The 144179-nt window shown below is 46.5% G+C and overlaps 1 protein-coding gene and 1 pseudogene across 3 annotated transcripts; both read right to left on the bottom strand.

Moving 5' to 3' along the window:
- Positions 1–5167: 5167 nt before the first annotated feature.
- Positions 5168–112404, bottom strand: SEL1L3 (SEL1L family member 3). 3 transcript variants are annotated; one of them, XM_036330542.1, is made up of 25 exons: positions 112089–112404; positions 98160–98730; positions 86869–86995; positions 84586–84707; positions 84047–84162; positions 83218–83286; positions 80358–80416; positions 73241–73373; positions 70880–71012; positions 68987–69127; positions 56226–56437; positions 54608–54787; positions 47953–48072; positions 46068–46208; positions 42409–42471; positions 38241–38417; positions 35087–35214; positions 30422–30505; positions 22898–22988; positions 22683–22767; positions 21567–21676; positions 18223–18350; positions 17505–17607; positions 17351–17423; positions 5168–6318 (listed from the first exon to the last, which is right to left on the bottom strand). In XM_036330542.1, the coding sequence occupies exons 1-25, from the start codon at positions 112251–112253 to the stop codon at positions 6179–6181; spliced, it is 3471 nt and encodes a 1156-aa protein (XP_036186435.1). In that variant the 5' UTR covers positions 112254–112404; the 3' UTR covers positions 5168–6178. The 3 variants fall into 3 exon arrangements, 2 of the variants coding, with proteins under 2 accessions (XP_036186435.1, XP_036186445.1); XM_036330552.1 differs by lacking the exon at positions 83218–83286 and having other exon boundaries at positions 5169–6318; XR_004971244.1 differs by lacking the exons at positions 5168–6318; positions 17351–17423; positions 21567–21676 and having other exon boundaries at positions 17590–17607.
- On the bottom strand, positions 72243–72363 carry LOC118661073 (annotated as a pseudogene).
- Positions 112405–144179: the final 31775 nt, after the last annotated feature.

A 144179-nucleotide genomic window follows, 5' to 3' on the forward strand; every position in this document is an offset into this window, starting at 1 on the left:
CTCCAAAGCAAGACTCATCCATATGGATGCAAATGGCAGGATTTCCTTCTTTGTCTTGGCTGAATTATATTCCATTCTATTCCATCACTTCACTACCCATTCATTCATTGATGGATACTTCCTTTGGCTATATACCCAGGAGTGAGATTGCTGGATCTCATGGTAGTTCTATTTTTAATTTTTAACACTCCTGTATTGTATACTTGAAAGTTACTGAGAGACAAAGAAATGTTCTCACCACAAAAACGAAATGGTGATTATGTGATGTGATGGAAGTGTTAGCTAACGCTATGGAAGTGATCATACACTATAAGTGTATCAAGTCACACCCTAAAACTGCACAATATTGTATGTCAATTATAGCTCAATAAAAAGAAGAAAGTGAGATTTTGGTCTCACATCTGTCTGGATGAAACGTAGCTACAAATAAGATATCAGCTTGGAACGGTAGTTTTTTTCAGCCTGGTTTTAACAGGAAGCGGAGTTTTGACAAGAACTGCTAATTAAGTCTGTGAGGAGGATGCCATGCTGATTAATCCAGCTGTACCTGCTGGTGGAAGACCCGCCGAATTAATGAAGAACTGTCATGTTCTTCCAGCACTGTGGGCCGCAGTTACCGGCTCAGCAATTTTGGGCTTGTTTCAGGGAATCTGCCGGAATAGCCACAGTGGCACTTCTCGCGGGCCTCTTGGTAGGAAAAACATTCTTGGCCAGTCCTTGTCCAATTACTTGCTGGCTCCTCTGTGCCAGTGTTGTGCAGGGGCCCTGGGTGACTCGAAGTGCCCCCCTGCCCCCACCACCACCACTTGAAGAACTAAACAATCCCACTGGGGACACAAAATAAATACCGAAGAATAAAGTCCTGAACAGGACAAAAGTAATTAATTTTAATTAATGACTTCATTGAGTGGTAAAGACAGCGTGCCAGGGAATTCACAGGAGGCCGGTCAACTACGGCTGCAAGCAGCAGCTACAGCTTTGATGTCAGACAAATGGAAGTTGAAAGCAACCCCCCTTCCTCCTCCACAGGAGGCATAGCTTTCCTGCCCATGTGGCTTACCCATGTGACCTGCTTTAGCCGATGGGACATTAGCAAAGGTGATGTGAATGAAGGCTGCAAATATGCTTGTGCAGTTGGGTTTTTGAGCCTTTTGTCAAGAGATTGTTGGGAAAGATAAACTTCCTCTACCCGCTTGTGTTCAGTAAATGGGGGCCTGTGAATTAAACTAATGGGATCCAGAGTAACAGGAGAAAGGCATACCATCGTTCTATACTAATAATAGAGGAATATGCAAGTTGTCCTGGACACCGCCACAGTAATAGTAACGACCGAACAGCAGGCTGCATGGGGTGACAAGACTGGCAGGGAGTTTGTGAGGGACAGCCAAACGACTGAACAGCAGGCTACATGGGGTGACCAGGCTGGCAGGGGGTTAGTGAGGGACGATCAAATGACTGAACAGCGGGCTGTGTGGGGCAACTAGGTCGGCTGGGGGGGGGGGGCAGTTGGGGGTGACCAGGCAGGCAGGGGGGCAGATGGGGGTGACCAGGCCAGTAGGGGGGCCAGTAGAGGGTGACCATGCTGGTGGGGGCACAGTTGGGGGTGACCAGGCTGGCGGGGGGGGGGGGCAGTTAGGGGCGATCAGGCTGGCAGGCAGGTGAGCAGTTAGGAGCCAGGAGTCCCAGATTGTGAGAGGGATGTCCAACTGCTGGTTTAGAACCGATCCCCGGCCTAAACCAGCAGTTGGACATCCCCTGAGGGGTCCCAGATTGGAGAGGGTGCAGGCTGGGCTGAGGGGACCCACCGTCCATGCATGAATTTCATGCACTGGGCCTCTAGTTTTAATTAGTATTTTATATGTACAGGGTTTATAGAAAAAGAGAAAGTCAAAGTAGTAATTAGACTCAGGGGTTTACCTACCATTTTTATGAAGGTCAGGGGGTTTGGGATTTGAAGAATGATGAACTGTGGGACAGCAACTAAGAACTACATGGGAAAATTAATGGAAGAATAGGGTTAATTTGTAAAGTAGGTTTATGCACATCATCTTGGTGCCTACTCTCCATCCCTAGTGATAAGAGTAGCTCTCCTCTTCCTGTAGGGGAGAGGAGGGGACACCTTCACAAAGGGAAATTCATGCCCTGCTTTTAGGCAGAAAAGGTGGAGGGCAGAGAACTCTTCCTGCATCTGCTGATTCTCAATAACCCTTATGCCAAAATGGCGTATTCTGGGGTTGCATATTCTGATCCCATTCAATATAAACATGCTCCAGTTGCCTGCTGACCCCAGAAGAATAAAAGGCATGTTCAGCTTGCCTGGACCCACCCCACAGCCTGGACCTGAGCCCCACTGGGCCCAGCCTAGATCAGCTGAACCACAGCCAACCCAGAGGTGCCTGAACAAGAAATAAATGCTTATGGCAGTGTGCCACTGAAACTTAATGATTGCTTGTTCCTTGGTGTGCTTGTAAGAATAGTTTGTTTATCTGTAAAATGAAAAAAAAAGTATACCTGACTTGCAGTGGTATTGTGAAAACTAAGTGAAATATAAATGTAATGTCTCAGATTTCAACATCCTGAGATGCAACCGAGGTCACGTTCATATTGGCCCCTGATTCAAATGGTTCCTCGGCTCATGAGGAAACCCCGTCTGAAAGACGGTCTTGAAATAGTCTTGATGTTCCTCAGTGTTGGGGTGTACCCCTACCTCTGCCAGCCCCAGGTCCGCACAACTCTGCCAGGGTGCCACTCTCAGGTAGGGTTCCGTGTCTACCCACAGGCTCAAGCTGGTCATTTGTGGGCCTGCAGGGAAACTCAGCACAAACAGCAGAGAACTTGAGCTTCATGAGGCAGGACAGCTAAACTTGTTGACTTAACACATATCTACCTTGCACTGAGCAGTGCATTTCAGGGATTCATGCTACAGGGAGCTGAGGAATAAGGGTACCTAAAAGTGGCAATTAATTAAAAACAGCATTAGAGCCTGGCTGGCATGGCTCAGTAGTTGAGAGTTGACCTATGAACCAGGAGGTCACAGTTCTATTTCCGGTCAGGGCACATGCCTGGTTGTGGGATCAATCCCCAGTGGGGGCCATACAGGAGGCAGCCAATCGATGATTCTCTCTCATCATTGATGTTTCTCTCTCTCTCTCTTTCTCTCTCTCTCTCTCTCTCTCCCTCTCCCTTCTTCTCTGAAATCAATTTTAAAAATACACATATCCTGTATAATAAAAGGCTAATATGCAAATCGACCAAATGGCGAAATGACCGGTCACTATGACACCTACTGACTACCACGGGGCAGATGCTCAATGCAGGAACTGCCCCCTGGTGGTCAGTGTGCTTCCATAGGGTGTGCTGCTAAGCCAGAAACCTGGCTCATAGCTGGCGAGCGCAATGGTGGTGGCGGGAGCCTCTCCCACCTCCTCAGCAGTGCTAAGGATGTCTGACTAAGCCAGGGGTGGGCAAACTTTTTGACTCGAGGGCCACAATGGGTTCTTAAACTGGACCAGAGGGCCAGAACAAAAGCATGGATGGAGTGTTTGTGTGAACTAATATAAATTCAAAGTAAACATCATTACATAAAAGGGTATGGTCTTTTTTTTTTTTTAGTTTTATTCATTTCAAACGGGCCGGATCCGGCCCGCGGGCCGTAGTTTGTCCACGGCTGGACTAAGCCATCAGTTGGATATCCCCCGAGGGCTCCCGGACTGCGAGAGGGTGCAGGCCAGGCTGAGGGACCCTCCCCCCAACCCCCTCTGCCCGAGTGCATGATTTTGTGTACTGGGCCTCTAGTATGGAAATAAGGCAGGCAGAACTGGACAGAGGGAGAACTTGCACTACAATGAGGCTGCCACCAGGGGGAATTCTAGAGCTGGGATGGCCCTCCAGGGCTATTCCAAAGTGAGGAAAGGGGCCTTTGTTTTTGTATTTATATTTGGATCTTTCTCAAGATGAAGAGGGGAGATGATTTTGCCCCCTAGGGAGCATTTGGCAATGTTTGGAGATATTTTTTGGCTGCCACAACTGGGGGGTGGGGGAGAGGTGGTATGCACTACTGACATCTAGTGGGTAGAGACCAGGACTGCTGCTGCTAAATATCCTACAAAAATGCCCAAGACAACCCCCCCGCAAGGGGCCATCCAGTCCCAAACTCAATAGTGTGGAGACTTGAGAAAGCCTGCCCTAATCAACAAGCCATTGGCCACGAGCTGCTCTTGCAAGGATGGAACCTTGTGCAGGTCCCTGCAGCTGATGGCAATTCCCATTGAGGGCTGGTGCTGGGAGCTGCCAGCAGCCTATGTTCCCAGCAACTCAGGGTCGGGTGTGTTCGCCATGAAGAGAGGACCTAGGCAGAGCAGAACCCTTGCCTGGTCCCTCAGACTTGTCTTTCTCACAAGAATAATACCAACCACATTCAGGGTACTGACCTGGAAATTTTACATGCATTATCTCATTTAAGCCTCATGAAAAGCCAAGAGGTGACTTTTATTACCCCTATTTTATATGACAACTAGAGGCCCGGTGCACAAATTCATGCACAGGTGGGGTCCGGCCAGCCTGCCCTAATGGGGGCCGATTGGGGGCAGGGCTGGCCAGGGGGAAGGGCTGCGGTCGGTTGGCCGGCCAGCCCTGCCCCCTGATCAAACTCCCGGTTGAAGAGACAATTTGTATATTAGCCTTTTATTATATAGGATAATCTGAAACTCAAAGGGTTAATCACTCTTGTAAGCTTACCGAGCTAGGAAGTTACCGAAACAGGATCTGAACCCAGGGCTCCAAAGTCTGGCTCATTCGAAAGCAGGAAGGAAAAGCTCTGCTATCAGACAAGAGCACACAGAGGAGAAAGAGGGTAGGCTGCAAACTTAACCCAGAGGTGGTATGAACCCAGCCTCAGAGCAACCGGAAACCTTGAAACAATGTCTGATCCTGTGCAAACATCATGGAGTCAGATCCTGGGCTTGGATTCCTGGAGAGCAGCCGCCTGCCACCTCCCGCCAGCGTTCAAGGGTTATCAGAAGGATCCCTTCTGAAGGAGGACTTTCTTTTTTTTTTTGTCTCTTGAGGGGAATGCATAAACCTGAGGACTTTGTACAACGACAACAGTAACTATGAAAAAGGAGAGAAAAAACACTTCCTGGAAGTTAATGTATAAAAATAATTTTTATTTACTACTGTAAATAAAGTAGTGCAAAGAGTAGTTTGGACCCACAATATTGCATTACTGATTTATTTACCACCTTAGCAGCATACAGTGCACAGTCTGCCTTTCCTCTCCCTCTGTCTCTCTCTCTCTCTCTCTCTCTCTCTCTCTCTCTCTCTCTCTCTCTCTCTCTCTCTCTCACTCACACACACACACACACACACACACACACCCCTACATGGACTCAGGCAGGCATAAGGGGTGGGGATGACTGTGAATTAAAGGCATTTTTCCTGCACATCCCACTGCTGCCAGTCTATTCTAATGGGTAATTCATGGAGAAGGCTACACTTAAATACTAAGCATTTTCTAAATGTTATTTTATGGATTGCAATTGAAAGGTAACCGATGCCCAACAATGTCATTGAATGATTCGGAAGCACTACAACCCTAGAAAAATTCAAGGAGCAAAATGTAAACCAATTTACAAAGCCATCGCCTTCCCTGCACTTCCAGCCACAACCGATTTATGTCAAAGCGCCTCAGAACTACTGGGTGTTAGAAGCCAAATTGCAATCTCTTGGTTGGACTCCGAGGAGCAGGGCTGTGGCAAACACATGTACCAGAATATTACCTACTTGTAGAAAAGTCACAATTTTCTGTTATTGAATAAAAGGGGATGAACAAGGGGCTAAGATTCGTAAATGACGTCCCAGGATATAAGGATTGCGATATGTGGCTGGGCAAACTGTGACTACCAATACACAGAGTCACTGGGAATGGACGTCTGCGATGACCCAGCTAACCTCCAACACACTCCTTAGATCAGGATGGTTCTTGTATTTGTTTGAATGCTCTGGGCACTCCTTTGTCATTTGATTAAAAAAAAAAAAAAAAAAAGACACCAAGTGCAAAATTCACATCCAGTTGACAAGACTTTCAAGGTGTTTATCAGTACAATGCCCTGGCCCCAGCTTTACAATACCACCCATCCAAAGGACTCTCTCTCATCGAGAGAGACCTGGAGTGCACAGTTCACCCACGTGGCTCTGGGTTATTAGTGACTGTGGGCTGGTCCTGAGCAGAGACATCTGCAGCTGGAGTCACAGCTGGACTTGCAGTGGGAGCGGTGTCGTCTGGGGAGGCCCTGGCTGGTGTCACGTTGAAACTGTTGGCTGCAGAGACACACAAACAGATGGTGAGTATTCACAACAGTACATGCAGGGCCCACAACCATACCCAGAGCCCAGCAAGCCAGGAGAGATGCTTTTAATTCAGTGGCCCTGAAACTGACTAGGTAAGCAATTTTGGACCCATTTTCTACGTTCTTTAGACTTTGGTGTCGCCTTCTCTAAAATGGCAGGTTGAAATAGATATATGAAGATTTCTAATGGTCCTGACATCCTGGGACGCTGCACTTATGCTGTGACTTCCAGCTTAATATTTTAATCAAACAAAACAAAACAAAACAACTCTCTGGTTGATGTTTCTTGTGGCCACCTCTTCTCCTCCCTTCATGGCATTGATGCAATGCAAGCTATAAATTATACCAATCAATTAGGAAGAACTGTTGGTTTTATTTATGTTCTTACTAGAGGCCTGGGAGCAGGCCTAAGCCATCTGTCAGACATCCTTTGCACTGCTGCGGAGGCAGGAGAGGCTCCTGCCACCGCCGCTGCACTCACCAGCCGTGAGCCTCGGTTCTGGCTGAGTGGTGCTCCTCCTGTGGGAGTGCACTGACCACCAGGGGGCAGCTTCTGTGCTGAGTGTCTGCCCCCTGGTGGTCAGTGCACATCATAGCGACCGGTCATTCCTCTGTTTGGTCAATTTGCATATTAGCCTTTTATTATATAGGATACCATTTGGATGTACCAAATTTGGTTTAAAATATTTTATTTAAATAAATGTATTTAAGTTTTGAAAAACATAATTACTAATTCTAATTATTTATCAATCTACCATTAGGTAGGCGGTTGGACCACCAACATGTTAGGGAGGCTTAGAAAGTTTTATATTTTATAAGTGACCTGGTGCATGGATTCGTGCATATTGGAAGGAAATTAATTAGGTGGTTGGCAGGGTGGAACTGGGCAAGACAGGCCAGACACACCCTGGAACCAACCTCCCGCAGTCCCTCCCTGGCAAGCTGCACCTGGGGTGGCACTGTGGCTCTAAGGGCATCTGCGGAGTAAGCGGAGTCCGTCCTGCAGGTGGGGTTCCTTGGCCTGGCCTGCAAGGATCAGGACAAAACTGGCTCTCCAACATCCCCTGAGGAGTCCGAGAGGCCACTCTGCAAAGTTGCTGTTGTACAGGGTGTGGAACACAAATGCAAGTGTGCAGTAAACCATATTCAGGGCCGACAGTGCCCCAGCAACAACATAACCCACGGCCAAAGGTGGAATCGCGTGGCCCCATGAGGAATCAGGCTCCCTCCTCTCTGGTTTTGGGGTGCATCACCCAAGAACTGCCGCTTCCAAGTCACTGCAGCTCGGCAGCTCCTGTGTTGAGCGTCTTCCCCCTGGTGGTCAGTGTGCATCACAGCTACCGGTCGGACAGACACTTAGCATATTAGCCTTTTATATATATAGATGTCAATGGTTTTCAAATGGGAGCAACTTTGCCTTCTAGGGGACAGCTAGCCATGTTAGATATTTTCGGTTGTCACAATGGAGGGTGGTGTACTACTGGCATGTAGTAGGTAGAGGCTAGTGGTGCTTAGAATAGTGCCTGGCAGGCGAAGGAACTCAACAAACGTCAGTTATTGCTATTAGAAACCTGGTTTACTATAGATGTGTGTTAGGATTTATTAATGTCAGGCTTGCAGGATTGACGACAGAGCTGGTGCATTTGTTTCTGAGATGCCTACAGTTTTCCTTCAGGCCTCAGTAGCCTAAGAAAACAGCAGAAAACTGTGGAGCCAGAAAGACCAGAAGTCAAATGGCTCTGATGTTTACCAGCAGAGTGATCTTGAGCAAGTTACTTAACCACTCTGAGCTGGTTTCTTATCTGTAAAATGAGGGTAGCGGTATGCAGGGATGCGTGACATACAGCTAACACAATGACCCTAGTTTGTGCAACAATTGCTACTGGTAGTTTGCTTTTAAGTAGTGATCTTAATTAAACTCAGGAATCCTAAAGTCTCTTACAGTTTCCAGTCAGTGGAACCATTTTTAAAGGTTCCATCCTGAAACGTATTGACTTTAAGAAGATGCACATATTGGCAATCTGACTTCTAGAAAAACCCTTCAAGAGTTGCACCTCCAAGTACCTAGAGCAGCCGTGGGCAAACTACGGCCCGGCCCGTTTGAAATGAATAAAACTAAAAAAAAAAAAAGACCGTACTCTTTTATGTAATGATGTTTACTTTGAATTTATATTAGTTCACACAAACACTCCATCCATGCTTTTGTTCCGGCCCTCCGGTCCAGTTTAAGAACCCATTGTGGCCCTCGAGTCAAAAAGTTTGCCCACCCCTGACCTAGAGGCATCTCCAGAAGGCCAGTCTAAGAAATTCAGCAATGGGCTCCAAAGCCTCCAGGAATCTCATCCAGTACCTACAGGAGCTCTTGTGAACCCAGAGACTACTCTGCGAGAACAGGATAGTGTTGGGGTCGGGGGAGCTAGGGGGTTGCATAATGATGTGACATTTCTCGGTTAAAGCCATCACTCTGGCCGGTGATCTAACTGTGGCAGGGAGCAGGAGGCACAGGGATGTGCACAAAGACCACTGGCTGGACCCCAGAGACCTGGTCTGGTTGAGTCTCATTTAACCACCACTCATACATGGCTTTGGGGTAGATACTGTGAATTTCTAAATGAGTCTCGTAGGCCTTGGTTTCCTCATCTGTGAACAGAGAGGCTTGGATCAGATGGCCCAAGACCGCCTTAGGCCCTCACATGGATCTTTCTGATGATCTCTGCAGAAGTTAATGAAGGCATGCATTTTCCCTTTTCAAGAGGAGGGAAATGTTTAAATCACCATGGTAACAAGATAACCCAGCAATCAGTTTTCTGATTAAAATAAAAAAGTGCCACTGCGGGAACGTGGAAGGAATGCATAATCAGCATGGCCACCGTTTAAACCTTCTAGTCAGAGCGCAATAAAAATGCTCAATGCTTCTACAGGAAGCTTGTTATTGCCCACGGGAGAAGGACTTCTCCCCTCCCACTGCGGGTCTGCAATCACCGGACAAGCCCCCCACAGCCCGCCATCATTTCCAAGTGGCCTCTTGTTCTGTGCTCACCTGGAATGCGTGCTAATTTGATTACTGGACTAGAATCAAGGTAACCAGGAAAATACATGTGTTGTTTTAAAAATTACACATCATATTCCAGAGCCAAATAGAAGTGATTTTTGGGTTACTTGCCACTCGGGGGACCATTTTCCGTACATTAGTGAGAAAAATCAAGAGCTGGCCCCGAGCCCCATGGGCAGACGATGAGGCTCACTGCCTGTGTTTGTATGGCTCACCACCTAAGAATGGCTCCTACCTTTTTAAATGATTGAACAAAAATTAAAAAAGTTATATTTCATGACATATGAAAACCACATGAGATTCATATTTTTAAAAAATATATATTTTTATTGATTTCAGAGAGGAAGGGAGAGGGAGAAATAAAAACATCAGTCATGAGAGAGAATCATTGATCAACTGCCTCCTGCATGCCCCCTACTGGGGATCTAGCCTGCAGCCCGGCACGTGACCGGGACTGAACCCAGGACCCTTTAGTCTGCAGGCTAATGCTCTATCCACTGAGACAAACCAGCCAGGGCAAGATTAAAATTTTCATGTCCGTAGTAAAGTATGATTGACAATCAGCCACACCGTTCATTTTCATGGATTGTCAATGGCTGCTTTCACACAATAAGGAAAGTTGAGTCATGCCCTGGCTAGTGTGTGCAGTGGTTAGAGTGTTGGCCTGTGCACCAAAGGATTGTGGGCTCAATTCCAGGTTAAGGGCACATATCTGGGTTGCAGGTGCAGGGAGGCAACCAATCAAGAGGCACATTGAGGTTTTTCTCTCTCCTCTCTCTCCCCCTCACTCCCTCCCACCCTCCCTCCCTCTCTAAAAATCAATGGAGAAAATATCCTCGGCCTGGCTCAGGTTGAGCGTTGACTTATGAACCAGGGAACCAGGAGGTCACAGTTCAATACCTGATCAGGGCACACGCCTGGTTGTAGGCTTGGTCCCCAGTAGGGAGTGTGCAGGAGGCAGCCAATCAATGATTTTCTCTCACCATTGATGTTTCTCTCTCCCTCTCTCTTCCTCTCTGAAATCAATAGAAACATATATTAAAAAAAAATTTAAAAAAATCCTTGGGTGAGTTTTAACAAAAAAATAATATAAGGAAAGTTGAGTCATGACAGAGATGGCCCTCAAAGCCCCAAATGTTTATTATCTGGCCCTTTACAGAAAAAGCTTGCCAAACCCCGTTGTGGACCATTGTAGGGAAAACATCTGCTTGCCAGCTGACCAGACAGGAGTGTACGGAAAAGGAGAACATGGAGTATACTGGGTGTACCCTGAGACTGCAGAATGTTTGCCAAGATGGGGTAGAAGGGTGCCTGAGGAGGAAGCCCTGGAAATCTCAGCTATGAATAAGATCTAGCCTACTTCCTTTGGGCCTCTCAGTAGAGCAGGGCCCAGCACAAACGTGACCCGTGTCATTGGAACCTTTCTTGCGAGTGGAGATACTGGGAGGGCGTGAGGGTAATGAGGTAGGAGAAAGGTGAAACCTCATCAGTACGTCGCTCTGACTTGCAGGCCACTGCTTCTTTCATGGGCACCACATTTTGTGTCGTTTTACTGTAATGTTAGTGGCAACCTCATTAATTAGAAATGTGGAGGACAGGAAAAGAGTGGGAAAAGGTTTAATTAATCTTGTTTGTATTATCTTCCTCCTACACTGGCTAACCACTCAAGCAGAAAGGATGAGTTGGCTTAAATTAGGAATGTTTTGAGTAGGCTGACATTGGTTTAAAAGGCTACCCAGTCACGCCGAGGAGCAGGTAGTTCTGCAAACCTCGCTCTGTACTGTGTATTCCATCCTATATAATAAAAGGCTAATATGCAAATCGACCGAACAGTGGAACGGTCGGTCGCTAAGACACGCACTGACCACCAGGGGCAGATGCTCTATGCAGGAGCTGCCCCCTGGTGGTTAGTGTGCTCCCATAGGGGGAGCGCTGCTCAGCCAGAAGCCGGGCTCATGGTTGGTGAGCGCAGTGGTGGTGGTGGGAGCCTCTCCCGCCTCCACGGCAGCGCTAAGGTGATCCGACTGACAGCTCCTAGACTGCAAGAGGGCACAGGCCAGGCTGAGGGACGCCCCTCCCTCCAAATGCACGAATTCCATGCACCAGGCCTCTAGTTTAGACATAAAGTTTATGCCGATACTAGTAAGGCAGGACTCTTTCTTTGAAATGATCATTTACATTTTCTCCCCTCTTCTTCCCTTCCCTTTCCTTCCAGTAACCAGGCTCCATGCTTTTTTTTTTTTTCTTTTTGTCTCAGGGGAAATTTGTGGCAGGACAGAAATGGAGTTGGTTTTAGACATATTTTGCTTTGGGATTTTTTGGGTTTTTTTTGAAAGCCTGAGTCCATTAAGGCAATTATGCTTGGTGTCCCTGACAGGGAGGGGGGAGGAAGAGTGCCTCAGAGATGCAATGAAGCAGGAAAAGGAGCTTGTGGAGCCTGGGGAAGTGGCTGAGCCCAGCTGAGGGCTGCACCATCAGGGAAGCCCTCCCTTTCAGCCCTCGGAGGAAGACTTGGAAGGAAAAAGGGCCAAAGGAGCCTAGCTTCAGCAAAGATGATGGGACTCCCTGGTGACCCAGAAGCTGCCATGCCAGTGGACCTGGAGGGATAGGTGGGCCCTGGGGTGCAGTGTGTGTTCTGTTTTCAGACTTGTGGCCATATGAGTGTTGCGAGTGTCACCAAAGACCCAGGGACCTGTGCACTACCCGGGGAGATGTCAGTCCCAAGAAAGACAGAGCTGCCTGGTGGAATGCAAGCTAAGAGCCAAAAGTAAGTTCCCTTAGTCCAGCTGGCGTGGCTCAGCAGCTGAGTGTCAACCTATGAACCAGGAGGTCATGGTTCGATTCCTAGTCAGGCCACATGTCCAAGCACATGCCCGGGATGCAGGCTCAATCCCCAGTGTGGGGCATGCAGGAGGTAGCCAATCGATGATTCTCTCTCATCATTTATGTTTCTATTTCTCTCTCTCTTTCCCTTCCTCTCTGAAATCTCTCTCTCTCTCTCTCTCTCTCTCTCTCTCTCTCTCTCTCTCTCTCATATATATATACTAGAGGCCCGATGCACAAAATTCATGAAGAGTGGGCCTTCGCAGCCGCAGGCGGCTACCTGGATCCCTCCCTCACAGCCGCTGCAGCTGCGGCTGCCTCTGCCTCAATCCCATGGCTGCAGCCCTGGCTTAGTCCAGAAGAACGTCTAGTCTAATTAGCATATTATGCTTTTATATATATACCTATATATATAAAAGCCTAAGCAACCGGCTGACTGGCTGGCCCGTAGCTATGATGTGCAATGACCACCAGGGGGCAGATGCTCAATGCAGGAGCTGCCAAGTGACAGCAACTTTGCAGAGTGTCCTCTCACACTCCAGGACCCCTCCAGGGATGTTAGAGAGCTGGTATTGGCCCAATCTCCAGAGGCCAGGCTGAGGGACACCAATTGCTGGAGGTACCCTGCTCACTCCACAGATGCCCTTTGAGCCCTGGCACTACCCCAGGTGCGGCCAGCCGGGGAGGGACCACGGGAGGTTGACTCAGAGTATGTCCGGCCCGTCTGGTCCAGTCCTGCCCTGCCGGCCATGTGCTAATTAATTTACTTTCAATGTGCACGAATCCATGCGCAGGGCCTCTAGTGTGTGTGTGTGTGTGTGTGTGTGTGTGTGTGTGTGTGTGTGTATTAAAGTAAGTTCCCTTAAATGAAATAAAATAGGTGTGTAGTACCTTTTGTGTACTTGTTTTGGTGCTTTTGATAGACTACTCAGCACCTTTGTTTAGATGCTTTTTAAGCATTCTGTGTTTTAGAAAGAGTCTCACAACATAGAAGACCATGCTAGGCTCTGGCAATTGTGTCTGTTTCGGAGATAAACCAAGCTACCTAAGTGCAGGCGCTACCTGGTGTCAGCATGCTTTCCTTGCAGGGAACATGCCCTGGGACATTGCTCCTTGGGAGCTAACATTTGCGGAGTTCCAAGCACTTTACATCCTGTTGTCTCAATTACAATAGGAGGGAGCTGTACTATTTCCGCAGGGGAAACTGAGGCACAGATAGGATCCCTGCCCAAGGTCACATGGAGAGTGGCAGGGCCAGAGTCCCGGCAGCATCCTGACTCTGAGCCTGTGCCCTCAGCTACTGGCATGCGCTGCCAGCCTTCCGAATGCGGGACAATTTAATGTGGCAAGCGCAGCAAAGTATTGAGTATAAATCACCGAGTATATAAGCTCAGGGGGGAAATGAAGGTAGCTGGAGCTGATCGCAAAATGGATGGACAGCTCAATTTAAAGGCTTGACCATAAATCACTAATTTTTAAAAACAACTGACTGGAAATATGCAAATCACGAAATGACAAAGATCCCTACCTGACAGTACAATCCCTGCACAAGGCTGCTGAAGGTAGCCCCTAATTCTCAAACCGGCCCCCCTCCATTACTGCGCTTGCTTCTCCATGCCATGGCTGCCACCAGTATCTAGGACGTCTTTTCCCTTCCCATGGGGCAGGTCATGGGACCTCGCACCCGTGGCTTCTCCACTCTCTGCGCTTCTATTGCCCGGGCCCCATCACCCCAATGCTGATGGAATAGTACCCTCTTATTTCAGAGTTATTGACAGGTATGCACTTATGCTGACAACCTGAAACACACGAAAATAATCTGCTATATATTTTAACTCAACCCTAGTTCTACCAGGGCTGGTAGGCAACACTGTGGGGCATATTTTGGAAATACATGGAGATGTTTTGTTTTTACTTCTAGGCCCTTATGACTCAAAAGTGTTGTCCAAGGAATGGTAGTGTGGATTGGACATCACCCGAAAGCTTGTTAGAGACGGCGAATCCCAGGCCCGCCGGGACCTACTGAGTCAGGATCTGCATTTAACAAGCTCCCTGGGTGATTCGTGTGCACATTGTAATGAAGAAGCACTGGGCTAGAATTTAAATATTGAAAAAGATATTACTTTATGATAATTAGTTCTTTTTACTTCTCCTTTCTATTGGTGTGAGGGCATTCTTAAAAAAAAAACCCCACACAAGTGTGTAGGCAGGGTAATTATCATTCATTTCAGGGTACCAAAAATGTGCTGCAACATATTTCTTATGTCAGGGGACAATAGGTCGGAGGTAGATGATAATGGCTGTTTTAAAGTATGGTGAGTCTGGGAATTCTGCTGCCCTACATGCTCTCTGGGACTTTAATTTGCGATTATGGGGCAGGCCACTTCATCCCTTTGGCCTCAATTCTTCATCTGGAACATGAAGAGCAGATAATTAAAATTTTTTTTTTTGGTTAATCCTCACCCGAGGATATTTTTTCCATTGATTTTTAGAGACAGTGGAAGGGAGGGAGGAAGGGGATGAGAGGTGGGGGTGGGGGAAGGGGGAAAGAGAGAAAGAGAGAGAGAGAGAGAAAGAGAGAGAGAGAGAGAGAGAAAGAGAGAGAGAGAGAGAGAAAGAGAGAGAGAGAGAGAGAAAGAGAGAGAGAGAGATTGGTTGCCTCCTGCATACACCCCAACTGGGCCTGGGATTGAACCTGCAACCCAGGTATGTGTTCTTGACTGGGAATTGAACCCATGACCCTTTGGTGCATGGGCCTACGCTCTAACTACCGAGTAACACCAGTCAGGGCTAGAATTAAAATTTTTTAAAGATTCCATGCAGACTTCTCTAAGGCTGGTCAACAGGGAGGGAGGGGATGTTAAGGAAGAAGCAAATAAAAAGAGTTTGAAAAAAATGATGAAAATGTGTGAAGGAGTAAAGGATACACAGGAAAGAAAAATCCACAAAAGGGCAGGACGGACAGGGAGATGAGAATGTGGAGGGACTGACAATGAAGACTTCTGATCCAAGCAATTCCACCAGCCCATGAATTTTCATGGCTACCAGCTGGCATAAAATCATAAAGACAATTTTTAGCTCCTCCAACGGAATTGCATTTGTAATAATCATAACAATATTTCTACAGAGAAAAAATGACAAAGATAATTTGAAATGGAAAACAGTGACAAGATGCAAAATAAATGGCAACAAATTTGGGGACGGGACAGGATTTGCACGGGGAAAATTTATAAGCCGGAACACCACAAGGCATCAAAGCTGGGAGGGCTCTTGCTGGTTCTCTGTTAACCTCGTCAGGTAAGTCAGAGGGAAATGATTCCGTATTTTACAAGAAGCCTTTTGTAACAGTGACTTTTGTCTCCCCATAGAGTCGGAGGGGAAATGTGCTTTTTTTGCTTTTCATTATCTGTGACATAAATAATGGCTACGCAAAGGCTCAAATGCCACGTCCAGTCCTAACGTGTCCCTTTGTAAACGTTCCCGTTAGTCTTCATGAGCAATCATGTCCTTTGAAACCACCCGAGATGGCGGGAAACTATAATCCTCCACGAGGGACATTAGCAAACTTGAGCACCTACTAAGTGTGAGACCACAAATGACAGACCTTCCTCCAGCTCGGTTTATGACCCAACAGGGGAGATAAACGTAACAGCTAATATTTACGGAGAGGGTTTTATAAGCTAGGTAAGTATAACAGCTAAGATTTAACTACAGTTGTCTTTTGGTAAGTGTCATATATATATTTTTTCACTGAACCCTTTTAACATCCCTGGGACATAGCTACTATTATAACCTCATTTTATTGACAAGGCATTGGAGGATCAAGAAGGTGAAATAACTCGCCGTAAGTCACACGGCTAATAAGTAGCCAAGTCTGGACTCTAAGCTCACAGAGAAAGACAGAGGCGTCCATTTCCTTAACTACTGCCCTGCACTAGCACAGAAAAATAATAGCAACTTGTGGAAACCACACAAAAATAAATGTGCACTTTGCATTCCTCTTCAGACCCTCCCTCCAAATCCACGTGGCTGGGATTATTTTTTTAAAAAATAATATATTTTTATTGATTTCATAGAGGAAGGGAGAGGGAGAGAGAGAAACATAATGATGAGAGAGAATCATTGATTGGCTGCTTTCTGCATGCCCCCACCTGGAGATTGAGCTCGAAACCTAGGCATGTGCCCTGACTTAACCACTGAGCCACACCTCCTGGGCAGTGGCTGGGTATTTTTTTTTTTTTAATATATTTTATTGATTTTTTACAGAGAGGAAGGGAGAGAGATAGAGAGTTAGAAACATCGATGAGAGAGAAACATCGATCAGCTGCCTCCTGCACATCTCCCACTGGGGATGTGCCCGCAACCCAGGTACATGCCCTTAACCGGAATCGAACCTGGGACCTTTCAGTCCGCAGGCCGACGCTCTATCCACTGAGCCAAACCGGTTTCGGCAGTGGCTGGGTATTTTTATTCATCACGGATGCTTGTTTGTCATCCTATCTGACTCGCTCTCCTTGGACTGGGATAAACAGGCTAAGCGTTTATGCTGGAGGGGCCTCTGGCCTGGGTTTTAAGGCACACAGAGGTAGAATTTTGCTAGCAGATATTTTCAATGCGGGAAGACATTTCAGTTCAATTCTTAAGCTTCTTATTAAAAGAGTTCTGCTTACTTTGAAAAATGTAATAGTAATTGGGGTTTTCCATCAGCCAGGCATTATGCTATACCCCTTGGAGGACCCCCAACCCCACCCTCCTAACAAAAGGAAATAGCATGGTCAAGGGCAGGAGGAGGGAGAGGGTGACTTTTCTAGTAAGGAAAAGAATTGCTATCTATACATATAAAAGCCAAGCAACCGGAATGCCGGAATGACCAGAATGACCAGTACAAGTCGCTATGATGCGCACTATGGCCAACCAACCGGCCTGATTGGGGTGCGGCCCCTACCCCTGCTGGTCCCAGCTGGATTGGGGGCGGGGCCAGCCAGCCAACCTCCTGCGGCCTCTCCCCCTGCCTGCCTAACCCAATTGGCCCCCATCAGGGCAGGGCGGCCAGACCCCACCCATGCACAAATTCGTACACCGGGCCTCTAGTGTTTTTATATTGCCCTGGCCTTTGAGAAAGCCTTACCTGAGACAGACTGGAAATACTGCAGGGTCCAGGCGATCAACACAGACAGCAGGAAGGTTCCCAGGAAATAGATCTACAAACACCAGAAATAGGCATCAGATGACTGACAGGGGCAGGGACCATGAGGGTAGGGCCAGCGGGAGAGGGTACCTACCAGGGCAGAGTGCAGGACAGCACCCCAGATGAGCCGGAAGTGAAGGTAGAGCCAGGCCAGGGAGCAGGGGCTCAGGGACTCCTCACTACTGTGGCTCCAGCACCTGCAGACACAAAGCAGAGGGCACCCTGAAGTGTCAGCCAAACTTTGGTGGCATTACTCACGATGGGTATTTTCAGTCCCTCAAACCCACCTCCTTCTGCTTGGGACAAGCAGGCACACTTGAGGTGAGAGGCAAAGGAAGAAAGGCAGTTCTGAGGGGTTGAGGCCTGCCCTAAAATTCTAGGATCCTGCCAGAAATCTCAGTAGAAGGTCACTTAATAAAAAGCTAACGGGTCAAGGAGGTCCCTGAAAACAGGAGGGGCTGCTGGGACAACACTTCTGTCCAGACACCAGGTCTTTTTGCATCCAGACACCAGAATGCCGCCCTGTCGTGCAGAAATGGTCTAATCGGACACGTTATTTTTCCCCACTCTTGTGGAAAACCTTGGTAGCACCTTAACTTCAGATCATGCTCATTCTGTATCTCAAGCCTCAGAAACTAGAAGACGGAAGTAAGTTTGGGTCCAGCTGAAGGTTCTCAAATCAAAACAAATCCTGAGCCCTTTCAGAGCAAGAAACGCTACAAAGTAAGAGTCAGGCTAACTTGAACCAAGAAGCCAACAGCATCCACTGGGTCCCTCCAGATTCCACAGAATTAAAGAGGCTCTGAACTCACCTTTCGTATAGTTCCTGGAGGATGGAGATGTTATTCGCATGGAGAGTTGGGTCAATTTCCAAGAAATCCAAAATGTGATGTGGGATTATAGCACCTTCCTCAATGAGCAGGGCCAGGTTAAAAAACCCCTGAAAACAAGCCACAAACCAACCTCATCAGCTTCTCATAATAAAACCCAGACACACACCCTTCATCGGAATGTAAACTTTTACAACCTCTAGATTTTTTTTCCCCAGTCCCCAGAGCCAGATGGCTTTGTCATCTTCATTGATGAATGGTTTCCCTAAATACATGCATCTGAGAAATTTATTTGCAGGAGAACCAGGAGGCTTTCAGAGGATGCTGGGTCCCATCTGCTCAGAAGCCAGCCAACCGGGGACCTGCCCTTTCCTGCTCATTCTCTCAAATCAGAGCTCCTGGGAAAATGCGCTCTTGTGTCACCGGCAGAACCGGAGCGCTGAGGCGAAGGCCATGTCCCTCACTTACAAGTATGCCCGGGGTCCCCATCAGCATGTCAGAGACCTAACAAAACGTTGTTGTGGCTGGGGATGCTACTGATGACTGACAGTCTCATGTAGGGAGGCGCTCTGATGCACAGAATAACGGACAGTGTTTGTTTCAGCTTCCCTGGCTTTCCCAGTGTGGAAAACCTCCTCTCATGACTCCTCTTGGCACAGGCCTCCACTGTGGTACATTTCCCCACGCCTTCCTTATTATACACCTTGTTCTTGACCCTCAGAGGCAGGATCTGCCTCATTGGCTGTGCAGGTCCAAGGAAATAACATAGTTAAGAACCTGATGGTAGAGGTCCTTCATCAAGGATGGGAGCTGTTATACTACCGGGAGGCGACACACTGTCCATCATGAGCCGGGCATGCGGTCAGACCAAGAAATAAACAAAAGACGGCCTTACTTAGCATTAGGGCTTTACAAACTTCACCGCTTTGCTGCCCTTCAAAGAATTTGTGGTCATGTTTTAATGACATAGTCTCCTTTTGGCCTTTCCTTTCAGTTGCCACTGACAACAATCTCAATGAAAATCATCATCCGCCTGGGTGTATGACCAGGACTCCCACAAGCATCCTATGCAATAACCACGATAAAAATATCAGCAGCTAGCATTTTCTGAGTGCTTGCTCTATGCGAGGCATTGTTCTGTTTTATATCTATTTACTTAATCTCATAGCAACAAATTGAGATAGGTACTATTATCCTCCTCATGTCATAGATGAAGCAACGAAGGCACAGAGAGGTTAAGGAATTTGCCCAGGGTCACACAGCTAGAAAGGGGCAGAGCTGGGATTCAAACAGGAACAGACAGGGTCCAGAGTCTCCAATCTTAAGCTTCATGTTGTCAAATAACCTCTAAATAGATGGAAGTGTTAAGTATCTTTAAGATGCACACACACACACACACACACACACACAGAAAATACAATAGTTCGTTGCACTTTGAAAGGAAGGTGCTCTTAAAACAACGCATTAAAAGAAAAGAAAAAAAAAATTACCTATAAAAATTTAAAGTCCCTGAAGAATGGAAACATAACAAGATTAGAATAAATGGGAAAATAGGCTAGAGGAATATTTATATGCAATGTAATAACTTAAGATTCATTATCTATGAGGCAAATGTATAAAAAACAATAATTTAAATTTTCAAAGGTGTCAAAACTTCAATAAACACAGGCAAAGAACGAGCATAGAGAATTCACATTAAAATATGAAGAGTAAATTATCATACACAAGTATATATAAAAGTGTCCCTCCCCACTGGTAACCAAATAAATGCAATTTAAAACAATAAAGAAGTATCAACTGGAAACTATTCAGTTAGCAAAATTAAGTCATGAAAACCTCCAGTGCAGACAAGATTTCAGTTACCCTTCTACCCTTCACCACTGCTTGGTGATATATTAATTGGAAAACCCTTTCAGAAAGTAAATCGGCAATAGACTATTATAGGTAGCTGTAAAACCATTTAGATTGTTTGACTTAGCAATCCTATCCCTCAAAGAAATTATTCTAATGAAAATAAAAGATCAAATTCCAAAGCACAACACCAGAAACCTGTTGCCTGAGAGGGCAACAACTATTCCAACTTCCATTGTGCAAATGACCCTGATTAGCAAATGTAGGAGGAATGAGAGAATAGACTCTTCATTAGCACACACAGTAATCATTGTTGCAAGATGTATGGAAGGATACTAAAATTAGTAAGTACCAATTTGAGGAGAAATAGGATATGTGCATAGTCGCAAACTCTCTCCCCAAGATATCTATACATTAGAAAGAGAAAAACATTAGCTTTACAGGGGAGAAACCCAGCAGAAACCACCTTAACCAAGTCACTCAGATCAACCTCACCAGCAATAAGACATCATGTATGCCGCATAGGATACAGTGAGAAGGACACATCACTTCTGTGCTGTCCTTGCCCCAAATGCATAATCTGAATCTCTTCATGAGAAAACAGAAGCCAGACCCAAATTGAGGGACATTCTACCAAATACTTGACTGATGAATATTCTTCAAAAGTATCAAGGTCATGAAAAACAAAGAAAGAGTGAGGAACTGCTACAGATTTGAAGAACACTAAAGAAATATGACAACTAAATGCTAGGTGGCATCCTGGAATGGAAAAAGGACATTCATGCAAAAACCAGTGAGATGAAAAGAAAGTCTGAAGAGTACTTTATGGAGCAAAACCAAGGTGGAGTTCTTGGTTTGATAACAGTGTTGTGGTCATGAAAGATATATCGATTAACAGAAGCTGGACGAAGGGTACACAGCAACTCCCTTGTCCTCTTTCTATACATCTAAAAAATTTCAAAATAAGTTTAAAACAAGTCACTGAGAGCAAAGTCCTATTGCTGGAGTGTTGGCCCAGCGACACAAGCAAACCACTTCCACCTGAACCACACTTCCAGTTTCTCGAGGTTCTACCTGGAGAGTTAGTTTGATGGAATCTGGTAGGCGGACCCCCGGCTTTGGAGCCAGAAGACCTGGGTTGAAGCTCTGGCTGCCTCACTGACGACCTGACGGCTTGGCCTTCAGCAATATACCCCCTTGTCAGAGCCTTGGTGTCCTCTACTATAGAAAGGTCTAGTAATCCGCACCCCACGAGGTGGCTGTGAGGACGGTGTGGGAAATGCAGCAGGCGCTCAGTAAAGGCTTGCCACATGGTTAGTGTCCTCGCAGGGCCTTTGGGAGCGACTTGTGAAAATGGGGGGAAATGACTTTGCCATCTGCGAAGCTTCTATAGACAGAGGGCTGGTGAGAACTCCAGGCTCTGCGACCTCACGAATGGGCACCACCAAGAACTCATTTCCGTTGCTGCTGTTTACCTGCGAGTCCCCATCCAGTGCCGCTTGGGCGTACATCTGCACTGACAGCTCCAGGTCTTGTGACTGGTTTTGGTGGCCATAGTAGTAAAGGTCTCCCATTTTCAAATAGGCTGTGGGGCGAAAAGCACCGACGTGTTGGTCGAGGGGTTTTATTTCAGACGGACATCTTAAATGATCGGCCCATTTCCACGATGGAGAGTTTTTCCTATCGGACTCCTACCACGAACATGGTCAGGGTGTGTGTGTGTGTGTGTGTGTGTGTGTGTGTTTTTCATGTGTCAGTAGAAAAGACACACACACCGTTTTTCTGCTGAGCACCCACATTTCTACATTACCTGCTTTGCTTGGTAGCCCTCCTGAATAGATCTATTTGTGAGAATCGCAGCCCAGTCAGCCAAGGACTGGGGGTGGGGGAGCGCTTTATTTCCCCTCTGAAATTTTGCTGCCTGGGTTTGATGACTAAACGGTATTTCTTTATTCAAGCGTATGCTTTATTTTTCCTCCAAGGAAAAAGTTTTGTTTAAGAATGCATGTCTCACTCAGGAAAATAGAATCGACGTCAGGTCATTCAAAAGAGGGATTTCAACACTGGGAAGGGCTGCTCACCAGGGTGTTGGGAGAGCTGAAAAGGCAAATGGCAACCCAAACGTCAGCAATGCAGGAAGCTACTCCCATCCCTGTGCTAAGGGTCTGCTGGGACCATGGGAATGCAGCCACTGCCAGAGAACAGCCCAAAGTGGAGAGAGGAGAGAAATACTTGGGCTCCGCCACAGCCTCCCATTGGCTGACACTAGTCAGAAGCCCCACAGCAAAGGAGTCTAGGAACTGCAGTTCCCAGGGGTAGCCCCCTCCCATACAGAGCAGAAGAAGGCAGGGAACCCATCACTGGCTCAGACCGTGTCCATAAGAGCTTTCTCTTTTGGACAGCGGGCCGGGAGACAAACGTTGCATGAGGCTGAGAGCAGACTTCAGTCATGATCTTAATAGCAGAGACTTTGCACTCTCTCCTAATTGTTTAGAAATAACACACTGCACACAAATCCCTTAGATGTTTCCTGTTACTAAGGTTTAAAAGCCTCCATGGCTTCAATTTAGTACCCGTTTTTCTATACATACCAAATGAAGGAGCATCGATTTGAAAAACAGAGAAATTATAGTATCTCCAAACACAGTTAACACCCAAATATCTCTTGGCCAGGTCCTAAGGGAACGAAGGGGGAGAAAAAGTTAATTCATTAATATTTTGGCCGAGTGACTAATTTTGCCTCCCTAAAACCCCCATCCATCATCCTTAACCTTAGAGCTTCTACTCAGAGAACACATTTACTCACCGGCCTCTCCTCACAGATGTGTGCTAAATTTGTCTGTGACACTTCAATACCAGTTTCTGCTGCTAAAACATAATACAGCAAAGCTTCGTGCCTAAAAATAGACGATTAATAATAAATTTCATGTAGTGGCTCTTACTAATATTCACAGAGAGCTCGATATTCAAACATAAGGGCACAAAATAAGCAGTTTTCTTTTTAAAGCACAAAACCATGAGTTTGTTGGGTGTTTTTTTTAAAAAAAAATAAATACTGTTGTCAAAAATACTGCATGCACTGATTTATTTTCTGTCTTAAAGGCTGAACTGGCAGATGAGGTTGGGAGCTAGTTAATGCAACAGCTACCTCTACTGGCCGAATGGCGTGTCGAACAGCCCCAGGTCCCTGAATCCTTCCTTGCTTTGAGGAGAGGGTGGTATTAAAACAAAGTCCTGTGAGTCCTCTGTTTTGTGAAAGGCTTTATGGGGCTTAGGATTCTGAACAAGCTTAATTAAAGCTGGGCTTTTGTGGAGCGTTAGACGTCTGGCAAAGGAGATGTAGCTTACAAGAGTGTTGATAGCAATGGCCAGAAACACATATAATTAAATGACAGTTCGACACCACTAGGAGCTGAATAATTGTAAAACAATGAGACCACTCCTTGTCTGTGGAAAGGTTGCCATACGATTCGTAATACCAGTTAAGGGCAGGGGGGTCGGGGAAATGGACATATTCCCACAACCACTGCTAGTGGGAGGGCCAATCAATGTGTTGATGGTGGGAAGCCCTAAGAATGCACAGGCCACTTGCCCAACAGTTCTCCCTGTGGGGGTTCATTCTAAAAAAACAAATCAGAGACGTGCAAAGATTCTGGGGCAAGAGAGTTTATGGCAGAGCTTTTGCTATGTTAGAAAATTGTAAAAAAAATAGTAAGAACTTAAATATCTGAAAATCAGTGACTATTTAAATTAACCCACGGCCTGGCCAGCATGGCTCAGTGGTTGAGCATTGACCTATGAACCAAGAGGTCATGGTTTGATTCCAGGTCAGGGCACATGTGCAGATTGCGGGCTCAATCCCCGGTATGGGCTGTGCAGGAGGCAGTCCATCAGTGATTCTCTCTCATCATTAATGTTTCTATCTCTCTCTCCTTCTCCCTTCCTCTCTGAAATCAATAAAAATATATATTTTTAAAAAATTAACCCTTGGTACAGCCACTTTCGGATGAGGCCATGAAAAATGATGTGAAAGAATACATATCCAAAAATGTGGAAAGATGTCTATGCAAAATTATCTGTTCAGTGAAAAAAAGAGCCAGGATAAAAACCAATGCAATTCCATTTTTGGAATAAAACCGAATACACACATACACACACACACACACACACACACACACACACACACACGGAGATACACATATGCCCAGAAAACTAAACCATAAAAATTATCTACCAAAAAGCTAACAGTGCTTATCTCTAGGTGGTGAGAATGCAAGTCATTTTTATTCTTTACTTTTGACTTATCTGATATCCTCCATTTTCTTAGTGTCACCCAGTTTATGAATAAAAATTTATTTTAACCATAAAAGTTATTTCGAAAGCATCTTTTTCATATTAAGTAGCTGACACGGAGAACTCTCCCTCGACTGTCACTCCTCCTAGGAAGTGGGTTTAGGAAGGGTAGGGGACAGTTGGGTTAGGGAGACTAAGGGAGGCAGATTCTGAGATCACCTTTTCTACATCGTTAGAGCAGCTTTGGCAGACCATCCCTCGGGGACAGAGAGAGGTGACTGGGAGTCAAGTTAGCACAGCGGATCTTCAATCAGACATGCTGTAGGTCATGGGCCACGTGGCTGCTGAGTGAGCTGATTCTCCATCTCCAAGACACCCAAGGCAGCCGACCAATTAGCCATGACTCATTCTAAAGAGACATGAAGCTGGCTAAGCCGTGTCCCCTGCATAGGCAGGTCAGCTAACAAGCCCACGACTGGAGCCGAAACAACACCTCGAAAAATGCACAGGTGTTTTCTTTTTCTTTTTTATTGATTTCAGAGAGGAAGGGAGGGGGAGAGAGATAGAGACATCAATGATGAGAGAGAATCATTGATCAGATGCCTCCTGCACGCCCCCTACTGGGGACTGAGCCCACCGGAATCGAACCTGGGACCCTTCAGTCCCCAGGGTGACCCTTTATCCACTGAGCCAAACCAGCTTGGGCTGCACAGGCGTTTTCTTACACGGATTACAAAAATCATGTTTGGTGACCAGAATCCTCAAGTCAGACCCAGCATCAAGTCCCCGTCATTCTGCAGTAAGGTCCTGTTCCAAAGGTCTGACGACCTCAAGTGTCTCCTGAGACACTTGGGCTTGCACCTGTGCCTCGGTTTCCCCAGGGATGAGCGAGGGGACGAGATGGTGTACCCTTGCCAGCCCACACGCTAATACTGAGCCGGCTCCCTCTGCTGCTGTGGCCGCACGGAATGTGACTCATGTTATTAACCTGTAACAAAATGAGTTTTTCTTAGACAGCAGTCGGGTATAAACTATTAGAATTTGCAGTGAGGGTGGGGGGCACGAGGCCAACACTCCCATAAGACAGAGTCGCCATGATAAACTTTACAAAGACAGTCTCTCGTGCGGTGGTGGAGGGATGGGAGAAACAAGTTTTATAGAGAGACGTTCACTGTCCAATTATTGTATAAGCCGGGAGGAAATTTCATAGAACCCTCGCGCATTTCCTTTGAAGAAGCGCTGTGATCCATCAGAAAAAGGCGTCAGGAAACAGCGAGGTCAATAGAAGTGCTGGGCAGAAATCCACCTCTGTCTTCCATCTTGCAGAAGCAATCAGCAGAGGCCGGCGCACCCTGACTCCACCTCCATCTATTCTCATATACCGAGGAGTGAGCTGGAGGCGAGGGTTAGCACACGGGAGACCAGATTTCCTCGCTTACTCAGACTTCCGAGACACACCACCTCTGCAGAAACCCTGTCCACATTCACTCTCCCTCCCGGCATTGGGCTCTTGCTTGTGTTTCAACAGAAACTGCCTGAAAGCATTGATTACAGATACTTCTATACTCATATTGTTGGAATAAGCATGCCCTCGGCATTTGCTATGTGCAGGAAGCCCCCAAACAAGCCACAAGACCGTACTGCCCTTCCAGAAATTTCCTCAGGGTTTAGGAAGCCAGCCAGAGCTCCGAGTTTGATTTCCAACGCACTCAAGTGAAACTGTCTCCCAGACAGTCATTGTAATGGGGAGGTGGGGTGGATGCAGAGAGGAGGACGTTTAGAGTAAAGAACGAGGCTGGGGCACATCTGCTACCCTCCCGCTTCAAAGCCAGCGTCTACATTTATAGAACTTTCCTAATGATGCTTCGTAACCACTCCTTGGGCTGCTGGCTGTGAACAGTGAATCGGAAGACCTCTGAGCAGCTTCTCAAACAATTACATTATTTTCCCTGTGCTCCTTGCTAATGATGCCTGAAGCAGCTCCAACTGGAAGGGTGAAAAACAATCCTGGGGTCTCAGTGGATTTCAGGGCCCCTGCTCTATTGCCGAAAGGTGAGTCTCTCTTTTAAAAAATAACATATTTTTATTGATTTCAGAGAGAAAGGGAGAGGGAGAGACAGATAGAAACATCAATGATGAGAGAGAATCATTGATCGGCTGCCTCCTGCACGCTCTCCACTGGGGATCGAGACCACAACCTGGGCATGTGCCCTTGACCAGAATCGAACCAGGGACCCTTCAGTCAGGCTTATACTTTATCCATTGAGCCAAACCAGCCAGGGCAACAGGTGAGTCTCTGGACTGGAACCTAGCATGCCTACTTGTCTTGCCTCAAGCCCACCATAATCGGGTTAAGTATTGGGGGTGTATTTAAGACAAAGGACAATGAGATACATAGTCCACAGATAAAACACACGCAGAGGTAAGACAGAGAGAAACGAAACATGACAGCCGGCCTCTCCTTTGCTGATTCCTCCTGGTGTCCAAGGACAGCCTCAGGCACGACAACATTATCTTCTGCATTATGCATATACAGAAAAAAGCCCTTTTCTCCAACCCCCTCCTCTTTTAAGCTATCCCATAGAAATCTTGGAGCAACACAGAAAAGCACAAGCTCATCAAACCTACATAGTAATCTGAAATAACTCCAGAATAAATTCACTCACAGAAAACGTAAGAAGGGGATGGACTCAGGACATTGATGGATGGTTTAGTTCTGTGATGGCAAAATAGATGGTACCAGAAAAGGCCATGCTGTGGGGAGGTCATGGTCTTATATTTCCTATTTAGCTCGCAGGGCAAGTTTGGGGACTCAGAGAGATGAAAGCACTCTTTGTCAAATAGATTTTGACAAAAATTTCCCACTGTCATGGGTAGTAGATGTTTCTTCTTGTAGCTAGGAAAAGGCCTCAAATTCAGATGGAGATTTATCGTTTGTAATATTTTAGTACCAGCATCAAGATTGGCAAGGATACTGACAATCGGCAGGAGAGTCTATTGATAAAATTATTTTAGAAAACAAATAGCATTGTTTTGTGACCCTACTCCTAAGTTTATATTCTAGAAAAACTCTTCCTATATGGGTCAGGAGATATATAAAACATGTTCATGGCTGCATTGTTCTTAAAACAAAAAAATGGAAACAACCCAAATACGTGTTAATAGGAGAATTGGTGAGTAAATTGTGGTATATGATAGCAGCGAAAAGGAACGACCTACAGGGACATGCATCCAAATATATGAATTTCAGAAACAATGTTAAGTGACAAGGAGCAGTTAAAGATTCATGTATAATAATATTCTAATGACAGAAAGCTCAGAATCAAGTCAAACTAAATCTATTGCTTAGGGATATACCCATGTTGAGCAAAAAAAACTATAAAGAGAGCAAGATTCAGGATGATGGTTCCTTCTGGGTACTGGGGCTGGGGGTGGGTTTAATCTGAGAGGGACATGCAATGCAGGAGCTTAAACAGTTCATTTCCTTAAGTAGGTGGGAGGTTTACAGGTGCTCGTTTTATTGTTGGAACTTACATATACATCACACATTATTTTGTTTGTATCAACTCAGATCACAAAAGAAGAGAAAAACAACTCAACTGGCTCATGCCACTTCTCTAACTCCAATGATCAGTGCCTTCCACCAGAACTCTTTCTGAATCTTCCTTCGCTTCACCATTATTTACAGCTGTTTGGTGAAGCATCTCACAGTCCAGCTGTCACATCACAACCTTCTCTCCAAACCATCAAGGCTCCCTGCTGCTCCACAAATTAAGTAGAAAGTACATAACCTTCCATTCAAACTTCCACAAAGTAGCACCTCTTTGGTCTCATTGTATATCACTCCCTGTACAAATCTTACCCTCAGGGCAAACTGGGTGGCTTAAAGTTTTCTAGAGACTCCCAGAATTTTCCTATCTCTTTGCTTTTGTTCCTGCGATTCCCTTCACAAGAAATGCTGTTCCCTGCAGGGCTCAGTGGACATGTGACCATCCCTCAAGGCCTCCATTATAAAGGTTGGCCTAAGTCCCCCAAACCAGGTAGCATCTCTTCCTCCTCAGAATCCCCAATGTTCTTCAGATACGGCTCATGGCGCTTAAGTTATATTTGTTCTACTTGCCTTAGTTCACTCACTCAATAGTTTCTGAGCACTTCACAGGTGCCACTAGGTGCTGAGAGCTGGGATACAAGTCAGAGGGCAATCAAAGTAAAGGGCAATCATGATCCCTGGGAGGACCCAAGCGAGTAAGAAGTTGGTAAGACTCTGGGGCCCGTGCAAAGGCCCAGATGTCAGACAGAACAACGGCCATGCGAGAAACTGCAGGTAGTTCAGCATGAGGAAGGGCTGAGGCAGCAAACTCCCCCAAGCCCTTCTTGGTGACATCCCTGAAGCTCATGGTAAGGTGCCCCGCAGGCGAGTGGACTCAGTCAAGTTTGATGAACTGAATGCAAACACACAGATAGTGTAGAGCACACTTAATTCCCCCCATCCCCTCCATCAGGAAAAAAAAAAAAATCAATCTCTGTGGCTGAATAGTCTAGGTAGGAAAGACAGCAGGCCACACAAATCTTAATTCTTCTTGACTTTCACTGGAAATTTTTAAATGTTAAAGGGATGCTAAATTCAAAAATAGGCAAAAAAAAAAAAAAAAAAAAAAAAAAAAAAAAAAAAAGCCTAGCTACTGACCTATCCTCTCTTTATGGGAAAGGTGGCAGACATTTTGGTGTGTGTGTGTGTGTGTGTGTGTGTGTGTGTGTGTGTGTGTGTGTTGTGGGGACAGACGTGCTTTTCCTTTGGGAATGCCCCACATATAAACACTTTGATATTTCAGTGCTTAGTTCCCCCTAAGAAGTTTGTGAGGAGCAAGGGTGGGAAGTTTAGAGGGTGATTGTAGAGAAGGAGCTAAAGCCAAATTTGGGAGTTTTGCAAGATGAAAACTGTAAGACATATCAATTAGAAAATAATAACTTCATAAAACTTCTTTCCTACTGTGCAAAGTGAGGCCACATATAATAAACTTTCACGGGAGTTCATAATAAACATTGCTATTTGGTGCTTTTTTCCATTGGGTTCATTTCCCCTGCATTATCTAATTTAAGATTCTCCATTACCGAGATGCTATCTTTTGATTACGTGGGCACCCATGGACCAAAGGAGAAAATAGTGTTCTTTTGGACTCATATTTAAATTTTTAATTAAGGTTCGGATCAGAGAATGATCGATGGTAAGTCTGGTCTAATGTCTCTGAGGCAGTGTTCCGAAGGGATATGTGCTGATTTGCATAGCCTTTTCAGTTATTACTGAAATACCCAGATCATTTAGGCAATAAACCAGCCAAGAAAATGTAGCCCGAGGGAAAAGTAAGACGGAGCGCTAGAACTGACAGAGGGAAAAAGATGAAGTCAGGTAGCATTTGGAGAGGTGTGCCCTTCTTTGTGAAATCAAGTAACAGCAAATGGGGGGAATTCGCAGTCCTCCTGTGCGGTGTCATGGGGGTTCTGCATCTGCTACCTCTAATGTCACAGCCAAAAGGGGAGCCTATGTGGCTGTGACATTAGAGGTCTTGTGAGTGACTTCCTGCAACCCCAGGCTCCTGGCCACGGAAGATGCACTACAAGCTATGGAAGGATGTAGCCTGAGCCCCAATTCTCGGCTTCCCACAAACAAGGTGGGAATCCCGGACCTCCTGTGACCTGCCAGCGAGAAGCAGAGGGTCAGCCAAGATACCCCGCGCTGTGTTTAGATTCTAAAACCAAGAGAAACAAGCTCGAGGGGAAGAAGTCAACACATTCATGTGTCTTTCAACTTGATGAATGTGCATGCTCCCCCTAGAGAACTAATTTTTGTGTATAATTAAACATGGAAATGCTATGTTTTCCAATCAACAGCCAATCAGTCTGTGATACTCCGAATAGGATTACTGAGAGGCCGTGATTTCCCTGCAAATTGCTTTTCTTGGTTGCATTTTAAGCTCCATCTCATAGATTGAAAGGTAAGGGCCGAGGAAGTTCACGGTCACGTGGGTCCCAAGCTTACCATGAGCCCTCCAGGTAGGCGTTGAGGCCTTTCCGAATGACGTGGCCCAGGTAGCCATTTTTCTCAGCGATGTGCTTTGCCCACCTGAAAAGGAAAGGGAAGAGAAAAATATCCAAACTGTGGCAAATTAAATAATTGCTTCTTTCTTCATATGATCACAATAAATCCCACTTGGGGAATATTTTGTTTTTTAGAATTTTTACAGAGCAACAAACCAGAACTGAATGTTAAGCAGGTAAAGAGAGAAACATTTTTGAGAGCTTTGCAACCAGGGCCCTTTCTTAGCAATGCTGAGGCGTTGTGGTTTATGGAAATAAAGACAGGAAAGGTTCCTAATAAACAATATCCACCACTATAGGGAAAGAGACTCTTTGTTTTGGCATCTGTATGGTAATTAATCAATAATACTTTTCTTCTACCTTTATTTTAGAATGGGGATTTATAACACTGTTTGGGTATTTTAAAATTTTTTATTTATTTTCATTTTTAAAATATTTTTATTGATTTCAAAGAGGAAGGGAGAGAGAAACATCAATGATGAGAATCACTAATTGGCTGCCTCCTGCACGCTACCTACCCCAAGGCATAGATATTGGGGATTGAGCCCAATATCTGGGCATGTGCCCTGACCAGAATTGAACCATAACCTCCTGGTTCATAGGTCGTCACTCAACCTCTGAGCCACACCAGCAGAGCTAATTTTATTTATCTATTTTTTTATTTTTATTTTTTTAAATATATTTTATTGATTTTTTTACAGAGTGGAAGGAAGAGGGATAGAGAATTAGAAACATCAAAGAGAGAGAAACCTCAATCAGCTGCCTCCTACACACCCCCTACCGGGGATGTTCCCACAACCAGGTATATGCCCTTGACCGGAATCGAACCTGGGACCCTTCAGTCCGCAGGCTGATGCTCTATCCACTGAGCCAAACCAGTTAGGGCTAATTTTATTTTTAAATTACAGTTGACATTCAATATTTTGTCATAGTTTCAGGTGTACAGCATAAGGGTTAGACACTCATAAACTTTACAAAGTAGTCCCCTGATATTTCAAGTACCTACCTAGCATTGCACATAATTATTACAACATTATTGATTATATTCCCTATGCTGTACTTTACATTCCCATGGCTACCAATTTGTACTTCTTAATATCCCTTCACCTTCGAAAAGATCATCTTTACTGAAAGTTCTAGTACTTCATTAAAACATTTTTACTGATTTATTATAAGGTTTCCCTATTTTGTTTCTGCTCCCTAATTTATCCTCAAGGGGGTTTATCATTAATGAACTAGCATATTGCAATCTTTAGATCTACAACCACTAAAAGAATATTTAAAGAATACATAACTAACAAGTTAATGAAATGGGGATATGGAATGCTTTTAAAAAAAATATTTGATTTAGCCCTACCCGGTTTGGCTCAGTAGATAGAACGTTGGCCCGCGGACTAAAGGGTCCTGGGTTCAATTCCGGTCAAAGGCACGTACCTTGGTTGCAGGTGCCCTGGCCCTGGTCGGGTTGTGTGCAGAAGGCAACCAATAGAGGTGTCTCTCTCATATCGATGTTTCTTTCTGTCTCTCCCCCGCCCTCCTACTCTCTCTAAAAAATCAATGGAAAGATATCCTCAGGTGAGGATTAACCAAAATAAATAAATAAATAAATAAACAAACAAACAAACAAACAATTCATTAACATAAAGGAAGGGCAAGAAAAGAGAAAAAAGGCACAAAAACAGATGTAACAATAAGGAATAGATGGTAAACTGGCAGAGTTAAAATCAAATATATCCCAATTAAATGTAAGTGGTCTAAATACACCAATTGAATACTAAAATTGTCAAACTGACTAAAAAATACACAAAAAAACAATTACATGCCACTTTCAAGAGACATAGATAAAATAAGAACAAAGAAATACTGAAAGTAAAGGGGTAGAAAAAAATAGAGTATGCAAATTTTAACAACAAAAAAGCACATATAACTATATTAACATAAAAACAGTAGACTTTACAGACAAGGACCACCAACAGAGATAAAGAGGACACTGTAAAATGATAAAAGGGTCAACGAGAAAGGAAAAACAATTCTCATTCTATTTGACCCAATAATATTATTCAACATATCTAGTGCAAAATTGACAAAACTAAAAGGAGAAACAGACAAGTGTACACTCATAGTGGGAGATTTTAACACACTTCTTTCAGTAACTGTTGTAACAAGCAGAAAAGCACACACATCAGGAATCATATAGAAGATTGGGCCAACCTGACGTAATTGATAATATATGTAGAACATTGTACCCGACAAGTTCAGAAAACACACTCTTTTCAAGAGATGATAAACATACATCAAAATTGACCATATGCTGGTCATAAAGCAAGCCTCAACACTCTTCAAAGGATTGAAGTCATTCAGAATATACTCTCAAATCACAATGTGATTAAGCTAGAAATCAATAATAAAAGGATGACAAAAGTCTGTGAAATATATAAATGCTCACAATAAGTATCCTAACCAACAAACAATAACAAAAGCTTCAAGTCTGTCTCAGGTGAGTATCATCACTGAGTTCAGGTAGATTTGCTCTCAAATGCCTTAAGACACCTCCTGGAGAGCCGGACTATAGAGTGAGGGTGATCTACAGCAGAGGTCTGCACACTTTTTCTACAAAGGGTAAGACAGTAAATATTTTAAGCTTTGTGGGCCACCTATGGTCTCTGCTGCATATTTTTCCATGTCTGTTTTACAACCCTTTAAAAATGTAGGAAGCGCTCTTAGCTCTTTGGCAGGCCACATGTTATGTGTGGGCCATCGTTTGCCAGCCCCTGTAAAACATGATCAGATATGCATGACATCAAAAATGGGCCTCCTATTCTCTGTTCTTCAGGAAGCCTCTATAGGATGTGTTCTACCAAAATGCAAGCGTTAACCAAGAAAGAGGAAGAAATAGGGTTCAACAAAGAGGACTGGAAAGCCAGAGATGAAGAAAGGGATCCTCCACAAGGATGACAAAGTCAAGTTCGGGAGGGCAGCTGTGGCCTGAACAAAGACTCCAGGAGAGACATCACCAAGATTAAACTATTACCTGGTGGGTGTGGCCAGACTAAGAGATTTAGACAACTGTAGATGAATTGGGAGATCAAGTACATGGAAAATGACAAGTACACAGAAAGTCAAGCAGCTAAAGAACAATAACATATAATTATTCCTCCATAGAAAACACGAAGTTGTGCAAGAAAGAAAAGGTAGTCATAGAATATACATGGCTCAGCTGTGAATAGCATTTACAGTCATAATAATGTAAACCCCGATACTAAGCTAACCAAAATAATGGCATACTTATTGGGAAGATGGGAGAGAAATAAAAAGTGGGAATGTGTGGGGTAGCGAGGTGGCAGAGTGAGAGAGGACTATATCTTCATCTTTCACAGTGAGACATCATTAAACAATGTCTATAATGAAGATGACAAGAAATAGTGGGATATGCATGCTATTTAGCAGTAGAGGCAAAAAAATATGGTTAAAAATGTGAAAATGAAAAGTGATTTATTTTTGGGAGCAGAAAAAAGTCTGGTGTGGTATAGGCAGAGATTTCCTCTGGTTGTTTTTTCTTATCAAATTATTTTCTATTTTTTATTAAATTCTTTTTATTTTTGTCTTGTCAAATTATTTGGAACTTTAAACTATGTGAACTCTATCAGTTTTTAAACCGATAAAAATTAAATTGTTTTTTTCCTTTTTTATTATTAAGAAGTCTTATTTTTTCCTTCTACTCTGCCATCTTGACTGGAATCCAATATAAAAATAAAATTTTGCCCTGACCGGTTTGGCTCAGTGGATAGAGCATTGACCTGCGGACTGAAGGGTCCCAGGTTCGATTCCGGTCAAGGGCATGTACCTTGGTTGTGGGCACAGCCCCAGTAGGGGGTGTGCAGGAGGCAGCTGACAGATGTTTCTCTCTCATTGATTTTTCTAACTCTCTATCCCTCTCCCTTTCTCTCTGTAAAAAATCAATAAAATTTAAATAAAATAAAATAAAATGAAATTTTTAAAGAAAAAAAAAAAAAAGAGGACCTCTTCTCCCAGGCACAGTGAATATAGTACTGCAGTCCCCTCTATTTGCAGTTTCACTTTCCAAGGTTTCAGTTGCTTATGGCCAACTATGGTCCAAAAATATTAAATAAAAATTCCAGAAATAACAACTCATAGTTTTGAATTGTGTGCCATTCTGAGTATCACGATGAAATCTCGAGCCATCCCACTCTGTCCTGCTCGGGATGTGACTCATCCCTTTGTCCAGCGTCTCCACACTGTAGACACTTCCCCACCTGTCAGTCACTGAGTAGCTGTCCGGTTATCAGATCGACTAATGCAGGATCACCGTGCTTGTGCTCAGGTCACCCTTATTTTCCTTAATAATGGCTCCAAAGCACAAGAGTCGTGATGCTGGCAAATCAGATATGCCAAAGAGAAGCTGTAATGTGCTTCCTTTAAGAGAAAAGGTCTGTAAGTGTAGGAAAACACACACAGTATCTACAGGGCTTGGTACTATCTGTAGTTTCAGGCATCCACCTGGGGGTTGTGGACATATTTCTGAAGGAGAAGGGGGGACTCCTGTAGATAGCCTTCCCTTCACAGCCAACATCTGCTAGATTCTTACACAACAGCCTTCTCGGGGTCTCTAGGGAACGTCTCCAGGTTGCCTGTTATATAGTAGAGAGAACACCACAAGGTTCCTTCGATGTGTCCGCCTTGCGCAGCCTTATGGAAATATTCTCCAGCTAAAGTCTGTGAAGAGAGATGAGCAAACGTTAGTCTCCGTGGTGCGGAGTCTCCCTGGCTGGGCTGATTTCACGGGAGCCAAGGTATTATCACGGGCTTATCACTTCTGACATCTTTAAGGAAACCAAGTCAAGTAAGACAGCCAGTCACAGAAGCCAGTGATATTCTGTTGATGAGGTTGGCCAAGGAAGTAAGACGACAACATGTAACTAGGAATGTCATTGTCACCTCATTTGATCCTCACATAACCCCTGCCAACAAGATAGAAGACTGTACCAGAAGTCACACCAGGCGAAAATTCAGGCATTTGCGTTCCTAACCTTGCTTAAGACCTTTCTTCAAACTCATGCACAAAAACTGCATTTCCAGGAGGAAAGTGAGAATTAGAAAATGACAATAAAAAACCCCACACTCTCAGATGTGTGGGAGGATTCTTGCAATGCATAAAAATATACAGCCTCACATGTAGTCAGAGAGAGGTAGAGGAAAAAAATAAAACACTTAGATATATGCTCCGCTAATTACTATTATTTTCCTGAGGCAGTGAGCTGACATTTTTAAGCATGGGCTTTGGAGTCAGACAGGCTTGGGTTCAAATCCCAGTTCTGCTCCTTACTAGCGAGTGACCTTGGGTATATTAATCTCTCCACCTCAGAGATTTTATTCAACTAAAAAATGTGTTGCCAGGCGGGCATGGCTCAATGGTTGAGCATCGACCTAGGAACCAGGAAGTCACGGTTCGATTTCTGATTCCAGCATTTGCCCAGGTTGTGGGCTCCATCCCCAGTGTGGGGCATGCATGAGGCAGCTGATCAATGATTCTCTCTCATCATTGATGTTTCTCTCTCTCCCTCTCCCTTCCCCTCTGAAATCAATAAAAATACACATATTTTAAAAAATGTGGTGTCTGATAGGTTGTTGTAAGGATTAAATGTGAAAACAAATTCTCCAGAATTAGCACGGAGCTTCATGAAAAATCATCTGATTCCCCACCCCCAGATCTGCTGCTGCCCATCCCATAAATGGCCCCTCCATTCTTTCCAGCTCAATAAAGGCCAAGTGCTCCAGGGTTGTCCTGACTCCTCTCCCTCTCACACCTCATATGCAATCATCAGTGAATCCCATACCTTGACCTTCAAAATATATCCAGAATCCAGTCACATCGCAGCCCCTCTTGAGATATTGCCCATCCTTTCTCATTTGGAGTCAACGCTTAACCCCGATCCCTCTCTTGTCTCCTGTAAGCTTAGTCTCTGCTAGGATCGAGCCTTTTAAAAACAGCACATCCTGCCCAAGTCAAAGCTGTCCCGTGCTTTCCCATCTTGCTCAGAGAAGCTGAGTCATTATAATGACCTGGGCATCTGCCTTCGGGACCTATCTCCCACCTCCCCATCTCCTCTGCCTTCTGCTTCTACAACTCTGGCCTCCCTGCTGTTCCTGGAACTTCTCAGAGCTTTTACCCTGGCTGTTCCCTCTTTCTGGAATGTTCTCCCAGATATCCACAAGATTCCTTTTGGAGCCTGTCCAATGTCACATTATTAGAGAAACCTTCTCTGATCTCCTCTATAAAATAACATCTCCCAACCTCCACCCTCCCTGTTCTCCTTCTCCTGCTTTATTTATCCTCATAACAACCTCATATTATATATTTAATAGTCTATTGCCTTTCTCCCCCAATGCAGTGTAAACTTCCTAAGAGCAGAGACTGTTCTGTCTGCTGCTGTATGCCCGTGCCTGGAAGAGCACCTGGCACAGGGTGGGTGTTTAATGAACCTTGTTAAATATAATGGTACTCAGATGATTATTATCATCATCAATATTATTATTAACTAGAGGCCCAGTGCATGACATTTGTGCACTGGGGTGTGTGTGTGTGGGGGAAGGGTCCCTCAGTCCGGTCTGCACCCTTTAGCAGTCCGGGAGCCCTTGGGGGATGTCCCACAGTCGGACATCCTTAGCACTGCTGCAGAGGCAGGAGAGGCTCTGCCACCGCCACTGCGCTTGCCAGCCGTCAGCCAGGCTTGTGGCTGAGCAGCATTCCCCCGTGGGAGCACACTGACCACCAGGGGGCAACTCCTGCATTGAGCATCTGCCCCCTGATGGTCAGTGTGCATCATAGCAACTGGTCGTTCCGTTGTTTGGTCAATTTGCATATTAGCCTTTTATTATATAGGATAACGAGGGGCTTCCATGTTACATAGGAATCCAGGTCCTGAATCCAAGAAGTGTATGATGCTGTTACATACATTTCAGAGCCTTAGTTGATTATTTTGTAAAATGGACTTAATAGTAACTATTTCAGAGGTAGTTAGGATGATATGGGACTGCGCATTTAAACCCTTTGTGAGTGTCTGGCACAAAGAAGTGCTCAACAAACACTAAAGATGATAACTGTCATTTTCATTATTTTTATTTATTTATTTTTAAAAAAATATATTTTATTGATTCTTTACAGAGAGGAAGGGAGAGAGATAGAGAGTTAGAAACATCGATGAGAGAGAAACATCGATCAGCTGCCTCCTGCACACCCCCCACTGGGGATGTGCCCACAACCAAGGTACATGCCCTTGACCGGAATTGAACCTGGGACCTTTCAGTCCACAGGCCAACGCTCTATCCACTGAGCCAAACTGGTTAGATCAGGCCACCCTACCAGAAGCCAACTCTCTTCCAGCTCTCTTCAATCTCTACACTGTCTCTGGATTTCTTGCACATTCTCACCTTGTGTCATCTCCCCCTCTCTCATCAGTTCAAGCCTTCCTCCTCCAGGAAGCCTTCCTGACTGCTTTGGTCTTCAACGTTTCCCCTTTCCAGAACTGTTCGGGTTGGATAAATTAGCACTCTCTTGGTACCTGGCTAAATGCCATCCTTTGCTCTTCACTATCTACCTTTCTAACTGGACCTTTTCGCCTCTCGAGAACGTGATCTGTGTGTTGGATTGTGTCTGTACCACCCATGGGGCCTTGTCTGGACTGGGGGCGTCATGAACGAGGGACTGCCCAGCTGCCCAGTTTGTCTCAAGTCTTACTCACCTGATTCTTCCCAGGAACTCCTGGGAAAACGCCATCCAAGTACAGGACCCCAAGATTGTATGATGCGTCTGGGTTCCCCATTTCTTCTGCTTTTAACCAGTACTTTGCCGCTTTGACATAATTTTTCTTGAATTTGTGGTAATACCATCCCAGACCATTGACTGCCTGATGCAATCCCTGGATTTTAGAACAACAAGAAAGAATTGTTATTTATTTATTTTTTTTAATGAAACCTAAAGAGAATCAATTGTTGTGAGAGCATTCTGAACGAGTCTAAACGAAACCTCTCCAGTCTCTTTTTTGGGCAGATGGCATGAAAGAAAAGCTGAGTGCTTAGAACACATGAGCCCCATTCAGAGTCTTCCCAGGTGGCGGCTGCCACTGGAATTCCTGCCTTCCAGCTCAGCAGTGACGCTAGCCCCGAATCATCAATCGGCTCCTCTGGGCTTTGACACGATGCCCTTGTCTGCAAAAGCCTCTTATTGTCCTGCAGTAGCAACGCTGCCCTTGACATCCATGAGCGCTCGACTGCACCAGGCGGCTGCAACCTGCCCTGGCGGGGACGGTTTCCAGGTGACCGGTCTGCCCATCTGTTGGTGACTATCCTGAACACCAACAAACCCTCTGAAGGAAGCAGCTGTGGCAGCCTCCTTGCTAAGCACAGGTGCTTTGTGACTGCTTAGCGTCCCAGTTCGGGACTGAGGCAGAGGGAAGGGTGGGAAAGAGGGAGGAGGGTTTCAGAACTGAGTCTGAACTGGGGCTGGTACCAGGGAAGGGCTGGTTTGTGACTCTAGCCTCGAGCCTCCTTGTTCTTGCTGAGTTATACTCTCAGGTGGCCTCTGCTCTCCCCAGGGCTCCTGCCTCTTTCCACTGGCAGCCTCCAGCCTGCTCGTTGAAGGCTCAGGTGCCTGCAGCGGTGTGTGTGCAAACCTGGGCATACGGCGCTCACTCCTCCCTTCCTGCCAGACCCATGAGATCGTGAACAAGCAGGGGGGAGAGGAGAGGGGGCAAACAGTGCCCTCGCATCTGCAAGACTTGTTAAGTGAGAGCAAGTGTGGAACCAAATCTGTTTCACCTCCCTTTTCACAAGCAAAGACCAGGTGTCCCTTAACAGTAGATGCCAAGATCCTAGCCTGCAGCCTTTTCTGTCGTCATAGCTCCCAAAGGCTACCCCTCCTGGTTCTCATGTGGAATCCGGGGGCCAAGAAGACCAAGAGAAAGAAGTGAACAAAGCCCATCAAATGGAAGCTCCATGAGGGCAAGGACCTGTGTGCTATATTCCAGGCACTTATATTAGTGCGTGGCACAGAGACAGTGCTCAACAAAGTCTCTGACCGATGAACCAAAGCCACCCTCGGATGCAGATGCTCAACAAAATGGAACCCAGACCTGACACCCTGAGGATGCAGAGGTGGTTCAGGTGGGCAGGTCCCTGGACAGCTGATGCTCGGGAAAGAGTCCGTGCCATGGATCCACTCATTTCTTCTTGAGGCTCGCACAGTCCCAGGGGCAAGGCAGGCTCCCGATGGGCCTTGCAGAACTCGTGCATTTCAATGACGTCATAGACCAGGCCGTAGTATAAAGAGGCAAGCGCCAGCTCTGGACAGGCACACCCACATGGCTTTGCAGTGCTTTCCTCCAGAGGCCACAGGCTCATTCACAGGTACCTGCCATCACCCCAATGCCCGCAGAACTCCTTTAGGCATTGTGTTTGGACCCAATGCAGGAGCCCCGCAAGAAATCTTTTATTTTATTTTTTAAAATATTCTTATTGATTTCAGAGAGGAAGGGACAGGGAGAGAGAACTAGAAACATCAATGATGAGAGAGAATCATTGATCAGCTGCCTCCTGCACGCCCCCTACTGGGGATCAAGCCCGCAACCTGGGCATGTGCCCTTGATCGGAATCGAACCTGGGACCCGTCAGTGCACAGGCCGACGCACAAGCCCCAGGTAGGGCTTGTTTTATTTCTTACTCATCCCTTGTTCTGGACATTTACTGCTCGGTCAACAGGTCTGCCTCCAAGTGACTTTGGCTAATTCCAAAAAACCAAACTAAGTGCAACCTGCACTACAGCGTCTGACGCAGAGTAGGGGCTGAGTAACTCCCGGCAGAGGGAATGAGTGAGACTCACTCAACATTTTTAAAGGATGTGACTACTCCAGGCCATAAAACGGCAATTCCCTCAATACTCATCTCAGTCCGGCTAAAATACACCCAAAATAGAGCACATCAGATACCAGTGCTCCGCCAGAATGGCCACAGAGATGCAAATTTCACACCTGCCAGGAAAGCCCCCACTGCCCCACTTTAGGGTGCTCTGAAACTGGTGCCTCCCATGACCAGCGCTGGGGTCAGGAGCAGGTGTGCACTCCGGGGGGTTCCCTGCTCCAGTGCTGGGGTCAGGAGCAGGTGTGCACTCCGGGGGGTTCCCTGCTCCTGTGCTGGGGTCAGGAGCTGCTGTGCACTCCGGGGGTTCCCTGCTCCAGTGCTGGGGTCAGGAGCTGCTGTGCACTCCGGGGGTTCCCTGCACCAGTGCTGGGGTCAGGAGCTGCTGTGCACTCCGGGGGGTTCCCTGCTCCTGTGCTGGGGTCAGGAGCTGCTGTGCACTCCGGGGGGTTCCCTGCTCCTGTGCTGGGGTCAGGAGCTGCTGTGCACTCCGGGGGTTCCCTGCTCCTGTGCTGGGGTCAGGAGCAGGTGTGCACTCCGGGGGTTCCCTGCTCCAGTGCTGGGGTCAGGAGCAGGTGTGCACTCCGGGGGGTTCCCTGCTCCTGTGCTGGGGTCAGGAGCTGCTTTGCACTCCGGGGGTTCCCTGCTCCAGTGCTGGGGTCAGGAGCAGGTGTGCACTCCGGGGGGGTTCCCTGCTCCTGTGCTGGGGTCAGGAGCTGCTGTGCACTCCGGGGGGTTCCCTGCTCCAGTGCTGGGGTCAGGAGCAGGTGTGCACTCCGGGGGTTCCCTGCTCCAGTGCTGGGGTCAGGAGCTGCTGTGCACTCCGGGGGGTTCCCTGCTCCTGTGCTGGGGTCAGGAGCAGGTGTGCACTCCGGGGGTTCCCTGCTCCTGTGCTGGGGTCAGGAGCTGCTGTGCACTCCGGGGGTTCCCTGCTCCTGTGCTGGGGTCAGGAGCTGCTGTGCACTCCGGGGGTTCCCTGCTCCTGTGCTGGGGTCAGGAGCTGCTGTGCACTCCGGGGGTTCCCTGCTCCAGTGCTGGGGTCAGGAGCTGCTGTGCACTCCGGGGGGTTCCCTGCTCCTGGGTCCTATACCCTCTTGCCACCACACAGGTGGAGGAGAGGCTCGTGGCTCGCTCACTCCATGCCCTCACTTCCAGGGCTACAGAAACACAGGAACTCGGAGCTCCCTACAGAAAGGAAGTGAGGAAGAGCAGCCTGGTTCCTGCAGGAGTCTTCGTGAGAGGCCAACAGGAGCGGCCTCGGGGATAGAGAAACAGTCAAGAGCCAGAAGGGCTATCAAGGGCTTGGTAAGGTTGTGGTTTCTACAAGTCCATTTATGTGCAAATCTATATGCATGTGCATGAGTATACATGTGTGGGTGGGCACGCATCAGGCATATGTTTCCATGCAGGGATATGTATGCACGTCTGTGTGTGTGTGTGTGTGTGTGTGTGTGTGTGTGTGTCCCCTCAACAAGGGATATCCTAACCCCCATTCTGTAGTTCTATATTGCAAGTAGCTGGCTTGGTGACAACATTGAAGAGTAAATAGTGACAAAAGCAAAGTAATTCCTAAACCCAGCACTAACCTTGATAAACAGCCCTGTTATTCAAGCAAGTGGGCATTGGCCATGACAGGGTTAACCTTCAGGGAATTAGGCTTTTGGTTTTCCTAATTCAATGGCATTTATATCCATTCACTTTCAAGGAGCCCCTGCTGCTTGTTATGGGCAGCCTTGATTATAATTTTAGCCTTCAAACAAAATCGGCCTGAATTCTATTGACTGCAGGTGAATTCCGCGTTTGAATGCGGCTGTCCCCATTGTAGCGGGTTTCTGTACGTGTGTAGCTCAAAAATGACTAATGTTGCAATGCTCTCGAGCCCTCCCTCCCCACCCTATTTCTACCTTGGGGCTTTGTCGGGAGACGCTGGCCATTTCCTCTCCCCAATGGGTGTGTGTGGGGCGAATGTTTTCCTCTGACAATATGCAAAAGTGTTACCTTGGAAGCTGCTTTCTTCATCAGCTCCAGGGCGAGCCGTCTGTTCTTTTTTACTCCTTGACCCTAAACAATGATAAACAGCAAAGATTACTAAGAAAAGAAACTCAGCATGCACTCAAAAATATCACACAGATACCTTGGTGTTTGATACAAAATACTTAAAAAAAACACACACACAAACCCAAGCCTTCTTAATTATAAATCCCATCTTAAAGGTTTCTATAAGCAGTGCTGTACATCATCATCATCATCATTTTGCTTCATATCTGTGGAGCAGAGGCAACAAACCTCAGCCTCCCAGCTCAGCATCCACACAAAAGCCCCCATTTATCATCGAGTGACAGGCATGCCCGTCAACCCACAGGTGCTGTTGGGAGAGGCCGGGAATGAGGTTGAATGAGTGTGGTCATCCTGGATGTGTTTCTCTGGGGATCACCTAGTTTGCAGCCAGACAAAGCACTTGATGTGTGTCCAACAGGAAAGAGTTATTACGCTGCCATCTGCAACCCCCGAGGTCCTCACCAGAGTCCCCAGGGTGGGACATGTGGCTTCAGAACCAGCTTGAGGACTTCTCTGAAGGAGTAAGGACCCTTGGAATTGGCTGTGTCAGACACTGACAGAAACGAACAAGGTTCCTCCAGTAAAATCAAGTTTTCCCAGCAGAGGTGTTTTGTACACCATAGAGAGAAACGGCTTTGAAGTTCTTGTTACAAGAGAGGACCTCAATGGGACTGTGCTGAGCTGTCTGCAGGACCACGTGGGGAAATGGTGGGTCTGAGAATGAGACAGGGGGGCAGGGGGTTCCCTTAGGTCTCTCTTGACATGGCTCTGACAAGGAGGATGGCAGGCAAAGAGAGCAAACTCACTCAGAGTCTGTATGGACACCCCTCCCCCCAGCACATGCCCCTCAGAGTGGTAGATGGGGTCACAGATAATATGAGGTGAGCAGGCTTTGCAATGAATCCCACTTTTAACTCTAATTAAATACTTAGCTCTATAGTCAAGGAGACAGCACTAGTAAACATTCCTGCGTTAATTAACGAGGGCCAAGCACTGTCCCATCATCTTTAACTCTCACAGCAACCCCGCCAAGGTGCGGCTGTCATTCTCATCTGAGAGACCTGCCCAGAGTCACACAGCGAATGAGACGTAGAGGCAGGATTCGAACCCAGGCCAGCGGGCTCCAGAGCCCAAGCTTAGAACCCCACACCGCATTTCCCCCTGTACGTTTCAGCTCTGTGCTGAGAAAGTATAACGATTCATAACCTCCTCGCAGGACACAGAAAACACGCAGACTATGCTTGTCTCTGTATTTCTCAGGACCCAAAATAAAACTGTGACTCCAGCTGCAGGTTAAATTATACACACCACGTTTCTATTAGACTTTAACTTACCTATTTAGTAAAACCGATGAGCTGAAGCAAAGTGGAGGATGAAAATATTTTTCAGAAGTGCACCATTGCTTCATTTAATTAAAGAGGGAGAGGAGGGGGAAGGGGACATGAGGCTACTTGGAATAACTGGAGATGCCGATGGCACAACCTTTTTTGACTTCTGGGAAAGCACCAGAATTCCAGAATGTGGAAGCCAAAGTTGATCTTTTCCATCTTCTTTATTTTGAAGAAATAAAACTGGGGCTCAGAGAGGGCTGACTTATTTGAAAACCCACGGTTAGATCTGCAACTAGAACCCAGGCACTCTGACTTCTAGGTCCTGGATTTCCCAGTATATTTGTTACTTAATCAGAACTGGGATAATGTCGTGCACAACGACTACTTATTATACTGGAATCTGAGTAGTATTGGGAGAAGCTAAATGAGAGAACTGTAAAGTCCTGGTATGTAGTAAGTGCCCAGTAATATTCACCGAATGAATTCATTGAGGACAGTTATGCAGTGAATGTCAAAGTGCCATCTTCCCGTGGATGCAAAGTGGGATGGACTTGGCTTTCGTGGGAAAACCACAGCCACCGGCATGGCGCCATCCTTGACTACAGTCAGCCAGACACCCACACAATACAATGAGCCAAGTGCACCTTACTGCACTTCCCATTTGGAAAGCCCATTTTCTGTATGGGGATTTTCGCACGTAATACACTTAAAGAGACCTTCTGGCTAGGGTTAAAAATCTTCCTTTAATTGCTGATCAAGGGCTTCCCTCGTCCCACTTAGGAATAACTCAGTTAAAATGCAGGAAAATCAAAAAAGCTTTAAGGGTTGGGAAATTAAACCCCGGAGAAACATTGTCACCTGCAGAGTAATTTATTTATGTGTCTGCCTCTCTCTATAGATCGCGAGTTCCTGGTGGGCAGAAGTAAGGTCTGAATCGTGCACGCTGGGCAGTGGTCAGCCCCAACTCTGCTGGACAAGTGCCTCTCCTCTGTGCCAGTCTCTCCTGCCTTCCCCATCCGTTCATGAGCCCCCGGAGGTCAGGAACGTGGCTCATGCATCCATATGTCCCTCCATCCAGGCCAGAGCCTGGCATTTTGTCAGCCCTGAATGAGTGTTTATTGAACAAATACATGAATGTATTGGCATATGGCTAAGAGTCAAACCATTTCTATGTTGATCTGACAACTGGAAAGAGAAAGTCCAGGCTATAAATTTGGAAACCATAACAACCAATAGGTTTTAAAGCTTTGGAAGGTTAGACACGTAGAAAAGTCCTGGTTGTTAATCAGCGGGTGGACACAGCTGTGGTTCTGGAGGTGGGCCTGGCCGCATGAATCCACGCCTTTGTGTGAAGACACTTGCTATCTGGGGGGCAGCTGCTTCCTTTGGGCATGGACACAGGGTCTAAGGTTTTCCTTACCGGAGCCAACAGCTTTTCACGTTTCCCAGATTGGTGAACTGATGTCTCTGTGTTTGGGGGGATATTGCCTGGGTCCCAGTCCCAGGTTTGAAATGTAGCAGTTGTGTGACCTTGGGTGGGTGAGTTACAAAGCCTTTCTGTGCCCCTGTTACCATATACATAAGCAGCAAGAATAATACACCACAGTGCCTACCTTGCAAGGTTGCTGTGGGGATTAAACGCGTTCATACATGTAAATTAGGTAATAAATGCTCCATCACTGTGCACTATTATTGTTTTGTATAAAACACACCATGCTTTATGGTTCTCAAGGCCCATTCATCATGGTATTTAATTCACTGTTGTCCCATGAGATCAGGTAACTCTAAGGACACAGGAGAAGAGGGACTTGAACTCCATCCTGTGTCCTGGGCTAACGCTCGGCCCACTTGTCCCCCTCTTCTCCTATGGCTTAAAACCAAGATCTTCGTTTGATCAACAGGGCTGCTGGGAGGCCGCCCAAACACACACTTTATGCTGTAATTTAGTGACGATGCTGCCTGCTGGCAAAATTGCAGCTCCTTGGGGGCTGGTGGCCACATTCCAATCCATAAAACATGGGGTGTCTCCTCCAGAATGCCACAGCTCTGGCAAAAGCAAAGAGAATCCAGGTGCCAAACATAAGACTAATGACTAAAAACGAGACCAGGGTACGGCCCTTCCAGCAAATACCCCTCTCCATTAGGAGTGGCAGACGCGCACACCAAGTGTCTTCAGTTCTGGACTCCATCTGACGCATGCCTACAGGCAATGGCTCCGGATGTGTGATGAGAATGGCACAACTTCAGCACAAAATGAGTGATGCTTACCTTGAATAACACAATGGCGTAGTCGTATATTAACGCGGGGTCCTCGGTCTCCAGGGCACCCCTGGCGTACCACTCGATCGCCGCTTCAGGATTCTTGGCCACACCTTGCTGCCCCCAGAACAACATCTGGGCCAAGCGTTGCTGCAAGACAAGAGCAATTTAGAATAGTGACTTTTCTAATGTGATGCTCAACGTAAGGTTTTGAAAGGTGGGAGGTCAAAGCTGACTTGGAATGTTTTCCTACTGAGAACCAAGAATGAGGTAGACACCTGCTATCTTCCAACAGGGCTGAGGGTGTGGGGGGTGGGAGAGCCCTAAAGGTGGACTTGTGTCAATGCAAGTCCTTGACACAAGTTGGAAATGCTGCATCTGAGTGTGCGTGTGTGCTTGTGTGTACATCCATGTGCATAAATGAATCAACGGCACCCAGGGCCAAAGCTGGCTGAAGACAAGCACATTGTCTCCTCTCCTCCAGAGCCCCCTTCTAGAGGTACTGCCCACCCTCTTGGCCCAGTGAACAGCGTAGAGGCCTTTGTACATCCCTATCAGTTAGGGTGTCCTTCTATGGCATTTATCTCTTCCTAGCCCAGCATTTGTCCCCAAGGCTGGCTTCACAATTATACTCAAGACTGGGAGCCCTCTCGGGGGTAGAAACCCCAAGATGTGATTTATCTGCCCTTGTCCCCTCAGCTTCCACCCTGCAGAGCTCATAGGAACCACTCAACAAAGTGAACGAAGGAAGGAAGAAGTGTCCATTGCTGGGAAAGTTCACGCAGGCTCTAAAGCACCCAGAAGTGGCCCTAGCATGGGCCTTCCAGAACTATGCACTGGAACTCCTTCCTGCACTAGAAAGCGTGCAGGCTAGGGACAGATGCCCGCGAATGGAGCCAGTGGCAATGTCTGTTAACATTCTGGCCCCATGTGGGCCCCCTGACTGTCTTGCCTTTTTTCTGCTTCTTTTCTCATCTCCTTCTTTTCCCTTCCCCTCCCCCACCCACTCTCTGCCAAATACAACTTCCAGTGAAGTTTCTCCTGAAAGGCTAGGAGGACTTCTACAGAGGGTGGGAGACCCGTTACTAGAGTGTCTGAAATGTGTGCCTGTCGATGTGTTTATTCTCTGCTGTTTCCTTTCTCTTTCCATTTCTGGTCTTCTGGCCTAGCAGGCCCAGAGGCTGTTCTCGACACTGTGCTCACCAGGAGCATGAAGCCAAAGCTAAATCTTTCAGGAAGGAGGCCCCCTCCTCTCAGGGCAATCAGCCTTAGCCGGCTCCCATCCGGGGCTCAGCTTCATAGTGAAATCAAAGCAAAAAGGCAGGTAGGGGACGTTCTCCAGCCCCCCTTCCCTTCCTAGTACCTCTTAAAAGTCCATCCAGAGACAAGACATGTTCAAGAGACAGGGTCGATCTTCTTGGCACATGGTTTTCTATTATTCTAGCTGAGTCCATGGCCTTCCTGATGCCCATCTAATCTCTCCTGCAGCCCAAGGTGCTTCTCTTTGTTTCTGTCTCATGCACTGAAGTGTCCACTGGTGGTCTTAGGACTGGCCATAAACACGGTGGCGCTGTCACTTTCTGTGTTCGGGGCAGGACTACACGACAGGCCTCCTGGAGTCAAGAGTGACCAAGCGACTTGCTTTGGCCAATGAAATGTGAGGAGTGACTTGTGCCACTTTCTGAGAAGAGGCGTCAAGAGCCAGCCTGTGCTGTGAGCTTGAGTGCCTTGGAGCTGTGAGAGCACAGCCCATACCAACGCCCATTGGACAGGTAGTGTGAGCATGGAATAACCCAGCACTGTTTTAAGCCACGGCGGTTTGGGGTGTTTTGTTACCATGGCATCGCCTGGTCTGTCACCACGGAGAATTTCAGGGCAGGGGCCGCATCCTTACCTGAGCCGCCGCGTTGCCTCGGATAGCTTCGTGCTTCAACCACATAAAGACGTCCCCACCTTCTTTGGTTTGCACCTTGAGTATTTCATCATCTCTTAGTCTAATTGTTTCAACGTATGCCTAGAAAGGGAGAAAGGAAGGAAGCAAGGAAGGATGGGAGGCCGGGTGGGGTGGGGAGGGAGAGAAGAAGGAAAGGAAGAAAGGGAGACAGGAAACTAAATGATATGGGCATGCAAAAGATGGGACGTTATTCTTAAACCAGGCATTGCTCAAGGAAAACTCTATGAATAATTGATATGTGAGGGTTGTCCACTCTTCTATGTCATCACATCAAGTTCTTTCTAAACGCATCACAGCCAATGTATCTAAACGAGGAGTTTTGTTCCTGTGGAAGCTTTTGCCTTGGGAGGCCACCGTTTATTCCACTTCCACTTCTAGCGCTTAAGCGTGTTCAGAAGTCTGCTCTTGTGCCTCCGATTTCAGAGCCAGATTAACGTAGCATCAAAAAAGGTAAATCAATATTTTCTAAGAATAACCTTATTTTTTTTATCCCAAAGTGTTATTATCCTGCATGACTAATCCTTTTTATTTAGCAGGCTCAGCTTCAGATATCTTTGGGCTATTTCCAAAAATTCAATCCACCTCGCAAAGAAGAGGGCAGGTTAGCTCAGGGATGCGCAGGAATGTGCTGGAGGCGCTGGAGACCAACCCGCAGGGAAAGTTCACAAAAGGTTTGAATTTGTGAACAGCCTCCCAGGTCTCTGATTCCTCTGAAGAAAATAAGATTCATTTTTAAGTCTAAATTTTGGCTGTTTATCAAAAAAACCGGTCCTGTTGTTTCACGGCTTCCCCTTAGGCATAATGAATCTATCAGCAGTGCTGCGAGGAGTCCTGAGGAGGGCTTCCCAGGCCAGCACAGCCACGGGCAAAGGGTGGGAAAATTGGATCTGGGCAAGCTTGGGAAGGAAGCCTCAGAGAACAAGGAGATGATTTCCCTTCTGGCCTCTCTGTTGGTTAGTTTTAAAAAGTACTTATGCCCTAGCTGGTTTGGCTCAGTAGATAGAGCGTGGGCCCAAGGACTGAAGAGTCCCAGGTTTGATTCCGGTACAGGGCATGTACCTCGGTTGCAGGCTCCATCCCTGGCCTTTGCTGGGGTATGTGTTGGAGGCAGCCGATCAATATGTCTGATTCACATTGATGTTTCTCTCCTCTGTCTCTCCCCCTCCTTTCCACTCTCTCTAAAAATCAATGGAAAAATATCCTCGGGTGACGATTAACAAAAAAGCAAAAACAAATAAAAAGTACTTAGATTCACAAACTTGCCTACAACCCTATTCCTGAGAAGGTCTTTCAGCTGCCTTCTCCACTGTCACCATGTGGAGTCAGAGGTCCCTCAGGCACTGGGGCACTGAGACTTGGGGACAGTGCGAGGACTCAGAACCCAGCAGGTATTAATTCCTGCCAAATGTCTACTCGGGAGGCCACCAAGCAAAGAGCAACAGTGAGAATAATGATGCTCACGACCTCTTATTGAAACCAACTGTGTGCTGGATGTTTAACAACTCGTTTGTGTGTGTTTTTCATTTAGTCCTCACAACAGAGCTGTGACACAAATAACACTGTCCTTAATTTATACACAAAGCAAAAAACCGAGGTGCAGAAGGTGAACCCAAGGTCACATTGTAGAGCTGGCCCTGGAAGCCATGTTGGCTTGAGTCTGAAGGCAGGGCTCCGATCAGCTCCCTCACAAAGTCCTCTAGTGAGAAGGTCCTGGAATCCTGCCTGGGCACGAGCCACTTTCTCGTGTTAACTCTCTTCCAACTGTCTGGCCAATGAGCGGGTGCTTCAGCTCAAACTCCAGGGACACAATCACCTGCAACAAGCCTATATCCTCCTGAAACGTGGGCAGCTCAAATAATGGAATTCTCACCTAGAAGTGTTTTGGCCGACAAGAGAATTTGGATTTTGAGTTATTTTTCTTCTTCTCCTCCTTAATTTGTTCAAAGAGAGAGAGAAAGAGAAAGGAGGGGGGGGAGGGAGAGAGAAAGGAGAAAATGAGGCAGGAATATAAAGAAGGGATAGAAGGAAAGGAAGGGAAGAAAAAAGGAAGAGAGGAAAAGAGAGGGAGGGAAACAGTGGGGGACAGGGGAGAGGGAGGGAGAAAGAGACAGAAAAAAGAGGATGGAAGGAAAACCCGCCAACTTTGCAGCTGGGTGCGAAGGCCCTCAGTGTCGCTCCTTCCCATCACCTGCGTTCTCGGGGGTGTGAAATGTGAGGGCGCAGTCAGGACTCTGGGGAACTCAGTGCAGGGCCGTTTCAGGGCTTCTACTTAAACCAGCAACCTCCACTAACCTCCTCTGGGGCCTGTGGGAGCCCCCATTGTGCACCTGCCTGCGAATGTGTGTGTATCTGTGTGTGTGGTGTGTGTGTGTGTGTGTGTGTGTGTGTGTGTGTGTGTGTTAAAATCAGCTATCATGGTTGGCTGGCTCCCAATAGGGGGGGTGTGTGTTCTTTGTTGAAATGTAACATTTTGGGATTTTAAAGTAAGAACAAGGGAATATTGTCAGTAACTATGGAGAGACAAGAAAGCAAGTACCCAAGATTCCCCACACAGGGGGTGCCGCATACGAAGTGGTGTTGAATGCGAGAGGCAGAGTTGACAGCCACTGCTCTGGGTACTGGCTGTCAACAAACACTGGTGGCATCACAAAGCACCAAAGTCAACAAGAAATTACAGTCCCTTTGTGTTCATCACTGGACTGGACGCTCTGCACCCCCAGCCTGTCCATCATCCGATCAGTAAACACTGAGCACCAACTACATGTCAAGCACAGTGCTGGGCACTGGGGCCACTGATGTGAGTAGACCAGGTGCCTGTCTTGGAGCTCACAGTCTACTGGGGAAGCCAGGTCTATGACCATGTACCCAACACTCACCATAAGAGCAATGGCAGGGAGGTGCCCTGTTCCAAAGCCCCATAGCAAAAGGAAGGTCAGGAGGAGGAGGTGAAGTTTGACCCTTGTGTTCAAGTAGGAGGGGAGTCAGCAGGCGGGAAAAGGCTGGTGAGCATGGAGAAAGGACCCCAAGCAGAGGAGACCCAGGAAGGCCAGGAAGTGTGGCCAAAAGCTTAGTTTCTCCTGAGTGGACAGGCCAGGTGGGGATGACTGAGAGCTGAGGCTGGGGCAACAGAGAAATCAGGGCAAGGAGTGTCTCCTATGCCACGTGACGAGCTGGACCTTGTGCTCTGGGTCAGTACTTCTCAACACTGGCCGCACATTAGGGTCATCTGAGGAGCTTTTACACATCCATACCCATATATATATATATGCATGTTATACGTCTGGGCCCCCCTCACTTCTATAAGATTATGGGGTGGAGCCTGTGTAGATGTGTTCTTTAAGCCACCAAGTAATTGTGATGCGTAGCCAGGTTTCGAACCTCCACTGTCGACACCCCACTTTGGCCTCCGTAAGAATGAGAAGAGCATGGGAAGGGACAAGACTGATGACAGCTGGGAGGTATATTAGTTTGCTAGGGCTGCCGTGACAAAATACCCCAGGCTGGGTGCTTCAATTTATTTCCTCAGTTCTGGAGGCCAGAAGTCCGAGATGTTAGCAGATTCGCTTTCTTCTGAGGCTTCTCTCCTTAGCGTGCAGATGGCCAGCTTCTCACCAGGTCCTCACATGGTCATGCCTCTGTCTGTTTTGTCTGCGTCCTCATCGCCTTTTCTTGTAAGGACACCATCCTACTGGATTAGGGCCCACCTAATGACTCCATTGTGACTCAGTTGCCTCTTTAAAGGTCCTGTTTCCAAGTACAGTCACAGTCTGAGGTACTGGGGGCAAGGGCTTCAATGTATGAATTTGGGGAGAGGGCACATAACTCAGCCCGTTACAGGAGGCTGTCACAGCAGCTCAGAGAGAGACGATGAAAGACAAATGGAGGCTGTGGCAGCAGGGATGGAAATGGGAAGAGACAGCCTGGCATGAAAGCTGTTGTGGATTGTGATTGATCGGATGGTGGGGGGACCAAAGATGACACCCCAGTCGCTAGCATGGGAAATGGTGCCACCGGTTACGGTGTTTGTGGGGAAACGAGGGCGGAGATGCTGGGCTGCCTTTGTGGTATATGAGGATCGCAGATGCGGGGCGTAAGAAATAGCTCAGATGGAGAGGAATGTGTGAGCATCATCGGCGTGCGGAGGACTTGAAAGCAGGGGTGTGGGTGAGCTGAGACCCCTGCCCACTAGCAGGCACAGAGAGGAGGCTGTGGACCAAATGTGGCGGGAAAGCTAGTACTGAGAGGCTGAGAGGAACTCATCTGTGATTAAGCCACAAAAACAAACAAAACCCAAGAGCATCTTCTTTCTCTGCAATCAGAAGCGGAGCCCCATGAAACCGTAAAGAGGTGACGTGAAGTGAGAGTCCTCATAAAGGAGATGGAGTGATGGGAACCGAGAGGTACATAAAAGAGACAATGAGACAAGAATCAAGAAAAGAATTTCTGACGGATCCTCGGCTTGCTAATTAGAGGTCTGGCCTCGCAGATCTCCTCCTCTGCTACGTGCTGCTGCCGAGCTAATAGATTTCTCGACAAAAGGACATTTACATCAACGTACGACACCTGCTTAGATTCTCGAGCAGCCATTAATTACACATTCTTAAGAAAATGAGCTATGATGCAACTCTCCTAACTGTGTAATTCGTATCTGGCATTCTTAATCAGACGACTTTTCAGCTGCAAGATGGATCATTTCTATTCATCTTCGCTGGTTCTGACCAATTAAACATTTTCTTTCATAATCATAACGTTTCATGTGTCAAATCTTCAAAAGGAGAGGATCTTGTTAGCAACATACCATTTCCCGTTGCTAATTTATGCTGAATTAGAATTCTTAAAAGTATATTATACATATAGGGCATCATTACCATATCCAGGCTTAGTAGAACGATGGCAATATTATTTCGTGGCTTGATTTTGTATGAAATGTTTTTTCAGAAGAATTAAAAACAAAACTATCAATTAAATTAATCCCTGTCAAATGGCGGTCAAATTTTGCCCTTGGCTCATATGCACTGAGAGAATACATTTGATGATGATAAGAGTGTGTACGTAAGTTTATTGCAAAGAAATCACTTTCTAAAGGAATTCGATGTCTACACCGACAGCCTTTTGGTGTTTTATAGCTTGACTCATGTTTAATGTGCACTGACGGCATGTATCTTCGAGTCATTTATTTCATAACTGTGTAGTGGTCACTGTAGATTTCTTTTCCGGAAACCATCCATTCCCAATCATCAAAGCACACGGTTTCTGCACTGTGGGTTTCTGAGGGCACAGTGAGGGGTCTGGTTCCCAATTAGCTGCTCAGCCTGATTCCACAACCCTGACCTAGCTAGGCCCATCCCCTTGGCTCACAGAGCATAAGCAGGGAAAATCAGGAGCTTCTGGCCTAGATCAAGGCCAAACCCAGCAAAGCAGAGGCCCAAAGCATGAAATTCGTGCAAGGGGCTTGGCCCATCGCAGCCCTGGCTGCCTCACGGCCCTGCCCACTGGTTGTTCTGGAAGGTCGTTCCGGAAGGTCGTTCTGCCTTCTGGTCTAATTAGCATATTTGCTTTTATTACATAGGATTGTCTTTGGCAGAGTTGAGTAGTTGCAACAGAGACTATATAGACAAAAGCTAAAATATTTACTATCTGTCCCTTTACGGAAAAACAATGCCTACTCCTGGTAAGACTACTCAGGCTTCCTCTCGACCATCTCAAGTGCTAGACCATCAAAACATCTTAAATCCTTTCTGGAGAAAGAGGATATATATAAAACACATTCCAAGAAGCTAACCGTGTCAGGGTCTGCTCCCGCTGGATACAAATCTCTGTCATCTAGAGACAGCCTCCCTTTTATTCTTACACTGTCTCCTTTCCTTGTACCCTTTTATTTGCTGCCATCCATACAAGTCTGGAAACAACCATCGGTTGGTATAACATAACACATTATGCTCTGTGAGTTGATATGAGCCACTGATAGCTTTGACCAAAGAGTCAAAAGTATTTGGGAGCCTGCAAAGTCAGGGGCTGGAGTGAGTGCAAACGGCACATGCTGTCAGTAAGGTGGGAGCACTGGGCCAGTAAGGCTACACAATGGGGATAGACGCTTCTTAAGGCCCCCAACAGTGGGAGCATAGCTAGGGACGGAGCTTGCTTCCTAATGTCATAGACCCTTCTTGCTCATTACATGTTGATAGGAGCCCTTGGTTTATTATTTCCCCCCTCCATTTGACACAATGTCTCCTAACATCTTCAGACCTACCATGTCACATGGTGTTGGAACAAAGTCAAGACACCTATATTTGTGGTACACATTTTCTTGCAAAATCAAAATTCGTCCAGGGCCAGATCTACCCTTTGTGTACAAGTCCTCCCATTCATGAAAAGCTTTTCATGGCTACATGGAGGATTGTTCCTACACTCAGCCTGAGAGCACAGATAGGAAACAGGAAGTGGAGAATGCAAGAAAGCTTTTCTCTCCATGCAGAGACGCTCATCCTCAGGAGGCCAGTGGAGGTCAACAGCCACAGGTGCAGGCACCTTATGAAAATTAAGGAAGCCCTGGTAGGCAGGGCCATGACCACTTCCTCCCATTTGTCTTTTGTACCTGATCTCCTTGTAGCGTCTGCTGGTCCAGGGGTGTCTTTGTGGCAATATTGCTGTAGTAGGCGTAGGACAGCTCCCAGTCCAGGGGGTAGTTGTCAATACCTTGGAAGTGTTTGTACCCAAGATTCATTGAAGACAGCCTCTCACTGCCCTGGCCTCCAACCAAACTATACAACATGCCCTGTTAGGAAGAAATGGACAGTGTTCAGAAGGTTAGAGATAAGGGTCTTAAAATCCAACCACTGAAAGGTCATGGGCCCTGTCCTTATATGATCCTAGTCATTCCAAAGCACATTAACAGGCCTTAAAAATCTCTTTAGAGAAGGCACAGCCTCGTTCTCATGGCTTACAGATTCCCAGATATCTGTCCTTCTAAATGTCTAATAGCTTAAAATTCCTTGATTTTTGCCCTTCTTCAGTGAAAACCAGGGCTTTCCCTGCCTTCTCTCACAGTATCTCTGTGTATCCGTCGACTGCTCTATGTCTGCTTCAGCTACATCATCTATGGCCAGGTGATCTGAAGACTGGGTCATGTCCCAGCCTCATGCTCTCAGAATGTCAGTGTTAGGAAGGGTCTTTTGAGATCAACTGATGGAACAATCTCATTTCATAGTTGAGGAAATAGAGGCCCAGAGAGGTGAAGTCATTTGTCTATGGCCAACCAGCCAGCCACTTTGTGACAGAGACAGGGCTAGAATCTTCTGGACTATTCCACCTTTGTGGGGATTGCCTCAGGGACTCAGGAAAGCATGCCATCCCTCACGAGCTTCTACAAGCCAGAGAAAGGCACAAAGAAGTCATCGAAAAACAAAACAAAACACGGAGCCACCTGGGCATGTCTAAGCAGTTTGACTCTCCAAACCCAAGATGAACAAATCCAGAAAAAAGGGGACCGGGGACCGTTCAGCAGTACTTAACACAAACGTGATTCCAAATGTTACGCAAGTGGCATAATACATCTGCATCCAGAACCAAAAACGAAACTGCCTGGGATAGCTTCTATTTTAAAGGCTGGATGTGTCAATATTTTGTTTCTAGGTCCAAATGACTTCACTTAGCTAAGAAGTCACGGGGTAATGGTCCCACAGCCAGAGCAGTTATAAGAATTGGGTAAGAGGCGCCTGTTCTTGAAGGGCTAAGATTCTGGTAAGTCCTGCCCAAACTGTTCCTTAGCATATACCAGTCACATCCCAGAGCCTAGGAAGGGACACTGAAAGCCAGAGCCTGTGTTGAGCACAGCCCTAGGATATTAATCTTTTCTTTTTTAAAAAAATATATTTTTATTGATTTAGAGAGGAAGGGAAAGGGAGAGAGAGATAGAAACATCAATGATGAGAGAGAATCATTGATTGGCTGCCTCCTGCATGACCCCCACTGGGGATCAAGCCTGCAACTCGGGCATGTGCCCTGACCGGGAATCAAACTGTGACCTACTGGTTCATAGGTTGACACTCAACCACTGAGCCACACCGGCCGGGCTAGGACGTTGATCTTGATGTAAAGATTCTAAAGGATTCCTGGGAGCATGCGCCTGTCCAGGTCCCCCGGGGGCATGAGAGCATTACTCTGCAAATATAACGTCGGTGATGGATACCCCTGGAGCCCATGAAATACTCTACCTGCAGCCGATCCCGAGGTATATTTAATCCAGTTTCATAAAAGACCGAGAGGTAGTAGGATGCTTTATGATACCCGCAGCAGCTGGAATCCATCAGAAGGGGGACCACAGAACTAATTCGGTGAAGACCATCAACACTGGAGAGTCTCTTTGCAGCCTTCTCAAATATCATCCCGCCGATCTCCAACACGGACTCATGTTGGTGCGTTGGCACTGTAAGGCACACAATTCAAAGCCCACACAATTAATTACCATGGGATCGAAGAGGGAAAAGCCAATTCACCCCGCTAAGTTATTAATATGGTTAGTTCTGCAGAGCCTTGAAATATACCACCTTATGGGGGAGATACATCAAACCCTTCGGGGATGCCACGGTGTCATTCTGTAAATAGCTTTTCCTTTGGCACCAAATGACAGCCTAGTATCCTGGGGAAAAGGATGTGCCTTATATAGCTGAGATAGCGCCTTGGGAGTAATTTACTCAACCAGATAAGTCATCACCAAATCAGGATCACCGAATCTTCCAGAGACTTTTTCCCCCTCTAAGACTCTCTGAAGAAGAATGTGCTTTATTTCAGGATTAGTTCCTAGGTGCTGTTCTAAAATGTTGAGCAATAGAAACTTATTTTGAGGTGCTTTCCTATGTTTTGTCTCCAATTTTTCTCGTGGGTTTCTAAATACAATAACTAGTCAACGTTTATTGAAGGCTTACAAAATGCCAAATACTGCGTTAGGTGACTTATGCAAATGATGTCATGTAATCCCAACACTTTTATGAGGTGGTACTATAATATTTTATTTATTTCAGAGAGGAAGGGAGAGGGAGAGAGAGATAGAAACATCAATGAGGAGAGAGAATCATTGATTGGCTGCCTCCTGGATGCCTCATTTTTTTTGGAAGAGGAGACTGGAGTCTGGAGAGGTAGATTAACCTGTCTCAGGTTACAATAGCTGGCGAGTGGCCGAGCCCAGCTCTGGATCCACCTGAGAGGTGGCATGTGTCTTTTCGGCTAAGCTGTGGGGAAGGAGGCCACCCACCACCTACACCCAGAGCTAAGAAGTCACATGTCCTGGCTCCTGGCACTCCCACTCCAGCCCTCACAGGGTCAGAGCCAGCAGCTGGGCCTGACTTTACTCTCTCCATCCCAAGCGGTAGGTGCTGAGAAAAAATCACATTACTGAACAAATGGAATTTGCTCCTCTTTCTGTATTTCTTTAATCCCTAAAGAAATAGCGGCTTTTTGTAAAAAATAAATAAATAAAAATAAAACAGTGCAGATTTATATAAAATAAAAACAGAAGTTCCCTCTGTCCCTATCCTTCTTCCCCCGCCCCCCAAATTAAAACCCACTTATTCTCAGGAGATTTAAAAATAGTGCCCTCTTTATCATTAGAAGTAGTCATTGTTTCAGGGATTTGGCTTCAAAAGTACAATAAACTCCATTAAAGTTTTCTTCACTAATTAAAAATGGGCTGCAAACAGGCAGCATATATGATTCTAATGAAGATTTTGAGAAAGTGCTGCTGCTTTCGGATATTTTAATACGAAGAATCATTATAAAATAAGAATTGAAAAAACAATCAAGTAATTCAATGTTTTCGTGTCAGGGGTAGCAAAATGATTCTCATAATTTAAATAAATATTCTCCCAAGCCTTCTTTAATAGCAAAGGGAAACACTGTTAAAAGCTTGGTATACATGCTTCCAGGCTTTTCCTTTGCACAGACAATAATTCATATACACATCTCTTTGCATATATACATACACATATTTCTTCCAAAAAGTTCCTATAGATTCTGACCCTCAACTTTTAGAAATTAACCATATCTCAGCCCTGGTGGTCTGACTCAGTTGGTTGAGTGTCATCCTATGATCCAAAAGGTTGCTGGTTCGATTCCCAGTAAAGGCATATACTCAGGTTTTAGGTTCGATCCCCAGTTGGGGTGCATAGGGGAAGTAACCAATCAATGTTTCTCTCTCTCTCTCTCTCTCTCTCTCTCTCTCTCTCTCTCTCTCTCAATCAATAAAACATATATTTTTTAAATTAATCATATCTCTTGAGTATCTGCCTGTGGCTGTCAGAAGCTCATTCATTCTAAAGCTTCAATAGGATTGCATTCTAAAGAAGTGCTGTTGTCCTACCAGTTTTCTATTTTTAGACTCCTGGGTTGCTTCCCTTGGTTTTGCTATAACCAACAAGATGGCAGTGAACATCCTTGAATAGTTCCCTCTGCTCATCTGTAGGGATATATCTGAGTAACAACACCCTTTTCCACAGGAGTCTGGTGATCTCATTTTGGATGTTCCCTTTGCCTAGTTGAGAGAAGAATTCCATCCTGCTCCACCCTTAGGTAGGATGCGAACCTTCACTGGGTGCAGTGCCTGCAGCACTCGATGGAGCTGCAAAGTAAATCCTACTTCTGCTTGTGCATATGTTTACTTATATGTTTACTTTTAAACTTCCTTTTTTTAACCCTCACCTGAGGAATACTTAGAGAGGGGGGGGGGGGGGGGGGAGAGAGAGAGAGAGAGAGAGAGAGAGAGAGAGAGAGAGAGAGAGAGAACATCAATCTGAGAGAGAAACATCAATCTTCCGGATGCTCCCTGACTGGGTATCAAACCTGAAACCCAGGTATGTGCTCTGCCCGGGAACTGAACCAGCAACCTTTCGGTGCATAGGACAATGATGCTCAACCAACTGAGCCACTCCCGCCGGGCCATATGTTTACTTTTAAATATGTACCATCTCCGATGCCCTACTGCCCACACTTAGGGCAGGGCCACATTAGCATTTTGTTAACAACTCATCCCTGCCTCACCTGTTCTGCCAAACCCCCAACCGAGATGATGAGTTCTGCCTGCGTGCCCACGGGCACGGGCTTTGTGGGCTCCGAGGAGAGAAGAGACTCCAAACCCAATGGAGCTCCAAATGCAACACTCGCCCCGCCGACCCCTGGCACAGAACCCCAGAAATCACTAGCGGAGTGTGCAGGTAGCTGGGATTGCTGGAGAATGCGGAGCAAAAGGGAGATCATTCACGAAGCTCTAAGCCATAGCGCAAAAACACTCTGTACACGGAAACATAGGCAGGTTGAGAAGGCTTCGTTAGTGCTTTCACACATTAAAATAAATTTCCCCCCAAACAGTCCCAATCAGTATTTTCTCGGCAAAAGCATCTAAACAATTTTCTGCACTAGTGAATATAATAAAAAAAAATAAGTCTAGAGTAAAACTGCTCCTTTTTGCGCATTCTTTAAAGTTCAAATTCTAACTGTAGCACAAAATCCAAGCCATGATGTCACTGGTGATAATTGTTGAACTGGCAATTTGAAAACCAGTTTAATGAAACTGTTAATTTCACCCATCTGGTTTCGCATATGCATTTTTTCTAGTCGATCTGTAACTAAAAAAAAACATGCCTTGTTTATGGAGATTAATGGTGTAATGAAAAACAAACAAAATAGGAGAAAAGAGACATTTTCCCATTTTCTTCTTCCTTCATCAGAAGCGAAGGACACCAGTTAATTAATCCTTACTATTTTCCAGGTAGCACAGCACTGTTTATTTCCCTCTTTTTTCTTTTTTATAGCAAGGTCAGAAGGCCACTATGTGTGCACTTATCGTTAAAAGAGGCAAAAAAGCGGAAAATGAGAAGGTAGCCACTGGCTGGAGTGATTGAGAATTCAGAAGGCGACAGACAGACTCATTTCTTGGGAGAGGAATGGGACATCAATAGGAAAGTCATTTTTAGTTCCAAGCTTCCAAAAGGTGTAATGCATCCAAAGTAGAAGTTAGAAAGTGGGGAAAAAGGGAAAGGAGAAAATGTCATTTAACCAGAAAAAGAAGATCTTCGCCAAGTTTACTGGTTTCAAAAACACAGGGTGTTCCTCATTTGCATTCTGATCAGGTGAGCCCCACTGGGTTCCCGAGACCTAAGGGGGTAGTTTATTTCGATCTCAAAAGGAAACTATTTGTACTTTACTGTATTGTGCAAATTTTCTGGTTTTATACATGGAATTTCTCTCCCTCCTCCCTTCCCTCCCTCTGTCCCTTCCTTCCCAGCTTTCCGTACTGTCATCAGGGATTATCTGGGCAGGAAAAATATGGCCCTTTCTTTGTGCTTCTGTGAGTTAAAAAAATTATAATGTATGCTTTCTTAAATAAAAAAAATAAAGATGATGGCTCTACAACGAACAACAATGAAATAGCCCTTAAAGGACACAATATCCCGGAGTTATTAAGTAACATCATTTCCATGCTCTGCATTTCAGAGTCTCCACATAAACACTGCGATTGTAGGCCAAAATGAGAAGAGTTAATAACAAATTAGAGTGAAGCCAGTGCAGCCGGCAACCTCGGCATATTGTGCGGAGGCACCTCTTCCCCTGCTCAGCAGCTCAGCACGGCAAAGCCTGGGGCGGGAATCCGGGCCTGGCCCTGCAGGGAAACACAGATGGTGTCCGCCCTGGGGGCCGAGCCCATCCTCAGACCTGGCCTTCTCCCGAGAACCATTTGCTGGCAGAGCTCAGATTTCCCGGAGCCACAGGCTCAGAGGTGCCCAGGGCAGGATAAAAGGGAGCAAGCAGTTCTGGCCTCAGGCAGATGTCCGGAGGGGCCAGCCAGCTCACCTGTTTCCCTCACTTGTCTCTCCCTTTCTTCAGATCCCACCTGCACCGGAGTCTCTGTGACCTTTCTCACTTCTTCCACAACCAGCTCTCTCTGGCCTCCAGCCCCCCTGCCATTGTCATCCCAGCCTCTTACCAGCCCAGTCCCCACCACCCCTTCTCCCTGGATGCCAGAGCCCCGTTCAAAGGGGTTGGGGGTTCAAAGCATTCTGTTTCAACAAGGAAAAGTGAAGGAGAGCAAAAGAAATAGCCGCACACCTCTGAAATAGTGAAAAAAGCGTGCGTCCTGAAATACTACTGACCTAGCATCAGAAAAAGCCCGAATGCTAATAGGGCAATTTCCATGCTCTGCCAGGAGCCATTTTCCTGGAGAACTGGAGGTTCCCCAGGAAACCACGCAGAGGCTGGCCAATCAGCATGGCCCCCCTGAAGGCCTGAGCATGGGGTCCAGTGTTGGATGCAGGCCAGCAGCTGGACAGTGGCGAGCTTCGGGACAGAGTGGTCCAGGAGAATTCCGGAGCCAAGCAAGGACTTTGGGATGCAGGGCAGCAGCCAGGCATGCTGGGAGGCAGGATGAGTGTTTCTGCCACATCTCTATGCACTGCATATAGCTGGGGCCCCCGAGCAGTGCTGCCACCTTTAATTCAAAGGCATGCCAACTCTGGGAGGTGAGGCGTTCGTCCTATGATACTTCAGAGTGGGAACCACCAGAGGGGACAGCTGCATTTTACACCAGGTTAGCAGCGCATCAGCTGTCAGCATGAAGGAGCCTCCCGCCCCCTTGTTCCCTGGCACTTGGCAGAGATCCGTGTGGGGGCTGGTCCATGCTGTTCACCACAGTCGCCCCAGGGCCCAGCATAGTATTCGGAGGTACCCAACACGTGGGTGCTCTGGACCTAGGGGCTGTTTTACATCCGGGCACCCATATACCTCAGCAACTAGACTGCAGACATACGAAGGCAAGAACAGCAAGGGCCCCATGGCGAGAGTCTTTTGTAATGGACGTGCATAGACTAAGAGGGATTCCGGTCTCTTGTTGCCGGGGAGAGTTGGGGAACAGTGTCTTGGGAGACCTGGAAACACAGCTACATTTGTAGAGCTGTTTTCGGAGCCAGGACAGCAGCTCCTGAGAGGTCACAGGCTAAGGAGAACAATACAGAGAGAACGCAAATAAGCCCACAGAACTCTCAGGCTGGAGTGGTGTCACGGCTTGGCTAGGGCAGACCTTGAACCTGTGTCTCCCAGAAGTCTAACTCCTCGCTCCTGGAGTGACTCACTGACCCAACGAAGACTGTGTTAGTCCTTCCAATGGGATCCCCTATTCACCGAGGGTGCATTCAGTTACTCATCAAATACTTCCTGAGGGGCTTCAAAGAAATCCTACTCCTGCTCCTGTCATGTACGCTCCACTGTGGAATCGGACGGGCAAATCCACTGTAATGCAGTAGGACAGGGACTGTAAAGGGGAAACCTACCCGTTGGCAGGGACAGCCTGGGAGATGGAGCTGTCTGCCTGGGGGGCAGGAAAGATGACGCGGGGGGGCAGGAAAGATGACGCGGGGGGGCAGGACCCGAGGTGGGACTTGAAGACTGTTTGCAGGGCAGGTGAGCTGAGAAGCGTGGGTGGGTGAGGTATGTTCTTTGAGGGGAATGGTGCAGAAACACCCTGGGTAGGGTCATAGGCAAGAATGGCAGCTAAGCAGCTAATGTATGCCCAGCACTGTGGAGAATTAGGAGTGTAAGTGGGATACTTACTACAGTGCTTGCACTGCCCTCAACAAGCTTGCAACTGAGCAAGTGATAGAGGCACATACGGGACCACATGGCTGTCACTCAGGGCAGAGTGGATGAATTCTATTCAGACAACCCCATCCCTCACATCCATATGCTACCTTTCCATCCCTCATATCCATATGGTACCTTTCCATCCTCAAAGCTCTTTCATAGACATTATGTCATTTTATGACAGCATTATTCTTTTTTTATGACAGCATTATTCTTAATTGCTGTTAAACCAGACTTTCCCCAGTATATAAATTATAAACACGAGGATGGCTACTATAAAACACACACACACACAAAAAGACAGAGCCCGGTAGCTCAGTGGTTGAGTGTCAACTCCTGAACCAGGAGGTCAGGGTTCAATTCCCAGTCAGGGCACATGCCCAGGTTGTGAGCTGGATCCCCAATGGGGCCTGTAGGAGGCAGCCAATCAATGATTCTCTCTCATCATTATTGTTACTATCTCTCTCTCCCTCTCTCTGAATTAAATAAAAATATATTTTTAAAACACAGAAAATAACAAGTATTAGCAAAGATGTGGAGAAATTATAATCCTTATGCACTGTTGGTGGGAATCTAAAATGATGCAGCCACTAAGAAAAACGGTATGGTTGCTCCTCAAAAAATTAAACAGAATTATCAAATGATTCAGCAATCCCACCTCTGAGTATATATTCAAAAGAACTGAAAGACAAGTTTGAAGAGATATTTTCACACCCATGCTCAGAGCAACACTATTCACAATAGCCATGAGGGGAAAGCAACCCAACTGTCCATCAATGGATGAATGGACAAACAAAGTGTGGTCTACATAACAATGGAATAGCATTCAGCCTTAAAAAGGAAGAAGATTCTGACATGCTACAATGCTGAAGAACCTTGAGGACTTTGTGCTAAGTGAAATAAGCCAGTCACCAAAAGACAAATACTGTAGGATTCCCTTAATATGAAGTATCCAGAATAGCCAAGTCCATAGGGACTGAAAGTAGGATAGCAGTGACTAGGGCCTGAGGGGGGATGGGGAGTTATTGTTCAGTAGGTACAGTTTCAGTTTTACAAGATGAGAAAGTTCTAGAGATCTGCTGAGCAGCAATGTGAAGGTCCTTAACACTACTTTACACTTCAAAACGGGGAATGCTATCATTTGTGTTTTACCACACAAATATGTATACTTGTATATACTTTTAAAATTGGTTGGCTGCCTCCTACAGGCCCCAAGTATACAAATATGTATACTTGTATATAGTTTTTTTTACTGATTTCAGAGAGGAAGGGAGAGATAGAAACATCAATGATGAGAGAGAATCACTGATCAGCTGCCCCCTGCACATCCTATACTGGGGATCAAGCCCACAACTCGGGCATGTGCCCCAACCGGGAACTGAACTGTGACCTCCTGGCTCATAGATCAACCACTGAGCCATGCGGGCCAGGCTATACTTTTAATTCCAGTCCTGAAGGAGTGCCGTGGGAATACTTGGTGATTCTCCTCTGCAGGAGGACACACAGCCCCACCTTTGGGCACCCTGGACAGTGGTGACCGCTCCTGACCGCACTTGGCCGGAATGCAGGGGACACTCTCTCTGCTGGTTGCTAGTGAAGCCCGAGCTGCTGACCCCTCCCCACCCCCTGCAAGGTTCTCAGGGCTTCTTTGAAGTGTGTTGTTAGCTTACAGTGAGGGCTGATGATCCGCCTGAAATCACACAGCGTGGGGAGAGAACACTCTCCAGTCTGAGACGCACACGCATGGCCGCGGGGAAGCGTAGTCGGCCGTCTCGCTGAGGAGAGGCTGCCAAGAAGAGGGACGCTGTCGCCAAGAACCGGAAATTGCAGGCCAGTGTCTCACGCTGTCTTATTTTTTTTTTTTTTCTTTTCAAAATGCCAGGAAAAGAAAATTCCATGAAGTAATTCCCTTAGTAGAAATCAGGGGTGTTGGTATTTTCTTTATATTTCACTAAATATAAAGAAACATGGCCCCACTGCTGTCCTGTCCTGGCTCACAGAGGGCACTCAGTCAACACTTGTTTAGGGAAGGAAGGAAGGAAGGAAGGAAGGAAGGAAGGAAGGAAGGAAGGAAGGGAGGGAGGGAGGGAGGGAGGGAGGGAGGGAGGGAGGGAGGGAGGGAGGGAGGGAGGGAGGAAGGGAGGAAGGGAGGAAGGGAAAGGGAAGGGAAGGGAAGGAAAGAAGGGAGGAAGGGAGGGAGGAAGAGGGAAGGGAGGGAGGAAGGGAGGGAGGAAGGGAGGGAGGGAGGAAGGGAGGGAAGAGAGGGGGGAGGGAGGAAGGGAGGGAGGGAGAAAGGGAGGGAAGAGAGGGGGGAGGGAGGAAGGGAGGGAGGAAGGGAGGGAGGGAGAAAGGGAGGGAAGAGAGGGGGGAGGGAGGGAAGGAGGGGAAGGGAAGGGAAGAAGGGAGGGAGGGAGGAAGGGAGGGAGGAAGGGAGGGAGGGAGGGAGGGAAGGAGGGGAAGGGAAGGGAAGGAGGGAGGAAGAGAGGGAGGAGAGGAGAGGGGAGGAATGGAAAGTTGTGACACGAGTGACTTCAGAAATTCCTGACACATGTGACACTTATCCTTCTCTGACTGGCTTATTTCGCTCAGCATCATACTCTCCAGGTGACCTCACTCATATGTGGAACCTAATGAAAAAAATAAACTGACAAACAAAATAGATCCAGAGACATGGAAGCATGCAACAGACGGATGAATCTCAGAGTTCAGAGGAATTGGGGTTGGGGAGAGGTTAACCAAAGAACTCATATGCGTATATGCATAACTCATGGACACAGACAATAGTGTGGTGAAGTCAGGGCGGGGGGGGGGGGGGGTTGGTGAGAGTGGGGGGAAAAGGAGGGACATCTGTAATATTTACAACAATAAAGATAAATTTTAAAAAAGAAAAGAAGTTCCAGAGACAGTTAAACTCCTTTGTGTCTGCACCTAGTCAGTTCCCACAGCAAGAATTCCAAGCATCAAACACCCAATCCTCGAGTCCATCCTCCGAGTGTATCTCAGAAATGAGAACTGCACTAGCCGGTTTGGCTCAGCGGATAGAGCATCGGCCTGCGGACTCAAGGGACCCAGGTTCGATTCCAGGCAAGGGCATGTACCTTGGTTGTGAGCACATCCCCAGTAGGGGGTGTGCAGGAGGCAGCTGATCGATGTTTCTCTCTCATCGATGTTTCTAACTCTATCCCTCTCCCCTCTTTTCTGTAAAAAATCAATAAAATATATAAATATAATTTAAAAAAAAGAAATGAGAACTGTACTACGATGAGGACGGACTTTATTCAAGTCCACCAGTCAGCAGACTGGACAGCTCGGGGCGGCGGCAGAAAGCACTGCGAACACAGCCCCTATTAACTCGAGTGGCTCAGAGCCCTCCAAAGCCAGCCAGACACTCACTCCCAGCAAGATGAGCTTGGGAGGAAAGGTATGTGAGAGACCAGGAACGGAAACACAGTCACACCAGTCTTACTACTCTTCTATTTATAGACCAGAGGAAAGATACGTTAAAAACTGTACACTTATTTTTTTTTACCCTCAATTTATGAAATCAAGTGTTCTGCGTTTCTCGCAGCCTTGTTAGAAAATGGGCACAGTGTCTAGCACCAGGCTCTCCAGGGTGAGCGGGAGAGCTGTGACAGCCCCAAGCGAGGGCAGTGTGCCAGGTAGGGATGAATTTAAATGAGGACCCTGTGCGCCTCCTCTGCAGAAGCCTCCAACGTCACCTGGAAGAATAGGGGCTGAAGGCAGAATGGGGGTTGGGGTGGCCCTTGGGGTCAGTGGTGTTCACAGCCGGCTGCAGTGTGACAGTCGGCAGCACCACAGCCCGGGAAGTCTTCGGGTTTGGGGAGCACATGATTTGGGTTTTTAATTAAATTCCACTTCCAGAACTCCACAGAGAAGAAATCGTTCTAAATTCTTATAAACAAAACTTCTGAGCTGTAAAAACAACATGAAAAGATTCTACTGAGAGTATTTACTTTAAAAAGGATTGTGAAATTGATTCACTCGTGTTCCCAATCGGCAAAACGACATTTAAATATGATTGGAAATCTCATAAACCAATTTCGCCTACACTGTCCGGCATGGGCCTCCCTCTCCTGGTCGCCTGTCTTGCAGGGTGGCTCCACTGCCTCCCAGATGACCAACAAAAACTTGGGAATTGTCTCTGCTGGGTGATAAGAGCCCTAACACTCAACCAGAGGCGATTTGGCTCTTTGGGGACATTTGGCAACACCTGAGGACACTGTTGGTTGTCGACCCCAGAAGGGAGTCATGGGGAGGGAGGGAGTGCTACTGATACTTAGCGGATAGAGGCCAGAAACACAGCTTAGCATCCCACAAAGCACAGGACAGATCCCACACTACAGAGAATCCAGTCCAAAATGTCAACAGCACCGAGGTTCAGAAACACTGCTTACAAAGAGCTTACTGTGTACTACACTGTTCTGAGTATTTTATATTTCTATCAACTCATTTAACCCAACACTAGGAGAGAGGTACCATTATCACCCCCATTATGCAGATGAGGAAACCGAGGCTCAGAGAAATGAAGTAACTGGATCAAGATCACACAGCTAGTAGGTGTGCTACGTTCAAATGGGGCCCAGGCCACCTGGTCCAGAGGCTATGCTGTCACACGACTCCGCATGGCCTCCCTTGCCTCACTCTGAGCCAACCTCTTTCCAGCCCTCATTCACTCCATCACTCTGTCCCGTTCAGGCCTGCGTCTTCTCCCCCTGGGCCGTAGCAATGGTCTCCCTGCTTCCAGCTCCACAGCCCTGCTTCCTCCCAGCCCCAGAGGGAGGTCAAAAACCCAAATCTGATCCCACCTCTACCCCCCGCCTAAAGCCCAAACTCTTCCAGTGGTGTCTGAGCTCTGGTGGGAATCATTCCTCTCCAGCCTTCTCCTGCCTCCCAACCCCCTGCCCATCATTAACACTGCTGTGCTGTTTCCACCTCCCTGCAGCTACTCTGCCTACAGTGCCCACCCCCATTTACTTACCTGGGAAATACCTACTGACCCTTCAACTATCAGTCCCAGCGTCACCTCCCCCAGGAAACCCCAGGAAACCGTCTCTGAACATCCCAGCCCCTCAGGTACAACGGACCCCTCCCTTCTTTTACCATTTACTTCCACAGCCTTTATTCAATATTATTGCCCTTTTCCTTGCTTTCAAGTCTGTGCCCCAAGGGCAGGGGCTTTGTGTTGTCTTACTTACCTCTGAAATCTAGCCAAGTCACTAAGCCTTCACTCAGCAAGTATCAATGAATGAAAGATGAAATATCCCACAGGGCTTGAATTCCTTCTTACATGAAGCAGAAGTCAATTTCGGCAATGCCTTGACACAAGATCTAGCCATGTGCCCAGAACACCAGGGGTAGCCTCTGGCCACTAAGATAATTATCATCACCCTTCCCCTTTGAGTCCCCTTCCCCAGACTGTACATCTCAGCTTCTCTCCGCTTCCTAAATGACATGGTTTCAAGAGAACTCATGGCCTTACAGGGTGTACTGAATTCCTGAGCAAACCCAAATCGCAAGGGGAGAAGCTGGCCACATTTGGAAAGATTCTTGAGATGCTATTTAAAGTGCACTTTAAATCAGGGGGTCTCAAGCTCAAGTGTCTATGGGTGAGGCATGTGAGGCCCATGAAAGAGGTAGGCAGGTGCTGCTGAAATAGAGAGAAGAGGCTATCAATGGCCCGAGTGTTCTCTCACCTCCAGGGTTGCTGCAACGTAGGCCAGGTTGCCAGGTCTTTGAATGTTTTGAGAAAAGCTAAAAATTTGCATTTTTACACAAGGTTTTTTGATACTGGTAACTTTTTTATTTTTTAATCAACAACATTTGAGCCAAACCAACTGCATTTGGGGACCAGCTCTGGCTGCAGGCTGTCCACTTGAGGCTTTGGCTTTAACTAAAGATTGCTTGAGCACCCAGCCAGTGTGGTTCAGTGGTTTGGCATCGACCTATGAACCAGGAGGTCACAGTTTCATTCCCAGTCAGGGCACATGCCTGGGCTTTGGGCTTGATCCCTAGCAGGGGGAGTGCAGGAGGCTGTTGATCAATGAGTCTCTCTCATCATTGATGTTTCTATCTCTCTCCCTCTCCCTTCCTCTCTGAAATCAATAAAAAAAAAATAGAGTTGCTCAAGCGATTCCTAAATATAAGTTTTTGTATTTAGTGTTGGAAGTGTGCATAGATATATTGAGGGTTGTGGATAAGGCAGAATTTAAATTTAAAGTTAAGCTAGAAGACTAGGGTTAAAAATAACTTGGAGGCATAAATCACCAAAGAGGGTGGGAAAACAGGGAGCCTTCCTAACCGGCGTTCAAAGGCAAGGCAGAGACACACTTACCCGTCAGCAGACCCATTTCCATCAAGGACTGGAACAAGCTGGGGTGCTGGGCTCTCAGCTCCTTCCCCCAGGGGAAGGCTCTGCACATGGAGGGTCTCCCGTACCTGCGCCTCAGGTCCAAGTAGGAGTTCCGCAGGTCACCTGCAGGAGAGGGAAGCATAAGATACCACTCCCCTTAGGACGGGGTAAGTCTCACCTCTCTGCACCCTTTCCCCCTAAGGGGAACTAGAAATAAGAGGTCAGATGTACCATTACTGGGCATGGGTTGGGCTGCATTAGGGATTTGAAATTGGTACGATGCCTTTGCCTTGAGGTCACAAATTCAAAGCCAAGTCCGAGGGAAATGTGCCAAAGTTGCTGATGGCTGTTGAATAATTCTACAGAATGAGCAGCTGGCCTCGGACTGGTCCCCAGGAGGCCAATATCTAGGCCATTTTGTTGGCAGTGTGAGCTGAGGAGCAAAGTCCAACGATCCCCAGGGACACAAGGCGGTAGATGGTAGAAAAATCATCCCAATGCCCCAAACAGATCAGCATGCAAGGCTGGCCTGCCCACGCAGGCTACCTCTCCTACAATGTCATCAGCTATCAATACCAGTTTCTTTCCTGCTCAGGACATTCCTATTCCTATATATCTCCCCCCTCTTCTGACAGCATCGTATTTTCTGGGTGATTCAGCAGTGAGAGCAGTAGCTGGGGACCAGTATAGCCTATTCTTAAATCGAATTGCAGAAGAGACGTCTTTCCACATTTACCTATCGCCACCTCCAATCACTCCCCGGGACCGTGCTATGCAAACCCTATGGGACTGGGGTATGTTCATGACACATCCATTCCTCCCTGGCCTGAAACGGGAAGTTCAGTTCTGGAGATGATGAGATATGGGGCAGCACTGAAATACTCAATTTGCTTTTGCTGATGGCAAAGGCCCCAGAGGAACTTCTCTTCCAGAAGGAACATATGTGACTAACTCTATTGCCACCACATCAAGCAGGAAGATCCCTAGCACAGAGAAATTGCTAAGTGCCAGATCCGAGCTGGAACGTTGGAAGACAAGACGAGACCCGTTTTATAACAGAAACACACCCCATATGAGTGAAAGGATGTCCGCGCAACTCTGAGCAGGCACGAAAGCCTTCTATTTGAAACTCATTCCTTCTGTTACAAATTACCGATGTCTTCCAGCATGAGTCGATTTCAAGGATTGAAAAAATAAAACCGAGCCCCGAACAACAAAGTCATTGTTCAACACTTCTGAAAGCTAATATTCAGATATTAATGGTCCAAGACAGAAGTGCACCGATGGGGAAACGTTTCTAATGATTAATTTATTTTCCAATTCATTTTTATTTTCTTAGACCGGCCTCAGATCCCTTTCTGAATGGGAATAATGAAATGTGAGGCTCAAAACACTTCCCTTTGTGCATTTAAGCTAAACCACGTACAGTTAAAGCTATGAGGCAGGTTGGGCTGTTGTTGGCCGTTGGTCTGGTTGGAATCCAGGTGGAATGGACACTTTCCCTTGCATCTGTCTGCAGAGGTCATACTTCTCCCCATCGATCAAGTCATATATGTTCTATTCCAACCCCGTCAGAAAGAAGCCAAATGTGTTGACACAGATGCACAGAGCTAAAGATTGCTCTCCTGGCCCGGGTGGCATGGCTCAATGGTTGGGCATCGACCAACCAGGAAGTCACAGTTCGATTCCCGGCCAGGGCACATGCCCGGGTTTCGGGCTCAATCTGCAGTACGGGGAGTTCAAGGGGCAGCCGATCAATGACTCTCTCTCATCATTGATGTTTCTATCTCTCTCTCCCTCTCCCTTCCTCTCTCTGAAATCAATAAAAATATATTTTTTAAAAAAAAGATAGCTCTCCTGAAGCTCAATACTTACATGCTTCTTGGCTCCTGCTGCCTTGTTGTACTGTGGATGCGTACACAGACACTATTTCTTGAACTTCTGCACACCTTTCGTAATATAACTTGATTTGTTCAGCAAGTTGTTTCTCAAGGAGGGGATTAAAAATCTATAAGAAGGCAAGAAAATCAAGTGATCAATTGTCATCAAACAAATACCTACGAGGCTGTGTCCGGGTTGATGTCCTTCTCCCTCTGACATTACCAGCTGGCTTGTTTGGACTCAGATCATTCAATCTGGGTTTGCAAAGGGAGGATGTAATTCAAGGACACTCTGGCTCTGGTCACTTCCTCCTGGCTTCTTTCTGTGGCATCTTCTCCCCCGCAGAGCTTCTTAAATGCCAGGCTTTCCCAGAGGCCAGGCCTCCATGCTCTCCTTGCTCCCCACCACATGCTGTCCCCAGAAAATCATATTCCTCTCCCCTTCAGTTCTCAAGGGACAGGAAGTCTACCTGTGCTGTGCAGCTGACTGGGAGCCCTTCTCCTGTTTTCTTCTGCTTGGCAGGCTCTTACTCAACTTTCAAGGGGCAGATTCAAGGTCATCACTTCCGGGAAGCTTCCCTAACAGCCTACCCCACCCTCACCTGGTTGCCTATAGCCATGTTCCCACGTCGGTGCTCCCAAACACTGTGCTCACATCTGAATGAATGCACAGACCACATTCTTTCATGACATATTTGCTTAAGAGAGATAAGGAAGCGCCTTAAGAAAAAAGGCCTGTCTCATGGCCTGACCAGTGTGGCTCAGTGGTTGAGCCAGGAGGTCACGATTCAATTCCCAGTCAGGTCACATGCCAAGGTTGCGGGCACAATCCCCTGGGGAAGAAGGGGGTGTGCAGGAGGCAGTTGATCAATGATTCTCTTACATCATTGATGTGTCTATCTCTCTCTCCCTTTCCCTTCCTCTCTGAAATCAATATATATATAAAGGCCTGTTCCAACTCAGTGGTTTTCAAAATATAGGTTGTGGCAGTGGTTCTCAACCTTCCTAGTACCATGACCCTTTAATACAGTTCCTCATGTTGTGGTGACCCCCAACCATAAAATTATTTTCATTGCTACTTCATAACTGTAATTTTTCTACTGTTATGAATCATAATGTAAATATCTGATATGCTATATGTGTTTTCTGATGGTCGCGACCCACAGGTTGAGAACCGCTGCATTAGAGGGTTATGAAATCACTTTAGTGGCTGTCACAAGCAGTGATTTTTAGAAAAATAAAACACAAAATATCTGAGTACACTGAACGTAGCAAGGGTGTGTATATGTATGTGTATATATGTATATGTGTGTGTATATATGGGCATACATATGTACTGTTCATGATATTAAATTTCTTATTGTGGACCACCTTCAAAAAACAAGTTTGAAAGCTACTATCTTTATTTTTTTTTCCAATTAGCAATAATCGCACCTTGGATAAACCTCATTGGCTACAATATTGCCACTGAGCAAAGCTGAAAGCTACTATCTTAATTAACCTTGGACTCCTCAGCACCTGGCACAGAGCCTGGCACAGAGTAGGTGTTCAATAAGTATTTTCCACACAAATGAATAAATCTCATTTTTTCCTCTTCATAAAGGTCTCTCACTTGGGGTTCTAAGATGCACCCATGGGTGGGAAGGATCTAAATTTTCCTCAATGACTTTGTCTAGTGCCTCTTGCTTTTTCCAGAACAAACCTCACAGGGTCACAGGAATGAAAGAAAGTTCCTTTTTCAGGCATTCAGTGATCTCTTTACAAAGGCAGAGAAAACAATGGCTGTGAAGGCCGTTGTGGGGCAGCCTCCTCCCTGGGCAGCAGCACTGTGGGCAGGCCTGGACACTGGACAGTGCACCTGGGGGTGGGTTTGGAGGTGAGAGCCATTCAACAGCAGCTATGAAGCCCTCTGGGCTGGCCACCTGAGTGTGAGCCGGAGGCCCGAGTTTCTGAAGGGCGTGGTGAACAGAACCTCATCTGCTAGCGAGGCTGCTCTGTTGCTCCTTTAAAAAATGGCATCTAGAGGAAGCTTTACCAAATAACTAAGACTCTTTCCTTTCATTAGTTTAATCACTGGATGGGCAACAGCCTGATAAAAACCTACTCTATAATTAATCCAGTGGTTATTAAAACAGAGGAAGTAAATGGTTTCCATTTTATGAGTACTAAATGAACCAAACATTAACAGAAATCTATTATCGTGTTAGCTAGGGGAAACGACTCAATATTAATAATGTTTGGTGACAGAGCCGATGAGAGATCCCGCTTAAATAAATCTTTTGTTTACACACGGTTCCAGGCCTGAGCCACACGCCCGTGAGCACCCACAAACTTTGCCTCGATCCCTAGGGCTTACCTGTGCAGGGTGCAGAGTGCGGAGACGGTAGTATTTCAGAGGTCCGAAAAACCCTGCAATGCCGGCCACATACCTGCTCCCTCCGATAATGAAGTACCCAGCAGTGTCATTATAATGGAAGTCCTCCAGGAATCTACAGAAAAACACAAAGGCTCTGTGTTTGAACCAGATTTTGAAAAAGAAACTCTTGCATTGACCCTCATTAACTTACTCCAAAGTCCCATAGGCCCTTCACTCTGAGTTCTAGCAGATGAGATGATGGTGGAGTTAGGCAGGCTTGGGCTATGATTCTGCCCTTTACCAGCTGTGTGATCTTGGACCAGTCGCTTAACCTCCCTGGGACTGAGTTTTCTCATTAGTAAATTAGCTCCTCACTTATAGGATCGTTAAAAGAATTAAGTGAATAGAAAGACATAAAACGTCTAGCCGAGTGCCTGGCTTACTATCAAAAAGGAATGGCTATTGAGATGGGTGAAACTGTTTGGAATCATTAAAATTATTTGGAATTGCTGGCCACAACAGGAACTATTTCACTCTAAAAGAAAAAAAAAACCAACTTGTTGAATGGATAGAAGGCATCTGTGGAGGAAAACTAAAAACATATCCTATTAAATAAGAACCTATGTAAATTCAGTTAGGAGGAGGAGGCCACAGCAAGGTTAAAGGTCTTGGCCAAAGACAAAAGGTCAGCACAAGTGACACAATGAAAGTCCACTTTGTCCTCAAAGACTCAAAGGATCAGGAAGGAAAATGGAAGAAGAACAGGGTTAGCACAAATAAAATGCTCAAAGCTGTTCCTTGCGACCTTGATTATATTCGCCAGAGACTGGCGAACTCCAGATGTCTGTCAGTGAGGACTGACCACGCCCGTCCGGGGGCCTGACCGTGCGCTCTCTCCCTACACAGCTTAAATAAGGGATGAGGGCTCAGTGGACTGACCTGGAGAGAGCTCCAAAATTCACTGCTAAGTGAAAATATGAAAACAAAAGTGCAGAACAAAGGGTATACTTTTAACCTAGGAAAGAGGAAAATGAATATATATTTTATTGATTTGCATAAAAACTTTGTAAGTATACAGGAAACAAATACAATATTTCCTCATGGCACAGGGTGCCCTTGGGGATGTTAGGGTGGAATGGATGGGGGTAGAGAGAGAAGCAAGACATCTAACTGTATACCTGTTCATATAATTTTATTTTTTTTAAAACCATGTGTATTAATTGCCTATTTCTTTAAAAATTAAAATAGGAAAGGTGCAATGAGAGCATATGTGAACAGCAAGTGGGTGGGGGTGGACATCAAGCCAGGCAAAGAGCAAAGAGCCAGGAAGCATAGAGGGCAGATGGAAGCAGAAAGAAAGAGCATAAAATGTCAGGCAGGCCGCCAGGAGCCCAGCGAGCCACAGGGGCAACAGGCCAGGGTGATGCTCATGGGGACAGAGAAAGCTACCAGTGCCTGGATCAAAAAAAGCCAAGCAAGGTGAAGGGAGGGGAGAGGGGGGAGATGGACTGACTGTTAGCAAGGAACCTGACCCTTAGCAGGCACACCTGGCTGGAGAGGGAGACAAAAGAGTGACGAGATGGGCCCGAGATGGGCCCGTGCAGACAGCACCAACTGAGGGCAGTTGGAATGAGCGCTCCGGAATGCTCTGTAGACAAAGGCAAATCACATGGAAAAGAAGTGCTTCCTCTCCCGTTAGTTCTCTTTGCAGAATCTCAGAATTGAGGGGCCAGGAGAAGATGACGGTCTCCTCTCCCGACTTTTTTTAGGTGGGACCACAAAGTTATCATCTAAGAGCGTACACTGACTCTGTTTTTCAAGGAAAGACTTGAACTGCCCTCCTGAGACAATCCCCAGCACTCCGTGGATACCAAGCAATGCTTCTGGAGTAAAAGCTCTCAGGAACTCTGCTTAACCAGCCCGCCCGCTCCCCTGATGGCCCATTTCTGCATGCTGGAGCCTTGTTTCTCATTTTATCAATGGGATAAATATAATAATAATACCTGTCTACAGGGTTGTTGAGAGGATTCAATGAACTAGGATTTAAACAAAGCATTTAGAACAGTGCCTGGCACATAGTAGGCACCATAACTTCATGATTATTATTATTAACCTAGTCCACTGTTGGACTTTTTCTACCACCGCTTGAGTGACATGCTTAGTACAAGTCAGATGTGTTTGTTTCCAAACATGTTAATGTCAATTGTATGGTCACTTAATTGTACAATATAATTAAATATTATGTTCCCCAATAAAATTTGGGTGGGGCAGAAGTTCATTCTGTAAGAAAAGAAGTTGTTCATTCTGAGTTGAAAACTTCGAGGAGGCTAGGTTAAAAAATGGTTACTGCTCAGACAGCGTGGCTCAGTGATTGAGCATTGACCTATAAACCAGGAGGTCATAGTTCAATTCCCCGTCAGGGCACATGCCAGGGTTGTGGGTTTGATCCCCAGTGTGGGGCATGCAGGAGGCAGCCGATCAATGATTCTCTCTCATCACTGATGTTTCTATCTATAACTCCCTCTCCCTTCCTCTCTGAAAAAAAAAAAAAAAGTTACTAAAAATTGTTGTGGAAGTAGGACAATTGTAAAAGGTTGGAAAAAGAAATCGAAGACATCTAGATGGATTTTAGGCTCTGATCATTTTACAAGTGTCTTTGTTTTCTTTTCATTGGGAGAAACAGACACTGCATGCCGTTTACTCAAAAGATCAGAGAGAACTCTGATCGGGAGATTCATATTCAAAGGAAAGGCCCTACCTGGAAAGACTGGCAATGGTTGTACATTTCTATCTTTTAATTAAAATCAAATGGTTAAGGTATCTTTTTAAAATAAAACTTTGCTTTAACTGAAGTTGACCAATAAATTACTTGGTGCCTATGGTACTGGGTTATGTTTTTTAGTTTTTCATCATGATTATAATATAACCAAATAGGAGATCTTTCCAGCCTGGTCTCCAACATTTTTCTCCTCTAAAATCCTCAGAGGCTGCACAAACATTGCAAGTGGTTCCTTGATGGGTGCACTGCATGATGGTCATCCGTTTCTCTGACATAAGAGCTGAGCTGGATCTTCTAGAGCCCAGGCCGGTCCCTTTCGAAAACCTCAGACACACCAGCAGACGTCTACTCTCATCTGGACGTGGGAGAGCTTCCTGGGTTATGACTGCAGAGCATGGGCAGCCAATGCTGTTAAACAGACCTCACTCAGGATCAGGAAACAGCCCCAGCCCAAGGGGGCTTTCAGAAGGGAACTTAGAGCTGCCAGTTAGCTGCCCCCTCACTCCTTAGAGTAATTCTCATCTTTAATGTCATTCCCTCGGGACCTGCTCTAAATGCTGACCCTTGTCATCTTCGTAGGCTGCCTTACTCCTTTTCTTCCCAGCATTCACCACAATTTGTCATTTTAAATTTATTTGTGACTTTATCTGTCGAAGATCTGTCTCCCCCACTAGACTTCTTAGCTCCAGGAAGGCAGGGACTGACTATATTTAGTCCGAGTCCAGCACTGTGTCTGCCACATGGCCGCTGTGTTGAATGAGTGAATATAAACTAGAGGGTGGATGGATGGATGGATGGACAGACGGATGGATGGATGGATGAGTGAATGGATGAATGGATGGATAGACGGATAGATGGATGAGTGGATGGATGGATGGATGGACAGACGGATGGATGGATGAGTGGATGGATGAATGGATGGACAGACGGATGGATGGATGAGTGGATGGATGGATGGATGGACAGACGGATGGATGGATGGATGAGTGGATGGATGGATGGATGGATGGATGGACGGATGGATGGATGAGTGGATGGATGAATGGATGGATGGACAGGTGAGTGAATTCGACACTATACGGGTCTGCAGTTGTTACCTGCCACCAAGTGTTACTAGCAGTCTTTCATGCATGGGTAGCACTGCACTTTTGAGCACTTAGTTACTGACCTTCCTAAACCAATGTTGTGGGAGAGCAGCTACCATTATGTTTGTACTTCAAGAACAAATAGAAAAAAAAGGTGAAGAAGCTTTCCTTGGAACCTCTAGAAACATCTGGACTATTCAGTCCACTGGCTTGGCCCACTCTGAAAGTGCAATTCCAAATATCTAATCACAAGGATCCCAATGGGCCTGGAGTTAACTCTTTAGTTTGATGGGAGAGGTTCCAGGGATCAGGGAAGAGCAGCTGAGGTGGTGGGGAGGGCACTCCTGGGTGCGGGCACTGCCAATATTGCCAAGTAAGGAGTCACTTTGGTGTTTTACCTGGGATGTTGGAATGGTATGTATATACCGGGAAACCAGCCCTCATCTCTACAATCTTCTATGACCACACTGATTTTGTCTTTCCTTAATATTGTGATATTCTGTTCATTATGGATTCTTGACATTAATTTTGATTGTAGAAAATAGTGTAGTAAATGTTAGTTACCGTGATTATTGTTATGAGTTGAATTGTACCCCCCCCCCCAACATTCATATGTTGAAGTCTGAACTCCCAAAGGCCTCATAATGTGGCCCTATTGGAAATAGGTCATTGCAGATGTAGTAAGTTAAGAGAAGGCCATGCTGGGAGCCCTTAATCCCATGTGACTGGGGTCCTCAGAATCAGAGGAACTTTGGGCAAAGACAGACACACACACCATGTGCACAACATGTGAACACCATGTGAAGATTAGAGTTATGCTGCCCATGTCAAAGAACTGCCAGGGCTGGGAAAGAGGTCTGGGTCAGACCCTTCTCTGGAGCCTTCAGAGGGAGCATGGCTCTGCTGACACCGTGATCTTGGACTTCTAGCCTCCAGACTGGGAAACAATACATTTTTGTAGTTGAAGCTACTCAGTTTGTGGGACTTTGTTCCAGCAGCCCCAGCAAACTAATACAATACTGAGGGTGGTTGGCTTTGTTTTTTTCCTTTCTCACCTCACCCTGTTCCCAGCTCTGGGACAGACTGTGACCTCTGTGTCTATGATTCAGTCATGTCAGCCTCTAAATTTCTGGAATTTAGAAGGAAAGGAAACCTTTACATAAAAAATGAAAAAGAGACTATGAAATTCGATTGGTTGTCATAAATGTTCTGGGGTTGGAGGTGGGTGTCAAGGGAGAAAAAGGAAGGGATTATTTTATTTTATTTTAAATATATTTCTATTGATTTCAGAGAGGAAGAGAGAGGGGGAGAGAGATAGAAACATCAATGATGAAAGAGAATCATCGATCGGCTGCCTCTTGCCCAACCCCCACTGGGGTTTGAGCCCACAACCAGGCATGTGCCCTGATCAGGAATTGAACCATGACCTCCTGGTTCATAGGTGGACGCTCAACCACTGAGCCACGCTGGCTGGGCTGGGCTGAGGGAGGGATTATTTTAGACTTCATATCCTGAAACACAAAGCCTGAATTTCTGGAGCCCCCTTTACAGGGCACTCGAGGGATTTCCAAAGAGCCACTATCATCCGTTTCACCAAAGCAAAAAACTCTCGGGCCTTCCTATTCTCCTCTTCAGAAAAGAACTCACAGCCACCTGTTATATACAGCAAAACTCACATCTGCCAACTGCCTCTGGGCTGGTCTAAATCCAATCAGTGCACTTGCAGACTTCTGCTCCAGTCTTGGGCTTCGGTCTACATACAATAGAGCTATCAAGTCACCACTGACCTATCTGTGCAGGTTAAGGAATAACACTTCTTTAGCCTTTCATATAACTCTAATCCTCTAATCCAGCCATGACTCTAAGAATTGTTCTATGTACCTAGGGCCTAAAAGGAATCAGCTTGGCTTAAATGCAAACAGAAATGGTGGGGTGGGGGGTGGGGGGAGGCAGCAGGTAGGGAGTAGAGAGTATGTCCCTTTATTCCCCTGTCCCCTCCTGTTTGCTTTCCTTTCTGTAACAATTGGTTTTCAAGAAAATATGGGTTGTGAGGGGCCTTTGAGTGAATGGAGGTGTTTGGAAGGCAGCTTTGTGCTTGGTGTAGTCAATGACTACAGGAGGGAGGAATGACCCCCAACCCTAGCCCAGGCAAGGTGTCCAACTGTCCTGATACATTTTAAAAAATAGTAAATGTTCTAAGCTGGTAATTTTTGTTTCTGTTCTTTAGACTCATTCTTAAGCATTTGAAAACACACACACACACACACACACACACACACACATACTAGAGGCCCAGTGCATGAATTCATGCACCAATGAAGTCCCTCGAACTGGCCTGTGGGATTGGGATGAGGGAGGTTGGCCAGTTGGGAAGAGACCACAGGAGGGCTCCAGGGCATGTCTGGCCCGTTTCGCTCAGTCCCAATCTGCCAGATCCCGGTAGCAAGCTAACCTACCGGTCAGAGCATCGGACCCCTGGTAGTCAGTGCATATTATAGCAAGTGGATGAGCGGCCTTAGCATATCATTAGCATATTACATTATGCTTTGATTGGTTGAACAGACAACCAGACACTTAGCATATTAGGCATTTATTACATAGGATTATCAAACTATGATGAGGTATCCTGAGTTCCTAAAGAAGGTTGCCCCATGGTTCTGCCACTAACACATGCTATTATGCAGGGATAAAGAAGCAAATTCAAAAAAATTATGAAATACAAGGCAAGGGACCCAATTCTCAGTTTCTATAACTCTTATAGAGAACAGTTCTATAAAGATGAAAAGTTACACCAATATCAATAGTTGCATACATTTCAAATTTAGATTATAAACATAAATATGAAGACTGTCTGCTTTTATGTCTTATACTAGGCCAACGTTACCAACCATTCTCAATAAGCAACATTAATATTTTGATTTATTTTTCAGAATCCTTCGTAGAAGATAATTTCAAAGAAAATGAATAATGCGAAGTGCCAAGAAAGAAAGAATTTACAATGCGATCTGGAGAGAGAAGTAGTTTCTCCTGCTTAGGAAAAAAGATTGTGGGGCAAAAGGGAGAGTTTGTGGACAGTAAAAAGGAGAAAGAAAAGAAAGTACAAAGACTAGCCACAGGGCAGACTAGTCCACGCTTGGAAAGCTGAATAAGGAGACGTGAGAATAAGGAACTACGTTAGGGTTGAAGGCTAAGGCATGAAGATTCCTTAACCCTCATTCAGCAACATTTGAATCACAAGAAAGATCACACTTACCTAATGGTCTGATTGTGGTAACTTTTCAGATCCTGTCCAATGCTGGTGGTGACAACTATCTGTGGTGGGAGAGATACACAAGAATCAGTTCTGCCTCAACACCCCACATCATAAATATATCCTGGATAGAAATTACTCAAAATGGGATGCATAGCCTTTTGCCTGATCAGTTTCTGCAAAAATAAAATTAACAGTTTACTAGCCCTGTGTATATTTTATTTATTTTTTTATTTTTTTTTTTATTGCTTAATGTATTACAAAGGGTATTACATATGTGTCCTTTTTTTTTCCCCCTGCCCTTGCCAATCCCCTGGCCTCCCCTACCCCCCAGTGTCTTATGTCCATTGGTTATGCTTATATGCATGCATATAAGTCCTTCGGTTGATCTCTTACCCCCCTCCCTCCTGCCCCCTAACCCTCCCCGGCCTTCCCACTGCAGTTTGACAATCTGTTTGAGGCAGCTCTGCCTCTGTATCTGTTATTGTTCAAAAGTTTATAATGGTCTCTATTATCCATAAATGAGTGAGATCATGTGGTATTTTTCCTTCATTGACTGACTTATTTCACTTAGCATAATGCTCTCCAGTTCCATCCATGCCGTTGCAAATGGTAAGATTTCCTTCTTTTTTTACAGCAGCATAGTATTCCATCGTGTAGATGTACCACAGTTTTCTAATCCATTCATCTATTGATGGGCACTTAGGCTGTTTCCAGATCTTAGCTATGGTGAATTGTGCTGCTATGAACATATGGGTGCATATATCCTTTCTGATTGGTGTTTCTGGTTTCTTGGGATATATTCCTAGAAGTGGGATCACAGGGTCAAATGGGAGTTCCATTTTTAGTTTTTTGAGGACACTCCATACTGTTCTCCACAGTGGCTGCACCAGTCTGCATTCCCACCAGCAGTGCACAAGTGTTCCTTTTTCTCCACATCCTCTCCAGCACTTGTCGTTTGTTGATTTGTTGATGATAGCCATTCTGGCAGGTGTGAGATGGTACCTCATTGTTGTTTTGATTTGTATCTCTCGGATGATTAGTGACTTTGAGCATGTTTTCATATGTCTCTTGGCTTTCTGAATGTCCTCTTTTGAAAGGTGTCTATTTAGGTCCTTTGCCCATTTTTTGATTGGATTGTTTATCTTCCTTTTGTTAAGTTGTATGAGTTCCCTATAAATTTTGGAGATTAGGCCCTTATCAGATATGACTTTGGCAAATATGTTTTCCCACCCTGTGTATATTTTAAGACTTAAGAAATTTAACTTCTCTAAATGACTTGATGTAGTAAAAAGACATGTAAAGCAGTTTTTCCTGGTGGGTTTCAGAGATTTCCAAACTACAAGCCAAAGAGATAGCCGATGAATGTTTTGTGCTCACACTGATGTTTCTCTCTCTCCCTCTCCCTTCCTCTCTCCAAAAATCAATTTTAAAAGTCGTAAAAAAGGAAGGAAGGAAGGGAAGAAGGAAGAAAGGAAGGAAGGAAAGCAAGACGACAAGAAAATGCGTAAAATACTACAAGGAGTTTTTGAAATTTTTATCGAATTCCATGAAAGCCTTGGGGGGTGGGGGTGGGGGACAAAATGGATGCTGCCTGGCTTCACGCACTGCTGTTTCCCACCTTCTTTTCCCAAGTCATTTCAATGGTGACAGTGTTTGTGTCCCGGATGTTATTTGCTGTCATTAACTGTCATATATTCTTCTCGGTGTCTTGGATTCCAACACAAACCCCTGGAGTTAAGAAGCTCTTTCATCCTCCTGGCACTAGCCCAGAGCCAGTGTTTACCAAACATGTGCTGGCCTAACTAGGTTCTCAAAGATGTGCCTACAACACGGTGTCTCTGAAAGACAAACGAGCCCATAAAAGCCAACCCAATTCAGCCATCTACAAAATGAAGAAAATGACTCAAACCAGTGGTTTCTCTAAACCAACCATTCACTTTCATTCAATTTGTCCCTTTAGTCAAAGTGATGAATATGGCCATCCCACCACAGAGATGGATTTTGTGTAGGAAAACAATTAAGTATTGTTTCGGGACCTACATTTTTTAGGCAGAACTGATGGAATGGGAAGGAAACAGATAAAAAGTCTACTAAAAAAAAATCTTTTTTCTTTCCATCCCATCTGGCCTGCCTAATTCTTCTCTCCTGCTTTATCCAAGCATGTGCTCTGCCATTGAATCCTTCTCTTTAATTAAAGAACTACTTTGATTTACTCTTCTTCTGCTCTCAAAGCTTCCATGACACCCTGCTGCTTTGCAAGCAGAAACCCAAATTCCATGATAATCAAGATTCTCCACATGCTAGCCCTGAAGACAGTTTTTTCTACTATCAGTGTCCCGCGGTCTACAAATTTCTACTCCGGTCAAACTGGCTTCTCCGCTCACCCCCAGCGATGTGCCAAGATGCTCCCGGCTCTCCTCTGCCTCTCATTCTGCCCATCCGTAGGAACCTTCTCTGTGGAAGCTGCCCTGAGCATCCCAGCTTGAAGCGCTGTCTCTCGTCTCTGAATCAATGTGAGTCATTTGGCAATTAAGCTCACCTTATGACATTCCTTCACCCGCTTAATGTTAATCCCCAAAATAGTCTATAAGCTCCTTGAGCACAGTGTCTTGCATACAGCAGGTGCAAAATAAGATCTGTGATTTGCTCTAGCATGATTTGATACCTAAGTGACACACAGTACTAAGCTGACCTCCTTAGGAGAAAAGCAGCAACCAAGCTATGCCATCAACATCATCATGTAAATGAGAAGCTAAAACACGGACCACAGCGATGTCACCTAACATCGTTAAAGAAATAAACTAACATAAAAACAACCAACATCTCACAGGCTCTTCTCAGTAATGCAACAAGGACTGACCTGATTTCTTTTCTCTTCAGAAAAAGGAAATGAGATAAACCTGGCCACCGAGGGAGGTCTGCGTACCATCTAATAATACACGAGACACACAAGAAGTCTCTTCCAGTTTTGTTGCCGGAAAATCACAAATCAATAAGAAAAGCCGCTGAGAAAATAGAGTCACCAGGAAAAAAAGGTAGCATACTGACATTGTGTAGATTGAAAAAGGGAATTGTCTTCAATTATAACAGCGGATTTGCCATAATCCATAATATCTGCCTTATGAGAGTTTGAAACAGTTATGACAGTGTTTTATAGTATGAAGTAGATAAACACCCTTCGTCCCACTGGGATTATCACTTAGGTTTGTTAATTATTATTTGTCTGTTTATGCCAAACATAAGCAATTGTTTCAATTGCCGAAAACAGTCAAACCATTTCTTGACTCCACTAACTAATAAATTTCCTGTAAAAAAAAAAAAGCTGTAGATCCAATGACACTATATAAACATGGCTGGTGCTGTGTTAACATTTATCTCCACAAAGCCTACCTCGCCAGGGGAAAAGCGCTGGATTCCTCGGATAATTGTGGCTAGATAGCCGGCTATGTTATTTACTCGTTCACGGTATGGTTGAAAGAAGCACTTTAAAGAGCCAATTAAATGGGATAGGATTCTTATGATTTAAACTTCTATCCATAAAAGTTTGATTGAAAAAGTGTATAGTTGTAAGGAGTTTATCATTTGCCACAAATCTGCTATTAGAGATTGTCTTGCTTCCTGACTTTACAGCCATGCTTCACATTAAGTGATGATGCCGATAGGAGTTGCGGCGCAGCGTGCGTAGGTACCTGGCCTCCGTTGAACGAAATATCCAAGCGAAACCACTCCTTCAAAGGCAGGGTGAATTTCGTCTTTACCGCAAGGTCATCTCCTTTGACAAGATGCATTTGAATATGCAAGAGGCCTAAAAGGAAAATTAAACCTCATGAAAATGACCAAAAAAATTATATATATATGTGTGTGTGTGTATATATATATATATATATATATATATATATATATATATATATGAGTGAATGAAGTGGCTACCCCTTTTCAACAATTATCCTAAGAAGCTACCAGACTAGCTCACATTCCTTCTCCCTTTAAACAAAAACAAAGCCAAAAAGAAAAGAAAAAATTACATGCGTGCATTCCTTTGTAAAGAGACAGCTATTTTAAGCTTCCAGAAAAAAAAAAGTTTAATTTGAAGCCTGCATTTGAAAACCATCACTCTCACTAAATTGCCACGTTGACAGTATCTTCCTTATTCTAGACAGACATATATGCCAATAGACAGAGCATGAGAAAATGACGATATCGTTTTAAGGTTCTGTTTCATACTTACCCTCTTCGGTAAGAAATACAGAAGGCGTGCCGTACATCTCGTTGGAATCAACAAAGTACAGAATCCCGCAGAGACTGGCCTTGCAATAATGGAGTAAATAAAGCCACAATGAAACAGTAAACCTATAAGAGTGAGGGGGAGGAAATTATGCAGATTGGTATCATCCACACACAGGTAATTATAGTTAACAATGACCAAGTAAATTGCTTTCTTTTTAATGAAGGGATAGATCTGCCTTCGTGCTCATCGGGGAGATCAGCTTGCGAAGCTTGGTTTTGGAGACAAAGGAGGGATAGTTATAGAAACTGTAAAAGACAGGAGTTAAGCATCATGGTACTCAACTAGCAGACATTCTACCTGCACCTAAACCTCTGTTTCTGTGCCTCTATGAGAACCTCACATGCCTGCCATTTAAATTCTTGATTAAGTTTTCTAAAGCCAGACATAGAATGAGAATCCGGATTTTAATAAGAGGTGATTTGATAAGAAGCTATTCTAATTTCGATGATTAAAAGAAAAACATAATTAGGGCTTTCTGAGCAATTTTGTCTCTTTCAAAGATAAAAGTGTAAGGTAGAAAGAGCACCATAATCTGCAAATGGCATCACTATATGCTAACTGGGACACATATATACTATTTTAAGGCATACATTAGGGTTGAGTATCATAGTTCTGGCTAACCAATATGGGACAATTAATCTAATTATTTCATTTCTGAATTGGGGCTGTTTTAGTTGAACAGAAAAACTGTACATCTGTGATTTGTGGAGTGAGAATAAAATAACAGCCATCAACTTAACTAGGATAGATTTTAGCCAAGATAGAGGACCCATCAATCACTCAGCAAATATTTGCTGAGCACTTGCTTGATGTCACACACTGAGTGAATGACCAGCAGCTCAGAGATGAGGCAGGGGAGCAACTGCATTTTGCACATAAAACAGGAATCAAGGTCAAAACAAAGGCACAGAGTTCTCTCCATCACCCCAGTAACCGAGTCACAGTTTGGGGGTAAAGTGGCAGCGGCCTCAGGCTCTTTGGGGATATAGCCAAACAAGTCCTTTAGATTATTCTGGGCTTTATAATCTGGCCTCCAAATCAGTGGTAAGATATGCAGACAGATGGTGCCACACAGCTCCCTCCTGACCCACCCAGCTGAGCAAGCTCATGAAGATAAGTTATTACAAGGAAGCTTAGCAAGAACATACGCTCAGTAAAGTGACTCAAGATCTTTCTACAGCCAGCAGCCGGGGAAGAATTAAATCACTCTGCTAAATCCATCCAGTCTGAGGTGAACCAGGAACCATTTGCAGCATCTTTAATTCAGCAGAAGGGAAAAAAATATATCTGAGGTTTTGCTGAAATCAACGATGATCAGAAATGGTGCGATTTCCAGCAGTTCATCCAATCTTCCAAGACAAGAAAAGGCAGGACAAAGGCTGCAATCTGTGCTGGCTGTGGCTGGCTGCCCTCGAAACCCTGCAAACGCCTCAGGCCCCCACACCTTGCCCCCCACCACTTGTGTTTTCTGGGACCGTGACATGGAAGGTCTAAGGCAAATTGAGGGTTGGTAAGTGCAAGAATAACTCAAGAATATTTTGAAGTTTTCCGGTCCACAAACCCTGCCTAAGCATGTAGATCTCAACATTTTTTCAAAGCATATGACAAAAGGATGTTCTTGTCTTCTTAAGGGATTCCGGTCCTCAGGTAAAAGGAGCATGGCCAGCCCTAACTGGTATTCTCAGTGGTTAGAGCACCGGCCCACACACCAAAGGGTCACGGGTTTGATTCCAGGTCGAGGGTAGGTGCTTGGGTTGCAGTTTCAATCTCCAGCCTAGGTTAAGGCTCAGGTGGGAGGCAACCAATTGATGTCTCTCTCTCGCATCAGTGTCTTTCTCTCTCTCTCTCTCTCTCTCTCTCTCTCTCTCTCTCTCTCTCTCCCTCCCTCCCTCCCTTCCACCTCTAAAAAAAAAATCAATGGAACCCAACCAGTGTGGCTCAGAGATTGAGTGTGGAATTATGAACTAGGAAGTCACAGTTTGATTCCCAGTCAGGGCACATGCCTGGGTTGCAGCTCCATCCCCAGTAGGGAGTGTGCAGGAGGCAGTTGAGCAGTAAGACTCTCTCATCATTGATGTTTCTTTCTCTCTCTCCCTCTCCCTTCTTCTCTGAAATCAATAAGAATGTACTTTAAAAGATCAATGGAAAAATTTCCTTCGGTGAGGATTAACAATAACAAAAAGGGCACGGTCCCCCCAGCCCCCACCCTCTGCCCATTCTTACACTGGGTAATCTATCCGCTGGTGCCGGGTGGCCTCCAGCTCACGGTTCCGAAATCTCGGCAACTTCTTCACGATGCCTGTGTTCTCTCCACTGGAGGCATAGAGAAAGCCCAGGAGGGTGACCACATCTGCAAAAGACAAGACCGCTACCTTTCAATTATCTCCAGAAAAGCATTGCTTCCCAAATCACCTTCTTCCTGGACCCCTCTGCCTAGCTCCAGTCAAACACTGAAATGAAACAGTCTGCAAATCTTAGCAAACATTTCCCGAACTCAGACTGTATACCAGGCACACCTGCTCAGCACTTACAGAGCTATCCCAGTTAGTTTTCATAGCAACCCCATAGAGTAGATTGTATTATTTCCCCCATTCTACAGAGAAGCCCGAGGCATGGAGAGGTAAAATTACTTGCCTAAAGTCACACAGCTAATAACTGGTGGATCCACAATTCACGTTGCGAGCTCAGCTCCTACGTGCTTAACCATTTTACATGCTGTCCTTCTAATGTTAAGAAAAGCATTTTGAATTTGTGTCATCATAGTAAGCTAACACTTCAGCAGCATACACTATGGTCCACAAGGCTATAAAATAATAATAACTTAATGTACAAAATATATAAATTCATTTAATCCTCATTATTGTCCCCAGTTTACAGGTGAAGATATGGAGGAACAGCTGCCAAAATAATGACTTTTATTTAACACGTAGACTGTGCCCAGGCAATATGCGAAGCACATTTCAGGGGAAAATCTCATTTAATTTCACAGCAATCTATGAGATGGGGTCTATTATTATTCCCATTTAATAGATGCTGAGTCTTAGAGAAGGTTATATAATAAGAGGTGGAGCTGGAATTCAAACTCAAGCAGTTTGGGTTCAGAATCCATGCTCTTAAAATTGCAGAGTTATTTTTTTTCTTCTGTGCAGACTTTCCTAATATACTCAACACAATACCCTATGCAAAAATTACTAACCATACCCCTCAAAACCAAATAGAGAGCCGTCCACTTCATTTTGCAAATGTGGGAGAACTCTGTGGCTCTAGAAAAGAGGGTGTCCATAACAAATCTTAAGGGGAGAACTGAGTTACTTCATCTATATTTAACACCTATTGCTTTAAACAAGGCCAATGTCAATTTCTTATTTCCTATACCTCTCTCCCCGGAAAGAAGAATGAATTCACTAAACTCAACCTATTAATAAAGATCACTTTTCTCTTGCTTTAAAGTACTCCTCGGTTTAAATGTCCATGATTAAAATGGTGGAAATATTCTGTTTCCTTGGGTTTCTTGGAGAGGGAAGGTTTGATTTCTGTACAAGTTACCAAAAGCCAATATGGCACAAATTATGGGAGCCTCAATCTGGGATGATGAACACCTCAGCTCTCATTTCTCTATGAAAAAAAAAATGCATTTTATCAAAGAAAGAGGTACCTCTGGATCATTAATACTTAGAAATCATAGGAGTAAAGTTTTCATAATCTTGGACTTCTGTGTACATATCTAATAGAATTAAGTAAGCCAAATTCCCCCAGTGCCCACAAATCTACCTGTTTTGTTATGTAGAGATGCATTTGGAAACCCAGAAGGGTGGCGTTATCACTTCCAACAGAAACACTTCAAACTTTTTTTCTTTACAATTTGAGCTCAAGTTGGGCACATTGGTCTTGCTGGTCAGTAATGGGGATGGGGAGAGGGAATTAGAAATAAAAATACTCCAAGTGTGTCTTTGGAATCTGGGAGGGGGAAAAATCACCAAGAGGCTGATATCAGCCCAACCCTGGTTTGGCTTCCACGGTGTTGATTAGAACAGAAGAGACCAGATGGCCATGTCAGGCCCCCCTTCCCCAGGCCCTCTGCTAGCGATTGCTGCTGAGTTATCCAGTGGGTATTAGCAGCAGTTATCAAAATGAGCAGGATTTGATTCTGCCCGACCTGACTCCAGTAAAGGGCGGTTTTATAAAGGAGGCCTCCAAAGGGAAAGGAATGAGAAGTGAATGTTGACGAGCCTGCCCTTAGCTCAGGATCAAAGTAAAGCAGGTTGAGCAGGGGAACTTGCAGCAAAGACAGGGTGGAAGGAAAACCTAAGACCCAAAGATCTAAAATCATTTTACAAGAACACACACCTTCTGTAGCCAACAAGGCCAACGTGAGGGTGGTTTTCTTATAAAATCTGTAGCTTCAATCATAGTTCTATGATTTGGAGTTTCTACTGCAATTTCCCCTCAGTAGTATTATGTTTTTACATTCAATCAGAAATAATGAATGAGAATGAAGTTTTGTGGCAGGAAAGGACTTCCAAATTCATCAAGCCTAGGAGAACACACAGGATTCTTTTCTAGTTGTTGCCTGTGGCTGCTTGGAGTGCTGCAACTGGTTAGTGGTGGCTCTCCTAGGCACCAGAATGGGGAGTAACAACCCATGTCAATCACCAAGAAAGAGTTCACAGCTGGGAAAACTGAGCTCCAAAGAGGTGAAGTGGCTTGTCCAACCTCCTCTAGAATGTAAGCTCCAAGAGGGCAGTGATACTACGTCATTCATTGTTCCATTCCCAAAGCCCAGAACAGTGCCCAACACTTGACAGAAGCTCTGGAAATATTTAGTGAGTTCAGCGAATGAATAAACTAACAAATGACTATCACTGTGGCCAAGTCAGGATTTGAACCTCTCTTTGGCCTAACACTTTCCACAATGCTAGAATGTGGCCCATGCTGCCTAAGCCAAATAATAGTCTCTCTTCTTTCAGGTCCTTCCCCCAAATCCATTTCGCTGGCTTCTCTGGAATGAGGAAGTTGGGTAGGAAAAGGCCATCATTACGACATAAACACAAAATGCCAGGAAAAAAGTTCAGGTTTGGAACCCGCCTCCTTGACTGTTTTGTTTTATTTTGTTTTTAATATTTTTATTGATTTCAGAGAGGAAGGGAGAGGGAGAGAGAGATAGAAACATCAATGATGAGAAAGAATCATTGATCAGCTGCCTCCTATATGTCTGTCCCCTACTGGGGATTGAGCCCGCAAGCTGGGCATGTGTCCTGACCAAGAATAGAACTGTCACCTCCTACTTTATAGGTTAACGTTCAACCACTGAACCGCACCTGCCTGGCTGTTTTGTTTTATTTCCTCTAATTTTAGAGCAAGAACAGGCATTAGGTATCATGTGGTGCAAACTCCTTCATTTGAAGACAAGGAAAGTGTGAGGTCTTGTTGAAAGCTGTATAGCTAATAAGGGACCCAGGTATGACACAAACCTGGTCTCCCACTACAGACCAATGGGCTCGTTCTTAAACCACATCACATGTCACAAGGCCTCCCCGAGAACTAGGGCTGATGTCCAGCAGGCATGCCCCTGTGAGGCCACACTAGCTGTTAAATACAGATATATGTCCAAGGCCCCACCACCAGCCACCCACCCTGGCCTCTCCTTCAGGGTGGAGCCTGGCTCAGCAGGGCCCCAGCAAGGTCCTGTTTCAGCACTAGGGCTAGCGCCTGGGGGCTGACTGAGCCCCACCCCCCACCTCTTCCTGGTCATTAAGTATTTTGAATATCACCCTTGGGTGGGGTGGCTGGGACATCAAGTAGCCCATTGTCCAGTTCAGCTGAGTGACCAGAGCCCTAACAAAGGCACCTGCTCCGGGGAAGGTCCGTTTCCACGAAACAAAGCCCTACTCTGGGTGTGCATCAAACATGTCACAATAATGCGGCTGAGATCCTTTGGGCAGAAGTTAAGAAACAGTCTTGTTTCAAGGAATAACTATGACTATAAATCTGTAAACAGAACCTGGAAGACAACAAGCTAAGATTTTTCAACCTGGAGAAGGAAAGCTAAAGCGCAGGTAACTCAATAATGCTTTCCAAACACGGGGCATTAAAAAGACAGTGGTGAGTGGGGGTTTTATTTTCCTTAAAGCCGAAGACTGAGAACAAACACCCTACTCTCCAGCAAGTGCGATTTCGGTCAGAACTTTCCCCCAAAAGATGCGAGGCAGGGAAGTGAGTGACTAAGGACGTCTGTGAAATGTTCAATACAAGGAGTCTGAAGAATAAAATAAATTCCACTCCTAGTCATTTTTCCTCCAAACATACACATGTGTGCAAAAAGATACATGTACAAGGATGTTTGGCAAAACCTTGCTGTTAATAGTAAAAGAGTATAAATGACCTGCATGACCATCAGCAGGAGACAAGTTAAAATAAGGACCTTCGGGCAATGCAATGCTAAGCAGTTATTGAAAAGAATGAGGCTGGGCAGCACGTGCTGATACAGAGAAATCTCAGCTGCACTGTGAGTGAGTGCGAGGCAGCGTTTATCGTGCCCTCCCTCCTGTGTACGAAGAGAAGGGGCCAGCCACGTAATGTTCACAGGTGCAGAGAACATTTCTGGGAGGAGACACAAGAAATGAGTGCTACTGAGTTTGCCTCTAGGCACGGGGCCAGAAGAGTGTGGTGTGGGGGTGTGGGGAGTGGGAGCTTGCCCTTCCCCCAAACCCTTTTACACCATCTGAACTTTTTTAAACCGGGTGCATGCATTACTGTTTTGGCTAAAAGAGAAGAGGGCCATATTCTCTGAGCATTTCTGTTTGGCAGGGAGAAGGGCCTGGCCATATTCAGAGGCCTCCCCGCCCTGGGCCTTCAGGGACGTTCTGTCCACTTCAAAAAGACAAAGTCCAGGGGGCGGGGGGAGGAAAACAGGATGATACACATCGGTGAAAATTCAACTTAAAACAAAGGGTATTCCTTCTGGTTTGGAACCTGGGCTAGGACTGCATGGGCGTACTTCCGTAAAAGACTGAAATAGCAAAGCAGGAGCATCGGGAAGTAGGGCTCTAGTTAAACACACACCTGAGCCTGGGCTTCCCCACCCCCCACCCCCCACCCCCCCCCTAAAGAGAGGAATAATACTCGTTCCCACGGGAATATTTTGAGGATTAAATGAGGCAATGTGCATGGAAAAGGTGTTTGGAGAATCATAAAGGGCCATGCAGATACAAGGCATTAATTAGTGTTCTTACGGGAAAATTCAGACGACTGTGATTAACTGGGGGAAAAAAACAAAGGAACTAAGTCTTTCTTTTTCTTCTTCTAAAAGTGCCCAATACATAGTTCTTGTAATTACAGACAGTATCATCATGTCATTGACTTGAATAATCCTGCTGCATAAACTGATATTTCACAGAGACAGGCAGAGTCTGGCTCCAATATTTGACTTAATCTTCTATTGGTTTGTTATAATGGAATTTTGTTCTAAGAAACCATTCTTCCAATCCAACAGATCTGAAGATGAGAATACATTTTAAGTGGAAGGAAAGAAGAGTGGGAAAGAAGGAAACTGCCATGCTCCCCAGTTTTTGAACTAAGAGGAAAGATTAGAAAAATGTTCATACAGGCAAACATGAGGACAGAAATTTCTTTCTTTCTTTTTTTTTTTTTTTTTTAATCTTCACCCGAGGATATTTTTTTTCCTACTTATTTTTAGAGAGAGTGGAAGGGAGAGGGAGAGGCAGAGAGAAACACTAATGTGAGACACATCGATTGGTTGCCTCCTGCATGCCCCCAACCATGGCCAGGAGCCTGCAACTGAGTTACACGCCTTTGACCAGAATCAAACCCGGGACCCTTGAGTCCACAGGCTGATGTTCTGCCCACTGAGCCAAACCGGCTAGGGCAGGGCAGAATGTTTAGCACACTTGGCATGGCTCCAACCTGCCTTTCTAGTCTTATTTCCTGAACTGCTCATCTCCACCTGAGATTCTAACTGAACAAACACACAGCTGGAGTGCTGCTCCTCCACATTTTCACCTTGTGGTGGACTTTGGTGCTCCATCCACATGGCACTCTCTCTCACTAGGCACAGACTCAGTCTCAGAATCCTTCGCAACACAGCAATGGAGGTAGCCACACCCAACCACTCTGGGTCAGCATGCAAGACGAAACCTATTTGCTGTCCCTCAGATCAAGGGATGCAGACTCACCGACACACCCCCATCAGCCTGCACTCCCTCCTCTGTGCCTGTCCCTTCTGCTTGGATGCCCTTCCCTCCGTTCCTTTTCTGATTATGAAAACTCAACTCAACCTTCCAGTCTCTGTTCAAATGTCATCTCCTCTGTGAAGAAGTCTAGCAAAGCACCTAACACTAAAGACTGCTTGGTAACATTTTTCAATGAATGAATGACTTTAATGAAGAGCTCCATAGCATCACCCAGTAGTGACTAATGGTTAAGTGTAGCATTTGGGAACCCAACTACTTGGGTTCAAATCCCAGCTCCATCGTGAATAGCTGTGTGACCTTAGACAAATTACTCTATCTCTCTGAGTCAGTTTCCTGCTCTGTAAATATGACCTCTCAGAGCACTGGGCAGATCTAAATTAGATACCCACTGAAAGCCTTTCACACAGTGCCTGGCAGTAATGGGAAGTAGCTATTCTATTGGTAGCTGTATGTACCTCCTGCATAATCACCTAAAAAGAGGGAAAGATGGTGTCTGCATTTTTGAGTGCCCAGATTTAGTAAAGAAATTGGTACATAGCAGGTACTCAATCAACCTTTGTCTAAATTGAACATGACACACATCATATGGGGAGGTGGAACAACAGAGGGCTGGGGGAGGCCAAAGGGTGGAGAGTTCATTTCTGATTGTGGGGATCCAAAAGAAAGAAAAGAAAAATGCTTCGAGGTGGGGTGGGGGAAGGGTTGAAATTCAAGCTGCCTACTGAAATGTGGGCATAATTTTGCCAGGAAGACATGGCAGGTGGCAATGGGGGGAGATGTTGGTGGGGAGTGGGAGTCAGGGGTGGCAGCTATCCAGGTCAAAGGACCTGCTTTAGCCAAGGCATAGGGGTGCAGAATCAAACTAATCAGACTCAAAGTACAAGGGCAGGCGCACAGGGTGCAGGCGAGCTCACGTGCGGCTGCAAAGGAGGATCGCTGGCCCGAAGGCTGCAGCCTCAACCAGCACAGCCCACAGGGGCCCCACCTGGGAAACTGCAGTGTGAGTGTGTGCATGGAGCCCCAGGGAAGGCGAGCAGCCACCGCCGACCCCCGCACGCTCCCTAATGTGGCAACACGGCAGAGTGAGGGTGCTGTCACAGTGTGACGGTCACACATAAGCATAAGAGAAAGGTCCTTGCCCCTTGGCGAAGAGCATTCATTACTCCGTCTCATCACTCAAGCGACAAATAGTCACTGTGCACCTGACACCCACAGGCGCTGTGCCACTGGAACAAAACATCCCAGGGCCCCGGCCTTGTGGAGCTTGCGTTTCTGGGATGAAGACATGCAACCAGCAAAAAGCAATAGCAGGTAGTCATACAATGTTCAGTGGCAATAAGGTGATGAAGGAAAAGAAAGGTGATAACAGCGGGGTGGGGTGGCAGGGGTGGGGCCGCTGTCTTAGATAAGGTGGGCAGGGAAGTCATGTCTGATGAGATGCCATCTGTGCAGAGGTATGATGAGGTAAGAGAGGTGGGGCAGGAGCATCTTAGGAGGAGGGAACAGTAATGCAAATGCCCCAAAGTAGGAAAGAACTTGGTACATTCGTGGAGAAGCAAACAGGCTCCCGGGGCTAGAACAGGTGGGCAAGAGAAGCATGGCAGGAGATGGGGCGGGAAGGAGACAGGAACAGATTCCACCAGCCACGGTAAGCGACACGGGCTGACCTTTGGTGACTGGCATAGGAGCAACTGCCCGCGGGAGGTGGTGGAACCTGCTGGCACTGGCTGCTATGTGGGGGAGGAGGCAAAGCTGGGAGGCCACCTGCAGGCCGTGGCCACAGTCCAGACAGAGACCGAGGCGGTTTAGACCACATGACAGCAATGCAGGTGGTGAGAGGAAACTGAATATGCCATAAAGTCTGAAGACAGAGGGAACAGGCCTGGCTGGCCTCTCACAGAAGGACGGGATAGGAAGAGAAGTCTGATGGGCCTACAGCTACCCGCCTGGGTGGTGGATTTCTCTCTCTGGGTGAGTTCACACATGAGTCAGGCACACATGTGATGGGTGAGGGACCACAGCTAAGGCCTGGTCCCCTCCCTTAAGGAAATGGACAGTAGTACGTAGAGCCACAGGCGTGGTGTACCTGGCCACCTACAGCCCATGCGCCTGGAATGTAGCAGGAACAGGTGCACCAGCATGCAGGAGGCCGAGCCCGGGCACGCAGGTGTCCTGAGAGGCTGCCCACTTCTGACCCAGGGTAAGTTTTCGCAGCAGGGCTGGACAAAGGTCTGCTGCATCTCTACCGAAAATCAGACCCCCGGCCTGGCCTGGGGCAGGTCCTGGCAACGGAGATCAGCTGCAGAGGAGTGTGTGTGGGCACAGCTTCGCCTTGGCCTTGGCCGTTAGTGCACGGTCACTCCAGCCTTACCCACGGCACCACCACGCACGGGGACTGTGGCTCACTCTCTTTATAAAGGAAAAAGAAAATGAAAGCAGAAAGGAGATACTTCAGTCCAGAGGCAGCGCCCTCATATAGGATACCAGGCACTTGACACAGAAACCATTCCCCACACCTGCCACCAGTGCCGGCTACAGGCAGGGACACGACGTGAAAGGTGCCACTCGGCTCCCTAATGCCATCTTGTTGTTCTGACGTGACTCACGTTCTTCAGGAGTCCCTGCAAAGAACAAGCCAGAGGCCTGGCACCTGGCCCCTGCACAGCCAAGCCGGAGGCCTGACCTCTGGCCCCCACACAGCTGAGGTTGAGAACAGAGGTCATGGGCACTTTCCACAGGGCTGCTCTTTTGATTCTCTTAAAGGTGGGGAGGGAGAGGAAATGTTCCCCATTCATGGTGAACAAATCACAGCCGTGTAAGCAGAGCTGGTTTGCACGAGCCCCCTCCCCCCGCCGTTTTCAGTGGCTCTGACTCTTAGAAATGGTTTTGCTCTGTAATGCTTGCATTAGATCGGTTCTCGCCCCCACAAGTCACGGTCCGAAGAAATGGGGAGAAAAACCTGAGCCCTGTGAATGTGGGAAGGGCCAAGAAAAGACATTATAAGGCTATGATCAGGTGCCCCAAGAACTCAGCCAGGCCGTGAATGACTTCATTTGAAAACTTCCAGCTTGCAATCCAGTCATTCTTTAATGAGAAATATGTGATCTGGCCAAACACGAAATGGAATCATTAAATCTTGACAAAATAGAAGGCAAAGCAAAACTGTGGCTGTGTGTGCCCCCTGCCTCCTTCTCCTTAACAAACCAGGTCCCCCTGGAGAAGGCCACCCAGACGAACGCTGGGACGGGCTTCTGACTGGGAGAGGGATGTGCACCCATCATCAAAATGCATGCCGTTCCGCGATCTCAACAGTAATTACCCACCCCACACCCGACGCGCACACACGCAGGAAAGGGATTCGCCTTCTGCTTCCAGGCATCTCATACTTAAAGCACCACACACACACGGGATAAGCCAGACACAGAACACGGAGATTAAAACAAAACGTAGGATAAAATTGTACAGAACTCTGCACACACACAAAAGTGCTCAAAGAAAGAGGTGGAGTCTGGCCCAGCCAACATGGCTCAATGGTTGAGCATTGACCTATGAACCAGGAGGTCACAGTTTGATTCCTGGTCAGGACACATTCCCAGGTTTCGGGCTCCATCCCCAGGGGGGGGGGAGTGCAGGAAGCAGCCGATCAATGATTCTCTCTCATCATTGATGTTACTATCTCTCTCTCCCTCTCCCTTCCTCTCTGAAATAAATCAAATATAGATAGATAGATAGATAGATAGATAGATAGATAGATAGATAGACAGACTGAATAAAGTCCTGTAGTTGAGTTAAGAGTTTTAGCTCCATGTCAGTTTCCCCTTTCCTGGTTTCCATACCATGCTCTCACTATGGATGACATCACCATTAGGGGCAGCTGGAGGGTGGGAGAGGCATACATAGAATTGTTACCATTTTTGCAACTTCGTATGAATCTGTAATTATCTCAAAATAGTATTTTCTTAATGCCAAATGTGTTGGTTCTATGGAAAGTGGCCTCTGACAGGCTATTCTATATAGTTGCGCAGGCCTTGAAGTTTTCATTATATGTGGGGCTGTGTGAGGGTAGCCCCAGGAAATGCTGTTTCCCCGTGTCCTTAAGCCACCTTGCCCCGCACCAGTCCTCTAGAAGATCAGGAGGTGTCAGGCCCTTCCTGTGGAAGGGTCTGCGGTCACAGGCTCATGGATTTCCTCCACCCACCAACCCTGCCTGGGTCTGGCCACAGTAATTCTAGATCAAAGTTCCCTCAGCTCCAGCCCTGGTCCAGAGGTTCTCACACCTTGGAGTCCTATCAGAACAGTCATGAGAATGTGTAAATGCTGATTCCAGGGCCCAGCTCCCACAGAGTCTGACTGAGTCTGTATGGATGGGTGCTGGGAATTTGCATTTGCAGCTAGAGTCCTGACTGGTTTATTCTATTGCAGTGTGTCCTAGAGCCACACTTTGGGAAACGTTACTAGACCTGGGTGGTTCCTGGGAGCATGCCCAGGATGGCTTCCCATTGCAGGGTACAGAGAAGAGCTGGCAGACACTCAGCAGAGCAAGGTACTCCTGTCACCAACAGAGCGATATTCAGACCCCTTCTTCTAACTGTGTATAGTCAGAGAGGTCCAACGCCAGTGCTTAAGGGAGACTGAAGAAGGGCACAGGAGCCGCGTGTACGGATCCTTCAGAGGCTGTGCCCATGTGGCATTTAGGATAAAATGCAGTTTGGACTCTATCATCCATCATCACGGCTACTTTTCACTGAATGCTCATTATGTGCTAAGCAAATTACAACTCATTTAATTCTCACAACATTGCTCTGAGAGAATTGTTATTTAGTATTCCCACTTTACAGAGAGGAAAACTGAGGCTCCAAGAGTTCTAAAATTACACAGGCAGAAGGAAAGTCGAAGAGCCAGGAGCGGAAGCCAGGTCTGCTTGGCTGGGAAGCAATGCTGCACTAAAGCTCACTGACGCTGGAGGGGTGTTTGAGGGGAGACGGGAGGAAGATCTTCCCAATGCTTGTTCCAGTAGCATTAATGCTCCTTTCCAACTTCAAACCTCCAAACCTCTCAAGGTCCCTCTTCCATGGCCCCTCTGTCCCTCTCTCTCTTTCACCTTCAGTCCTATTCTCTCCAGCTCTTTCTCCTCTCCTCACCTCACCTTTCCACTTTTCCCCTTTCATCCCCAGAGTCTAAAAGTACAGGCTCCATTTCCCTCAGTCTCCCCCAACTGCTAATATAAGAATTTTCCCCTGCCCCTCTTATGGTACAGGCTATCTGAAGAAATGAATTAGGTTCCTGGCAAGGCAAGTGACCTACCATTTTCAAGAGGACACTGGGGAATCTTGTTTGCCTGAAGGTTCCAAATATAACCCATGTTCCACTCAAGGCACACTTGATGGTCTTTGAAAGGGCGCTCAAAAGGCGGGACCGTCTTCAGCAGAGTATAATTCTTCGCGACAGCGTGTAGCAAGTTTTCGTCCCATTTAACATTCACGTCTCCACCAGTGTATCTGTGAGTAATCCAGGCGCGGAGTATCACCACCGACACGGAAATGGAGTGTCTGATGAAATAGTCATCTCTGTAAACCATGATGCTTGGAAATTTCACCTGCACCAAGTGTGTCCTGCTGGTGTGAAGATGCTTCTCATTCTTCCACCGTTTTTTGTACACAGGAATGCTACTCCTGAACTCGGATGAGACAACCGCTTCCAAACTGACAACGCAAGGCTGAGAGCACAAATACTCAACCGAGACTTCAGAAATGTTGCGAACATTTCCTTCAACGCCAGTGAAATAAATGAAGTCTTTGTAAGCCACGCTCTGCTCAGTGTTGGATATCACTGATGTCGTCAGGGAGGTCTGCCGGCCCCAAGACGGCACAAAATTCTGAAAAGAAAAATGAGATAAAGTTTAAAAATGATCATATTAACAGCCTAGAGGCCCGGTGCACGAATTTGTACATGGGTGGGGTCCCTTGGCCTGGCCGGTGATCAGGGCCAATTAGGGCCAGCCGGCGGGGGGAGGGACCGCGGGAGGTTGGCTGTGGGAGCACACTGACACCAGGGGGAAGCTCCTGCGTTGAGCATCTGCCCCCTGTGGTCAGTGCATATCATAGCTACCAGCCAGTCCTCCGTTTGTAAAGGTTGCTTAGGCTTTTATATAGAGAGATATGTGGATCATGATTTTCCCGGGATAAAAAAATCCATGTCCATAAAGCGACGAATGAGGAAGATAAAAGATGTCGAAATCACTACTGAGCAATTGGAGAAAAACCAACACTCGCACACACACAAATACACATGAAGATTAGGCCACATTAACTCTCTCCCCAGACTCAGTAGCATCTGCTGATCAGAACGTGCCTTTCAAACTGCGTGGCAGTCACTCCAGAGCTGGTTTCCAAACGGAGGAGCCAGTTCATAACACATCCAGGCACAACGAGTCTGCCTTTGAGTGAAAAAGAGAACAATCGGGCTTCAGACATTTCCAAACTATTGTCCTGACTGCAAATGCCGGAGAGCGGCAGCCAAAGCAGAGGGCTGGAGAAGAGCTCAAAGTGCACCCGAGAGAGAACATGGTGGGGACTCCAACCCGGCCTCATTTTCTCCGTAAGTTCTGAGCCAGGACAAGCACGCATGATGGATGGACCAGCAGGAGGTTGCTGCTGCTCCAAATCACACACGGGCATGCAGGGACCACAGACTGTGTTGTCTGATCCTTTCACCGTGGCTGGTGCAACATGTGCCAGGAGAGGTTTTTTTTTGCCTGGTTATTTATCTAGTTCTCTAAATGACCCAGCCCTTTCCATGTGGACATTTGTTCCAGAAGAAACCTGGAGAGTTTGGTCATGAAGTCAAGGCAATGTTTTGGGTGTGATGTATAGGTGCTAAGAGAGATCTCCTAAATCTGACTTTGTGATTCAGGCACCCCAAACACAATCACAAAATGTTTACTTGAGACCACGGCACACCCGTCAGTGTGGCTACTATAAAAACAAACAGCCCTAGCTGGTTTGGCTCAGTAGGGTCCCGGGTTCCATTCCAGTCAAGGGCACATGCCCAGGTTGTGGGCTTAACCCCCAGTGTGGGGCGTGCAGGAGGCAGCCAATTAATGATTCTCTCATCATTGATGTTTCTATTTCTCTCTTCTTCTCCCTTCGTCTCTGAAATCAATAAAAATATATTATCAAATAAACCGACAAACAAGTGTTGGAAAGGATGTAGAGAAACAGGAACCTGTGTATTGCTGGTGGGAATGTAAAATGGGGCAACTGCTGTGGAAAACAGTACAGTGATTCCTCAAAAAATTACACAAGAATTACCATATGATCCAGCAATTCTACTTCTGGGTGTATTAGACCCCAAAGAGTTAAAAGCAGGGGCTCGAAGAGATATGTCCATAGACATATACCCACACAGCAGCATCATTTGTAATAGCTAAAAGGTGGAAACAACCCAGAGCCTATCAACAGATGAATGGATAAACAAAAGCGGTATCTACACACAATGGGACATTATTCAGCCTCAAAACGGAAGGAAATTCTGACACATGCTACAATTGGATGAACTTTAAGGGCATTTTACTAAGTGTAATAAGTTAGTCACAAGAGAATAAACACTGTATGATTCCACTTATATGAGGTCCCTAGAGTAGTCTAAATTCATAGACACAGAAAGTAGAATGGCAGTTGCCAGGGGCTGGGGAAAGAGGAGAAAGAGGAATGACTGTTTAACAGGCACATTTTCAGTTTTGCGAGATGAAGAGTCTGGAGATGGGTGGTGGGGTGATGGTTGCACAACACTGTGAATGTACTCTAAGGTCACTGAGTTCTACACTTAAAATGGTTAAAATGGCAACATTTTATACTATGAATATTTTTACCACAATTTTTTTTAAAAGGTCACTGTAGTCTTCTCCAAAGAAGGATGAACTAGGGAGCCCTTTCTTCACTTCTGGTTTAGGGATGTGGGAGAGGCCAAGGTGGCTAAGAAAGAAAGATGGTTTCAAGGAATCGTGTTTACAAAAAGTTGTAACACAAAGCAGAACCTGGCCTGTCCTCAGTCTAAACTATATACCAGCCCTAAAGGAACACAGCCCCAGGTGAAAATAACTCTGACCGGGGTGTCCAGGACAAGTGTTATGGAAGGAATGATATTTCATTTGGGCTTTGAGGGATAAAGAGAAATTCTTTTTTTAAAAAAATATATTTTATTGATTTTTTACAGAGAGGAAGGGAGAGGGATAGAGAGTTAGAAACATCAATGAGAGAAAGAAACATTGATCAGCTGCCTCCTGCACACTCCCCACTGGGTATGTGCCCGAAACCAAGGTACTTGCCCTTGGCCAGAATCGAACCTGGGACCCTTGAGTCCGCAGGCCGATGCTCTATCCACTGATCCAAACCAGTTAGGGAAAGAGAAGTTCTTTAAGTAGAGAGGCAAAGGGAAGACACTGAAAGTACTATGACCAGCTTAAGTAGGGGCAAGAAGGCAGGGAAATGCAGATGCATTGGGGGGGCAAGCAAGCAGCTGGGTTTGGCCAGAGAATAGAAAGGACGTGAGGCTATGAGGTTGAAAAAAGAAGACAGGATCCTGGTTCTGGAGGATGTTGAATCCCCACCCAAAGAATGTTGACTTTTATTCGACTGATGGCAAAGAACCAAAGAAAGTTTCTGTAAAAGGGGATGGTGTTTCTATTTTCAAGCATTGACAGTCAACAATCAGAAGCAAAGCTGCCGAGCAAGAAAAATGAGCAAACGACTGAGTTCACTGACAAGTAAATTCTCACTCCTAGTAAGAGAAATAAATGCACATCGAAAGTGAACTGAGATGCCATTTGGAACCTGGTAGAGTCACAGACATCAGAAAGCCCAATAACGCATGGTAGCGGCTGGAGTGGAGGGCAGCATGGCCCTCATATCCTGCTGGTGGGTTGATCCCTATGGACTGCAATCAGGCCATGCCTACCAAAGGTATAACTGCACCGCCCCCTGGCCCAGTAATTCCTCTTCTAGGACTTTATCCTACAAAGATAACCAAATCTATGGAAATCATGTACATACAGCTTTCACTGCAGCACTGGTTATAACAGCAAAAGATGGAAAAGCTAAATGCCCATCCAGACAGGGCTGGTTAGGCAAATTACAGTGCATCTCCTTCTGGAGTACAATACAGCTAGTGACAGGACAAAGATCTTCTTGCACAGAAAACAGGATGATCTTCAAGCTTTATTTATTTTATTTATTTATTTTTGAACTTCAAAGTTCATAAGTACCATTTGGGTTCAAAAGAAGAAGAAGAAATATAGACATACTTGCTTGGGTACACAGCACTCGATGCCCATACGGAGAAGGATGAGGCGACCAGGAGACAGGGTAAGAGAGAGACCAGCACTGGCCATCCCTACATATCTATTTAATTTTGTACTACATGAACATTCCCCCAAAATGAGGGCGGAGAGGGAAGCATCATCAGTCCTAAAAAATAAAAATGGAAAATATGGCTTCTGCCAATTGAGGAGGGAGACTAGAAAGGCTGGCCATTCTCTTTGATTCGTGATGGGAAGCCTATGGGAAGAAATGTATAAAGTCCAACTGTCCACCCCTCAGGAAGAGGTTGAATTGTTTTAGGTTCTCATTTATACTTCCAAATTACAGGGGTGGAGGGAGAACAGATATAAAAATAGTCTTATAATTGGAAGTAGAGAATGTTAGAGCGGGTGAGCCCTTGGTGACGAGCCAGCCCACCCCAAGTTTTGGACAACGAAATGCAACCAAGAGGTGACAGTCTCCAACATCACCGAGCTGGTGGCTTAGCAGAGGCAAGCCCAGAAGCCCAGCTCCTTTTCTTTTTTAGAATATATTTTTTATTGATTTCAGAGAGGAAGGAAGAGGGAGAGAGAGAGAAACATCAATGGTGAGAATCATTGATCAGCTACCTCCTGCATGCCCCCTACTGAGGATCGAGCTCGCAACCTGGGTATGTGCCCTTGACTGGACTTGAACCCAGGACCCTTCAGTCTGCAGGCTGACACTCTATCCACTGGGCCAAACCAGCTAGGGCAGTGGTCGGCAAACTCATTAGTCAACAGAGCCAAATATCAACAGTACAACGATTGAAATTTCTTTTGAGAGCCAAATTTTTTAAACTTAAACTATATAGGTAGGTACATAGTTATTTACTTAAGTAGGGTACTCCTAAGCTGGCCTTTGCTAAAAATGTCCTCAATCTGATTGAGGTACGTTCGCTGAGGTCGACCCCTTCCAACTCTCCCATCCACACTCGTCTTGTAGCCAGTCTCACTCAACTTGAATCCCGCGGCCCGCCTGCGCCACGTCTCCCGTCGCCCGCCTGACAGACACCCTCCATTTCTTCTAACAACACTTCTTCAAAATAGGCTCGCCCAGGCCGAAAACCGACTTCTGCACATGGGCCACGAAGTTTCAATCGCACTGTACGTGCGCGCCCGCACGTGGTATTTTGTGGAAGAGCCACATTCAAGGGACCAAAGAGCCACATGTGGCTCGCGAGCCACAGTTTGCCAACCTCTGAGCTAGGGCCATTATTTTATATCTTATTCCTAAAAATGCACCAGCCACTTTTCTGCGTTAGTAAGTGCAATGTGCTGAGCATGGTTTCAGTTCTGCTTGATGGCCCATGACTTTCCAGACCTCGGCTCATCACTGCAGATTGGTGGTGACAGATGAGAATGAAGAAGGTACAGGACACCTGACTACAGACCCTCCCCAGAGCCTTCACGTGAAATTCTGTTTTAAAGGGAACCTCCACATACTTCTAGGAAGATTATTGTATTTCCACCTGCTTCCAAGTGCAGTAAAAGTAAATCCAAGGCTTATGGGTTCTGGCTGTATGCGAGCCAATACTGAGGCCACAAGTCATGTTAAGCACTCGGAATGTGGCTGGTCCACGTTGAGGGATGTCATCAGCGTAAAATATACCCTGGACTTCAAAACCAATACAAAGAAGGGTGCAGAGGAGCTCATTAATAATGCTGAAATGATATTAGAATACCGTAAGTTAAATAAACTATATTACCAGCATTAATTCCACTTTTTCAGTTTACTTGTTTTATGTTGCTACTAGAAATTTTGAGATTACACAGGTGGCTTGCATTGGTGGCTCACACCATACTTCTACTGGATGGCACTATTCTAGATTTGAGATCAGCAGGCTTTTCCTGTAACAAAGGACCATGCGGTAAATATTTTAGGTTTTTGGGCCACTCGGTGTCCATCGCAGCTACTCCCCTCTGCCGTGGTATCGAGAGAACAGCCACATCAACTCAGGAGCCAATAAGCTTGGCTGTCATCCAGTGCAGCTCTGTTTATTTACGAAAACAGGCGGCTGGTTGGACAGGCCCGTGGGCCACAGTTTGACCACCACTCTCCTAGATTATCAAACTTTTATTCAGAAAGCGTTCGGAAGAACACAAAGCGACAGAAGACATACTTTTTTAAAGGAATTATGAGCGTATAGGAGAAATGAGATGAATAACCCAATTAGGCATAATTTCCTACATGTGTAGTTGCTGGGGCTTGATTTGTTATTTCGCTAAGGTTCCCTGGTGGTGGTGTTGACATCTTGCGATTGTTTCTCTCAAGAAAGATCTAAGCAGGATGAGATGTTGGAGCTAGACTGGGCAAAGAGGTAAAATTGCCTGGACTGAGAAAGATCATTCGAGAAGTGGGAAAAGCCTGACTGACAGCTGGGATACAAGAGAAAAACAACTTCAGGGACTGGGCAATGTTTTCTGACTCTGACACAGGTGTGCTGGCCCCAGGCAGGCAGGACCATAAAGTCACCATATCGTAGCTGTAGGAACATGGTCTAAACCCCTCAAGAGGGTGTTATCATCTTCAGTCCTTTGGGCACCTATGCAATGCAGGAAGTTGGCATCTCGTGGGTTGGAGCCGACCCAGCGGGCAGCTGCTACACCATGAGCTGTGGCTACCTCTGCTATGTACTAAACCAACACTGATTATCAACACATCACACTCTAAATATTGATTAAGCTGAAGCTGATTTCCTGGCTCAAGTCATGTGTGTGGTTATGAGCTGTTTCCTGCCAGGAAAACAAGGCAATTAACTTGAAGAGTTTCAGCTACAGGCATGACACGTGTACAACCTTCATAGGTATTTTCACATGCCAGGTTGCATTAGCACGAGCTAAAAATTACCCAAACATTCCTTTGTTTAGAAATTACGAGGTCAGAGTCCATGTCGTATTCATTGTTACGTCTCTGGCTTGGCACATAGGATTTTGGTAAGTGCTTCTTGCTGAAATAAAGTCCTGGGCGTGGGCATTTCTACCAGGTGCCCTGGTGGTCCGTCCCACGTCACTGCTCCACAGCTCTGAGGGCACCTGCATATAAACCAAAGGACTTGCCCTAACCAGTTTGGCTCAGTGGATAGAGCGTCGGCCTGCAGACTCAAGGGTCCCAGGTTCGATTCCGGTCAAGGGCATATACCTTGGTTGCAGGCACATCCCCAGTAGGGAGTGTGCAGGAGGCAGCTGATCGATGTTTCTCTCTCACCGATGTTTCTAATTCTATTCCTCTCTGTAAAAAGATAATAATATATATTTGTAAAAAAATAAAATAAACCAAAGGACTTGATCCAACCTTGAGCCCCCACCACCCTTTCCTGACATTCACAAGTTCTCAACTATTCTCTATTTTCCATCCAGCCTCATCAACCTCCTTCCGAAGAGCCCTTTCCCTCTGGCATCTCAGTGGTCCCTGGGGGTCAGAGCTGAGGACTGTGAGTGAGGTCAGGGAAGGTGGCACGCTGGCACCCCCCATCCCCACATGGAGTGGTCTTACTCCCAGCTGTCCAGTCCCTCCAGACCCTCAGGCAACCACCCTATATTCTAGAACTTTTTTATTTATCCATGCCAAAAGCACAAAGTAAAATTTTAAGATGCATATCCCTCCACCCTCATCAGGCTCCTGTTCATCTGGCAAGTTTATCCATGTTAATGTGATAATGACAAAATACTGCAGTAATGTCACATATCTGCATTTCTGTGCCAGCCTGGTGGAAATAATGCCTGAACAGCAAAGGCCAAAGGCACTGCAGCTGTAAGCAAGATATCTGGGGGCCAGGGGGACATTTCTGTGCCTCTCCCATGATGCCATCTAGGTCGCCACATGGATGTTCCACCTCAGAAGCTACTGATCTGCTCTGCACACAATGGAACTGAGCTCTGAGAGGCGTCTGAGCCCTCAAACATCTGTTTCGACCAGAAGTAAGCCCTAATCAAAGTCAAGCTTGACAGTATCACACACAGTCACAAAGCACAGGCTCCTTTGTCTTTGTGTAATTGTATAGGTATTGAAATTTTTTTGTAAAAGAAAGAAAGGGATCAGTTAATGTGTGTTCTTGATAAAAGACCCCAAATTGAAGATCTAAATGCATTCAGTTCAGCCTGGGAATCGAGAAACAGATGAATTTATACATCTTCTAGATGGAGGGGGGCGGGGAGGGAAATCTATCAATACCACCTAAACTTCTTTCAGGATGACTGCATCTGATTCCTTTAAAAAAATCAATAAGAAGAAACTCTATTCAAATGACCCTCCCTTATTCTAAAGCACTGAGAAAGCGTGGCTCTTTTCTCTACACGATCCACTTGTTATTTAAGGAAGGGACAGAGATCGGAAAATCTTAAATCATTCACATCTCACCAGGGGAAGTTCATTTACACTTAGAGGTGTGTGGGTATGTCCAATATGTAAACCACAATGGATTGTCTGTTTCTCTCATTCCTGTCCATTCTGCCCCATCAGTCATCTAGGAAAATCTTGGCTCATGAGGGCTTTCTCTACAAACTGGCTGGATCAAACTTTCCACAGGTCAAAGGGTAATTGTATTGGCTTAAAAGGCCTACTTTTCCAATTTCTGCTGACTAGAAATAAGCAAAAATTCTGTTTATGTCAACGAAGCATGCAATTAAGCAGAATGGGCGATGATGTCAATATGGACTTCAAAATCAAGATATGCCTTGGGAAACTTTTCCCCATTGCTCAGTGCGCCTTCCCAAACCTGAGAGCTGGCTAGGGACATGCCATCGCAATGACGATCAATACTCCTACTGTGCTGGAGTAGGAGTGCTCTCCTCTCTGATATGACTTGATTGGCTATTTCTTAGTAATTCAAATCATACGAGGGGAACCATGGTTTGGGTTGGTTTCTTTGAGCAGCTCTTGTGTGCCAGACAGGTGCAGTAAGACTTTCCCACTCGTCCTTTCACACAGAACTTCATAGAACTTCTCCCTTCAAACCTAATCCTCACAACAGCCCTGTGAGGGACAGAGAATTCCAGCTGAGGAAATGAAATGGATTCAGAGAGGATAAGTAACTTGCCCAAGGTCAACCAGCAGAATAAAAAATTCAAATCCATAGCTGCTAACTCCAAAGTCAGGGAGGGTGTGCCTCTTGCCCTCCAGAAACACCCCAATGACACCCTCAACTCACCCACTTACCTCTACACCTTCACCGCTTTCTGGCTATAGGTGAGGGAGTCTCAGGACTTTCCTCACTCCCATCTATGGGGTCATTACCCCTCGTATCTGGAGAGGGTAGATGTTATCTTATCCACTAACACACACACTGCACTGAGCCACCTCGCCGGCCCTTTTTAGGGTGAGGATGGGAGACAAGAGCTGCCAAGTCAGCATCTCCTCCATTGCTTGCACGCTGCACAGCTCTCCTGCCCCTTTAGTTCCTTTCTCAGGGGACTGGGATGAGCCAAAAAACAAGGTAACTGAATCCACTATAGGCTATTTATGGTGTATGTGCGTCAGTCCATCTTCTCTGTGAAATACCGGGGTTCTTTATGTCTTCTCTTCTACCTTTCTCCCAGCTGCTTCGGGTCAGCCAAGTCATGGCTCCTACCCATTTACCAACAAGAACAGAAGGGCTAGAAAGCAAGAGGCAAATACCATCACTTGGGAGATTTGAGCAGCTCTGGTCAGGATGAATGGGGAAGCGACTGGCTGATGTGAAGCTTGAGGGAGATCTCTAGACTTCAAATATTCATAATCACCCTCACACAAGCTGGACAATTGAGGCTTCTTCACTGTTTTGCTTTTCCAGGTTCTGCGTCACACACATTACTGCTAGAGGGATAACCAGTGGTCACTCACAGAAAATCCTGTACAAAACTGACACAGCCACCATCGGCTAATGAACCTCATATACGCCTGCATTGTTGATGTCCTCTTATTTCTTTGTCCTCCGGTTGTCTAACAAGTGCAAATATCTACCGCTGACCGTCAATAATACTAGCCATTGTGAGATTTGTTTTCTCATTTAAGAAAGAAATTACAACTTTGAGACCAAAGTTCAGAATGGACAAGATTGTCTTCTACAAGTGCCACTGTCACAGATGGGGCTGGGGCAGCCTCGGGATGTTCTAGCCAAGTCTGGAGAAAGGTAAGAGTTAATGATGAGAGAGAATGGCAAGGGGTCTGTTGGGCAGAGCAAGTCATGTGTGGACTACACCACTCAGCACCGGTGACCTCAGGGGACTTGATCTCATTACCTTTTGCTTTTGAGGCTCTCACCCTCTCTGGGGAGGCTCTCTGCATCTTGACCTTTAGTGACCTCAGCACTTTCTGGCAGCTGCTAGGACCAGGGATCATCTTTTCAGAAATCTGTTTGGCATCATTCCGTGACTTATCTTTCAGGCCTCGTCACAATTATTCATGCTTCGGCAGTATCCTAGCTACAGTCACAGTTCCATTCTTAGGCTGCTACTGAAGGTTACTCTGTCCCAGCCAATGGAGACGGGGGTGGGGGTGGGGGGGCATCGCCTCTGGACCCTGGTTGCAGGAAGCATGCTTCCCAGGAGGGCAGGGCCTTGAAGGCACCTGTTCAGAAAGCCAAGCTCAACCTCCAGCTCTTGTGAACGAGAAAATTGGTAGGGAAAACACAAATTGGGAATTGGTCCCCACATCACAGAAAATTGCTTTGGAATGGATTCCTAGGCACACTCGGCTCTGTACTTGGACACACATTTATACCAACTCAAATGCTGAACTTCGACCACCAGCTGCCTCTGGACTGTATAAAGACCCACTCTCCTACCTCTCCATCACGGATGGCAAATATCTTCTGCTTTTACCTCTTTTTATTTTTTATTTTTTCCTATTTAACATCCTGCTTCTATTCTGTGGCCTGTGCTTCCTGCCTTGTATATTTTAGGCTACTTTAGACATGACCTCACATCCTGGCCAATTGCACGGTAGCTGCTAATTGCAAATGCTTTGCTAATGGCCCATACATCTCTATACATGAGGGGAATGGGTTATAAGCAGCAAAATCCAGAAGGCAATCAGTTAACATGGCTAAGAACTGGGGCTCTGGAAGTAGATTTGGGTTTCAATCATGGACTGCCTGTGTGGCCCAGGGCAACTTACCCTTTCTGAACCTCAGTTACCTCATCTGAATGGGGATCATAACTCTTCCCTTGGCGGGTCATTGCTAAGGTTAATATTAGATAAGGCATATAAACAACTATGCATTATTGTTATTGCTATTATTACTAGTTAGGCTTCAAAATTATGAGATAACTTTCTCCCTCTAGTGTCTACATATTCCTGAGATCCTACCTAGCTATTCTGCTCATCCTCTACCCTCCACCTGTCTACCCTCCCTCCCCAGATGGATCACTTCTAGGAAGTCTTCCTTGATGAGCAGAATGCATGTAACTCAAGAATTTTTTTCTCGATTGCTTCATGTTTTTCATGCAGATGTTTACATTTCCCCCAATTTGCAGGCTAACCCTCTCCAAGGTCAAGAAGCCTCACCTGTTGTCGATATCTCAGCACATACCTCTAGAGCAGCAGTTCTCAACCTGTGGGTCGCGACCCCTTTGGGGGTCAAACGACCCTTTCACAGGGGTCGCCTAAGACCATCGGAAAACACATATATAATTACATGTTGTTTTTGTGATTCATCACTATGCTTTATGTTCAATTTGTCACAATGAAAATACATCCTGCACATCAGATATTTCCATTATGATTCATAACAGTAGCAACATTGCAGTTATGAAGTAGCAACGAAAATAATTTTATGGCTGGGGGTCACCACAACATGAGGAACTGTATTAAAGGGTCGCGGCATTAGGAAGGTTGAAAACCACTGATCTAGAGCAAAATCCCTTGCAAGTGGCTATAGACCTTCTGAACAAAAGGGAAAGCCCATCTTCCAACTCACACTCTTGCTTCCTTAGCTTTTGCAAAAAGCCTTGCTTTTACAGTAGCACATCCCTGAGGCCCATCTGACGGGAGCAGGCAGAGTCAGGAGGCACTGACATTTCCCGTCACATAGTTCCAAACCCATTCGGTCCCTGCCTGCCAAGACATTCAGCCATGCTCTAGTTACTTCTCACATGACAGCTTTGTCTAACCTCCCTTTTCGGAGCCCCACCTCACCACTTCACTACCTTACTCTAGTCTACCTACAGCGTCATCTTCCCTCGTCTGTGATGTTCTCTTAAACCACCTCGGTCCGTACAGAACTTTCTTATCTGGTCTTCCATCTGTCTGTGTTCCCACAGACCAAGAGGCCTCTAGGCTTTCCAATAGTCACTCTGATTTCTTGGAATTGTCAAGAAGTGGTCTCTCTTCGCAGGGTGTTAACACTTCCAGACCATCTGTACATTAATGTTTCACCCAATACTCCACTACATCATTTCTGCCTCTGTGGGTAACCAGTGACTTGTGGACGGGGACCATCTGTTTAAACCCGAAACCCTGTCATTTGTTAAGGCAGTTTTATTTATGAGCCTGTGTGCTATAACCCTGTGGCATAAATATTAAATAATAATATCTCCTGGGTGAAAGAAAAATCATGTTAACAGACAACTTCTTAGGAAAATACGAAGTAACTCCAACCACAAAATGTGGTACCAGCTAATTTTAAAATACGAAGAAAAGCATGGATTGCTCAACAGGTAGATGCAAATGCAGAAGCACGATCTGCATTTTTACACTCCCTTGCTTCAAGAAATGAAACATCCAAGAAGTAAAGAATGTTGAAAGAAACTTGGGCTGGGTGGCAAATTTCCTTGGAATCAAATTCTAATTCCCACAAGTGTCTCCTAAGCAGTTTTTAGCTTCTGAGAAGAAAGACTCTGAATAATGATAATCATATAAATGAAAAAAATTCTGGACAATGACACTGCTCAAAAATTTTTTTTTCACATTCTGTGAATTTCCTATTACATCAGTTTCATGATTCAGCATTTTCCATTTCATTTATTTAGAGTAATATATGGCGAGATAATCCAAGGACTCTGCAGGATCCTGGAACATAAGGTAGGTTGGCCAGGAAGGGTGTCACCTTTGGTAAATTACTATTGTTTAGAACTCAAAGCAGAAGAAAGAGAAGCCAGCAAGGGAAGTGAGGGTGTTTCTCCCACCTTTTAATGAGGGTCTAAGTTACTCTGGTATTGTAAAGGCGTTGGTTTTGAAAAATAGGCTCCTGCCATTTAGTTGATGACTAAGACAGGAGCCAAGAAGTGTGCACATCGTAACTGACATGCATAAGCCAGACGTGTTCTCAGAAATGACAATGTTCGAGACGCAGCTAAAGTCACCACTCTGGCAGTGAGCGTGTTACAAAGAACTAGATTTCTTTCTGGCATCCGCAACTTGGCCGGAATGACCATGGAGGAGTTGAAGATAGCTGGAAACCCGAGGTGCCTTGCCCGGCGCATTGGCAGAAGGCGGTCGGGGCCCTGAGGACAGGGTGGGAACTAAAAGGAGGGTCGAGCCGGGTGGCATTCGCGGAGAGAAAGAGGCGAAGTTGGGCGCGAGAAGAAAAGGAGCTGCGAGAAGATTGTAAGGGAAGCTCAGGACGGATAGGGAAGGGGCTGGAGAGCCCTGCGCAGCGGAGTGGGGACGGAACGAGGGTGACCGAAGATCCCAGGTGGAGTGGGGGGCAGGCCGGGTCTCCGGGGGAACCTGGCCCGGGTCTGGCGCGAGTCTGGCAGGGAGAAGGACAGGAGCGAGAGCACAGAGCAAGTCTGGTCCACGCACCGCTCTCCGCAACCGGGTGCTCATCCCAGGTGCCGGGAGTGCCCGGGGCGCAGCGGCCAGGAAAAGAGAAACTAGCAACACCGCACCCACTCCGCGTGGCGAGTCCCCGGCCCTTCCACCCGCGTCCCCCGGGCTCCGCGCGGAGGGGAGGACCCGGGCAGGGTCCGGCGCTCACCAGGTAGCAGAGCAGGAGCAGCGCGCAGGCAGGACGGCCGCCGAGGTCTGGGGGGCCGCCGCCGCTCGGGGGGACCATGGCTGCGGCCCGGGGACCGACCGCGGGCGGCGGGGGGTGTTGCTGCTGCTGCCGTGGCCGCCCGAGCCCCGCGCAGCGCCGCTGCATGGCGAGGGCGCCCGGATCCCGGCCGGAACAGGTCACCTGGTGCAGGGACCGGCCCCCGCCCGAGGCGCCACCTTCGCGCCCGCCCCCGGCCAGGCCGGCCGCCGCGCGCGGGGCCACCTGCCGCCGCCGCCACTGCCGGACCCGCCGCCGCCAATGCTGCTCCCGCCGTCGCCTCCCCCGCAGCCCCAGCCGAGCGCCGGCTCCTCCCCGCCTCCTAGTCCCCGTCCCCTCCCTCCCTCCCCCCTGCTCCCTGGCCAGCCCGCCTCCCGGCCGCTCCCTCCGACCGCCGGGCTCCCACCCCTCCCGGCAGCCGGCGCCCACGCAGGTGGGGACAGACCCCGGTCCCGCCCCCTCGGCCGCCGACGCCCGCCCGGTGGCTCCGCTCCCGCCCGCCCCCCTTCCCCTTTCTTTCCTGTCCTCCCCCGCCCCCCTTACCCGCTCTTCCTTTTCGAGATCCTCTCCCCTCCCTCCGTTTCCCTCTCCCCTCTCCCCTCTTCTCTCTCTCCTCTATCTTCGTAATCCCATCTCTCTTTTTTTTTTCACTTTCTCCTTTTCTCTCTCTCCTTCTCATTCTCTTCCTCCCTCCCGCATTCCCTCCCCCCGCCCCCCCCCACACACACACACTCCTTTTGCGGGGCGCGCCGCCCAGTTCCCGCCGGTGCAATGGGTTTTGTTCGGCTGCTTTTTTGGCGAGGGCGCCATTCCCGCTGGGCGCCGGGCGCGCCTGCCCCCTGGAGTTGCGCCACGCAGCGGCCCAGCTTCCAGCCCTTCGGGGTGGATTTTGACCCTGGCCAACCTCCACCTGTCCACCTGCAGGGGTGGGGCAGCTCCCTGCGGGTACGGTACGAGGCCGGGTTGCGCCCCGCCCTGCCGGCTGGCTGGCGGCCGGCTCCGCGCGGTCCCCGAGGGTTTTGTGCGGTGCCGCCGCCGCCGCTCCCGCCGCCGCGCTCTTTGTTTTAATTGCCCAGAGTATCCGAGCCCAAAGGGGGTTTGTATTTAATTCGTATCCACGTGCCCCGGCTTCCACTTTGGAGGGAAAAGAAAATGAATTAATTAGGCCAAGGCAATTGTACTTAAGCCCCAAATGAGAGGCGTGAGGCTCTTGACATGAACAAACAGCTTAAAAAAAAAAAAAATCCAGGCATATCTTGGCCTTGGGGACGCAGGTTGGGTCGCCAGGCCGCGGGGCCCAAAGCGGGACCCCTGTCTCCAGGCCCCCCTGCCCTGGCGCTCTGGGCAGGGCACTGGCTATGTGGAGCGGTGCAGACAACTGGTTGGGCCCCTGGGCTGCTGCTCGGAAACAGCCCATCTTCAAAGTTAGCAAAAGCTTCCCGTGGGCCCTGGTGGATTTGTGCGGGTTGGAACTGATAATAGTTTGGGAGTGTGAGAGGTCACAGCCCTTCCCTGTGGAGTGGCTCCCATGGTAGGGTCAAGTCACAGAAGGTAGGTCAAGTCACAGAAGGCCTCGGAAGAGGCTGGTGGTACCTAGGGAATGCCCGGGGTTTGGAATCCCTTGGACCTGGATATGCCCTCAGCCATCTTACTCCAGGCCTGCCACCCTCAGCTCCTCAGGGAGTCATCCCTTACCTTTTATAGGTCACCTGAGGGCTGTGGCCCTGGGGCAGGCTCTTGGCTCAGAGTCACTCACTGGCTGAAAGACAATGCCTTATATCAGTGGTTCTCAGATGTAAGCCTGCATCCAAATCACCCCCAGGGCTTGTGAACACAACATGTGGCTGGACAAATGCGCTGGATTTTCCGAGCCAGTGGGTCCTGGGTGGGCTTGAGGAGCTGCCTGCCTAGCAAGCTCCCTGCTACTGCTGACGCCGCTGGTCCAGAGACCCCATGTCCAGAACGTCTGGCTTGCAGGAAGGTTCGCGCCGCTCCTCTCACATCCAGCAGTCACCACAGGAGAGCACTGGAGGGTTTCTGTGCCTGACAGGTGTCACCACCGCCCTGTCCCACTTCCACAGTCCCGCAGAGATTCGCATGCTCCTGCGTGATTGGAGAACCACTCATGCCACAGGTGCCCACGAGGATAAAGGATTCGGTGACTCCAACCCAGATCCTGTCGGGCTGAAACATATGGTCTACTTTTTAATGTCTGTGGAAGGAAATTGGCCATTTCGGGAGAACGGGGGCTTCTCAGTATCGCGGGGTTTCCGCCTGTCTTCCTGGGCCTCTGCAGAGTTTCTCTCCTTCATTGCATGCGGACTTGGTTGGTCTTGGGGGGAACCGAATGGTTCCCTCAGGTTGTTTGTTATCAGGATTCATGGAATTAGAGCTTTCAAAGCCTGTGAGCCTTAAGGGTTTGAATTTACCTAACTGTCTTCAATGTGGAAGCCCCCCTGTAGGGGACTGGGCTATTTCTTTTAAATCCTCACCCGGGAATATTTTTTTTCCATTGCTTTTTAGAGACTGGGAGGGAGGGAGGCAGGGAGAGGGGGCTGGGGATGGAGAGAGAGAACCGTCAAGGTGAGACACATTGATAGGTTGCCTCCCGCACAACCCTGACCAGGGCCAGGGATCTAACCTGCAACCCAGGTACGTGCCCTTGACTGGGAATTGAACCTGAGACTTTTCAGTGTATGGGTGGACGCTCTAACCACTATGCCACACCAGTCGGGGGGGGGAGGGGGACTGGGCTATTTTTAATCAGGCATATCCAGTCTCTCACTTTCTCATCTTCCACTGTGCTCCTATTGTGCGTCAGGCACCACCCGAGGCCCCAGAAATCCAGAGGTGGCAGGACCATCCCTTTCCAAGGGATCGAGGAGCGGCAGGAATGAAGAGAACTGACAAAGACACAATGGGGTTCCCTAAAAGGGCCCAGAGCGGGGGTGGCAGTGATGACTGATGAATTCTGTACTGGAGGGGGCAGAGAAGAGAAGGTCAGGATTTCTGTTCACAGAGCAGTGTGACATTTTGATCCAGAAGACAGATCGTGACTACCCTTGCCTCTCTAGCCCTTTGTGTCAGTAATCTGAAGGGTGTGGTCTGATTTCAGGAGAATGCCCTTTATTTTAAAGATACCATGCTTTCCCACTGGGTTTAAAACCCCACCATTATAATTCATCGGTTTGAATTAAGTTTTAATACTCCACCACAATGTGCAGGCCCCGGAGACTGTATTAATCTGGTATCTCTCATTGCTGCCTACGTGAGTCCGTTATCACACCCCCTCGATCTCAGCATGGACGAGGATGAAGGCAACAGGGTCCCTTACGGAAGCTCAGGGGAGAAGCATCAGGGGCCTGGAGGGGAGGGGGCGTTAAAACCAGGCAGAACCTTCACTGAATCTGCTTGCCTCTGTGGGCACGGAATGACATCCTAGGCCCGTAGTTCTCAGGTGCTGAAATGGTTTGAGATCAGTAAAATCTCCAGGACCAATGCCCTTGGCCAACTGTCAACTTGCCAAGTAAAAATACCTCAAACAAGCAAAAACAGCCCCCAGATACACTTACAATATCTTCTATCAACATTATTTCATTGGAAAGCCGGGGCATTTTTACCATCCTAAATGAGGAAGGCCCTAGAACAGCGGTTCTCAACCTGTGGGTCGCAACCCCTTTGGGGGTCGAACGACCCTTTCACAGGGGTCACCTAAGACCATCAGAAAACACATATATAATTACATATTGTTTTTGTAATTAATCACTATGCTTTAATTATGTTCAATTTGCAACAATGAAATTGGGGGTCACCACAACATGAGGAACTGTATTAAAGGGTCATGGCATTAGGAAGGTTGAGAACCACTGCCCTAGAACATAATAGAAGGCAGTCCTTGGAACGGAATTTAATTTGCTTGTGAGAAACTCCTAACTGGTCTTTGTCTCATTTTGCTCTGCACCAGTGGGAACGTCCCTTTGGACCGTCACTGTCCATGCTGATACTTGGAAACCACATTTCTAGGGACTGAGGGTGCGTAGGGTACAGAGATCAGCCCCTACAGAGACACCTGACCTGTGGGTTACAGGAGGGGAGCAGAGGGCACTACTTGTGAGTAAGGAACACTCATTTTCCCCACTTCCCTCCTACATAAACCCCTGGGCCCAAATGCCACTGGCTCTAGGGAGCCTTCCCTCATGACCTCAGGTTCAAACTCAGTTGGCCATGTCTCTGCCCCACTGAGCATTGCCTGCAGCCCCATGTGGAAACTGCCCAATCCTGTTTCATATCTCTATCACTTTGTTGGCCTTGTCTCCTCCTCCAAGTAGACTTCAAAGCAGAGGTTGTTTCTTAACCAGCTTCGGGTATTCCTTTCATGCCTAGAAAGTTCTTATCCTGTATAATAAAAGCATAATATGCAAATCGACCTAATGGCAGAAAGACCAGTCGGCAGCGGGTGGGGCCGGTGAGCAAGGGTCACCAGGCCAGCCAAGGCACGTGCCAGCGGGCAGAGGGAGGGAACAATGATGGGGGGAGGGCGTGGTGACCAGCAGTGGTGGAGGGGCAATGGGGGGGGCGGGGCTGGCACTGTCCCCTGATCAGCCTGTGTCCGGTCGCCTCCCACAGAGGGAGTCCAGGCGGCAATGGCAGGGTGATGGGGGTGGTGCCGTCCCCTGATCAGCTGGCCTGGTCGCCTCCTGCAGAGCCATCAGTAGGATATCCCCTGAGGACTCCCGGACTGTGAGAGAGCACAGGCTGGGCTGAGGGGGCTCCTAGTGCACGAATTTTCATGCACTGGGCCTCTAGTTCACTAAATAAAATTGAACCCATCCTCTTCCTTTCTCATTTTTTTCTTCCATCCTCCCTTCCTGTCTGCCTCCCTCCTTACCACCCTCCTTTTCCTTTTTTACTTGTGGTTGGCTCCTCTGTGCTCTTCCTGCAGTCAGGTTCTCAGGAATCCTGGAGCCTTCTCCTCGCTCCCACCCCCTCCTCTCTTTCTGCAATTGCAGATATTCAGAATAAAGATGAATGAACTGTGACATTTGCTTTTACATCAAAATAGGAGAGAATAAAACAAAAATAGAAGACTGCTGTCAGACAGCACACTTCCCCCCTCGATGGGAAAGCCGGGCCCTTTTTCCTGCCGAGGGTGACGGTCAGCGTCTAGCTCACTCCTGCGTGCCATGTGGAACGTTGGTGCTCCCAGGTTTCCTGTGACACTGAGGCTTTACCTTCCCTAAGTCCATTTCCTGTCTGCTTTGCATCCTCCATATTAACCAATTACTTCCCATTTCTTTCTTCCTTAGAAGAGTCTACCAGAAACCATCCTCACATCCTGGTCCCCACACCCCTTCTTCTGAGCCTCAAGTCCCCTGACTCCGCCCCCTCTCTCCCTATGGGCCACAGAACCCTTGCTTTGAGAAGCTGTAGTGAAGAGGGGATGGAAGCTCTTAGGTGGGTAACCTAAGAGTTTTCCCGGTATTTCTATGGGAATGCTGAAGGTCTGCGAATCACGCACGCTGTAGCCCCGGTGTGCTCCGAGCTGTATTTCTGGACCTGTCAGATGAAATGCTGTTGCTCTTGGTTATTTTTGGCTCTTTGCCCTTCTGAAGAGGTGCATATTCAGCTGGATTCTTCCCCACTCTGAGCTGGGAAAAACCAGGCAGCTTCCCTTAGCCAAGCCTTGTCTCGTGTCAGGAGCACTCGCCTCTTAAGCAGCTGCTGCCAGATGTTCTCTGGGCTGCACACGGGCTGTTTTGCTGTGTCCAGGTGGGCAGGCGGGGGGGGGGGGGAGGGGGGGCGGCAATCCATTCTCTGGTCGTTAATAAAGAGCTCTGTGAGCTGAACCCCGCTGGGCAGGTGCGGCCAGGTGTCCGTAGCTGCCTCACTCAAACCTAGGTCTGCAACCTGCCCAGCTGGGCATGGCTACAGACACTTCTCCTGCCATCCCTGGGGGACCTGGGATGGGAAGAGGACATTTCAGGTTCAATGAGCACAGAAATATCTGTATACTGAGGGTCTGAGGAAGGAAGTTACTAGTACACTGGAAGGCAGAAGGTCAAGGGCGCGTGTCCGTAGGTGGAAGGCGATCTTGGGGTGAGCGTGTTGAGAAGAACCTGCGTGTGAAAAGGAGTGGAGTGGAGAGAAGCTGAGTGTGAATGAGCAGATCCACTGGGGACAGAGAAGTGAGAGGAGAGAGCGCCTGGGCGCTGAGGGAGGGAATGTCACTGTAAATAATGGAGGAGAGAGAGTGCGTACACATGACGGCGTGGGAATGCGGGCTGTATCTACAAGTCCTGACAGTGTTTTATAACCGCATCCTGCTGCCGGAATCACGATGCGCAGGCAAACATTAACAGCGACTCAGCTTTCAGGCTATCGGTAATATACAATGTCAAGTCAAACGAAACGTCAAGATCATCTGTACCTGTATGGGTGCTTAGCAAGGTCCAGGTAAAATCAAGAAAAGTACACAGAAGTAGCTCTTAGAAGCTACTTATCTCTACAGCTTGTCCTGAGAGATTTCTTCATATGTATCTACACTAATAAAAGAGAAAAATGGTAATTGGCGTACGGCGCTACCCTTTTCATTGGCTAATCAGGGCAATATGCAAATTAACTGCCAACTAAGATGGCAGTTAACTGCCAACAAAGATGGTGGCTAATTTGCATATGTAGGCACAATGCAGGGAGGCGAAAGGGAAAGCAGGAAGAAGCCCCCTGCCACTGACAGTGATCGGAAACCCAGGGGGGAGCTAAGAGCTGGGGGGCAGGGCAAAGGAGGCCCTGGGGCCGCCATTGCCCTGCCCCCCAGCCATGATCGGAGAATCAGGCGCCTTTGCCGCCCTGGCCAGTGATAGCAGGAAGTAGGGGTGGAGCCAGCAATGGGAGCTGGGCATGGTCGAAGCTGGCAGTTCCGGGAGCTAGAGGTCCCTCGCCTGGGCCTAAAGCGGAGCCCACGATTGCGGGGCCGCTGCAGCTGCAGTCCCCGCTGCCCGAGCTGGACGCCTAGGCCAGAGGCGTTAGGCCTGGGCAGGGGCGGAGTGGGAGATGGTGGCGCTGTTGCCGCTGCGGGTCCCGGCTGCCCGGGCTGGACGCCTCAGCCAGAGGCGTTAGGCCTGGGCAGGGGTGGAGCCTGCAACTGTGGGGAGCTGGGGGTCCCCTGCCCAGGCCTAATGCCTCGGCCAGAGGCGTTAGGCCTGGGCAGGGGTGGAGCCTGCAACCGCAGGGAGCTGGGGGTCCCCTGCCCAGGCCTGACACCTCTGCCGGAGGCCTCAGGCCTGGTCAAGGGGCCGATCCGGTGATTGGTGATCGGAGGGTGATGAGGGTCAACTCCTCTGGCCGAGGCATCAGGCCTGGGTGGGGGGTGGAGCCAGGGATTGGGGGGATATGATGGTCTCCTTGCCCAGGCCTGAAGCCTGGGTCAGAGGCGTCAGGCTTGGGCGGGGGGTGGAGCAAGCGATCAGAGGAAGACGGGGGTCCCCTGCCCAGGCCTGACGCCTGGGCCAGAGGCATCAGGCCTGGGCTGGGGGCAGAACCAGTGATGGGGGGAAATGAGGGTCCCCTGCCCAGGCCTGACACCTCTGTCAGAGGCGTCAGGCCTGGGCAAGGGGCCGATCCTGCGATTGGAGGGTGATGGGGGTCAACGCCTGAAGGCTCCCAGTATGTGAGAGGGGGCAGGCTGGGCTGAGGGACACTCCCCCCCCACCACCCAGTGCACGAATTTCGTGCACTGGGCCCCTAATATTAGTATGTGTGTGTGTGTGTGTGTGTGTGTGTGTGTGTGTGTGTGTGTATGTATATATATGTGTGTGTATATATATATGTACGTATAGATAGATTTCAAAGAGGAAGGGATAGGGAGAGAGAGATAGAAACACCAATGATGAGAGAGAATCATTGATCGGCTGCCTCCTGCATGCCCCACACTGGGCCTGAAACCCAGACACGTGCCCTGACTGGGAATCGAACCATGATCTCTTAGTTCATAAGTCAACGACACTTGACCACTGAGCCATACAGGCTGGGGAGAGATTTCTTTTTAAAGTTCTTATCAAGTATTATTTTAATGAATTAATTCATTTAATCCTTATGACATCAGCAGCAGCCCCATTTTACAGATGAAGAAACTGAGTCATTGGAAAGACCCAATCCAAGAAATGGCAGAGCAGGTTTAGATTAGGCATTTGGCTCAAGGACTCAAGCACACATCACAGCCCTTAAACTCCTGCTGTGGAAGGGGGTGATGGAAAGGCAAGCAGGTGCTGTGCAGCATGTGGAGGAGTCACACCTGAGTTTTAGACTTAGGTCTCCATCAGTGCTTTGCCAGGTGCTTGAGAACATAGATTGTCATGTCAGAGACAAGACAATCAGGGCCTAGCCCATCACTTCCTAGCTGTGTTACCACAGGCAGGTCACTAATCTTTTCCTAAGCTCCGTCTCCAAGTCTATAAAAATGGGGATAAAGTTGCTGATCGGCCCTTTTCCATGGTGTCGCGAAAACTAGGTAAGGTAGCATAGGTGGGTGCGTGGTAAATGATCAAGCCCTAGACAAGAGTGAAGCATTGTTTGTGTATTATTCACACTTGCCTGCTTCCAAAAAAGGCTCACAAAGAAAGATACATCTCTGATAAGACTATAAAGAATAGAAGATTACAAATATCTGTGGTAGCATATCTCCAAAGTGGACCCGCCATGAACCACAGCTCCCATTATAACATGCAGGGTGGTATTTCTCCTGGGGGAAGCCAGCTGCCATGTGTGAAGTCTGAGAAAGCTCAAGCTAGCCATGTGGAGGGAGAGAGAGAGGTGCCCGCCACGCCAGCCACCTCACCCCAGGTACCAGACATGTGAATGAGCAAACCATGCTGAACATGTAGCATTGTTGGACCTTTAAAGGATTCCAACCCCAGCCACCATCCAGCAGAAGCTGCACGTGACTCCCCAGGCAAGAACTGCTCAGCCGAGTCCTGTTAACTCACAGGACCATGAAAGATAAAAATAAATGGTTGTTTTGAGCCACTGAGTTTGGGTATAAGTTTGTTCACAGCAATAGGGAACGGAAACAGGGCCCTAGACTAATATTAGTATTTTAACTGAATGGTATAGTTAGCTTTGAGCTTCCTGGCATTCAAAGCGAAAAGGGGAACAGGATGGATTATATGCACTTATTATCTTGCGGTTCAATGGTTTACCTCAGTGGTCGGCAAACCGCGGCTCGCGAGCCACATGCGGCTCTTTGGCCCCTTGAGTGTGGCTCTTCCACAAAATACCACGCGTGGGCGTGCACATACAGTGCGGTTGAAACTTCATGGCCCATGTGCAGAAGTCGGTATTTTGTGGAAGAGCCACACTCTAGGGGCCAAAGAGCCGCATGTGGCTCGAGAGCCGCAGTTTGCCGACCACTGGTTTACCTGAATGGATAGTTCATCTGACTTATCTCCTTTGCAGTCAAATCAGTGTGAAAATTAAACCATCTTTCTTCCATGAAAACCTCTCCTATCTTTATCAAAATTGCAGTTTTGCAAACCCAGGAATTGCAGTCGTCACAAACAAGAAAATGCCCCTTGCATAGAAATGCTGGAAATAGTTGAAACTTAAGCAGATTCGATGATTTATTCAAACCTTCAGGAAAAAAAAATTACTATTCAGCCTGGAACTAAAATTTAGACTCGTGGTTCCTAATCAACTGGAATGCAATACTTCCCTGGTGCTAACCCCCAAAAAAGGAAAGGGAAAGAAAAGACATAAAATATATACATGGCGGTCTTGTGCTCCTTAGAACCCAGGCCCGGGAGGTCAGGGACCATGTCTGTCTTCTGAGTAATGTGATGCTTTACACCTTCCTGGTGCTTACTAAAGCCTTTCTTCAATAAATGACCTTCTGAATCCATGATAAGAAGAGACATACAGACAACTGTGAACCAGTGATTTCCATTCTCTCCAGTGTGGCCTTGGTGAATGGTGTCACCTGCCTGCCAGTCTCATTCTGGGAGGTCTGGGTATTTGCACATGAGTATTTGAGGTCACCTCACTCACTCGAGACCTGAACAAGGCCCAGGCAACCCCATGAAGGTAGTAAACTTTTGTCTTTTTGTGCCCTTGACCTCATTGTCTGTCATCTTCCCCTTCATTTGTCTTCACAACCCTAAATTGGATTTCACAGTCCTTGTTCTGAAAATCTTTGTGGGTAGCCTAATGGTTGGGAGGAAAGGCAAGGCTGAGTTCCTTGGCCTACATTTGCATAAACACTTCTTAATCACTAAGAGCTTCCACACCCATGTTTCAGTTCATTGTAAATTGGGGGTTGAATTGTATTCTAACTCCTGGTACTTGTGAATATGAGCTTATTTGGAAATAGGGCCTTTGCAGATGTAACCAAGTTTGGGTGAGATCCTAGGATGGGCCGTAATCCAATAGGACTGACGGCCTTAGGGGAGGATGTAAATGTGGACATGGACATGCACAGAAGGATAGCCTGTGAACACAGGGAAGACGGCCATGTGAAGACGGAGGCAGAGATTGGAGGTTTGCTGCCACAAGCCAAGGAACGCCTAGGCTATCAGCAGCTGGAAGAGATGAGGAGAGATCCTTGTCTAGAGGCTTTTGGGGGAGCACGGCTTGGCCAGCACCTTGTTTTGGGACTTCCGCCTTCCAGAGCTGCAGGACAATACATTTCTGTTGTTTCCAGCCACCCAGTTGGAGTACTCTGTTCCAGCAGCCCTGGAACACGACACAGGTGTTGTCATTTCCCTGTACTTTTTAACTCCAATGTTACAGGGTACCTACTGTGTGCCAGGCTCTGTGCTGAATTCTGGAAACTGGACCCAAGGCTTCAGGTTGATACAAAACAGATCAAAGACCCCGAGCCTTTGGATGAATTTCCACGCTCATTCCGTTGTGTCTCCGGCTCTCCCAGGCATCGCCCACCCATCATCACCGCCTGGCTGTGCCCATGCCTGCAGCTGTCTTAGAGGCAGACAGTGCTGGGACTGGCAGCGACTTGGGAGATCTCCTGAGGAGGGATGCTCCCAGCGGCAAGGCAGCACTGGACTCCAACATGTCTTCTCACCCCCTGACTCTCGTTCATTCATGTTATGAATAAATTCAACAAATATCAAATGTTTGTGGAATGAACACTACATTATTAATGACTGGTGAAGAGAATGTGTTATACCTCCCCGAGGTATTTGAACACGGAACAATACCTTAACCCAGAGAGGTTGGTTTCTGATAGTGGGAAGTGGGAAGTGGGAAGTGGGATGGGGGTGGGGGTGGGCAAAGCAGGGCAGGGAGGTTTTGGGGGTGAGGGCAGAGTCTTTTCCTCACCCTCATCTCATATCCCTAAAGCAACTTCTGTGTCTGCTCAGGACAGGACAGAAACCTTGGAGGATTCTAGAAGGGAGCTGAGGAAGAGCTTTGAGAGGCCAAGCGGGGTTGTGACCTCAGGATTGAGAAGGAAGCACTGGTCTCATTATATGCATCTACCACGGCTGCCGTTTTAAATTCCGATACTGCCACACAATACAGAAATAGATCCATTATAGGTCTGTTGTAGCCTCGGGGCTTTAACACAGGTCACTAGAAAATCCAAGATTGCACAGTAATTCAAACTCTTAAGAAAAAGAAAAAAATTATCTTCAGCACCCCTCTTCTCCTCCCCCACCCCCGAGCCCTCAGCCCCATTCCCCAGCATAGCGGGGAGCACCTCTTCATTTCTGTAGTGCCCTGGAATAAACAGCTCTTCCATTGAACTTGAAATCTACATTTTTCTTCAGCTATTAATTGATAAGAGCAGCTCGTTTTACCTCTCACGCTTGGAAGTAAGATTACAGGGTAAATAAACTGGGTCAGGTTCAGCAGGATGGACGTGAACTGCTCCCTAATTCCTTCTAATCTCTGGTAAAGGAATAACTGGGATTGGGACGTCAACATTCAATAAACAATTACTGTATGTTGCTCCTTCCAACGCGATCTAAATCCGTCTGCTGTTCCCTGAAAGACAGCGGCAATCTCCTTGTTTTGTTCTAGCCCTGGGGGGGGGGGGGGGGGGGGGCTGTAGGAGGAGTCTGATTTCATTTATATTAATTTTTAGAGCATCGGGAGCTCGTGTTTTACTTGAAACAGATCAGGGAAAAGGGGTCAGTTAACAAGGGCTTTCCCGACTACTGATCACCACGCCGTGCTCAGCATTTCATGAGCCTGGCGTCTCCTTCTCACCGCGCGCGCGTGAGAATCATTATCCAATTATTAATCTCACCCCAGAGTTCCGAGGAGCTTATGACGCCCGTCGAAGTTAATGAAGACTTTTACCTATAGATCTGGCGCTAAATCATTGTGATTGACCCAGTGCCCGCAGTGTGGCAGGCACTGATACAATTGACAGAAGGGAAAAAAGAATTACACAGGAGGAAATTAAGAAGAGGAAGTAGGAGAAGGCGCCAGAAAGGAGGAGGGGGCAGTCCACAAAACTAGCCTGTGGCCTCATTAGCAAAAAGGAAGAACTCACCAGCTAATCTGCCTCGACTTTCATGATTCATTTATATATGTTTATGTGGCACACTTTCCCTAGGGAACTCAATGTTCTTTGCAAACATATTAAATAATTAACTCTCGCACGTCTGAGTGAAGTGGAAAGGCAGCAAAATAACTCCATAAAAGGCCAGTCGTGTTAGCGTGTGACGATTGGATGTCACTTTGGCGAGGTAATCCCATGTGATACTTACTAGGGGCCATATGGCAAAAGACCACCTTCCGGAGCAAGCAGTTTTAGTATATATATATGGTAGATAGATAGATAGATAGATAGATAGATAGATAGACAGAAATAAATAGATATGAATTATTATAGGAACCCACTATATTTTGAGGGAGGGTGTTATTAGAAGGCAGTTGAATGGGGTACATTTAAAAAAAATACCACCTTTGCCCTAACCAGTTTGGCTCAGTGGATAGAGCGTCAGCCTGTGGACTCAAGAGTCCCAGGTTCGATTCTGGTCAAGGGCATGTACTTTGGTTTCAGGCACATCCCCAGTGGGGGATGTGCAGGAGGCAGCTGAGCGATGTTTCTCTCTCATCGATGTTTCTAACTATCCCTCTCCCTTCCTCTCTGTAAAATATCAATAAAATATATTTTAAAAAAATACCACCTTCAAGACAAAAACAAAACTTAGGAAGTATTTCAAAGCAAGGGTGTCGAATGTGACATTAAATACAATGAAACTGCAAAGGTCGAACGCCAAATGATGAGCAATACCGTGTACTAGGTTGTGTATAAACATGTTCTGAGTTTCTAAAATGTTATCCTCACTGTCCTGTTGACAGGACACCATGAGAAACAAACAAACAAACCTGTAACACAAGTGGTTTAAACTTCTCTCCGGAAAGTATAAACGTGTCCAAGTCAGTGAAGGACAAAAACAAACACATAAAAAACTTAAGAAGTTATTAAAAAGCAGAAGTGAAAGTGGCAGCTGTTTAGATGCAGAGTGAGTAGGGTGGCCACATTGTCATCAGAAGATTCTGGCCTCCTGGGCTAAGACCTCTTGTCGGTGACAGGAACAGACTCCTGTTCGGTGCATCTCAAACCTGGCAAATTGGAATCCACACACGTAGGACAGGATGGTCCTTGGAGAGATCCCGGTAATTAAAACCACAACATGTATTTGTTCGTGTACATATCACCCAGCCACACATCAGCAGCAGCTAATGTTGAGACGTGGCCAGGGAGCCTACAGAGAGTTTCAGTGTGGGAGAGAGAGGATGATTAACAAGAAGACAGGTTTTCTTACCTTTTTAAAATGAAAAATGACCTTACTCAAACCACTAGCAGGAAATTAAATTAAAAAGGGGAGGGTGATGAGTTGAAAAGGAAGAAACTTTTTTTAAAAAAAGCAAATAAAACCACTCTAATTGATTTTCAACTCCACCTGGAATCCTGACTGCTTTCAGTTTTTCAGTTATTTATTTACTTTTTTTTTTTTTTTAAGAAAAAGCAACTTGGTGTGTGGGATAGAATTTGGTTCTCCACTGATTCTCAATCAAGGCCTTTGAGAAAGTTGCTTGACCCTTCTGAGCGGCTTTCTCCGTGAACATAATGATAGTCACTCTCAGGATTGTTCTGAGGATTACACGAAATGGTGGCGGGGGAAGTGCTTTGCAAACTACCTGAATGTGGGGTTATTAGTGTCATTTCTAACAGGATTGGGAGCCTTTACTGTTCATGGCACATACTTCAGAGTGTCAGGATCTGAAAACTCACAGATCTCTTCCACCCACCCTCTTTCGTAAGGCAAACATCTCGTCCTCCTGCCACTGAATGTTCCGAAATCATGCTCCTTTTTCAAAGATGTTGGTCTCATGTTCTTACTTCTTTCCACCCTGGACTAACTCAAGTGTAGCTGGCAAATTTCAACATTAACCAGGGATCAGTCTTTTAGCCTTAATATAAACTCACCAATATGTTCCTGCCCAATCCTGCTTCCAGCAGCAGCACAGACCACAAAACAAAGCAAGCCCTCCTCTCTTCATGTTCCTTCAGGGGCTGTAGATAAATTCTTTTCCCCCCAAATAAACATGCAGACTGCCCGGAGTGACTTCCTTCTAGGGCAGTGGTTCTCAACCTTCCTCATGCCGGGACTCTTTAATACAGTTCCTCATGTTGTGGTGACCCCCAATTTCATTGTTACAAATTGAACATAATTAAAGCATAGTGATTCATCACAAAAACAATATGTAATTATATATGTATTTTCCGATGGTCTTAGGCGACGACCCCTGTGAAAGGGTCGTTTGACCCCCAAAGGGGTCGCGACCCACAGGTTGAGAACCGCTGTTCTAGGGCTTTCTGATATTTACACCAACTAAGTTTTCTAACTCCATTCACATGTTTAGTAGATGTGGCTTATACCTTCTAAATCTAAAAGATCAAAACCTTTTTCAAATCACGTAAGCCATGGTATATTACTATTCTTAGCTGGTATTTTATTATTAGTCACATTATGAATCTATCATAGGCTATTTGCTTTTGCTGGAATATATACATATATAATTTGAATCTATTTTATATATTACATCTAGAGATCAAACAACTATATATTAGAGATGAGCTTAAACTTATTTTGCATATACAAAATACATTTATATAATTATATATTTTATGTACACATAAGTTTATACAATTTATATATTTTATATACACATAAGTTTAAACTTATCTATATCTAACCTCAACTCACCAGATTTCAATTTAAGGTGCTTAACAGGTGCTTCCATGACATTCTAAATCCTGAATCTCCGACTACAAAAAAGAAACATTTGGCCCCAGCCCTGTGGCTCAGCTGGTTGGAGCATCCTCCTGCACGCCAAAAGGTTGTGCATTCAATTCCCAGTCAGGGCACACACCTAGGTTGTAGGTTCGGTCCCTGGTTAGGGTACGTACAGGAGGCAACCGATCAATGTTTCTGTTTCTCTCTCTCTCCCCCATTCCTCTATCTTTAAAATCAGTGAACATATCCTCCGGTGAGGATTTTTAAAAAAAAGAAAAAAAAGAATGAAAGAAACATCTGCTTACCTAACCAATTTAACAATAAGAAGTAGGCAAAATAGTGGGAAAGCCCTGGGCTCGTGGAGGTGAGAAGCAACACCCCTCAAATGACAATGCTAGACTCTGAAATGTGATTTCATTAAACTCCACAACACTCAGACAAGACTGCAGTCGCTGCTTTTCGTTTACGTTTCAGAAAAAGGAGAGTGGAGATGCAAGGAGATTTTGCCAGTTTTCAAGGTCGCTCGCGTACGGCATGGTAAAGAGGCCGAAAGTCTAACACTGCTGGTCTGCCCGCTGCTGCAGCCGCAGCAGGACGGCGCTGTCTGTCCAGGGAGAGGAGGCGAGGGGACATGGGACCCTGTCAGAGCCCTCCGCTCCCTGGGGAAATTTTACAGAACTTTTCCATTTTACTATCCTATTGCCCACTGAGGCTGAGATGGGGAGAAATATTTAAAGACTCCAGAGCACAGAAAAAGCCAACAGCCAGTTCCTTTTTTTGTTCCTCTGCAAAGGAAAAAATATGGCCAAGCCGCTTTTGCATTTCAAACCTCAAAGTTCCAAAGCTGAGTTGCAAAACCATAAGCTCAATTTTCCTCCGCGAATAGACAGGGGCCTGCCCCAGGCTTGGAAGTTTCAAGGAAGGCTATGTGTTTAAATAGTCTGAGAAGTAAAGCTGATTTTAGTTTGAAAAACCTCTAGCCACATTCCACAGATTTAAAAAAATATTGATATAAAACATTCTGCAAATGACTGACAATCTTTGTTTTTATTTCACAAAACAAGCACACTGGGTTTATTAATTATGGATCAATTACAGTGGTTCCAAAGGTGTGTGTGTGTGTGCCCCAGAGGACACTTGGCAATGCTTGGAGAAATGTTTGGCTGTCACAGCTGGGGGCATCTAATGGGTCGAGCAGAGTGATGCTGATAAACATGATAGGGCACACAGGACAGTCTCCCAGATCAAAGAATGACCCAGCCCCAAAAGGCCATAGCGCCAAGGCTGAGGAACCCTGCTCTATGCAATCTCAGCCAATCCAGGAATTAGCTGCCTTTTCTCTCCCCCCCCCCGCCCCGCCCCCCCCGCGCTGAGAATCCTGCCCCTCCGCGGTTTATTGTGGACTTAGCATGCTAAGACCTATAACAGCTTGAACTGAAAAGAACTGAAAATACTTGTTCAGATCTTTTGAATCTCTGAATGTTGAATACTTGGAGTATGAGAATCACTATTATGGTGTATTTTGATATTAGCATTATAAATAGAGTACAGAATGTCCATGTTTTGAATTTGTATCCATTTAATCTCAGCTGTAAATTCTTCAGGCCCCACATCACCTTTCAAGGGAGAGATTATGCCAGTTGGTTGGGCGCTTTGTGTTCTATTAACGTTGAAACCGGGCCTCCCTGTCAGGCCGTTATAGCACGACACATTTGGATCTGCGAGCAGCGAGCACCGGCTTCCTGCCCAAATGGCTCGTGTGCACAGAGGAGACAGCAGATCTGGACCGCTGGAGCGTGTCCCTCTGCCACCCCTGAGCATCCTCCCTATTATCCACTCAGGCCTGGGAGACCAGCCTGCCCAGCTGCTAACAGCTGTCGGGGGACACCCATGACTGAGTCAAGCTGTGGACCAGGGGCTGTGTTTCTCAAGAACAAGAAGTTCTAAAGCAGTGGTTGGCAAACCGTGGCTCACGAGCCACATGCGGCTCTTTGGCCCCTTGAGTGTGGCTCTTCCACAAAATACCACGTGCGGGCGTGCACGTACAGTACGATTGAAACTTCGTGGCCCATGCGCAGAAGTCGGTTTTCGGAAAGGAGATAGACGAAACAAGTATACAAGATGAGTGTGGATGGGAGAGTTGGAAGGGGTCAACCTCAGTGAATGTACCTCAATCAGATTGAGGATGTTTTTAGCAAAGGCCAGCTTAGGAGTACCCTAATTAAGTTAATAACAATGTACCTACCTATATAGTTTAAGTTTAAAAAATTTGGCTCTCAAAAGAAATTTCAATCGTTGTACTGTTGATATTTGGCTCTGTTGACTAATGAGTTTGCCGACCACTGTTCTTAAGCCTTCTTCCTTCACAACCCATGCTGTGAAACTGGATTCCTTCCTGTCCTCCACCTGTTCTTCCCTGTGTGTCATCTTTGCTCTTAAGATAAGGACAAAGCCCGTGAGGGTCCCCAAGATCCTGCCCACATCTTTGCTCTCTCCATTCCTGCCACTCTGACCTTCATTGAGTCCTCATGTAAATGATATTCTCTCCCACCACAGGGCCCTTGCATGAGCGGTTCCCATTTCCTGGAACTCCCCTTCCCTCCCCCCATGTCACCTAGTTAACTCACCTGCTCATTTAACAGACATCAACCCATTCTCACTTCTTCAAGGACATTCCCAGGCCTCCCGAAGTCAGATCCTTCTAATACACACTTCCATCGAAACATGTTCTTCCTTCAGAGAACTCACGCTGATTATTTGTGTGATTATTTGAATAATATCTGGCTAGGATTCATCCGTGTATTCTGAGCACCAACCACAACACTTGGCATGTAGTAGGGGCTGGGTATTGGTTGCCTGATCATTTAATTAAGCAAATGAATGAAACTATCCTAAATCTAAAATCAGGAGCAAAACCATAGGTATGAGACTGTGTGTGTGTGTTTAAGACCAGGTAACCATCTGGGTTGTCAGAATTCGGTATTTAGATTTTGGAAGGGAACAGAAGAGAAACTTGCCTACAAAGCATGCAACTGAGAAAAAAATTGTATACCTCAGTGCATCAGTGCGTTAGAACAACTCCCACACTCTGCTGCAAGACGAAGCCAACACTCAGATCCTTGTTGCAAACTTGGCTCCGCTAGAATTCTCTGTTCTTCTTTTTCCTGGTCCCACCACTTCCTAACGTGAAATAACTACAGCTGCTCCGTTTCTTTACTTTTTTTGGCAAGGTTAACCTTCCTTCTTCTGTTGTATGTTGTGCAATACCCAAGAGGCCAACACTACCGTTTGAGATATTTAAATATGACTTTGAGAAATGAGTCTGTCTTAGATATAAAAGCCTACAGTCACCATGATGAACATGACTGCAATGTTTAAAATCGCTAAATAAAGAGATGCAGCACTCTCTGCATATTCATTGCTGAAATGAATATTATATATGATTCCTGGTTTGGTAAGCATTCAAATCAGGCAGTAGAAGAGGATGTAGATTTACTTATTTTTATCAATGAAAACAACTTCCCTTGACCAAAGGAAGAATTGTTTTCTCGAGTCTAAAGAGCAATGTGTACACGGAGGCAGTTCTGTGTGTTAGTGTCTGAGCAAAGCTTTATTTTTATATTATTGTGTCATTTTATGCACAGTCCCCCACCGCCTTGTCAGTGACAGCCACTCATTAAATCACTTAAATGATCATATAAAAATAAAGATGGATTTTAAGCTACACTGAGCCAGTCAGTCAGTTTGCAAATACTGATTGCTCCCCATGGGGTCCCAAGAATTCTTGCAGGTGATGGAGGTATATATTAAAGAAGTATATGGTCCATTTCCTTGATAGGACTTAGAGAATAATCTAAGTGACAAATAGGGGAACCTGTAATCACAATAAGATTATTCAGATAAATACTGTCCTGACAAAATGGATCGAAGTTCAGCAGTGGATTCTCTTTACATTCTGTCAATATGATGCAGATGTTGTGTTGGGCAGAGGAGGGAAGCTGTCCCATGAATAAGAAACAGTTTGGTGGAAGGTTAGGTGATCATGATTCTGAGTGAAGAACCACTGAGAGGTCAGCTCAGTTAATATGCACCTGAGCTCCTCATATGTGGGACAGGTAAAGTCAGGATAAACTCACTGCATCTTCCAGAAACATCATTTCCTCCTTTTTGAAAAAAAAAAAAAGTGTAATAGTTTTGTTTTGTTTTTTCTCCCAAGTAAATGCTGTAATAGTTTTCAACACGGAAACAAACATGGTTATATTGGCCCTTACCAGTTTGGTTCAGTGGATAGTGTCGGTCCGTGGACTAAAGGGCCCTGGTTTCGATTCCGGTCAAGGGCATGTACCTGGGTTGCAGGCTCGATCCCCGGCCCTAGTTGAGTGTATGCAGGAGGCAACCAATCACTGTGTCTTTCTTACATCAATGTTTGTCTCTGTCTGTCTCTCCCCCTCCCTTCCACTCTCTCTAAAAATCAATGGAAAAAATCCTCGGGTGAGGATTAACAACAAAAAATTAAAAATAACCCACAAACATGGCTAGATCATGGAGAAGAATTTACAATGAAAACCATATGAAAATGTGGAAACACCAGAACTCTCATAGACTGAAAACTGGAGTAAAGATTGGTTCAACCACTCTGGAAAATGGTTTAGGAGTATTGACTAAGTTAAAACATGCAAAACCCACGATTCAGCAATTCACTCCCAGACACATACAGTCCCAAATTCTTGCTCAGGTATACCAACAGATATTTACAAGAATGTTCACCACAGAATCAGTCATAATAGCCAACACTGGATACAACCTCAGTGCCCACCAACAATAAAATGTATGAATAAATTATGGTGCACTCAAATAATAGATATATGGCAATGAAAACGGGTGGACTAGAGCTACACATGCATCAGAGGTGAATCTCACCAACATGTTGAGTGAAAGAAGCCATTCATAAAGGAATTAATAGTGCTTGATTCCATTTGCATAAAATCCAAAAAGAAGAAAACCAGACGATAGTATCTTTTGGGAGAAGATAGTGAGACACAACGGCAGGGGAGCTTCTGGGACATTTGTTCACCTGGTAGTCATATGCCTTACAATTTATTAAGTTGTTCATATTTTGTGTACTTTTTGGAATCCATGTTATACGTGAATCACATGATTAAAACTTTTTCTTAAAGTGTGCGACCCTTTAAAAATAAAAATATCGGCGTTCAAAAAAATATACCGCTTGTGGGTGGGGCTACTTCCCACCTCTGTCTACCCCAAATTTGTTTAAGTGTGTGCTCATCATTTGTGATTCAATTTGAGGCAGTGGTGTGGATGGGGTGGAGGAGAGGGGTTATCATATAAGACCTGGGAGCTAGAAGGTAGGTGGGAGCTGGCCAGGTGCTGATTCCTAGCCCTCAGGGGAATCCAATGGGGTTGCCATGGCCTGGGGACTGTGCCAAATATAAGCATTAGACCCAGATTATCTGAAGCAACTGGAAACAGATTAATCAGCAGTAGAAGCAGAAATTGGATTTAACTACAGCAGCCAGAGGGCAGAGCCAGATAAATGGCACCAAATGACAGATATAACTAACGGGTGAGGCAGTAAAGGGGAAGCAACTTGAGAGCAGTTGCCTTGGCATCCAAGAGCAAGTCAGAAAGTAGAAAGATGAGTCCAGAGCTGGGGACTAGGGCTGACTCTCCTCTGCTGCCACGTTCCATCATTAAGATCCCAAGGACTCGGCCCGGCCAGTGTGGCTCAGTGGTTGAGCAGCAACCTATGAACCAGGAGGTCACGGTTTGATTCCCTGTCAGGGCACATGCCCGGGTTGCAGGTTCAATCACCAGTGTGGGTGTGCAGGAGGCAGACGATCAATGATTCTCTCTCATCATTCATATTTCTCTCTCTCTCTCTCTCTCTCTCCCCCTCTCCCTTCCTCTCTGAAATAAATGAAAAATATATTTAAGAAAAAAAGATTCCAAGGACTCAGAAAATTCTGAGTTCAAATTGGGGCTTCTAGGTGGTGATGAAGGTATATTTGTCAAGGTAGGAGGAGAGAACACTTTTTGCCTAGCACTTTGCTAGCTTGATTGATCAACTTCTAAGTATTTGAACATATGAGCTGGCCTCCATTTGTACTCTTGCCCCAGGGCCCATGAATGGTAGGAGGGAAACTGCTAGAGCCTCAGATTCCTCAATTAGGAGAAACTGCCTCTCTGGCCAGAGCACATTTTAGTCACTGCTCTAGCTTATGAAGATTTTTTTTGGAACTCTGATTCTGACATACCAGTGCCAGTTATTAGCTGTTTCCCATCCCCCAGCTATGGACAAATGCCACATTGATAAACATGGCATCTGAATTATTCGTGCCAATAAAAATGCTAAGCAGGACAGAAGCATGTGCAGAGTTTTGCAAAAAGATTAGAGATCTCCCCAAGATGGATGTCAGCCCATGAATCTGCACATTTTGGGGCCTATTGTTTGACCATCAACTCAACCACCTAGACAGTTCTGATCTACACATAGGGACATGGTGAATGGTTCTTGAACTCTTGTAATCAGTGTATGTGGTGTTCGTGGTAGGCTGCTGCTCTAATAGTTGGGAACTCCTGCAGAGAAGAAATGGATTGTCAAGTCTGGTCACACACTGGGACTGGCCTGGTTCTTGGCGCTCACTGTCTTACTGCCTCTTCTGATGAATCTCCACTCTGATTCCACTACTGGTTTGAAAAGTGCAATTGAATTTGGCTACTTAATAAAGGCAGGGGTGAGCAGTACTAAAGGTAACAAGGCCAACCTTGAGGTTATCTCTGATGCTTCTAGTTTTAATGGGAAAGGCGGCAGTGACTTTGGAGAACCAAAGTGCAAGGGTCAGTAAACTTTTTCTGGAAAGCACTAAATCATAAATATTGTAGAGTTTGAGGGTTATTCAGTCTTTACTACAACTACTAACTCTGCTTTGAAATCAACCAAAGTGGGAAAGCAGCTATAGGCAACACTGAGTGGAATGTGGTGGGTGTGTCCCAATGAAACTTTATTTACAAAAATAAGTGGTGGGCCGGATATGGTCCCTGGGCCATAGTTTGCAGGTTCCTGTTCTAGTGTATAAATTCTCCCTGAGACGAAGCAAATAAGTTCAGGAATTCTGTTAACTTTCTGAGTCAGTGAGAAAAATGACGGCAAAACCATGTATCCTACTTCCGGTCAAACTCATGTGGTCTCTAGATCAGAGGCCACCAGAAGAATCTACCTATAACACTGATCTGCTCATGCCTTTCTCAGCCTGAAGCCCTTCAGGGCTCACATTCGCATGGGTCTGGCCCACTCACCCCATCTTCTTTCCCAGCCTCATCCTTTGTCACTGTCACATGCCCTGTGCTGTCCAGCCATGTAGAGCTCTCGACTGTTACCTTATTAGCTTTGCAGAGTCATATCCCCACACCTTTGCTGGTGCTGCTTCTCTGCTGAGAAGACTCCCCTTGCCACTTGCAAACTCTTATTCATTGTCTGAGACATTGTTCAAACGCCTCTGCCTTGATGTTTCCCCTGAATCTGTAAGTTGGGTTAAATTCCCCTCTTTTCTGTTCCCACCACACTCTATACAGGCTTATACTTCATCGATACAACTTCAGAGCGATCCCTTCTAATTAGTAGTTATTAGTTAAGTTAAACCTTACCTTATACAGAATTTTTTAAAATCTGTTGGCACACCCAGCTGGTATGGCTCAGTGGTTGAGCATCAACCTGTGAACTAGGAAGTCACAGTTGGATTCCCTTTCAGGGTTGTGGGCTCGATCCCCAGTGTGGTGTATGCAGGAGGCAGCCAATCAACGATTCTCTCTCATCATTGATTTTTTTTTTTATCTTTCCCTTTCTCTTCCTCTCTGAAATCAATAAAAGATATATATATTTTTAAAAATCTGTTGGCGCCCTAACCGGTTTGGCTCAGTGGATAGAGCGTCGGCCTGTGGACTCAAGGGTCCCAGGTTCGATTCCAGTCAAGGGCATGTACCTTGATTGCGGGCACATACACAGTAGGGAGTGTGCAGGAAGCAGCTGATCGATGTTTCTCTCTCATCAATGTTTCTAACTCTCTATCCCTCTCCCTTTCTCTCTGTAAAAAAGCAATAAAATATATTTTAAAAAAATAAAAAAAAGATCTGTTGGCTTTTTCCCTACTGGGTTGTGAACTCCTTACAGACCAGGCTATACCTTATGAATCTGCCTTCGGCCTGAGGTTAGCACTGCATCTGCCATGGTAAGAATGCTGAGCACATGTTTGCACAACTGTTTACCTCGGTGCAGAATCTCGTTGTGCTGGGCCACTGGGGTTCTGGGAATGATTCACAGTTTAGATTGTCTGCTATTTTTACAAGACAGTTGCAGTGGCTTAGTAAGCGACTCTTCCTGACAAGGCTCTGGGGAACTGTTCATAAAGGACGGAATGATATTAAAATCAAATCAGGTTCAGAGGTAAATATACAAATCTCTCCTCCACCTGCACTACATGCTCCCTGCAAACCAGAAAGAAATGATCGTTTTAGTTTCTCCAGCCGCTGTGTATTTATGAACATGCATTTTCTCTTCGAAAGGCATCTCATGAAAATTTCTTCCTCATATTAGATTTGGGACCGTGTTGCATCCTTTCTTTGCTTAGATCTTGTTGATTTGATCTCCGGTTCCATTTTGAACACCGGCATGATCATTGATTCAGTGGAACTCTAGCAAGCTCAAAAGGTGGCTGCAATTTTTCAAAGGGACTCCTGGAGGATCCCTCATGGGGTTAAATCCAGGGGGGGAGAAGGGACTCATGAAATGACAGATGTCCAAGGAGAAGAACAAACCGGTGTTTGGGACGGACACGCATTAATTGGTAATTGAACTCTGCCCCATCATCAGGGCTTCCGTAGCACCCACTTTCCAGATGCTGCTCTTTCTGCAAATTAGTGAGTTGGACTGACTGGGATGGGGGAGGGGGCAGATTACAGTTGTTCTCTGCTCCCATGCTCCCCCACTAGTCCTTGCCTCGGGCTTGTCTGGAATGGGGGGCCGGTGAGAAGGGTCACCTTTTTATAACTCTACACACAGGCACCTTATAGACACGACTGGTCCCCAGGAAACACAAGGCAAAAATTCCAAAGACTGGACACATGCAAAGCCTCAGTAAAAGCCTTACTTCCTCTAAAGCTTCAGACAGCCTCATATTTTTCTCCTTATTTGCCCCAAGAATTCTTGGGAAAGCATTAGATGTATATGAATTCCCGCAGCGGGTAAGGCTGACTCAGTCCAGCCCCCGCTTAGGCCTGACGTCACCTCTCTCCCTGTATCCCATCCCCTGGGGCTGGCAGTGCGGCTCTGCAGGGAGAACCTAATAGGATCCAGGCAGCCCGATGTGCAGGCCAGCGCCTCAAGGCTACGGAGACCACAAAACAAGAGAGTGGAGGAGAAGTGGTGGGAATTCGTTTCTTTAAGGCTCCTCTGATTTCCTTGGGGCCTGAGGACGGCAGGGCATAAATAGATAATCAAGGATCTTTACTTCCCCAGGTAAGAATTATGTTATCAGAGGCTGCTACTTCCTTTGTTATTTGGAAACTTCACTGGAAGAAAATTCTCCTTGCATCTCAATTACACGGAGCGTCTCCCCTCTGCTTTGACGTGGAAGTCTTCACGCTCAAGTCAACAGCCGCTGAAGCTAATCAGATCATTCTGTGTAAACTAATACACACTGGAGTGTTAGAAATATATATCCTTTATGATGCTTTGAAGTGTGTGTGTGTGTGTGTGTGTGTGTGTGTGTGTTGAAGAGATATAGGATAACATGGATAACCCCTTTCAAAAATAGCCTTGTTTCCCTCTCCTGGACCCACTGAGCCCAGGAACATGGCCTCAATACCCCTTCACCCCAGAGCTTCAAAGACACAAATGGGCCCGGCTGGTGTTGCTCAGTGGTAGAGCATTGACCTATGAACCAGGTCAAGGTTTGATTCCGGTCAGGATTCTCGATCCCCAGTGTGGGGCGTGCAGGTCAAAGCCAATTAACGATTCTTTCTCATCATTGATGCTTCTCTCTCTCCCTCTCCCTTCCTCTCTGAAATCAATAAAAATATATATTTTTTAAAAAGATGCAAAAGGGCTCTGTCCCACCCCCATTGTAAGAAGGTAAACCTTTTAGCTTCCCTTCGCAGAGGGAATCGTCCTTCCCTTAGCGTGTGACTTCTGACCTCCGAAGCTTCAGCTCCCCATTGCTCATGACTCCCAACTCTGCTCTTGACTTCTGAGCCCAGACTCTTCCGTCTGCCCTCCTCCTGGATGTCTCCACATATTGATCCCTCAGGCATCACCAGCTCCACTTGTCCAAGCCAAGCATCCCCTGTCCCACCCTCAGACCTGCTCTTCTAACAGCACCATGGTTATACCCAGTCTCCTGAGCCAGGAATCCAATGCCCCTGGTCAGCAAGTCTTTCCTGGGAAGCAAGACTCATTCCCGCTGTGTCCATGGCTGAGCACAGGTCCACACACATCAGCCAGGGAAGCCTTGCTCTGCTGAGAAGCCATCACCTTGCTTGTCTCCACATCCAGGTAGTTTTCCCCCCTCCATTCCCTCTCCCCTTGCCCTAGTTCAGGCTCCCAGCTTCTTTCCTAGACCTCCCCAAATGTGGGTGGAAGTGTGGTTCAGAGCAGAGCCCAGGACCAGACCACTGGGTCAGAGTCTACCTCCACCCCATCATTTCAGCTCTGCAATCTGAGTCACACCAGTTAATGCCCTGCGCCACAGTCCCCCTCCCCCTTAAATAAGAATGATGCTCTCGGGGCATTTAGAAAGAACAGGGGTTGACAGGCTTTTCTTTAAAAAAAAAACAGGTAATAAATATTCCAGGTTTTGTAAGTCAAGATACAACATTAAGGCTATTATATAGGTGCTTATATAACTAGAGAGAGAACAAATATTCACAACATATTTTATTGACAAAGTTCAAAATCTATAATAATAAAAACATAATATGCAAATTGACCGAATAGCTGAACAGCAGAACGACCATCCAGATGACCACGCTATGACACGCACTGGTGCCAGGCCAGCCAAGGCAGGTGCAATGCAATTGGTCGGTGGGGCCCGCCATTGCCCCATGATTGCCCCACTGGCCAGCAGCGCAATCAATTGGGGGCTCCATGATCTCCCCAAAGAGGGAGGCCCAGGCCACCCTTGCAGGGGGGTCAATCTGGAGGGGGAGGAGGCTCCATGATCCATCGCTCCAAAGAGGGAGACCCAGGCTACTTGGCTGGTGTAGCTGTGGCAGGTGGGCGGGGCCTCCCTCTGTGGGGCAATCGATTGCTGGGCTCCCGGACTGTGAGAGACGCAGGCTGAGCTGAGGGGACCTCCCCCCACAAGTGCATGAATTTCGTGCACCGGGCCTCTAGTATTATAACAATAATGGAGGCCAATTTTATCTTTAACACATGTCTGCTAATGAGAACAATGGAATTTTCTTTGGGGGAAGGATAACATTTTGCTTAATTAAGGTTCAAAGCTAGTGTTCCCCATCATCAAAATCTATTGCAAATGTTCGTCTGTGAAAACCATTCTTAGCTCCTGGGCTAAACATAAAAAATAGGGGGTGAGCGGGATTTGGCCCACAGGCCATAGTTTGCCCACTCCGGGGAAAGAGTGCAAGGCGGTACAAAGTACTTAACACGCCATGAATATACAAAGGGTGTTGGTTATTGTAACGACTTCTTACCGTCCTACCTACTGTCACCCTTGGCTTCCGTCACGTGAGTGCTTAGGGTTTTCTTGAAGCGTCTCATCCCTCTGAGCAAAGGCTGCGTCTTTATCTCCTTAAGCACCCTTTCCTGCCCTTATCTCTTCTTCCATCTCTTCCCATTCCCGAGGGATTTGTCCATGCCCCCTGTGGTCCTGCTCAACATGACCCTTTACAGAGGCCCCATCTTTCTGCTGTAACATTTGATCATTAATTTCCTTCTCTTTAAATTATGACTGGAAACTATGCATTCATTACTCATGATGTCTCAGTGCTGTGCCGGATCATACTATGTGCTCAGTAAATATTAGCTGAATAAATAAATGAACTTCCTACATGCGGACCAAAGACTCAGCAGATCCCTTCCTTGATTGTCCCCGTTCCCAGGGAGCTCTTCATTCTCTGAGTACCTAAAGCATTTGGCCCTCATCGATTTTCCTAAAAGAGATACATTCTAGAATAATGGCTTAGTGCCTTGGCTCTGGGTACAAATCCCAGCTTCATTACTGCCTAGCCTTGTGGGTTTATACAAGTTACTTAACTTCTCTGAGCCCCACTTCCTTGTTGGTAAAAAGAGGATAATAACAATACCCACCTCATATGTTGCTTGCATATTAGATGAGATAACGCCTATGAAGCACCTAGCACAATGACTGCTCTATTGCTTTGCTCACATTTATTGAGTAATGACCATGATTGAAGCCCTTTCATTCATGTTTAATCTTCACAATGGCCCTACCAGGTAGGTACTATTGTTATCCTCATCTTACAGACGAGAAAATTAAGGCACAACAAGGTTGTATAACTTGTCTAAGATCACACAGCCCATGTGGAAGAGCCCGGATTCAAAGCTGTGATGCTAACTCCAGTTAGTAGACATCTCACTCTGGGTAGAGATGTGCCTCTTCTGCAAGATTTTAGGCTCGTTGAGGGTCAGGAATGTGCTACAGAATTCTTTGTACGCTCCCTAGCTACCAGCACAACACTGCCTTGGCAAGGCTCAGTGCATATTTGCTAACTCATTTGCTCATCGCTTCCCTACCCTGGTCCATAGGAGGGGTCCAAAGAATCTTCTAGAGAGATTTCCTCCTGTCTAGGCCTGACCACCAATGAGCACCTTTGTGTGTGTTAGAGAAGGGGGCAGGAAGGGAAGCAGAAATGAGAGTAATGTAAGAGAGGAGTGCAGGTGGGGTGTCTGGGGAGAATTTCATCTGCTCCTATAGCCACAGTGGAATTTGAGTCTATCTTGGAGAAGTCCTATTGCCTGCTGGGGGCACCAACCCCACCATCAGTGAGCAGCTTGGAGGACACTGATCAATACAGGCTGATTCCACTGATTGTCTGTAACATCACTGCCCCTCTTAATCAAAGTGATGTCATCCTCTGATTTCGGAAAGTGAAGGATAGCAAAATTAATGATGGCTCAAGTGGGCTCCTAATGGCCACAGACAGCCGAGGGGCTGCGGGGCTGCCGAGCTGCAGAGCTCGCTGCATCCCAATGATGTGTGCAGGCATTTCTTTGCTAACAAGGGTGCTGTAAGTCTTAATTAGCCAGAACCAAAGCCTCACCTTGCTGCCTGTCCCCTGGGAGCTCCCTGTGAAGTCAGTGGGAGCTTTGCCTGCAGTTCAGCCCCGTGAAAACTTGCCTGCAAATGTTTGCAAATTACCTTGAGTGCCTCTGATGGAAACCAGAGAGAATTATTTATTTTTAGAATGCTGGCATAGCCCGTCTCTGCCTTGCCTGGCATATACCTCAATGTTCCTCCAATTCCACCCCCTTTACCTCTGATTAATTGTGAATTGCGGACCTCTTTTCTTCGTGGCTGATGGTGATCGCTGCATCTCTTAGGGCTTGCCCTCAGCCAAACGGCCTCGAAATGTCCTCTTGTTCTTACCCCTTGCTTAGCAGCTCTTTCTCAAAAGCCTAATGCATTTTCCATTAGGAGAACTGATCGGCCCTTTCCTTTCCAGAAGTGGCATGCCCAATCTCCCCCACATGGAGGAAGTTGTGAGCCCCACCTACACTGCTCTTCCTTCCTCTGTAAGCAGATGTTCCTGGTACCCCCTGCCCAAGTCCCCCTGACTGGGGGCCGCTAACAGCTCAGAGCTGCTCCCTTTTTGAGACTTGCCCTGGGAGGAAAGCACCGGGCATTTTCACCTGGAGGTGCCTGGGAGGCTCTGCCTTCCCTCTGGGGACTGCCTGATAATGAGGCACAAGTCTGGCCCCCAATGCCCAAGAGCTCCCGAGGGGATGAGGCTGAGGCCAGACCACGTCTCCACCTGCCCTTTTCATGCCTCCTTCACACCTTTCCAGGTTGTACCTGAGAGCACTCCCTCAAAAAACTGCTTGCCCAAGAAGTCAGTCTCAGGCTCAGCTTCTTGGCAACCCAACCTAAGACACCTCTATACCACCCTTCCCACTGCAGGCAGAATCGTCTTTAAAACCTCGCCCTGATCATGTCCCTTTCTTTCTTAGGGCCTTCTATTCCTCCCACTGGCCAAACTCCACAGGCCTGGCACTGCTTACCCCTGCTGCCTCACCTGAGAGGGCACTTTTTCCAGAGGCTCACCCAGGGCCCCCACCTCCACCCTGTTGTTGGGCCTGGGGCATCCGTGTGTGTACCCACAACCCTCTGTACTAACCCTACTGTAGCTTCCATCATATTGGAACTGCCTGCCTCCTTGTCTTTCTCCCCCTCTAGATTGCAAAGTCCTCTGGTATTCCCAAAGCCCACCAGGCATCTGGCCCATATGAGACTGTCAATAATTATTTGGTGATTGATGACATGAACCAATGAACGATTGAACTAGATATTTCATAAATGTTTAGTAATGACATCCAAACTCTAACTTCAAGTTAACGTAACAGGTCAACATTTGCCTACTTGTGGTTTATCTAAAGATTTCTAAATAGAAGACCTCACCTGAAATGTATTAAAAGAATTCAATGTGTTCAATACATACCTATATGCAATCTGGCCAGGGCGTCTAGTATAATCAATGTGTGAATGGGCCCGGTGTCTCAGGAGGTTTCTATTTCGTTTAGTCCCTTTGGTTGGCAATCAAAGACTTTCCAGCCCCACCAACCTCTGACTCTCTCACCAACCCCTTGCTGAATTTTAAATCCCCTTGCCTGCTCCCAACAACAATAAAACAAACAAATAAGACACAAAACAAAACAACCAAACCAACTGTGCAATCCCAAGTGCCAGAGCTGCTCTGCTCATCTTGAGGAAGAAACCCGTGAGCAGCAGTGAGCCACGCTTTGAAACCTGCCACTTCACAGCCGGCTTTTCAGAAAAGCATCACCCTGCGAAGAAGTCGCTCTTCAGTGCAAACCCCGTGTCTGCCAGAGTCCCCCATGCCCCGACTTGCCTGCCTCTCACTTTGGAACTGGGTGTATCAGTCAGGAGAGGTGCATTAATTCCCGACGTCAACACAGACTGAAACACCGACGCATTAGCAAATTACCAGTGATGGATATGCAAATGGAATAAGAACAAATATTAAAACGGCCCTATCTCTGTTTGCCGCTACCTTGTCTTGTCCAAAATTCATAGAAATATTAATCCTCCTGGAATGTTTAGCAATGGACTATGTCATAACATTAGCACATGTGGTAACATTCTTAAGGAAGCTAATAATTATCTCTTGTTAGCAAGATCAACCTACTTTCACTGCAGGGACAGAAAAATGTTTTGACTTGCTAAGCTAAGCGAAACACCGAGGTAGGATAAATTAGGGCATTTGCACTAACGATAATAAAGGCACAGCTATAGTTCCCCTCTACATATAATTGATAAAACTGACAGAAAATAGACACAGTCGTAATAGAAGAATGCATTATGAGTGGTTGGTTGAGACACAAAGAGACAAACTTTCTTCCATTGCTTATGTTATTATAGCTAATATTTATTAGGCACCCACTGTGCATGGCATGACTCTTATCAGGGGCAAGGATAAAAACAAATTACTACCTGTCAGCCACAGGCACAGTAACTTCATTATGAGACTAAGCAGTAGGTACTCTTATTAAGTCTTTGGAATCTATTAAAAGTCTCATTTTGAAACAATGAACTAAGAGGAACAAATTTATGAATTGTGGATCCTCAGTATTAACCCAAAGACTCAGCCTTGGAGAGAGAGAGAAAAATTCCTAAGAAAAAAACAATTAATTTCTGCCAAGGAAAATCTAAGAACATACGTTCGCAGGCCCAGCCAGATGCCTCTGGCTGTGCTGTAACAGAGATGAGGCAAATATCTAATTTCACAGGGAAAAAATTTATAGACTAGACTGAGCCAGGCAGAGTCCAAAAACCTTCCCTGCTGGGTTCTCAATCAAACAGCACAATAAATGACAATGTCCTCACATGTCCCAGATGTCCCTCTGATTTTGGCTCTGATCAGTATCATGTTGTCACCTCCGCTGATGTATCCAGACATAACTCACCCTTTGCATTCACTAGTTAAGTTTGCTTAGTGAACCGAGTAGATTGTTTGCAAAGTTGGCCATCATAAATCCTCACATCCGTGCATGCACATCTCTCTGCAATGTCACTTTGCATTGCCTCCTGTCAAGGGGTAGAGCCTATTCCTCCCTGCTTTGAACACGGGAAGGCTTTGCAATGTGCCTTGACCAAAGGAATGCAATGGAAAAGATGTTTTGGCGATTTCTGAACTTAGGTCTTAAGGGACCTTGCAGTTTCTATTTTTAGAACACGGGGCTACCAGGTAAGGAAGCCTGGGCTAGCCATCTTGAAGATGAGAACTCAAATGGAGAGAAAAGCCCAGCCAACAGCTAGTACCCACTGCCAGATGTGTGTGTGTGTGTGTGTGTGTGTGTGTGTGTGTGTGTGTGGCCATCTTAGACTATCTAGTCCCAATGCTATAGACTGAATTCTGTGTTCTCCTAAAATCTACATGTTGAATCCCTAATCCCCATGTGATGGTATTTGGTTTTTTAGTTTGTTTGTTTAAATATTTTTATTGATTTCAGAGAGGAAGGGAGAGGGAGAGAGAG

This window comes from Myotis myotis, unplaced genomic scaffold (assembly GCF_014108235.1).
Source record: "Myotis myotis isolate mMyoMyo1 unplaced genomic scaffold, mMyoMyo1.p scaffold_m19_p_1, whole genome shotgun sequence".
Lineage (NCBI taxonomy): Eukaryota > Metazoa > Chordata > Mammalia > Chiroptera > Vespertilionidae > Myotis > Myotis myotis.

Excerpts from the sequence above, each read along its gene's own strand:
- SEL1L3 (XM_036330542.1), bottom strand. The coding sequence starts at position 112,253 with ATGCAGCGGCGCTGCGCGGGGCTCGGGCGGCCACGGCAGCAGCAGCAA. Across the intron at positions 54,788-56,225 it reads TACCTCGGGATCGGCTGCAG|GGCATGTTGTATAGTTTGGT; the intron begins GTAGAGTATTTC and ends TCTTCCTAACAG. Across the intron at positions 42,472-46,067 it reads ACGCCATTGTGTTATTCAAG|GGTCAAGGAGTAAAAAAGAA; the intron begins GTAAGCATCACT and ends ATCATTGTTTAG.